This window comes from Balearica regulorum, chromosome 3 (assembly GCF_011004875.1).
Source record: "Balearica regulorum gibbericeps isolate bBalReg1 chromosome 3, bBalReg1.pri, whole genome shotgun sequence".
Lineage (NCBI taxonomy): Eukaryota > Metazoa > Chordata > Aves > Gruiformes > Gruidae > Balearica > Balearica regulorum.
In genome coordinates, this window is record NC_046186.1 from 107,115,436 (window position 1) to 107,259,614 (window position 144,179).

At 43.7% G+C, this 144,179-nt stretch overlaps 3 protein-coding genes across 7 annotated transcripts; 1 reads left to right on the forward strand and 2 right to left on the reverse strand.

Annotated features, from left to right (window-relative positions):
- Positions 1-7,893: 7,893 nt before the first annotated feature.
- Positions 7,894-53,601, reverse strand: LIN9 (lin-9 DREAM MuvB core complex component). 5 transcript variants are annotated; one of them, XM_075749371.1, is made up of 18 exons: positions 53,523-53,601; positions 42,377-42,409; positions 41,232-41,326; positions 37,296-37,400; positions 35,266-35,399; positions 32,114-32,239; positions 27,327-27,484; positions 26,092-26,225; positions 25,005-25,124; positions 24,726-24,827; positions 19,779-19,859; positions 15,616-15,741; positions 15,065-15,247; positions 14,861-14,958; positions 12,076-13,573; positions 10,702-10,803; positions 10,148-10,263; positions 7,894-8,307 (listed from the first exon to the last, which is right to left on the reverse strand). In XM_075749371.1, exons 1-15 carry the CDS (start codon positions 53,599-53,601, stop codon positions 13,468-13,470), a joined length of 1,680 nt encoding a protein of 559 aa, XP_075605486.1. In that variant the 3' UTR covers positions 7,894-8,307; positions 10,148-10,263; positions 10,702-10,803; positions 12,076-13,467. The 5 variants fall into 5 exon arrangements, with proteins under 5 accessions (XP_075605486.1, XP_075605488.1, XP_075605485.1 ...); XM_075749373.1 differs by adding an exon at positions 45,780-45,836 and having other exon boundaries at positions 10,702-13,573; positions 53,523-53,573; XM_075749370.1 differs by having other exon boundaries at positions 10,702-13,573.
- Positions 8,703-13,520, forward strand: MIXL1 (Mix paired-like homeobox). The gene is made up of 3 exons (XM_075749380.1): positions 8,703-9,272; positions 9,354-9,858; positions 13,391-13,520. Exons 1-2 carry the CDS (start codon positions 8,940-8,942, stop codon positions 9,789-9,791), a joined length of 771 nt encoding a protein of 256 aa, XP_075605495.1. The 5' UTR covers positions 8,703-8,939; the 3' UTR covers positions 9,792-9,858; positions 13,391-13,520.
- A 5,417-nt stretch (positions 53,602-59,018) lies between the features above and the next one.
- On the reverse strand, positions 59,019-94,044 carry PARP1 (poly(ADP-ribose) polymerase 1). The gene is made up of 23 exons (XM_075749392.1): positions 93,861-94,044; positions 89,911-90,073; positions 88,900-89,018; positions 87,617-87,831; positions 81,628-81,724; positions 79,834-79,950; positions 78,693-78,869; positions 78,114-78,255; positions 75,672-75,812; positions 74,708-74,950; positions 73,739-73,807; positions 72,859-72,991; positions 71,223-71,418; positions 69,811-69,939; positions 66,489-66,572; positions 65,550-65,672; positions 65,000-65,128; positions 64,144-64,242; positions 63,436-63,588; positions 63,015-63,142; positions 62,561-62,622; positions 61,354-61,468; positions 59,019-59,848 (listed from the first exon to the last, which is right to left on the reverse strand). Exons 1-23 carry the CDS (start codon positions 93,978-93,980, stop codon positions 59,767-59,769), a joined length of 3,036 nt encoding a protein of 1,011 aa, XP_075605507.1. The 5' UTR covers positions 93,981-94,044; the 3' UTR covers positions 59,019-59,766.
- Positions 94,045-144,179: the final 50,135 nt, after the last annotated feature.

The following is a 144,179-nucleotide window of genomic DNA, read 5'->3' on the forward strand; positions in this document are numbered from 1 at the left end:
AGAAACCTACACTACTGCACTTACAGCAAACTGTCATCACTCCTTTATACCTTCTCTTACCTCAAAGACCTTAAGACATCCTCCCAGATGTGAAGATACGACAGCAAAAAAGGAAAAACATGGTCTTGTAAAGATACGGAGGATGACTAAGATGGCAGTAGAGAGCTGCTGCAATCACTGCCACCTGGAGTCACTCTTGATCTGGGATTGCAGTTGTCTCATTTGGAGTAATAAATGTATTTGCTCGTTGGCATGTGTCCAGCGGCACGGAGAAACTTCCAGGGGGCAAGAAGAAAAGCTGTCAAGGAGAAAAGTCTTAAATCCCCCAAGTAATACGTGTGAAACAAGCTTGGTCAAATGCAAAAGAGAGGGGAGAGAATCATGGGGACTAAAAGATAATGGAGAAAGAGATAAAAATACCAATACAAGGAAAGAGAGGAAGACCTTTAGACAACAAAGGAGGGGATTAGACTAAGGAGGTGACAAGGGCGCGCCCTTGACAAACGGGGCCAAAGTCAAATAGAAAAATAACCCTGACAGACATAAAAGCAAAGGAGCTGAGCTTGAATACTAGGGGAAGAAAAACAGTTGTCATATAAAATGGGGACGAGAGAAGAAGAGGCATTTTGAAGGTCTAGGGCAAGACCTGCCTGAGCAGGGCAGCTGGGTGTGTGTGTGGGGGGGCATCGGTCCCAGATGCAGGACGGGGACGTGCCCTAGAGAGTGTGTTTGCCGAGAGGAGTGAGGCAACACGTGGGATAGTATCGGACGGCTTATCTGGGATGGTCCAGGCAGGAGGACGGGATAGCAGAGGAGGAAGATGGAGATAGTTTTCTATGCAAATGCGTGGAGCTTCTGTGTGAGTCAGACACCAGAAAATTGTGCTGTGGGCTTACAATAATCAGGGTAACCCACAGAAATAATGTCTACTGGGTTTGTTGCATGGTATTTGCTTTCTTTTCTTTTCTTCGGTGTGATTTTCAATAGCAAAGAAATATGAGTCAGTTCATGCATGGAAAAGAATTACTTCATCAAATGGCATAGAAACTGCTGCACTCCCCAGTTATGATCACCCGAAACTGCTGATTTAATGATCAACTGCAAATCCCCAGCTCAGGTGGAACTTCCCACCTTCCATCTCAATGTTAAAGCTGAAAATCTTCCAAACTGTACAGAGGTCTGAATATCTTTGAAATGAAACACCGCAGAAAAAAGCGCTAGAGCAAACCAAAATGGTTTTGTTGCAAACGCCATGCTACACGAGAGACCAACAGTCCCTTGACTCAAAAACTAACCAGAAAAGAAGATGGGAAACATTTGCAATGAATGACAAGACTGAAGCCAGAGCACCAGCCTTGGCACATGCCTGATCAGCAGCGGGGAAGTGCAGGGAAGCCAGCTGAAGAAATCTCCAGTCAATACCACTCAGAGAGGGAAGACTTGTAGGGTTTAACAGCACCAGAGCAGCCAGGGGCAGAGAAAGATAGTGAATCCGTGTTTGTATTCTAACAGGCATCCGACCTTACCGGGAAAGTTCTGGTTCTATGTATTGCCTTCTGGTTTTGAACCACAGGAGCAAAATTTGCTTCACGTTTGGATCCTTTTCTCAAGAACCATGAGACATAAGCTTTAACGCCCCAAAAATAAGGAGGAAAAAGGTGAAATTCTCATAAAAATCTGTTAATATCAGCAGCTCACGCACTCAGATACCAAACGCTGCCAGACAAACAGAGAATCTTATGACTGTCATTTGCTAAGTCAGGATAGAAGACAGACCTCACCACATGCAGGGGGTGATGATAAGGGTTTAGGAGCCCACCAAGAAGAGGTACAAAACAATGGCTTAACACTGCTTGCTAAGGCCAAGGAGCCTGAAGAAGGAAGAGGGGGGACTGTGTGGAGCTTTTCTTTCTGTTACTCAGTGCTGTGAAAGAGGATGTGGCCTCTCTGCTCTACATCACTCTGCATTCCCCTGCCAGCCCTGTTGCGTGTGCGTATTCTGGCTGCACCCTGGAAAGCTGCCTCTCCTAAGTAGGTGCTGTACGAAAAGGTGGTAAACAGGGTCGTGTATTTTTCCTTAGCTCTTCCGTTCTTATCTTCTTCTTTGCTTTTTTTTTTGTCTTTGTGTGTTCATCTGCAGAGATAGCTTTTTCCTTTGCTTGTACAGTGAATTAATTAAACATTACTGGGAGTTCAGATAACCCAGTAATTTTATATATACAACCACCTGAATCAACAGTCGTTATAAAATTCTTCATTAAGGTAAATATCTCTAAGAATGGGGTATGACCTTGTCCAGAGCACGTGAGTAAGCAAAGCAAGATGATGAGCTCTAGTAAACAGACGCTTTAGGTTCTCTCACAGTACCGCATGCTATAAAATCAGAGAGGGCACGGAGATAAATCACAACAAGGAATTGTTCAAGCCTAGGGCTTGCTGCCCTGCAATTGTTGTGGGACTGCCCACTCACTGCAGCAGCAACAGCGAGAGTCAGGTACATGTATCCTGCCATTCTTGGGGTATCTCAAAACTCAAAGGCAAGCTGAGGTTTAACAGTGTCTAAATTCAACCCTAAATATCCCCTGTCCTTTTGACCAGCCTCTCCTATCTCCAGCTGGCTTCCTCCCTATTGCCCTTCCCTTTCCCTCTTCCCACCCCCACCATTTGCTCTTATCTCCCTCCCACTCCCAAATCCTTGATCTCCCTCTCCCTCCCAAGGTAGGGAGCCAGCTGCCAGCCATCAGACATACCCTGCTCTTGCCCCTTTGCTACGTCTCGGTCCCCTCTGAACCTGGGCATCTCGCCCCAAATCTGTTCCTGTTGGGATTTAGCAAATGCAGCCCCTTGATCTTTTCATATGCATTTGCTAGGTTCTTACGCCTCCCCCGGGCTGCTTTCTTCAAGGCTTTCAGCGTGTCTGAAGCTCTTATCAAGTCCTCAGAACAGAATACACAAATAGCACCACCAGGTCTTGAAGTCACGTCTCACACCTCTCAGGAAATGGCTTACCCCACCAAGTCACATCCCCCTCCTAAGCACAGGGCTAAAGTCACAAGATACTATTAGTTCCTTGTTGCCAAAACCAAAGAGAGACAGCAGTTTAATTTTCAAAGGAAAATAGATTGTGCATATATAGCTGTAATCAGATCCTAGCCCAGCAAGACAGTCATCTTTCAGAGAGGACACAACCACTTGTCACATCACGTTCATTTTAGCCCCATGGAAGATGTGTGCGTACAGCTGTTGGGTAAGACCGGCCCTTTACTTTGCAATTTGGAATAACTGGTGGCTCTGCAGCTGGGCTGGGCTGCATGAGCAGCGCCCTGTGCTGGGGATTGATACCACCAGGCACTGACATTGTTCTGGTTCTCCAACGTGATGGGCTCCACCACGTATTTCTTACCGTAGGTCCAAAAGCCCTGAAAGGGGTTCAGCCCTAAGCATGAGCGTGCTGCCGTCCACCCTTCTGAGAGGCAGAAGGAGCCCTCTACAACAAATACACTTCTTGGGCTGACCAGGGAAACCCCTCTTCCCTGTAGGGTGCTGGTCCCTGTCTTCAGGAAGCCTGGGATCTGTTCCGGGACTCCTCTAGGAGCAGAGGGTCCTGTGAGGAGCCATAGTGAGGCAGCAAGTCCTCCTTGGCACCCCCCTGGGGCCCTGGCAAAGGGGAGCTCTTGGAGACACCACTGAACATCCAAGGTAGACAGGCAACTCAGCTCTCTGGAGAATACCTTCAACACATCTCCATGCCATGCCAAAGCGAGGACTATACACAGCCCACCTTCTCAGGCTCTTCCTTGTAGTAGCCATGAGGGCTAGAAACACAAACACTACAGAATGACAACTTTAAATTATAAACATGACATCACTGTGAGATCTCAGAACTCTACCTAAAAGCTTGCATGTGCCTCAATATATAGATCTCAGAGTATGTACATTGGGAAGACCCGATAAACCTCTAAAAGCATTCAGAGGTTGCAAAGAGCTTTGTCACAGCAACTAGAAGCAATCGGAAGGAAATTAAGCATTCATCTAAAGATTTCCTCTTAGGCAGAAAGAAAAAAACCTAAGCTTAGCATGCATTAATGATTTTTGCTATCAGGGCCCTGCTAGAGAAGCTAGAAATTATGTGGCATTTTCATACCAGCAGAAGCTCCAGAGCAAATGTAGTTATGTATGCAACCATAAAAATATCTCTGGTCTACAATTAATTTTATTTGTGAGATAGTTATGCAGGCATTGCTTCTTCAGGATAGCTTAAACTTAAGCTCAGTTTTAACAGCAAAAATGTGGGTTGGTTTGTTCTTAAACTTTCTCTAAGGAAATGAAATCAGGTTTGTGTGACCACTGGTCATTTTTTGGTCAGTCCCCTAATAGAAGCTTTTGAAACCGTTGGCCAGTTTCAGTGAAAAATGATGTAGAAGTTGAGATCTTTGAGATACCAAGTCTTTGCAAGTTCAGTCAAGGTAGGCAAGAGACCCCCACATTTGCACTACTAAATGGTTCCATCCTGGGTTTAGACATCAGAGAATTCATGTTAAAGAGAGCCACCAAAAATAAAAAAATAAGCTTTGCTGGAATGAAAAACTACGGTACAAGAGCTGTGTCCCTGCAGAGCCCTTGAAGGAAGGAAGGGACGTGATGACCGGAGGAGTTTGAACGCAGCAAAGGCTACACTAGTGGTTACAAACCACTGCATGGCAAAGTCCATCGTGTCTCAGCCCCTCCAGGACTGAGCAGCAGAACCGCCCATGTGCGCTAGTTATCTAAAGGGGCACGTTTGTTTTGGCAGCAAAGACACGACTGAACATCACACTGCCGCCTACTCTTGCCACACATTCTGGGATGCTTCCCAAGCCCCAGCTCCTCAAGTCACGTTAAAGCAGGATCTTAATCTGCACGTTTAAAAGACGACTTTGTGGCCTTCAACAGCCTGAGAGAACTTCCCCAGCCTGGCGTGCAAAAGGCTGAAAAGCCAGCAGGCCAGCAAACCCTGCGCAGGGCCCATCTCCCCCTTCTCCAAAATCTCAGTGTTTCAGAGCCTGTCTTATCCTCACTGGATGCTCGGGGCTGGCAGCGGTGACGTGATAGCATGTTCTCCATCTGAAGCTTAAAATTGTGTTTTCATTGCAGGCACAGGTGCATTTCATATCGTGAGAGTCCCCTTGGCACAGGCATCTCAGCACAGAGGTATGCCCAGCGTGGACAACGGCATAAGGAGTTTCTTGCAGATATAGTGAGGGTGAACGTAAGGCTGCTGAAGCAGGCTGTAAGCTCTGTTGTCTAGACAAGGTAGCAAAAATCCACATCTGCTCTTCCCCTAGAGATAGCTATCTCAACTTTAGCCATCTTAATTTCAAAAAGCAAGCCACTTCTGGACTCATGTCATAGCTTCTGCGCCTCGAGGGAAGAAGTAAAATCCCCCTTTGTGCCTAGACAGGACACAAATAAAAACAAGTATGCAGAACAGGAGGGGACAAAAGTCTGAATGCCTCCCTAAATACTTCCAACTTCCCTGAAAAAGCTGCTCTGTCTGGCGTACTAAATCCACCTTAACCGAATCTTAGAAACTAAAGTCAATGTCCTTCTAAGGGCATAACTCAAAGCAGGATTAAATCCTTCAGGAACCTAAAGGTTGTCACATCTCTCTTCTGCATTATACAGAAAAGAAATCTGAATGTCTCCCTAAATACTTACAATCCTTACCTAGGCACAGCTCCATGCAGATGCTGGCACCTGCAAGGCATTGGAAACCTCCTCAGACTACACCGGGATGCAAAACTTCTTGTTGGGGAAAGGAAACCCCACTGGACCCAGACAGGGTGCTTTGTCTTGCTGCAGGAGGCACGCTGCAGTACCTTACAGGCAGCGCTTTTAGCACATCGGTGGGATGACGCTTTGTGGGAGCTGCACAGAGATGCACCAATGTTGGGAGGGCAGAGAACTGGCAGAAGAAAGCAGAGCTGTCTTTCATGCTGTCCTGCTTGCCTAGGAGTCAGCAAAAGCCTCCTACTCTGATCTCCACTTAACAGCACGCTCCTTCATGATTCGAGCACTGTCCCCCTTGCTTTTCTTCACTCTCAGATGCTTTCAAAGCAGGCCAATACAGAACAGTGGACACCAGGATCCCACAGAGAAAATTAATGTGCGATGCTTTGAGCAACAGGATGGGGAGATAGGATTCCTGGGCTCTCTGCTCTGCTTTTCCATCCAGCACGTACCACTGGTATGCAGAAGAGGACCTACCACCAACGTGTATTGACGTGCTGGTATTAGCCATCCAGCCCAGAAAAGGAAACTGAGGCAGGGAGAGAGGTTGGCACCAAAGGTGTGCAGCTGGGCAGCACAGCCAGGCCTGCCTACGGCTGCCTCAGCCGCTCACCGGGAAACTGCGGGAATGCCTGCTAGAAAATGTAATCATCTCCACACAGGTAACTCAGTGACTGTGTGCCAGCTGCACACCCTGAAGCCTGGGTGTGTAATCCTGGGCTGCAGTAAGGACACTGACTGTTCTTCCTGTACGATTTAGCCACGGTAACACAGACGTACCTACCCTGTTGTATACAGCTGCAAAACACAGCCTTCCTGTTCTGTATCGCAGAACCAGCGTGCAAACAGCACTCGTTATATGAGATCTTCTGCAAACAAAATTTAGTATGTAGAAGTTATCTTTCTTCCACCATAACACAGTGGACTTTTATAAATGTTATATCTAAGTCTCCTAATGAAAGCTTTCAGGCCTGGGAAACATCCCCAGTCATTTACCCATCAGGGGATGCAGGTTTGCTGTTACGAGACAGTTACTGGAACACCTCCGATACCGCAAAGCGCAAGGGAACCAAGAAGGCTTTTGGCCCAAAGGATGTCACAGCAGTCAGAGATCAAAGAGCCAGCCCATTTCCAAATTTATGAGTTGGGAATAGGTCTATTAGCTCCCAGTACTCATTCTTCCCCGAGCACGTATTCAATATACATCGCCAAAGCAGTTATCTTAAGGGGAAGTCTGACACTGAAAACCACCACGCTCCTAGGCAGTCTGTCTCCGCTTTGTCCTCTTCTAGCTCAGCACCAGATGCAGGTGTCAGCAGTCCCAGAAGCACCCCCAGATGGGATCCCCTCATTTCCCTCCTGCTCCACCTGACAGTGCCCTCTCACTTGTACGGCCATCCCAGGGGCTGCTGGTGGATGGGGAATCCTGGAGCTGGATAAAAAGCCCCGAACAACTGCTGTTACTGCACACTTAATTTAACTTGGATTAGTTCCCTGATCACACTGTGTAGACTCGCACATGGCTTAGCAACACACTCACCTAAAGGGAAAGCAGCAGGATGGGGGTGAACTGTGGTGGCCAGTGGTTGCCAGCAGCTACTTGAGCCTGGGCTGCTGCTGCTGAGAGAAAAACATATGTACGTGCGTGAAAAAACACATTTCCCTGAAAAATCCGCTCTGTCTGGCATACTAAATCCACCTTAACCAAATCCTAGAAACTAAAGTCAATGCCCCGCTAAGGGCGTAACTCAAAGCAGGATTAAACCTTCAGAAACCTAAAGGATGTCACATCTCTGTCCTGCATTATACAGGCAAGAAATCTCTGTTTATGTTTTTCGGCAAATGTTATTTGGTGTCAAATAGAGGAAAATACTCATCATGTAAATGTAGTATCGAGTAATTCCATTTTGGTGCCACCTGTGGCATCTTCTAAATCTGCACAGTACCTGCAGAGAGTACCAAACATTTTATTAAAAAAACTCCTAATACACAGCTGTTGATGTTTTCTGGATCACCACTCACATGTGACCTCTCTCACCACTGTGCCCTCTCATTACACTGCTAATTAAGAATGCTGTACAAGTCTGGTGTTTCTGACCACTGTTTGCAGACTAAACCCCATGATTTCAGGAACAAATGACCTAGAAATTTTATTAATGAAAGCACGGAGATCACTGCATGTGCAGAAGCACAAAAGGTACAAACACTTTACAAACAAAAAACTTCCAAAAGCGGCTGTCGACAATCAAAATGCCATTCTTTCACACAAAGTCACTTTTCATCGGAGATGGTCCTGTAAAGCAAAACGAGGGCAAACCCTTTTTAAAAGCACCTTGGTGATGGTCTGGCATCGCCTGTTGGAGCGTGCAGGCAACGTTTCAGGGTGAGACTTCTCCAGTCAGGAAACAGTTCTCACAGAAGTGCCTGGGCTGTGCGAGCAGGAGCACGGAGGCAAGTGGGTGCAAAAGGTGATGACACCAGCGCCTGTCTCTGCCCCGTCTGAGCTGCTGGGGCTCTCCAGGTACATTTAACTTGCATCTTAAAAAGAAAGAGATGTTTTTGCAGCAGGCACAGCAGGAGGCCATACGCTGGCCGCACAGCTCGCAGCAAAGCACTGCAAAGACAGCAGCTGTGGCAGGGGGAAGAGATAACTTTTGTTTACTTTGAGTCTCGCACCATGCGAGATCCCTCACTCGCCAAAGCGGACAGCTGCTGGAAAACACCAGCCTCCACGCAAGCAGCAACCATAACCATATCAGCCCAGATGTTGTGTCAGACATAACCCAGCTGCGGGACTGGGCCCCATTTGGAGTGCCAACCTCCCATCCCAGCATCAACTTGTTTTGCCCACAGAAGGCGGATGCAAACCCCGCTCCGCTCTCCCCTTTGCTGCCCATATCTTGTGCAGGGGGTCGCGGGCCACCAGCCATCATGCACCCCGGCTGGCGCCGAGGCCTCTGGGCCGAGCAAGGCGGGGGACAGCCCAAGCGGGCACCCCACCAGCAAGCCTAGGGTGCGGGGCCAGGCGGCTCGGCGGGGTGCCCGGACCTCCGCGCCCACCTTCCCCACGGGGGCCGTGCCGCCTCCCTTCGAACCCCCGCCCCTGCCGAGCCCCCTCCCCGGCTATAAAGGGCGGCGGGACGGCCTGGGCCCCCTCCTCGCCCGCTGCCATGGCCGCGCTGCGCTTCGGGGAGCCCCTGGCGGAGCCGCCCGCCTTTCCCGCGGGCAGGTGGGCGGGGGGCGGCGGGCCCGGCCCGGCCTCGACCGCCCTCAGGACGCTTCCCCCAGCAGAGCGGGACCGGCTGCCGGCGGGCCGGGTCGGGGGGGCGACGGCGGAGCCGTCGGAGGGGGCGCCGGCGGCCTCGCAGCGTCGGAAGCGGACCAGCTTCACGGCGGCGCAGCTGGAGACGCTAGAGCTGGTCTTCCAGGACACCATGTACCCCGACATCTACCTGCGGGAGAAGCTGGCCGACGCCACGCAGATCCCCGAATCCCGCATCCAGGTGAGGGGCGCCGGGCCGCGCCGCACCGCTCCGGGGCTGGCCCCGGCCCCGGCCGCCCTGACCGCCGCCCTCTCTCCCCAGGTCTGGTTCCAGAACCGGCGCGCCAAGTCCCGCCGCCAGCGGGGACCGCCCCGCCCCGGCCCCGCCGAGCCGCCCCCGCCGCCGGGCTACCCGCCGCCACCCCGCTTCGCCACCCTGCGCGCCCCGGAGCGGCCCCGCTACGCCCTCTCCGGCGTGGCCCAGATCGTGCAGATCAAGGAGGAGAGCTCGGCTCCCTACGAGTGGCCGCAGGCCGCCGCCTTCCCCCCCGGCCCCGGCTTTGAGGGCTTCCCGCCCAGCCAGCCCGGCGGGGCCGAGGCCGCCTCCTTCGCGGGGCCGCCTCCGGCCGTGCCCTACCCGCCGGCCCGGGCCTTCTGTGGGCAGTACTCGCCCGTGTCGGACGCCGAGGACACCAGCGGCTACTCGGAATCGGGCTCGGAGTGGGAGGAAAACGCCCTGGGCGCCTTCCGAGCCCTCTGAGGACTGCGGGGAGCAGTCACCTACCGCGCTACCTCACCCCTGCTCTGCGACTGTTGCACTTTATCCGGTAGTAACTGATTTTACCTATTTATTTAAGAAAGATACGGGTCAGCGCCATCAGCTGATGGCGTCTTTTTACATTGTATTTAATAATTGCCATTAGCACATTTTGTATCCCTATTTAACCTTCTTCAGCCAAAAAGCTAACCAAATCCACTGTGTTTTGGGGATGGGCGCTGGTCTTAGAAAAGTAGAAGAGTGGGATGGTCTGTCAGGATTTTTTGACAGAGAAAAAAAATAATAAAAGTTTACATTTTTGCTGTACTTGTGTGTGTACCAGGGACAGGGTTTCTTACCTTAGCTGACATGGCGTAGAGAAGAGAGGTGGCAGAAATCCCAGCTGCAGGTTCCTCTTCCCAGGGCCTGGAGAGCCACGACGGTGGTTCAGGTGTGAGTAAGAGACCTCAGGGACCTGAAGGACAGGTTACAAAAACTGCCTTAAACCGTCTCTGTATTTCTTCTAGTCTGCTTTAAACAACCACCCCGATCCCTGAGGGAAAACGCAAATTTATGGCCCAAGCGATACAAAACCCAAACCCTCAAATCATTGTCTTGCTCAGACAAACCTCTCAGTGCTGCTGCTTAAGCCACAGTTAACGCTAAACTACAGAAAGGCAGGAGTATTTTGTGAACGTTAAACTACAGAAAGGCAGGAGTATTTTGTGAACACCGTAAAGGCGCTTTAGCTTTGAATTTGAATACTGGTGACTAGCAGAAGCTCTTCCCAGGATCGGTAGTGGGCTGAATGGCTCTGCACTGAGAACACCAAAATTATTAGTAGCAGAAGCCTCTCCTGTAATTCAATTGATTAAGGAAGGCTAAAATGCCTCTGTGTCACCCTGTAACATACCTGTGCTTGCAAGATCTGAACCGTGGTTGAACTGCAGGCTTGTAAGGGTAAGGGGCAGAGCAGGATTGCTGATTAATATTCTCCCTCCTGAAAACAGCTGTCCTTGAAGAAAAAAACCCCAACAAAATCATGAAGCAAAAAACAGCGAACCGAACAAAATCAGATGCCATCTGCCCCAAGTGGACTTTGGTGCCTATGGAGCTCTTGCATTAGAGGCTGGGAAGACCCCAGAAGATAAGAAATACTTATATGAGGAGACAGAAAATGAAACAATCGTTTCTTGGGGGTGCAGGGTGAATTCAAGTTTACTGACTGTAAGAAACCAAACTAACTTGTTGCACTCCTGCAGACTTCAGTTACAGTAGCTGCGGTGAGTTCCTGAGATTCCTACTGTGTTCAGGCCACATTCGGCAGAAACTCAAGAACATTAGCTCTGACTCAACACATCAGTAATCAAGGGGAAATGCAGCCTCTTGAAGAGAAGCAATGCAGATATTCACATTGCCTGTATGTGTTGGCCAAACGACATGTGAAAGTACACGGTTACTTTTATCACAAGTTATGTATCTTCCTAGTATTTTACATTACCCTGAAATGATTAAAAAAACCCACGTCAACACAAAAGATGTTGGAAAGAGCACGTTTAAGAATCCACATGTAAAAACCATACTTACAGAATAAGAGTTAAGACTGGAGCGTGGTGGTTATTACAATGTGTTCTGTATCCAGTAAGGAAGGAGTCTCTCATGAAAAGCAGGTTCCCAAATCCTCTTTGCTGCATACCAGTCTTGGTAGCGGCACCTACCGGTGCCTCTCCCTCACTTTGGGGTGCTTGCTTATCCACAGGGCAAAGCTAGCCTCCACGACTGCCCGGTGTTTCCTATTGGGAAGTCCTGTCCTGCAAAAGCTTAATGTGTGAATACGCAAGCCGTCCCGACAGAGCCGTAAGGGATTACAGAGGCTGGTGCAGTAAGCCAGCGAGGAAAAGGCAGTCCTTGCCGTTTCGTGGTGCTAGCACCAGCACCCAGCTCACCTGGCAGTGAGCAAGTCCAGTGTGCTACACGAGGGGGGGAAAACTCAGAAGAAAGGTCTGACTAAACCTACGTGCCTTCAGTTAGGATTTGGCACCGTTCTCTGTTGAAATGAAAAGTGTGGTGGGAGAGACCCTTTCTGTTGTCTTTGCCAAACAGATGGTAACACCACAAAATAACAGGTTACAAAAATTACAAAAGCAATTGCAGGGACCACTACAACGTTCTATCATGTTAGGAGAGGTAAATTTCCATGGGTAACTTGGCAAAAATTAGTGTTTAGCATTATTTTTTTAAATATCCCTTGTAAAGTTTTTAAATACCTTTTAAAACAGGTACTCACCTTGGCCTCATAACATTTCATTTTCAGCAATTAAATTAGCTTCTCTTAAAAAAATGACCTGAGACCATCTGCAAAAAAGTTTGCATTTTTGTGAAATATATCAACTCTCATAGGTCAATTTATTCAGAGTTACAAATTTCATTGAGAATAAAAGATTTATGCATTTCTCTTAATTAACAGAACAAGTTTAGCTAAATATAAACTCTGCACTAAACTTTTGCAGTGGCACAATACCAACACAGAATACAGAAGCATCTTTAAACTATACAAAATTTTAAAATTGAAAATAATCCTGTTTACATATTCTTTATACATTAACATATAAAAGACCTCATTTAATGAGGCATCTAAAAGAATCAAAACCATCTCTACAGCTATCTCTGAAAATTCATATCTGGAAACAATTCATTACACAGAAGCTTTACAAGACTATTTAAACAAACCAATACACACTTTTTACAAGATTAACATTCCAAAAGGTACTCATAGGCAGGTTGTCACTTTTTTATTTTTGCAGTTTACCTCACTGGTTATCTTTAGTTATAAAAATCTTCATATTTATATATGTTGGGTATCATCGGATAACCAGTCATCTAATTTAAAAGTTGTGCAAAACAAACAAAAATTTGGAAAAACAATATGTTTAACCAGTCATTTATATAAAATACCAACTAAAGCACTTCTTTTGCCCCGTGTGAAGGGAAAAAGCCATAACCAATCTCTTTCCGGAAAGTTACCGGTTACATTTTTATATTCCTTCATTAGACTCCTTCTATAAGTTACGATAAATTAAAAGTTCCAACAAGACACTGACTGATCGATAGACCTGCCCGACATCCTCAAATTTACAGCTTCTGTTTGCTGTCTGTATCCTGCTGCTGCTGCTTCGCAGGGTCAGGAACACTCAGCCTGCCCTGTCACCAGGCTACCCGAGGGCTGAAATGGCAACTCTCAATACCTACACAGAAGCGTAGCTTTACATAACAAAGACCCACTGTGTGGCTACTAATTCTAGCCATTTCCTCTTCCCTCACTTCTAACATACCAGGAGAGCCCAACAGCAAGAGGCTTGCAGAATTCATCTGAACTTTTAAAAAAAACTTAAGTTCAAATTACATGTAAGTAGGTCTTCAAGTTTATTATAATAAATGCAATTACTAAGAGATTACCAGTTAGCAAAACTACTGTATGTGAATAACAAATGGAGAAATCTAACGTAACGCTGGCCAGTAATGCTGGTATTCTGAAGAAGCAGATAGAATATATTTAAAAGGGTCTTTTCTGAGAGGTTTTGTTTTCCCTTATCTTCTGGCAGGTAGGATATTTGGTGAAGCCTATATAAAGGAAGAGGATTTTTCCAGAACTACTTGCTGTACACTTGAAAGGAAATTTTCAGTCTCTGTTGGTGTTATTAGCTGCAAAAGCATGTAAGTTCCCCATCTGGCTCAGACCACTCTGAATATGTGCAACATGGATCTCAACGTTATTCTGAAAACAACTACAGGAAGAAAAGAAGAAGGAAAAAAAAGCGTTAAACCTCATATTTAAGAGTTGTGTCTGAATATTTCTATAGCGAAAGTCAAGCTACGAACATAGCCAGTACAAAAATTCAGATGAGTCAGAGATTGGTACATACTAATGCAACTATACTTGATAGACATTGTGCAAATGCTATTTCATGGAGCTATTAAGTGAAAATCAAGAGTTACTGACTTGGGTGCTTTAAAGACGACTTTAACATGACCAGAGTTACTGAAATAAAAATACTATGAAGAGATGCTAAAATACCCCAGATAAAGTACAGTGAAATGGAAACATCATCACCTTCTTTGCAGTGTACATCAACCTTTAGTTGAACCCATTCCAATGTGCAATTTGCAGTGTTGATTATAGAGAAGTTTCACTAATGTTTGGGATTTATTTTTGTTTTTACTAATGAAAAAATGCTATAAACCAGCATTTCTCAACAACTATTTTTAAATCAAAAGGCCATCCTACTATCTTGACGGGGGGAATAAAAAAAAAATTCATGTGTGCAGCCTCCCATTATTATGTAGCAATACCAGTATGGAGGGTATAAGGAAATACTCAGCTTTTAGGTATATTTTCTAAATTACATAATTTAGCATCATTATAATTATAAAAAAAAAAAATCCTGGTGACAAATTTCTGGAGGCTGCAGGTACTCCAGACAAGTATCACCACATTCTTGCTATTTTTATAATGCTTCCTCAGGTACCTGCTTGTGACAGCTGTTGAAAAATGGCCCATCTAGACAAGATGGGCCTTTGATCTGGCACAATATGGCTCTTCTTCTGGTTCTTGGTTTAAAATACTGCTAAGGGAAGCTGGTCAGAAGCTATAATTGTCTCATATGCTAGCTTTTGATATTCACAGATAAGAGGTTGAGTGGCTATGCAAAAAGAATACTGAAGTTGCACTGTTCTGTGGTTTAAAGAACTTACAATGCATTTACTAGTGGGATTTCATATTAGTTGCCATAAATGACTGAAGAGCAAGAAAGTCTAGTTGTTGCTGCATCAATTTAGCACTTTTTTTTTTCTTTTCTTTTTAAATCAGGTCACTTCACTGATAGGTTCAAACAGAAAACTGCTAATTTCACACTCCCTTTAAGAAGCTCCCTTTTAAACAGGACCATTCCTGTAAGTAAAAGTTACCAGATTAAACCCCTTAATTATAACCAATGTTCACCTCTAAAATACAGTAAGAATTGCTTGCTGGCACAAAATGCGTAATTAAGAATTAAATATTCAAAAAGTAATACCTGATATTTGAAGAGTCTATTGAATTCTTAATGTCATTTAATGAATCTGTTAGTGATTTAAATTCAAAGGAATTCAGATCACCTCCTTCTGCTAGACACTGTAGGAGAAGAAAACAGAAAATGTTCTCACAGTTCAGCACAAAGAAACAGAGTGCTTTAATACTATGTATTTCATGGGAGAAACTATTTTTTCAAACATTTTACCTTAATTTGCAGTAATATCGCCGTAAGTCTAGAGATAAGATCGGTTAAATTTTCACTCTCAACACAAAGCTGTCCTGTTGTGGAGGAATTTGCTTGCCTAACGATCTCCTGAGCCTCCTCTTCACACCTACGCCTCAGATCTGTCGGTTGGTCAGCAGGCTGGAGGCCTTGGTCAGGAGCAAGCTGCATGGATATAACAAAGAGAAATTAAGAATAAAAATCTCTTTTGCATTTGGTGTATGTGTGAAATGACAAATGATTTCAAAGAGAGTTCATGGGTATATATAGTACACGGGGTTTTTTCTTCATTTATATACATGTATGTCTATTTCAAAACTGGCCACTGGCATCAGCCAAAGTGTCTGAGTTCTGGTAAAAGAAACAGAGACAAAGGCAGAGACAGAGAAGGAATCCAATACAGCTACTACTAGTTTCATCTCAAGGTGACCCCCACCTATACCCTATTCCCAGGAAATTCTGATTTTATTTTTTTTTTTGTACTTCAGTTAAGCAAAACCAGTAAGTACATACAGATTCCAGCAACATCTTACCTCATAGCAATACTGTTGAACTTTATGCAAAACTTTATTTAAGTCTTTGTTTAGTTGTTCTAGATCTAGAACAATAGTTGCGTATCTCCTCTGAAACTCAATGCCTATTGGCATAGAATAGGATTTCTGTGGAAAAGACAAAGCATATTAAAGTTAATGCAATACTGTACATTTATATCTTTTGAACTCATTAAAAGGGATTTTTACTTGAAGATAATACTGAGATATTTGAAATCCCAGTGTTTAATAGAAAAATGTTAAAATACAAAACATTAAAATGTAGTATCACTACTTAAAACTCCAAGTGACAACTGTGTAGTAACTACCATGTAGTAACTACCATGTCATAAAGTGCTATGATGATCTGTGGTGGTAAACGCTACAGAAGACGACTGCAGTCTAACCTGCTTATTTCTCGCGTAATTGAGTATGGCTTCTCTCTACTCCATGAACAGAAAGCTATCATGTCAGTAGGAGAACAGTACAGGACAATATGGCCACAATCACCTCTGCTCTAGGATGGAATGGACAGTTATCTGGCAAATTAGTGGTCACTTGAGGAATGACTCAGTGCTACGTACCTTCTGTTACAGCTAACAGTTATGCCAAAGAAGAAAGTTACTAGAGCTTGTATTTGGTAACAGAAGTATTTTGGGTAAGCACAATTTTCCACAAAAAATAAACACCAGAATACAGTACTTTTTTCTTATATGTGTCTCAACACTGTTTGGGTGATATTTACAAAACTGAAACAAAACATACAGTATATTATAAAATTTCCTCCACAAATAGCCTCTTGCAAGATAAGCTGGATGTATTTCCACTGCTCCTCAGCCACAAGTATGAGATACAGGTACCTCATACAGTAAAACCTGTAGCTATATGCCCTGGTTTTGGCTAGGATAGAGTTCATTTTCTTCCTAGCAGGTGGCATAGTGCTGTGGTTTGGATTTAGGATGAGAATAATGTTGATAACACACTGATGTTTTTAGTTGTTGCCAAGCAATCAGGGACTTTTCAGCTTCTCGTACTGCCCTGCCAATGAGAAGCTGAGGGGTTCCCAAGAAGCTGGGAGAGGACACAGCCAGGCCAGCTGCCCCAAACTGGCCAAAGGGATATTCCATACCATATGACACCATGCTCAGGATAGAACTGGGGGGTTGGCTAGGAGGCAGCACAGCTCAGGAACTAGCTGAACATCAGCTTTGGGTGGTGTGAAATTGTGCTGTGTATCACCTGTTTTGTGTGTTATTATTCTCTTCTTTTTCTGTCCTATTAAGCTGTCTTTATCTCAACCCACGAGTTTTAATTTTCTTTTTTTTTCTCCCTTTTCAATTCTCTCCCCCATCCCACTGGGAGTGGGGGGGGAGGGGGAAGCGAGCAAACAGCTCGTGGTTGTTCTAGCTGCCAGCCGGGTTAAACCACAGCACTATAGATTTCACACCGCGAGATAAAGCAAATTGCAAAGTCAAGAGCCTCCTGGATCAGGAGGATCCGGATCAAAAACTCAAAATCAAGGTTTCAGTTATCAAAGTTCCCCATTAATAATGCTTCCTCAGGTACCTGCTTGTGACAACTGTTGAAACGCTGTCCACAGATTTACAAGTCTGAATACCAAATTAATAGGGCTTTAAACTAACACAATAACTTCAGAATTCACCTACGAGCAAACTGGAAACCAGCATAAATTTGACATACTTCCTGCAGCTCTGGAACCTAGGGGAAAAAATGGTAACTTTCAGACCTTCTTCAGTGACCAGCCCCACTAGAGCAGCCCAGACTACTCCAGGTTAGCTGTGAAAGCTGCAGACAATTGTGAATTCCCCATCAGAGAGGAAAGGGTAAGGGCACTCTATGCTAGTGACGACAAAAGAAATATTTCTCAGCACCAGCGCTATTTCTGATGCGGGAGCAATCCAAGATCTGGAAATGCTGACAAACAGCTGAACTGGCAGACTGAAAGCCATCCATTTTTTTGTAGATGGAAGCAGATAACATCTCTTTCACTGAGCATCTACATGCTTCTCTGGAACGACCAGCATCGCCTTTACCTTGTCTTTATTGCAGGTCAAGTGAAAAAAATGAACTAACCATCCTTTTTAGTTAGATTTGTTTATGCAAATGACTATCAGAAAAGTGTTTACTGGTTTACATACATGGTAACTTGTTTATAGTCTGCAACCAAGACTAGTATAGTGATGTCAAGATGCTTAGCTATTAATAAGCCGTCCTTTCAGAAAAATGAAATAGAAAATGTACAGTTGTATGTATTAATAGCTCCTCTGAAGATATGCCCTGCCTCATGTAAATTTATTATTGCCAGATAATAATGGACTACATACAGTACCAGTTCTGATTTTGGTCAGTTCCGTTTATTTCTATATTGGATCAGTCATTAAAAAAAAAAATCTCCATAAAGGGATTGCTTTAAACCAAACAATGGTATTACTCTAACAATTATTAAATCACAATTGTATGAATTATTATCAAAGTCTGACAATTAAACTATACCTGAATGAACTCAAAGGATTCTATTTTATTCATGTTCAGGTATGATATTGATGGTTGAGTGGATTGGTGCCGGAAAAAGATTGTTGTTCAAAGAAAATACCTTTTAAAGGAGAAACAGCATATAGTCAGCAGCACCAATGCAGTTGGGATTGCCAAGGAACAAAGCGGATTAGAAGACAGGCTAAGAATACGACCCAATAGAAAGGTATCACGTGCTCTATTTTTATCAGGACAGCCTCGAATAGTAACAGAGGTTGCTTTATGATTGCTGGTTTACAAAAGAAACAGTGCAAGAGAAGAATTTCAAAAGTATCTCAAAGTCTTTATCTACGCTACAACTGAGCTAAAATACATAAACCGTAATGTTTCTTTCTAGATCCCCTTCTTCCCTGTTGCTTTTTTGCTCTTTCAATTTTGTGGCATAAGAATGTCAAGAAAATAACAATACAGTTTTTATGACTTAGTAGCTGAATGACATGTTAATATCTGGATTCTTGTCAGAGGAAGGCATTCCTAGGTCATAGTCACTCCTATGGATTTCCTTATCTATGCAAAAAAAAGTACTATTATCTCAGTAAAACCAAAGGTTTTTAGTTTGTTCTAAGAAGAGTTGGTAATTTTTCAGTAGCAGAGTTACAGGTTGCAATGGTATGTTTTAATCTTGCTTCTTTTTGCATCTATTTTAATTATTAGTATGCAAAAATTAGAAGACAAAACATTTGATGCACAGGAAAAAATAATGTAATAACTGAAATGATAACAAGGTTTTGAAGAGCAGCATCACAGCACAAAAGAACAAAATTACAGACACACAGGGATGGGGCAGTAGGAAGCAGAATAACAGAACACACATGTGCACGTGATCACTGAAGGGACAAAGAGGGAAATCTTACCACAATAAATCAAATCCTTCAACATTCAAATATCTTACATGAAGAAAAAAAACCCCAACAGCTTTTTGGTTTCAAGAAATAAAAAGGACCTCTCTTCCTCTCCACAAACCTTTACCCTTCTGTCTGTACGCTGTAGAGACAACTGTCTGAATGGACGCTAGCAGAAGGTTGAGACTGATAGCTTTCCGCTTTCAAGTTGATTGATAGCCATGGGTGGTAGAAGAGGCATTCTTATCATTTTGATTTACTGACTGATGATTAGATAAAACCTAGCAAGAAAAACTATTCTGCTGCTGCTAATTATGCTGTAGCTGCTCTGGTATTGTAATTTTAAATGCCAGTCAAGGGCACTCAGAGCTTTATATAGAAAATCTCTGAACTGAGTTATTGTTTTAGCCAGAAAGCTAAATAATTAAGTACCTACCATCTGCAAAATAAAATTACGATGAATGTCTTACCATATAAACTTGTACCCAAGATTCTCAAAGTACTTAGTATTTCCTTACTTTACGTGTCAAATGACATATGCTATCCCAATGCTAGTATTAATTGATTTCCAAAGCATAATGCTTTCAAAGGAGAATCATATTTGAAACAACTGACCTCTCTGACTCATCCTTAAAAAAAATAATAAAAAAATTCACATTATGGAAAGCGATAAAATACAGCTTTTATCTAGACTCTAGTTTTAATTGTATCTATTTGCATTAGCTGTTAAAGCATATCCTGTATTAAGAATTGAAAAGAGAACATTCTCACCAGCTTTTCTGCTTCTGTATTCATCTCTCTCAATTGTTTGATGTGTTCCTTCTTGATCATAAGGATTTTCGATAACCTGGTCTAAAACAAAGGAACTATTTTTAGAATGAATAGGTCCTTAAAGCAGTTTTGAAATGCTGTAGAAATTCAAGATAATAAAATGTGTGTTTCTTTCATCATTTTAAAACACATTTCTCAGTTGTTCATCAAGTTAAGATGGAGAAATAAAAACTAACTAAAATTAAATGATGGATTTTCCAGAGATTTTGAAAGCATTTTCAAGTGCCCTAGATTGGAGAATGCTAAAATCCATCAGCTGGAATTCCCTATAGGAAGGCTAATATAATCTATGGCCACCTAGAGGCTGAAAAATCAAGAATCTTCTTTTTTTTTTGCAGCCTGAAGGAAAGCAAAGGGTGTTATCATCACCTACTACAATTAATATCACTCACCTTACCATACCTTTTTTCCACACAGTTCTCAGCCGTGCTCTTGACTGAGCACCAGCCTTTTGTGTACACTCCTGCAGCATAGAGATTGGATCTATTCTATACAAAACAACTCTGGGCTTTCCATTTCCCTCTTTCGTAACGGGAATACCCTGTTTCTGCTGCCCTTGGGACGCAGCAGGCTGAAGTGGAAATCACTGGGAGTCCTCTCAACGCACACATCACTCCTAAAACTATTCATACTCTCTAGGGCTCCAAGAGAAATCCCAGCTCCACTACAACCAGCAACAGTTTTATTACTGATGTAAACAGAGCCGAGATTTCGGGTATTATAAATTTCAAAGGGGTTAACTGCATCCTAGTAGCAGAACACGGAACTGGGAGAAATAGGAACTCCTAGTTCAACATACATCTGTGCTTATATATAATCCCCTTTGTTGATTTTCAAGTTCAGTGTTAACGCAGCCAGGTTTCTTGCCCTTACAAATCCTAATGGAAAATTTTTCCAGGATCTCCTTCAGTTAATTACGAATCTTCTCGGAATTTCCATGTTAAATGCATTCTTGTTCACTTCATAGTAATTTGTTCTGCCAAAGCTGTTTTTCAGCTAAATATAGGTTCTCCCTCCTTGTGTTTATCACTGTTTATTCAGAGACAGTAGGAGTGTCTCTTCTCCACTGTTCTGTCACTAGACTAATCACAACCCAAGCCTTTCTACTCTCCTCTCCCATCAAAGGCTCTTGATCTCCTCAACTTTTGTGGCCCTTTCTGTAGCTTTTTTCCATTCCCTGCCATCTTTCCTGAGTGTGACAACAGGAAGCCTGTACCAGTATTCCAAGTGACAGACCTGTAAACCGGCATCAATACTTCTCTCTTTCTACCACAAATACTTTGCCAGATGCATCTTACGAACAGATGGCAAGCCATGGTCAGACACAGAGAGACAATACTGCAGAGGTTATCACTCTTCTAATTCTAACTGCTCTTTTCTGTCCTTGTGCTGTTCCCCAATGCCCGTGCTGAGCCAGTACTTGCACTTTTGCAGCTAACCCAGTCAGGGAACTGATAATGACAAAACAATAAATTCAGAAAATGAAAGAAAGAAAATTTTTAAAATGTTACTTGTGAGCTGGATTATCTCTTTGATCTAGTTTCTAACACACCACACAAATGCTCATGTTGGCAAAAAAACACCTGGGAGGAAGGAAAGCACTGTACACCACCTGCCACTCCTGCCAAAAACTTACTCATCAAGCTCTGCTGTCATCACTATCCGGCAACTGCCTAACATGTCTAAGTCCGTCTCCTTCACAAACCTGGTGAGTCTGCAACTTAATGCAGAATATATTATCTGTCCCCAAAACTTGCAAGGTATTTGACGCTTAACTTCTACTTTGATGTCCAGACATATTTGAGGATGCAGGGTCCTAGTTCTCCAGATCACGAGCTTAGGTTTTATGTTATATTCATCCTATTCCCAGATATACTCCAGTGATCAAGATAATCTGATTCTTTCTACAAGAAACTATGACCTTTCACTGTATCTATGATGCCTACCAACTTTCTCTCATTGGTATATTTTAATAAATAGACTTCCATTTTCATTTGCCAGTATTGTCAGTGAATGCTTTAGCTCATTTCAGCTCTATTCTCCTTGAGAAAGTCTTGCCTAACAGCTCTATTTTCAGTGCAACTCATCCTGTTTACTGTTATAATTTATCATTCTCAATAAACTGGAAACAAGTTTTTAGTACAATGCTTTTCCACATTAAAAGAGATGAACAATCCAACCAGTGTGTTTAGATTTGTACTTCAGATTTCATATTTTAGTCAAAAGAATATTTATAACACAAGCATTTCAAAGCAATAACTTACTACAGAATATTTTCAAAATTTTCAGAAGTAGAAAATAGTAAAAAATCTAATACGCATTTTCAGTTTTTTCTCCCTGCATTTAAGTTCAGAAGATCTCTCCTTTTTCTGTAGCAATTATGAAGATACCAATTCACTTTTCTGGACGTGCTGTATTAACATACTCCCTCTACTGGACACGCAGCAACCCTGCAAACAATCTTGGTTGTCCTAGAATTGTTTGCTTCCTAATTTCATTTTTTTTCCCCCAAAACAACGAAGGGGGGGAAAGCAGCACACTGTAGCTGAGTGCTGGGAAAAACATCCTCCAAATTTTAATACTGTTTAGAATGTAATCTATTGATTTTGAACTGCAGTATAGCCTATGAAATATTTAATGATACATTACATATTGCATGTAAGCACTAAAGACTTTTTAAATTTTTTTTTTTACTTGTTTACTGTTGACTTTATTCTTAGTATAATAACGTTAATTTTTGAGCCATTCTTCTCCTAATACACATGTTTGTCCACAATATAAACCAGAAAGAATAGCAGTCTCCGATGCCAAAATGTAAACACGTAGAAATTAATATAGAGATTTAGAAAAACTAAGACTCACCAGCACAGAACTATGATTAAAATAGTTGTCACAAGGCCAATGTTTGCTTAGAATCCAAGTTATACATAAACAGAATATCCCTAATGTTTATTTGTCAGTGTCTGCATGTGATTTTGGCTACACTTCCTTTTGTTCCAAATTAATTTCAGAACCTGTAAAAGGGGCTGGGTTGAAACCTTATTCAAGGTGTGCAGCATGTTTTGTCCAAAATAAAGTTTTCCTTTGAAAATGAATTTCCTATGAAATTCTTTATTCATGGTATCATTAATAATTGCCTGGCAATAGTTCTCCAGAAAGTTTTGAGTCAAACATTTTCTAATAATTTACTTCCTGAATCACCATTAAATCAGACCGAGGGCTTTGACCTTTTTGCTGTAGCAGTGTATAAGAAAAGCCAGAACATCTTTAACGGTCACCGTTAACATAAAAATGCACCTGGACTGGTGAATGCAGTGCAATCAACAGTCAGTATTCACCAGTCTCACGTATTTCACAACACCAAGTTTCAGTTCCAGCCTTAAACTTCTAATAAAAAAGTTGATGCTTAAAATGGTTAAGATGCTAGGCTTAAAAATAAGGTCCCAGTCCTTCAATATTTCTTTTTTTAGACTTGCAATTCTCTATTAAAACCATGGATAAAGTATTAAGTTGATCACATAACAAATGCTAAAAATCTGTGGCTTGATTTTGTTCAAAATCTTTTGACAATCTTCAAGCAAAACTACATATTAATGCAGGATCTTTGTAAAACACCACCATCTGTAATACAAGCAAGAAGCCTGTAGTTTTAGAACTCAGATTTCCTTATAATGAGTAATAATACACCACCAAGTATGACTGAGAAACCCCACATTTTCAGATTTATAATACAGAAACGATATCATAAACAGATCAACTTGACACACTAAATAGTTGTAAAGCTCAATACACCTTAGTTACCCAGTTTCATTGATCACAGTCAGCGACTCAAGCAGGATAGCTGCAGATAGCTTAGCAACATAAACAAAGATCTTTTGTGTATTTCGATTTTTAACATAATTAATCTTCTAGCAACTACATCTATTTTAAATTTTCTTCGCTAAGCTAGATGCCAAGTCACCGTTTTCAAAATTAGCTTCATACAGTAAGTTTCCCCTAAAAAACTGAATAGATCATTCTGTCAAATAAAATTCATTAAGTTGAACGGCCAAAATATTAGTGGCCCATATGAACTACAGACACAACTTGATTCTTTTGACCAGTTCCATACACTTTAAAATCTGAGAAGTGTTTAGCGACGTTATTTCTCAGTTCTTAGCATTTTAAACACAAATCATTCCAATCTCCTTTAGCATGTTCAAAACAGCTTTCATTGTTAAAGAATTCACAGATCTTAAGCTAAACCAACATGAGCAATTACATTCTTCCATCATCGTGAAGAGTAACTTGCTTCGATGAGTTTTGATATTCAGTGTAGCTCAGTTTCCTAACACTACTCTCTGCTCTTCTGAACTGGTGTACAAAAATCACTGAGGAATTATTTCATAAAGATGAAGACAAAACATAGTTTTCTTATCTATAACATTTATGTTTGCTTTCAAGGAAAAGAGTGCTGCTTTTCTTCTCCAAGAGGGTAGGACATTACATAACATAAAATACAGTATTATACAATATATGATAATGCACATGGGCAAGTGTTCTTTGTGCAATGCAAGAATATTTTAAATAATAAAAAAAAGTCTTAACATAATACAAAGTTTGCAGATAGAAATGATATCTTTTTTTCAGGCCAAGTGGTAGACACACTTTTGGAGATACAAGCCCCTCCTGCGGTCTGAAGGGCTACATATTTCAAAGCTTATGAACAAGTAAGAAAATTAAGAAGGGGCAGGATAAAAACAATTATTAACATCTTTTCAAAAGTGAATTTGGATATCACCATATCTGTCATAAATCAACAGAAGGTCACTTAACTGCACAAGAATTGGCAGAACAAACACAAAAGGACAATACACAACAAAATTAAGAGTTGCAGTTAACACTTACCACTTGAATGAGGAATTCGACTGGAAAGCCTCCTAGTGTTTCACTATCTGTGCCTGAAATTTTGCTTTTCCACGAAGATTGTCCTAATAAAGGATCACTGTCCTATAAAAAGAAAGAACATTTAATTTAATAGCTTATTTTTAGAGGGATTTGCTAAGATTTTTATCTCACTGAATAACCTCAGAAAACTAATCTCAAAAACGGTTTACAGTAACAGCTTCAATATGTATCAGAAAATATTTCCATGATTAATATTACATGAACAAAAAAGTAACTTACTGTAATTGGAGACTGGAGTGAAGGTGTATAATGCAATCGGGGAGGGGTCATAAAGAACCTTGAAGGCCGTTGTTTCTGTCCAAAGGCAGCAATTGGCATGGTTTCATGAGGCTCATTACTCTGCAACACAGGAAAAGGAAGGATATACTTCAGCTGTCAGATGAATTAATTTTACACACCTTTTGGAATACTTAATTTATTTCTGGAATCTGGACTAGCCATGTCCATCCACATCCCAACCCAACAATGTTAAAAGATTAACGTTTTGCTTTTGAGCTAGCAGGAGCTTCAAAATCATATTCCATTGCTGGAGTTTGTGTGTTACGGCATCACATCAAATAAAACCTGCAAGAATATTTCCAAAAATTTTATTGGCAAGTTGGATAAATCATGACTGAACAGGAGTTCATCTGAGTTTGGAGCCTCTGATCACAACAGAAACTAGACAAATGATGGGCCTTTCGTAAATTCAGTGCTACAAAAGATACAAAAGAACATGAGGTCCTCTGAAAAGCTGCAGTCTAGGTCAGACTGTTTGGCAGGAACAATTCCTGGAGCTCATAAAAGCCTATGAGCTAGGAAATAAGCCCGAACTGTTTGGCCAAAGCAACATCCCCACAGGTAGCTTCATTATCATAAGAAGTTTCAAAATGAGGTTCAATCAACTCATAATCCTTGCCTGCAACTACCACAGGCCCTTCCAGGCTTTGGCAAATTATGAAGAGACAGGTTTTCTTGAACACTTCCTGCAAATCCTGCCAGGATCCCATAGCAGATCTTACACTACTCATTATATTTCTTCATCTTAAACTCAGGCTATTATAATAACCTAGAATAGTAGGTCTAGTAAATTATTCCAGCCTGAGCCATTATGTTTTTATCATAGAGGGTTGTCCTGTTCTGTAAAACCATAGACAGTAGAAGCTCACTCCCCTGGAACTTCCCATGCATCTGTTATGCTTGTTTCTACTTTATGACAATACCACCTGGATGTAAAATTTTTACTTTTTGTCTTTTAAATTAAAGCATACAATTGTAGATTTTTACTTTATTATAGCTATTTTAAGAATGTGTCATTAATACTTACAAGAACTTCATAATCTGGGACTGTGTGTGTTCCAAGACCTGCCCTGTCAAAAGTCACTCTGTATGTAGCGTTAAGAGTGTCTACAGCGTCTATTTGTCCAGTGAATAGTCCATCATGGACACCTCGCAAGCGTGCTTAAAAAAAACCAAACAACAAACCAAACATTATAATGTTCTGATACCACTGACAAAAACAGACCTAATACATCTTTTGCAAGTACCCCTTCATTTGTATATTTAAAACCCACAGAATAAATGGAAAAAAAACCCAACCCACCCAGAAAAAGAATTGCATGTGATAAAAATATTGCCCAAATTTTTGTCGAATTTATCTTTGCAAGGCAGGTATTTCCCAAATCTAATCCTTAGCACTATGCTTATGTCTAAATAAAACACTTTTTCATACCCAATACCTTCTGACAGACAGATTTTACAGGCAACAGTCAATTTTTGGATGATTTTGCATATCATTTCTCTTTGATCACTTTCACTGATGACTACATATTTAGCAAAAGACAATGAGGAATGCAGCTCAAGGATACAGCTCTAGGAGAGCGAGGAGAGGAGGTATTGTGCAGCATCCTTGCTCTTCAGCAAGAATTAAGGGCAGTATTACTGAAGAATGCAAAAAGCAATGAACAGTAGTGCCTTGAGTGGGATATACCATGCTTAAGTGAAAAGCATCTGGATCACAGACAGACAGGATGGAGGAATTCAAGTTTTTATAAAATCAGACAAAACTTGTGGAATGTTTTTAAACAATATTCCTTCCTCAGTTATGTGTAAGTTTTTTCAGTAAGGCAATGCCTTGTTTACTATACATGTCTAACTACACTGCAATATCAATTGTATATCTGTAACAAAACAGATATTTTTATATTTATGGAAAAATAAAGCTCAAGTTTTATATTAGGTTAGATTTTAAGCTGTCAGATAGCATTCAGATCTTGCATTTAAGCATCTCTCTCTCCAAGATTTGTTAGATATACTAGACAAAAAAAAAAAATCTACAATTTGAACAGCAGAAATAATAAACCATAGTAAGTTTGTACCTCTAAACTGTAATACTAGCTAATCCTCACAAGCTCCTTCTCAATGAGCTAACAATAAAGACATATACTTTTTGATCTTTTAAATTTATTTTAACTATGTGCAGAAAGTATAGCATGGTTTACTAAAATCTTTGCAAAACACTTGGCTGGGTTTTTTTTTGTTTGTTTATTTTTAAGAAGTTACCTGTAACTTTTGTTCCTATTACAAGCGGTAATGGAATTTCTTCTGGAAGATCTTTGAACTGTGAAATATCTGCAACTTTCCGCTGCTGCAAAAGTCTTATTTTCTGCCGTTTCTGTTTTAACGCTGATCTCTCTTCCTCAAAGAATGCAGAGGAACACCTATAATACGATTAGGTAAAACTATACTTAAATTCAGCACTGAAAACATACATATGTGAAGACACATCAAATAAATAGGCACAGTTTACAAATCAGTGAGGGAAAATGAAAAAGCTTGGAGTGAAGTGTTCAAGAGAAAAGGATTTAAGACATTAAGGACAGTCTTACTCCCCAGAATTATCACTCCTAAAATAACAGTTTATTTAAAATTAACACTCAGGAATGCTAGCTGTTGCAGCAGTGTATCAGAAGAGTACAACTTTTTAGGACTTTTTCTGCTTATATGGATCCACCTGGTGTCACAACAAAACTAAAGCAGGTCCCACATCCAGTCTACTCCGAATACCAGTTCAATGCATGTAATTATGGACTTACTGTGAGGCCACTGGCTGTCATCATTTACTGATACATAGTAGATCCCTTTCACATGTGCTCATTAGCTCAATTAAACTAACTTAGTATGAAAGGGCACCAGACTCAGAACATAAAAGGGCACTTCTCTGTCTCATCTCCTTGCATCTGTGCAGAGTACAACTCAGCCACAAAATCTCTGTTATGCGGATGAATTGTTCTGAAATTGATCATAGTAAAAGTACAAATTTGTTTGAACTTGGGCTATTGTGTAAAAATCAGATAATCTCTAGCAGTCTCCTTCCCCATTTTTGTGGGGGTCTTAAAATGTAATCTAAAAGATGGAAGACTTACTCCCAAGGCTACTACTTGGTTTTATTAATCTTCATTTTTAACCTTACTGAATAGGCATGATGCACGAGGGAGATACTGAAAGCATAAAGACATTAAGGACTTGATCCTAGCTTGATCCTCTCATTCCTTATTTAAAAAAAAAGTTCTATCATTCTTGTGTCAATGCAAGAAATCATTTTAAAAAAGGAGTACAGATGCTATTGTAGGTCTGCTTAATTGCAGAAGCAGTTAGTCATCAGATAATTTGCTACCTTTGTTAATTGCTTTACTGCAGTCAAATGCAATTTAAACATTTTCTGTGGAAGTCATACAGTTATATATTGATTACTGATGATAAAAAAGTCCTATTTTATAAGGTTATTTTACAAGACACTGACAACTCCTCCACTGGTTCTTCCTTCTGCACTGCAAATTATTTTCTGTTTGAAATCTCTTCAAGATCTTCCTCAGTTATTTATCTCTCACTCAGTACTAAGCAGTCAGCTCCTATTTCCAAGTCTGCTTCTACTACTCTCTTATTATATGCTGAAATAAATATTCTTATGCTTTCTTCCATATACCCCTCACTCAGAGAGTTCCACAAAGCCATTTCACTATTCTCCAAAATTTCTCTTCCTTGCAATGTGCATGAGAAGATCATAAGAACTAAGTTGCCAGGATGCTGACACCACTTTCTTTCATACTGACCAGCAGTTTCACACTTGTTTGTCTATAGGCATATATCATTTGCCTTTTTATCTTATACATTGTTTCTAAGTTATACAGGGCATAGACCACCTGTTTTGTCCAGTGTGTACAGTATTAACATAATGACATCTTGGTCCTAAGCAAGACCTTAAAAAAAAAAAAAAAAAAAAGAATAAACAGGAACAAACTGAAACTGTGATGTACTTCCTCATTAGGAATTCAAAATATCTGGAAAGGGATATGGCAGAGAGTGATGGTGGTTGGGAGACTCGTGCAAAGCTTATTTGAATATTCTCATTTAAAGATGCTATTTGCTTCGTATTTACTACTGAGGAGGAACAAGTGTGAAATAATGCTTGCCATGGGCTGTGCATATGAAGTAGCAAAATGCAGGTCAGAGCTTTTTCAATTCTAGTGAGGAGAACAGAGTGACTAATCACAGCAACACAAAAAAAAAAAAAAAAAAGGCAGCAATATAGACTATGACATTAGCTCTTCTAATCATGTCCAGGGTCTGATGTCAGGAACATCAGATATCATCTGACATTCTTTAACCCATGCTCTTAGAAATACAAATTCAAATGCTGATATACTAATCACTGACCTTGGAGGTCCCTACAACAGCAACTACTGTTTTATGGCTAGCTCAGATGTTCTTAAAAAGCCTCTGTTCCGAATGCTGTAGGTCATGAATACAGAAAGCATTTGCAACATATTTCTGGCTTCTGTTAAAGGAAATCTCTTAACTCCATGTCCCCCAAATGTATTTAATAAAGGTTATCCCATCTTCGTGCCATTCCTATGAAAAAACGAAGATTAAAACTATGGTACAGATCACGTTGCAACCTCATCTTTTTAAGAGGTTGAACATTCTTCTTGGTTTCTACCTTGGTCACAAGAATTTGAACTAACAGAGGAATCATCACCATCATAGTGCCAGGACAAGCATACCTGAACTTACTTCATATCCATTGCTATTTCACAATGCCAATTAAGTTTATATAGAGTACACAAGACTAACTATTACCTCTTCCTTTTCTTGGAGCATATCTTTCCTCACAGTCTACTGGAATCTTACAAGCTTTGCAGGCTCCCATGAAGAATACTGTTGTACCAATCAACCACACTGTTGATGGTGTGATAGGACACTTAAAGTAGCAGCAGACTTAAGAAAATATTACAATATATTTAAAACAAAATTTTTAAAAAGACGACAAGCACGTGCACAGCTATCACACAGAGATACTATTATCCTCTGCCATCAACACTGTGGATGCAAAATGTCTTTTTTTTTTTTCTTCCCTCATGGGGAGATATCAGTATTGACATGGTATTTAGCTTACTTGCATATGATGAGGACAGACAGAAAAAATTTTTAACAGAATAGTAATGTAAAAAAGCTTTGCTCTAGAGGTAGATAAAAATTATCTTGAAAAAGCATTCAAATGATCTATAATAATTCAAAATCTTTTAGAACTAAGGCCAAAGACCACTCTGGTCATCTTGAAAAAGACTACCAACAAATGTTGGGTTTTTTTTTAATTATTAAAGAGATGAAAAGCAAACAGGAATGCTTATTTTATGTTGATAAAAGGCAAGAACTCATAAAGTTTTGGTTAACAAACAAAACAAGACTCTATATCCAGTCAACTACTTGTACTTCAGAATTCAGATTAAACAACTTCCTGCTCATTTAGACCTGTGGTTCCTTAGGCATGATTTTCTCTTTAAAAAACTACCTGTATGATAGCTTCACAAAAAACCCAAAACCAACAACACTCCCCCCCTGCCCCTCCAAACAGAAATAAAGAAGGAAGTTTTATCAACGGTCCAACAGACTGCTGAATGAGGCAAGCTCATCTTTCATAGTGTTACCCACTTTTAGCAAAAGTCAAATGAGTAAGTGATGATTTAACCTGCAAATACACCATTTCCCTCTCAGCGGGAAGTACAATGATAGAGGAACAAAAAACTCTCTCGGTTAAGCTCAAATGATATGAGCACCTTTCCAAAAGGAACTATTTTTAAGCTGGCTCTGCTGCCTTCCCTTGACTGGCAATTTTTAGTTCTGTAAAATTGTTTGTAGGTACAGGAGATGAAATAGCCTCCATCAGGCAAAATATAATCTGACTCAGTACAGTGATCTATGAAATTGATTCAGTGCTTTAGTGTTTGTATTTTGATAAATAAACCAATCTTATTTCTGCAACACTACTTACGCATTTTTCACCTGATCTTACACAATGACAGGATGGTTGAGTTTGGGAGGGACCTCTAGAGGTCATCTGCTCCAATCCCCCTCCAGCAGAGTCACCTACAGGAGGCTGTGCAGGACCATGTCTAGATGGCCTTTGAATATCTCTATTCAATGGATGGAAATTCTACCACCTCTCTGGGCAACCTATGCCAGTGCCCAGTCACCCTCACAGTAAGAAGAAGTGTTTCCTTATGTTAAAACTGAACCTCCTGTGTTTCAGTTTGTGCCCATTGCTTCTTGTCCTACCTCCAGACAACACTGAAAAAAGCCTGGCCTCGTCTTCTCTGTGCCTTCCCTTAAGCTATTTATACACAGAGATAAGAGCATCCCTGAGCCTTCTCTTCTCTAGGCTAAATTGTATAGGTTCTGTGAAAAGGCTGAACTGAATCAGTGGGTTTAAGAATTAAGAATTCTAAACTAGAGAAAAAAATATGCCCTTCATTAAATTCTGGCTTCTTGTCTACAATGTATAATATTTTATGGGTGACTTTCTCCTCTCTCTGTTTTGGCAGCCAAGCCAGGAAGAGTTGAGGATCTATAAAACGGTTTAAACAATAATAAAATAAATGAGATGAAAATGTGCCCTTGTTTTCCCCATGAAGAGCTGGTTATAGCCAGAAACCCCCCCCCCCCAAAACTTAGTGAAAAATTAGCCTGTCTTCCATGCCAGGAAGCACTGCAGCATAGAAGATACAATAATAATTTCAACATGTCAACATGACCTAGAGCTTGGGCACTCAGTTATCTAGAGTGGGAAGAGAACATTTCAAGTATAGGCTCATGAGAACTACATGGACTGGACACACGCATGTAAGGAACAGATTGTGTGGGGGAGCGGGGTATGTGCTCAAAGAGCATCTATTTAATAAAATGGTTTTCTGCTCTCAGCTATTATTTTACTACCTGCATGCAAAATTATTTTAGAAGAAACAATTCGGAGAAGGAAAAGAGGAGAAGGAAAAGAGGAGAAGGAAAATTACCTCCGTGGTTTTCCCATTAATCGTCTGATTTTCCCCCATTCTACTCTTGTCAATTTTCTGGTTTTCAAATTTGGAAAAGATTCTTTCAGGCATACACAGAAGTCATTATCTCCTTCAAATAGCGGTCTGTTGAAACATAATTGGTCCTCTGTTAACCACACTTAGTAAACTTTTGTCATGAGATTCCAAAAAACATCCATGATAAGAAATAACACTGAAAACTAAAAGTATATAAACAAGACATTCCTATTCAAAGGACAAATTAAACTGAAAAAAAAGACAGAAAGTTTCCAGGACTATTGTTCTATTTGAGCCTTACTATCAGTGATGTTTACAAATATTCCCCTTTCATTACTATAGGAAAACATATCTATTCATCCTGCTTTCTAATGTATATAAAAGCATCAAATGAAACTTCAGCAAAGCCAATGCAGTGTCATGAGAATACTGCAACACACTGAAGGAAACTGTCAAGATATGTGAGGTATTGAGAGTAAAGGAAGGGGCAATATGATACTGAGAAATAGAAAGACAGTACCTTTTTCATAAATTCATTCAATTATAACCCAAATATACAGGCAATTGAGCTTCCAAAATACAGGCAATTGAGCCAACTTGTCATTCTCTACAGCTATATAGTTAAGACTTTTATTGGATCATACCGTGACTCCATGATGAAGCAGAGGATCCATCTTATAGAAGCGACAGTTCAGAGAAACTACCTACACAACTTAGAAATTTCTCTTTGATGCTATGACCTGTCTGTATCTCTATGTTTTATGACTGCCTTTCACTTTGTAGTACCACATCCTTCTTGGGCTGAAGAGACAAAAGAGCAGCAATGGAAATGCCCGTCTAATAGCAGGTTAATCATTAAAGACTATGTGCCACTGAAATAGATCTCACCTGGTGAGAACAAAAGAATAACTCCATCCTAGATAAATCTACTTTTCTCCACTCTCTGCAGGGCGCTGGGGTTTAGAGGGGAATATCCCCAAGCACAGAACAAAGACGATCTTGGAAGCAACACCACTTTCAACTGAGTGTGAGGGGTTGTGGTAAAGAAGAAAGGTGCATGCAGATAAGGAGACTCAGGCAAGAATGGAACAGAGTATTTTTGCAGTAGAAGGATCGGCAGCTGTAGCACAAAGTGAAAAGGAACCCAGAACGAATGATCAATGAGGGTCAGGAAACAGACAAGGAAGTATATAAAAGTTTTATTTTATCCAGACTTACTGTTGCTAGCGTAATATATCTGTGTAAAGAACAACTGAATTTTTTTATTTGTTGGGGTTGGTTTTTTTTGTTGTTTTTTTTAAGAAAGATAACCTGTATGTGATTGTTTTTACTATCACTTGTCCCTACTCAGGCAAACTGTAAACCCACAGCGCATCCACGATATTGGAAGCTCTGGGAAACGGTGTAAGCAAGCTACAGCTGCACCTAGTTCTGAGGGCCTACGATCACTGTAGTAGTAGGTAGCTCTTTAGAAGTCTCTGCATGTCAGAAGCCAATGGAATTTTACAGAAAACAGTCCTTTGCAACAACGTAAAGAAAATCCAGCTGAAACAACTTCAATAATCTCATAACCACAGATAGTTGTAGAGATTAAAATATTTCAAAAACTTATACTAGACGTGGCATTTAAATTGATGATTTCAATTTCAGTGAGACAATTCGATTAAAATATTTTGAGACTTGTATAGTGAGCCATATTTTGTCAGTTGGCAGTTAGCTCTATACTTCAAACTTTTTTAAGCCTCTCATTAAGTCTAGATCACATTGCTCAAAGCAACATACATCAAAGTTTTTCTTCCAAAGATATGTAGTTTCTTAGTAAACTGTTATATCATCTTAACATGATCATATCTTACTAGCATTACAAGCGTACATTGAAAACTATCAAAGAGGTTTTCAGAATTACCTGCTAAACTTAAATTATAGTCTACTGATAGACCTAAAGTTCCACAGACAATTATTTGAGAAGAAACTAAAAGTTCTTGGACTTTCGTAAAAATTGTAATTGCGTCACATATTAAAATTACTTCTACTAGGGTTTGGGTTCTTTGTTTTGGCTTGTTTTTTCAAAAAAGGGGGTGGGGGAAGGCACGTAAAGACCACTTTTTTCAAAGGAATGAAATCCTACAGATGATGAATTTAAAACTAACTAAAATGGACATGTCATTTTTCTACTTGTGATGAACATACACTAAAATGTTTTTCTGTTGCTATGACTGCCTTCTCAGCTAAGGAAAAACAGCCACAGCAATCGTGATTAAAATAGGAAGGAAAAACAGTAATTATTTTGTTATGAATACATTCTGGAAAAGAATGCTTGTTAAATACTAGTGACAATTAGTCACTAGTCTACAATTAGCGTAGATTTTAAGAATTCATTCATCAATAACAATTTTTACATTTTAGAATTTTTAGTTTTTCATGATTAGGGACTAAATTAAACCGGTTCTTTTAAACAACTCACACCACCTTGCTAGTGGCATTACAAGAACAAGCGTCAAAGACTCTGAGGCACAAATTCCAGAAACAGTCTAGGAGCTAAGATTAGGAGATCCAAGAAGGATGCTGATATCTAGACAATAGCTGAATAGTCACAACCTGGAGCTCTGTTAGTGACCACAACAAAAAAAGAACGATGGGGAAGAAACATCCAAAATCAACATTCACACCTTTTGGGTAAGTAGCGCCTTATGAAGGAGGAGTCTCCTTCCCATCCCCTGTGTGTAACACTGATCCAAGGGTTCAAAAAAGTGTAAGTGTTCTGATAACTTCATGCTTAAGATGCTAAAAACATTCTGAATAAAGTCTTGTATCTAGTAGAGGCAGAGGTGATAAAAAGAAAATTATTTCCATGAAGGAAGGCTTTCCACAGAAGACTACCCAAGGAACTACCCAATTAGATTGTTCATTATAAAAATGAAAACAAAAAACAAAACAAAAACCAACAACCACAAAACAAACACCAAAAACCCACCAACAAAAAACCCCAAATCCCCAGTGAAATAGTTTCCAATAACTAATAATTTAAGAATAAACTTTGGAGTATCTAACCAATATACGGAAATTCGCAGCTCAATTTCAGAAAATGACTTGTTTCTATACTAGTAAGAGATAATTATATAAAACAGACATACTTATCTATATTTGAATAGAACCATTCGTATATGCACCACTTGTGAGCTTTGGGAAGTTTGAGCAGGTTACGAAGCCGTAAACCAATCTTCTGTGATGCTTTCTTGTCTGGTGTTGGCATCGTTGTATTAAACTTCTACGTAGTAAAATAAAGGAAACTGTTAAACACAGTCTAACATTCTTCAATATTCAAATAATTAAACTAGATTTTCTTTATATAAGTTTGCACATTAATAATTGTTACATTTTAATCCCACGTACTGTTTCATGACAATTTTTTCATTGCAGATCTATAATAATCCTTACTGCGTTATATCAGCAATGCAATCAAACATAACAGATGGCAAACTTTAGCAGGATCAATACAACAAATTGTCTCTATACAAAGCTCTTTTAACAGAAACATTTTCCAACACTGAAGCTGCATCGTTGGTAATAATAGCATGGCCCTAAAGTACACGCACACTTCAAAAGTTTGAGGCATCATTGAACATTGTCTCAAGTGTACATGATGTTGCAGCTCAGATGCCAGCAACACCAACTGCCTCATTTGCACTAGTGCTTTTTCTCTTGCTAACTCTTCTTAAACTGAGGATGAAGGTAGCACGGGAACGTAATACCGCCAAAGCTTTGAGCAGAGGGTCTGTTTTTTAGAAAACTGCAAGAGTAACTAGCATGGACATAAGCAATCAGGTTTTAACTCCATTTGAAAGCTATTTTATAAAATGCAGAAAAGACACTCTCTTAAATTGCATATATAATACATAGACCCGTGTTTAAACAAGACCATAGAAAGATAATTCCATAATTTTGTTCCGGGGATGGCTGTCTTAACTGACAGAAAGAAGAACTTGCAAAAAAAAGAATAGCTTTTTAAGAATATTAGTTTAATGCCATAATCCTTCCCCAAATGCTCAAAAGTATTTTGACCTTTAGTAGCAGCAATAATAGGATAAAGCATAAGGTATGCACCTTGCTGGCTCCTGCTGCACTTAACCACTACGTTCTAGATACAGATCCCCTTTCTCCCTCTGGAACTGCAGGAAATGAAGCCTAGCAGGCCAGCAAGATCTGTGAGCTACGGCAGCTGCAGTCCCTCACAAATGTTTATCTAGCAATCACTGGACCTCCTGAACCAGACATTTAAGTACAAACCAGCCAGGCTTAGAACATTATCCAGGCTGTTCTACTGTTAAGAAATCACAGTAATGAATAGAGAGAAATGTCATGGTCCTCATCTCTGACAAAACGGACACAGCAAAATGGCAACTGCTAAGTATTCCCCATTCGACACTGCACAGTACGGTTCAGAAGGCAAATAAGACCAGTATTCAAATAGTACTTTTTCAGTGTGGCAAATTCAGACTCATAAGGTGATGGTACAGAGAAGTGATTTGGATGACAAAGGTACTAGAGAGCCAATTCTTTGAGACTAAGAGATGTTGCCCTGTCTAACACAGCAAATAAAGGCTGAGAGAAATTACAGCTGCTCTTTCATGCTGTATCAAGGAGTACAGACAGTCAAGTGGAGGAGTAGAAAAACAAGCTGTTTGAACTGGAGGACATTATCATTACAGGATCAAGAAGGTATAGATGGCCATGAATACATTTAGGCTACAAACCCAGAGCAAGTTCCTAATTGTTGGAATACATTAAGTTCTATAGCAGCCTTCTAAAGGATGTAGTCAGTGCAAGAAACCTAGTCAGTTTTTAACTGAAGCTGAATAAATTTATGCAGAATACGGGATACAATTGTTTGTGGGAGCAAGATGGTCAATTAGTCTGGAATTCTTTCTAGCTCTATATAATTATGTCAAGGATCAAAAAGAACAGGTACTCCCATAAACAAACTGAGGAACCCAGTCGCAAGGGTTCCGTTTTGAATTGTGGTTTACTCCTAGCAACAGCTTTCCTCACAAGAATATTCATAAACTGATAATGCAACTTGAAAAACAAATGTATTCTAATTTTCAGCTAACACAGATAGGCTCGTTCCCCTTTTTGGTAAAAATATCTGCATACATGTAGGTACCTGTGGAACCATCGCAACCTTCTGATTTCTTTTGGGTGACCTTGTGTTTATTTGTCTTTCATCTTCTTCACAGAAGAGTCGACTCCGTTTTGAATTTCTGAAGGGCTGCATGTATCAAAATTAAGAATGAATTACAAGAAAAAAAAAATCCAATTTCTCTGTTCATGCACAGAATTCACAGTGAGAGAAATGGAATGCCTTTTCTCTTGCCATCTTTTGGTTTTAAGGCACATGCTGCACAATAAACAGTGCCTCCTAGCAGTTGGAGATCTAAGGGCTGAGAGAAGAGAAGAAGGAATTTAAGATTCCAGGCTTTCCAATGCTAACTATAACCCATTACTATACTGCTGGCCCAGTTCCACGGAAGTATTTAGAACCCAACTCCCACTTGTTTCCAGAGGAGTTAGGTGTCTAAACACTTGTGCACCTAAGCTTAAAATAGTCCTTGCTTTGGTTATAAGCACATCTGTTCAACAGTTTGTTCTGAATTTTGGGTCAAAAAAAAGTTTATTCAAACAGCGTATTTGTTTTGGTATGTTCTCAGTAAAAACATTAGCCGGATATACTTTTTTGCAAGGATTTCTTATGAGTCTAATGAAGTGTTGTGGGTTTGTTGGGTTTTTTTTTTAACTCATTGAAAGTGCCTACACTGCAAAATGCTAAGCAGCTGAAGTCTGAAGAAACTAAAGCTCAAATAAGTCATGTAAAAATATCAGAAAAGAGAAGAATTTAGAATTTATGCTAACTGAAATTTACTTGTGTGCTAAGATGCTATAGCTCAAAGAGAATTAGAAGGCTGATTGAAAACAAGAAACCATATTGCAAATATATGTCATGAAAAAATACTTCCATTTAGTTATTCCTCAACATTTTATCCTATGACAAAAAACCTGTGCTTTCAATGAGGACAAAAGAGTAACCTATGACTGGCTGTCAGCACTGAGAGCAAGCAGCTTTTCCTTCCATGAAGACTTTGTGGCCCAGCACAGGAGCCAGCTACCATCAAAATGTATCTCCTTTGCAGAACCCCAAGACTGCACCCTGCAGTACAGTTCCTTGTACTTCAAGCTATTTACAAAGGTGATGTGTAAAAGCAGAACAAACGCAGATTTCACTTCTTTCAGTACAGATGGTGAAAGTACTACAAAGTGATATGGATATGAAATCTATAACATCCACAATGTAAAGAATACTGATGACAAAGATAAGCCCTTAATAGGAGTCAGAAGCAAAACAAATGAACGAAGTGAAATAAAACTTCATTAATAAGCATTTACACTTAAAAAAGACATCTAATAAGTTTGTGACTGATTAAAGTATCAGCTTGAAAAGAGATATTCTCTATTAAATTAATTAGCGGTAGCAAAAAACCCTGTCTGTCCCATGCCATGAGAAAAAGCTGGAGCTTTCCCAGGGAAATGTGCCTTTCTTACTCCAAATTATATGTATTTGTGTGTTTAATTAAACAGTAGTGCTCTGAACGTGCTAGACACTAAGCACATTCAGCACACAGAAGAAAACATTCATCCCTCGTAGATGTTACAAACCAGGAAAATACACACACTGAACAGAGGAACTAGATATTGGCAAGGTAACCAAATGGTGCCCACATCATATTTACATAGCAATTAATATGATAAACTAATTACTATGAATGTTGTTTTTCTCTCTTCACCTTACCTAGATACATTGACTTGTTTTCTTCACATCTTCCAATTCACTAAGCCTTAACAACAATCTTAAATTTCAATTACAATGTCTTTATGTTCTTTTATAACATCTCTGTTAATAACATCTCTGTCCTTGACAAACCATCACCCTAAAAAAGAAAGGTCAGAACTATTCTAACTTTTGAGCAAGAAAACAAATCAACAATCCTGTTCCAACAATAAAAACCTCTTACATTACAGAACTCCAGGACTTTATAATCACAGCAGTCTGCCCACTGGACGAAAAGTCAGGTTCCTATTAAATATTTGCAATTATATTTTAGTTTTGACATTTGAGATGCTGGTTCTAGAACAATATTGTTCTCCAAGTGTTTATACAGTTCTTCTTGATTTTATGACACTATACCAGATGAAAAGCATGTGCCAACACAGGAACACAAATGCTAAAACAATCTAGACAAAACTTAAGAGTTCCTTCAACCTTATGCTAATAAGGCTGTGATCCAGATCCAGAGAACTGTTTACAACCCTCAACAGAAGCTGCCAAATTCTATTCCAAGGAACCATCCAAAATTATAAGAGTGTTTCATCAGTCTGGATTGCCGGTGCCTCACACGAGAATAACATAACAAGTGTCACAAAGAAGTATCATCCACATTAGCTAAATAGGTCAGGCATTTTTTGAGAGATTTTTCAACCAACAGTACAACACATCTGCAAAACTTCCAGCTTGGAGTGAACTCAAACTAGTACAGAAGACTACATCACATCTCAGCAACATGGGCCACTGCTAACACATCAGACTCTCCTCTGATCTTTCTCCCAGCTTTCTACACGATACTGAGCTACATTCAAAGTTTGACTCCTTATTTTAAATACCTACAGCCAGCATACCTAAAGATTGACAAAGTTTTTGTACAAATGTTATAGCTAGTGAGTTTGGTTCTTTAGTACATACGATCTTCTAAGTTATCGGTAAGGCCTGTTTCTGTGAGAAGATGAGCATTCCTGGGCACAGCTCAAACTTGAACTCCTGCAGGTAACTAAGGGCCATCACAAAGTTATAGTCACTGTCTGGAACTGCATTTTGTAGGCCTTATATTCTCTAGCATAAACACATAGCAACATGTGTGTATATATATCTCTGTGAATCCTACCAACATAAATACCTTCTCTGTGTAAGTTTCTCCCCTCAAGGAGAAGACCACAGAACAAGCTACATATGACAGATATTAGTCACATTGCTTAATGCACTACTGGAAGGTGCTCAGATATTTTGATTATGTGCAGAGTACACAAGTGCAATAGTTTTCAAACATAATGTTTTCCTTCCAATAAACAAACAGTGCACAAAAAATAATGATTTGAATAAAAAAAACCAGGTGATAGTTGGCAAGTCGGTCGCAATTACCGTAGAAGAAGGCAGCACCAGAAGAGTATGGGAGAAAGATCTGCCTAGCGATTGACACAGTATTTCATATGCTCTCCAGGATGTAGTAAAAAGAGCACACAGTATTACAGATGTAGACAAACAAGGTGCAATATAGCTGGTGGCAAAACCAAACTAAAATCACATAATTTGGTAAGGTAGAAGAGGTTGCAAATAGTCAAGAAAGCTTGAATGTGATATAACGGGGAAAGAAACAACAATGGAATATTTCAAAAAGAGAGGGAAATGGTTGACCCAAACATCAGACACATGCTCTCTTGGAGGCTGCAGGCTCATTACCTTTCATTCCCCCACCCCAAGGTTGTTCTTTAACGTAAGGTCACCTATGAGACCTCTCAGAATACTACACAACATTCCACTGACATTATTTTTATTAAAATCTGCCCCCCAGAAAGCACAAAGATGGAAGCACGTGGTGACATTTTCCCTTCCTTTTCTTTATGCATCAGTTCTCAGCCATAGTTAGAAGTGAGATATTTCATGAGATAAAACAAACGGTTGATCAGAAGTGGCGATTCCTAAGTTCGAGGTGGTAGATACAGTACAAACATTTCACACAGCACTTGCTTTTACAAAAAAAGAGAGAAAATTATTATGAGCTATCTTGAACAAGGTCAGCAATTTAATTTGTTTGATTATTCATTTATAAAACATGTTTTCATCTCATATTCAAGCTGTGTAGACTGCTTGTGAAGGATATCGTTTAACAATCGGAAATTACAAAACTATAAATCTCAAATAAATTTTTTGATCCTTAAATTTGATTCAGTTTATGGTATTTTACCAATCCTGAAGTTGATTTTTACTGCTTCTTACCATTTCCACTGCAGAACCAGCATTCTTGCTTTTCCAAATGGGTGTTTTCTGCAGAGAATTATACTTTTCATTCCACGAACTGGATAAACTTCCCTCTGTTTTGAGGAAATCATGTCATTAACATACATATATGTGTGCTTTAACATAACTACTATCCAAAAGCTAGTATAACATCATCAACTACTAATATATTTTTTGTTACTTGCAACATCTTCTTTGGATTCAACTACAAATGGATTTTAGATTGCGATATTTTTATGAAGTTGTTCTGAACACTAATTAAAAGAAAATTTGAAAGATATTTTCAGTACAAAGAGAAACATGAATGAAACATTTTTTACTCCTGACAACATTTAGATTTCTTGAAACCTCCTTTGCTGGAATCAGTTACTTCCACTGCCAGATTGACACACATCTAGACAGCTGTACTGTGGCTGTAACTGAAACCCGGAGAAGGTAAAGATCTACAAGACCTGGCCTCCTCCTGGTTAAAAAAAAAAAAAAAAAAAAATTAAGTGGGTGCACATGGACAAATAAATCAAATTTTATTGAAACAAACCTATATTAGTTGCAACATATTCAACAGACCATGTCTTCTTCCTTGTGTAATAGAAGCTTTGTAGTATATAAAGAAACTTCTATTGTTGGGCAGATTTTAAGTATTCAAAATTTGTATGAGTGTTCATGAAGACAATTTCAAAGAAAAAGATAGAAGAAACATATTTTTGACGTAGCCCACAATTTACTGACAGAAAACACAATGAGATTGTGAAACTCCTTCCTAATGTAAATTTTGTCATATGTACAGGTCTTGCTAAGAGTCCTTCTCCTATCTCACCCTCAAGGGAGGAAAGATTACCTCAATCTTCTCATCAAACCTGATGCCTAGACAGTTACTTTGGAAGAAAAAGCACATTTCAGGAATTTCACCCAGAAGAGCAGTGTCTAAATACACCACAACATATGTAGTTTCAACCACCAAGGATTATTAGTCTATACAACTAACAAATACCCACAATAAAACCAATCACATTTCAACAAAAAAAACCTTCTTCAATGTTATTTTCTTGAACTTTTTGAAGCTAGAAACTAAGTACATCTGAAAGTCAGATTGGGTACAAGTAAATAACACATTAATTTCTTACCTTTCAAGCTCACAAGTGCTTTTGCTGAAGAACCTGCAATATATCAAAAAGTCCACATAAATCATAAGTTATTTCAAACTACACGCAGAGTCTACTCATTCTTAATTCATTCTTAGAAAGTGGAATTTAATATTAAATCTTTCAAAGCTGAATAAGTGAATCCAGTGTGCCCTCCATGGCTCTAAGTATAGCATTATATGTTTATTGCCCAATAAATCTTGAAAGCATATTCATGTTTCCTTTTTTCCTTTAGTTTCACATCTACAAAACAGCTTCAGATGCCAAGCACTTTTGTTTAAGACAGCAAATTCTGAAAAAGTTTTATGTCCAATCGACGTACCACCACATGGCTGCTTGTTTGATGCAGTTGCAAATATACTATACAACCAACAAGGAAACTGTAAAGCAGTAGCTTATGCTCTCTAAGCTTAGTTCACAAGTTGGGCAATGGATAGTTAGTTGCCCCCTGGTGGAATCTCCTTATTCAGAAAGGCAGCAGATTTGCATATTATAAATGCAGACAGAATCCTTTGCTTGAACTGTTCAAACTGCGTAATGTATCCATCAAAATTTCACTGATCCCCTTCCACTGCATCTGTAGGACCTCTACAGTGCTTCTGGGCCTGACTATGGCCTTCATGCTCTAGTATTTTCAAATGTGTCTCTAAGAATGAGCTGTTTGAAACAACTACGTTAGCAGAGGAGAAAGAATATTTCTGCATGACAATGCTTCCACAGATTCATGCTTTTCTCTCACATCAACTTTATCTTTCCAGTTATGTTTCAGTGTTGCAACCACTCCTTGCATTGCATCCTCTTCTCCCCATCCCTTTCCCCACTCCCTCCTTCAGCTTCTCTTTGGAACTGCTATTCCAAGAACATTTCTGACTCCAAAGGTCTGGAAATTCCTTTTCTTGTGACTGCCCTGTATCTAAGTCCTAACACCACCAACTTCACAGTGCCAGAGATCCTCATCTCTAAGAGGATGCATTCCAGGGAATATCACAGAGCCAAAACATAAATTACTGTCCCTTTCAAGGGGAACAGAGCATTTTGGTTTGGGGTAGACTGTTGAAGAGAATACAGGTGCAGCAATGGCAAACACCCCCCATCCCGCATTCCTTATTTTTTCATCATATTATTTTATTTGTTGCCATCTTATTATGCCATGTGTTAAAAAATGTTCCATAAAAAAAGGAAAGAAGGTTTCTATTCTTAAAACAAACAAACAAAACATGTTTAAGATATGAAATGGAACTAGTTTTGACTCACTGGTGGTTTAGAGGACCTCCACCCATATCTCCCAAGCTGTTCAAATCTACAACAGCTAACACATATAGGATTACATGTCAAAAACAAGGTGACAAACCTAGGCTATACTGTTGCCCTTCTTGCACATTTCTTTTCTGACATATCACCTTTGTTGGGTTGGAGACCTAACAGTGACTGGTACAGGAATATGCTTCTATCATGATCTGATTCATAGTGAATTCAGCTCTTGTAACTAAGCTGTATGTTAAAGGTATCACAGGATTGAAGTAATTTTTATTTCATTCTAATAATCAGATACCATACACCGTGTTTGCATAAATATGAGTACCCTGCTATCAACCAAGAATGCAGTCCTGAACAGTAACAACACTGAAGAACTAGCATCCCCCCCTGCCAAATTAACATAAGGGATGGTGCGCAGGGATTAATAAGTACACTCAGTTTAAGAACACGGAGAAAGTACATGTCATTGGTGATGGAGAGGCAGAAGCAGGGTCATCAGGATTGTCAAATGAAGGCTTTTCAGAATGGATCGCTATTCTGAAAGATCTCAGGCACTTCGTCTGTAAGACCAAACACACAATTATTTTCCTCTTTTTCTGACCATCTTGCTCGTATGAATCAAGTTCAATCACTTCAGTCAAGGGTATGTCAACAATGGAAACGAAACAACTCGGCAAGAAGCAGCAAAGCTTTATACGGGGGTTGGTGTCAATCTCATAGCTGAAGTGCCTGAGATCCTTTGCTAACCATCAAACTCAGATGCTTCACCTGTGAGATTGATAATGGGTGAGTGGAGCAGGGCATTAGATGACTGGCATCAGAAAGAACAGGTAGAGAAGTGATGGACGGCAGAATGTTACTGGGCTACCTTCTAGCTTTCTAAGATTGCCACTCCAAAACAGCATTAGTTGCCAAGGACTTTTCCACATGGGCTAGTTAATCTTCAACAGATGCATGCTAGAATAAGGCTGCTCATTTGTTTTCACTTAACCTGCAATTAATGTAACCAGAAAAGGGCATCTTTATTTAGGAATACAAGTGTCCAAATAAGAAATTCCTGATCTAGGCAAGTTTAACTTTTAACTAAACTATTTTAGTGTAACAAGTTGCAGAAAATTATTAACACCAACACTGCTGTAGCTTAAAGCATTAGAATACATGTAGGATATCAAAATGACAACGGAGATGTTCATAAGCTTAATTTTACCTTAAAGGCAACAACATGATACATGGTGTTTCTTGTCAAGTTCTTCTATATATTGATTTTTTAGCAGCTACATGCAACACCACCAAATGTCAAGGAATATGGCACGTCTCCCTACTTTATCCATTTAGTTTGGCAGTACTGTGGCCCTGGTAGTATATATAAAACCAGAAACTAGGATGATCTTCTAAGCAATAATGTGTTACAATAAAAAACAACCACCATTTAATACAGATAAAAGCACTTCAGAAACTATATTGCAAAGTGATTCAGGATGCATAGTTTATTAAAACTATCCAAAATTTTAGTTAAAATAATTATTAGATTGATAATATCCTAGCCTTACATTAAATGCCAGTAATTTTGTACACTCCTGTTCTGAATAACAAATATATAATCATAGGCAGTCTTTCTAACCAGCATTTTAATTATAAACACAGAGATTAGAATCTACACACATGCTTGAATGTAAATACCTATTATGACAATGACACAGATTTCTCTTCTACAAACATCAAACACTTAAACAAATGGGTGGAAAGGAAGAAATAAGGCCTATGCATCATTTAGGGTATTACAACCAAAATCTGCTTCCAGTTCCTCCTGGTTCAGAGGATTGCAGAGGTGACTTTATTAATACCGAGAGTAAAAAACCTCAACCTAGGGAGGAAGTACAGCCAGCTCACCACAGCAGTGGCTCAGGAATTAGAAGGCCTGCTTTCAGTAGCCTACACTGGCATGCTATTCCAGTGAAAATTGTAAGATTGGCTTAGTCTTGCCTTAGTATCCTATAGAGTATTGCTTTGTGTATGTTGTTAGTAAATTAATTACTTGAACACAGTGTTCACACTTGACTAAGTTTGAAAAATTAGGAAAGGATGCAGAACAGAGCTAGGAGAAAGATTTGAAGATCTAAAAACATGCCTTATTGCGAGAAAGTCAAGACACTCCAATCTTGTTCTTCCCAAAGAAGGTCAAGATCTGCACAAAGGAAGATAATTCAGACAGTAAATAGCTCTGCAGCCTTTTTTACAAGGAAAGGCATAACTAGATCTATTTGTTGGAAAATGGCATTGGCTAAGTTCAGGTTAGCAATGAATGCAAAGTTTAACAGATTTTATGTGACTACACTAAGAAAGGGCATGTCGAGTGCTGTATCATTCAAAATCTTTAAACCAAATTTACATCTATTTCTGAAGAGAAAACTATAGCTACAAAGGAAGCATAGAATTGATGCACAGAAATTCCAAACACAAGTATCCTAGCATGCTTAATGAAGAATGTAAGACAATTATAATGGTCTTTTCTCGCCCTAAAAAAAAACCCCTTAAAAAAATCTGTAAAATATGTGCACCACAGATGTGCAGTAAAAATAACTGTGTGCTAGATTATGAGGCATTTAATAGTATGATAACAGGAAGCTCATTAGCAACTAAGAGTCAGGAGCGAGTGTATTTATGTGTTTTATAACACTTGCAAGAAGTCATTTTCAGAAAGTCCAGGTAAACCCAAATTTAAAAAAAAACCCAAAATCAACATTAAAATAACCTCGAGTCCGCCAAGTCTAGCATGGTAAGGACCCTGATATTTTCCCGCTAGGCTAGCTGGAAACCCGATTGGCTTCAGCAGCTGCCAGCGTGGGGTCTGGCAATGGACAGCTCCCCGAGTCCTGAACCGCCACTCTGGGCACTGGTGCAGCCTCTACCTCCAAACTCTTTCCAGCACAAGGGAGCACATACAGAGGATTACCACAAAGAGAACCTAAAAACCCCTCCTCTAACTGCTCTGCAAGTTGTATGAACAAACTTAAAAAGGAACTCTGATAGTTTGCCTTCCAAAAAGTATTTCTGATGTGGAGATAGGCTTCGAGGCATGGGAAAAAAGCGCAAAAGCTTTTCTCCTTTTCAAAAACTAAAGTCAGGTTTGAGTTAAATAACAAGCATCCCTTGCCTCCCCTCATTTGAAAAGACCCTAACTGAACAAAAGAGGTGGAATATGACTGCAATTCAATATGGGCAGTTGTGGATGTTCTGACGTATGTTTTTCAGTACTAACATGAAGCAAAGCAGTTTAAATACAGCTTCTCAACAGCTGATCTTAAATTTTAAAGAGGAACACATACAAGCACATTACATTTATGAAAGTGTTTTCAGGTATTTTTATAATGAATTTGTATCAGCTGATTACAATTTTGAAAATAAAGGTTACATGTAACCACAGGGATGTTCCATAGCTATTTATTTTGCAAATGTGTGGGCACAAAGGGACACATCTAAACCAATATAGAAAATTCTAGGATCCAGATAAGCAACTACATAATGTAAAACCTTTCCTCTCCAGATCATTACACTGTTTTGTCTAAATCCTGCACAGGTTAGTAGTTATTTTAACATTGGTTGCATGACTACATCAAAAACCTATGTAATTAAACTACATTGCTGGCACTAAAAATGGTGTGACAGAGGAAACTCACGGGGAAGAAGGGAAAAACACAAGCCTTTTTTTATAGATTGAGTTATTAACGCTCCGAGAGATCATTCATCTACACCAGCACCGCACAAGTTGTTTCAGCAGAGGAAGCATCTCAAACAACTGGCCACTTATTCAGGAAAGCTTAGAAAGCAGCTTTGAGTAGCTTTTAAGCTCCCCCGAAACTTTGGGCGTGTTGAAGAGGTAAATAAATAAATGAACAATAACTCATCACTTCAAGCATGAATCAGTATTCACTCATGTTATGAGCCCACTAATAAACTGACATTTGTATATTTCCAAATCCTATTTTAACTACTGGATAGAAGTGAATTTTTAGCCATGTGACCCCTTTTACAGGACTTGTGCAAACGATAACCACAATACCAAAGCCCTTTTTTTTGAAACACTGCATTCTCATGATGGACAATATGCTGATACCATGGTAACATACAATTTTAAAGGTATGCAGCACAAGCTATCCCAAAATTATTAGTTGTGGGTACCATTTAGCAGCCATGAAGCTAATCTTGAGTCTTCTCCCAAATGCTTTAATCTCATATAGCTCTGCTGATTTTTTGCCTCAAATGTCCAGAGCACAGTGGTGCTAGGCCCATGGCCCCTTGGAACTGGAAAACAAAAGTAGCAAGAGGTGTGCCATATCCCTCCAGCTATCCAGGAAAGTGTCAGAGCAGAGCAACTGGCTATGCAGGGGCAGAGTGCCTGTGAACCACAGCACAAGGTTGTGCTGAGGGTGAAGACGACAATTTCTGCATGTAGTGCTGCCCTTATGCTGCAGCCTCCATCCATGGTACACAAGGTCATGCAGAAAGATCCTTGTCCCCCTTCTCTTCTTCTGCCTGTCCTAAAACACAAGTCCCTAGAAACAGTACCCAGCAACATCTACCAATATATGATATTTGGCAATATACTACTGTTTGCAGTATTTGTACTGTAAAAGGTTAATACTTTGACACCCATCACTACTACCGCCTGGCTCCTTTCTCTGATTCACCTGCCACTTGTTGGTGTTTGCCTACATGCAACACAGAAACGCTGCACTCCGCGGTAGTCCAGTGGTTTACTCCTGGCAGCGGCCCCGTGCTGATGATCATTTAGTTAGCTAAGCATGCTTTCACTTCTATCAAAAATGGCATCTCACTTTTACAGAGATGATTCCAGGCGTCCTCCTCATTCAGACTCACTTGTGCAAAAGAACGTACCAAGATGCAGCTTTGCCTGTGCTGCTGTCTGCAGAGCTCTGCCTCTACCAGGACTAGGACAGTCTTCTAGTGACATCTGTATGTGGTCTGTTTTATCAAAGTCTCACCTCAGCTTTACTGCATGTACTTTATAACTGAGTAATCCACCAATAAAATTGCTATTACTAGTAGCAAGACACAGGGCACCATTATGTACACTCCAATACGATCAACTGTTTTTCATCTTCCGATACAGACAGAAATAGCCATCTGGTTTGCAGCAGTAAAACTGCCCACCATTTACCTCCACTGCAAAATTACCAGGAGAGAAGCGGGGGGCGGGGGGGGGGGGGGGAGAATGCATTGCCTAAAATTAGTCACCCATCGGGCACAAACCCAACAGTCTGCAGAAACCAGTTTTGTCTCCAAAATATAAATCTAATGATTAGCATTTAAAGTACTTCTGCAATTGGGATCTTAAATATTTCTAGAATTTTTCAGCTAGAGACTTTGCCACAGAATTGTTCTTTCTTCACAGGACTTTGCTCCATCCAAAGATACTACATGCCTCTCACCTGGCAGCACTAGTAAGAAAAGGCCTCAACTACAAGAAATGCATGTAAACTTACGCACTTCCATCTTCTTAATTTTTTAGGTTGTCAGTGTGAACGCTCTTATCTGTTTTAAAAGGACAGAATGTCAGCTGTAGAGAAGAATGGAACAATAGTAACTTCAGCAGATAAAATAAGCGCATATTATGAGAGACAACCATGTGCATTATATTTATCTCCCTCCTGGGTTCAGGAATATTCACTGCCCAACTACACTAGAGAACTTGCCAGAGGGCAAGTTGGTGCTATCACAATACTCTGGGACAAATTCCACTTAATCAGATTTCCAATTTGAAAGTGAAACTGTATAGTTATTACCACACTGCAAAATTTCAGTTTTCTTGTCACGGAGTATGCTGTGTTTACTTATAATTCTTTTTATGTGAAAACTCAGTTATGGTCTACTACTTTATAGTAAAGTAAGCTAAAGAAAATTCACAGGGTTTGTACATAAATCTGAAAGTCTGTTAGTCATGAACTATTCTAACTTTTTAGGAACTTATTTTTAGACCAATATGGAAGATTCCAAAAAGAATTTTGCAATGCTTACTGTTATTATCCCTTATACATTAAGTTGCAGACTGAAAGCCACATGAAGTCAGTGTTAAATCAGTCAGGATTGAGTTTGTATCTTCATTTTAAGTATAGGACTGGCAATGAAAGAGCTATGTGTAGTGATAATTACAGTGTAATTTGAAAACTCCCAGTTCACCAAAATTGGAAAGAATAGGAATGGAAGCACAAGGCAGACCCTCTTTGAAACTTTCATATTTCTAGCAGTTCACCAACACTAGAGAAAACGTGAAGCTCCCTCTCTATTTGATGGAAAAAAACCCCAAAACATCCCCTACTTGCACCAAACCTGGGTAAATACAAACCTTAGGGGCAAGGTCAGCACAGCAGAAGCCTATTACCTCCACAAATACACACCCTGTGTGCTTCACCTGCTGAGCAGATACCTTAACAATGACAGTGCTGGCAAGCGTCTGCAGTATAGCACAATCCTGAGTGAAACTGAGTCACACACTCTGCTCTAGTATCTGTCACAGGTGAAGCAACAGACCTGTCAAATCTCCCCGATACCACCGTAGGCAATATAAATGTGGCAGAGATGAAACATTTATTTTTCATAATTTACATTACCTTCTTGAAACACATGGTGCCTTCTCCTGAAGACAGGCAAGGCAAAAGGAAGGACAGTGACTTAAACACTGTCCATTCTAGTGAAGAGGGAAAGTAGATTCAATAAGCAATAAAACACTGCTCATTATTAATTACAGTTGTCTCAGTTCGTCCATGACTTGTATTAATCAGATTCTAATGCAGTACAGCGTACATGACTGAGCTGTACCAAATTGAGAGTGTCAGTTCTATCCTTAATTTACGATGATCCTTCATAAATCTGTTCAGTTAAAACAATGACACTGGTGATGTAGGGATATTAACCATTTTTTCTCCTGACTTGTTGGAATTGTAACAAAGACTCGCATAATCAGAAGCAAGATTTCAATTCTGAATCATCTCTCTGAATATCTTCTGCTACAGAAACAGTTGGTATGTTCATGAACTTGCATGGTGATGCACAAAACAGTGTCACCAAAAATATAAGTCTACCCCGTTGTATACACATTTATTGAAACTACTAAATGCCCTAGTTTTAGCTTGGTATATATTTACAGTTTCATCTATAGTTTTACAATGCTTTATGTAAGCCCAGTTCTGCTAGACTTGTATGCAGATCAACATCAGATAGTAAGTGGCAGACTCTGAAAGAAATTTAACATTTCTTGGATGTCCCAGTTTTTTTTAAAGCAACAGTCAAAATAATTCTTACAAAGAAATGGTTATTGGTCTATATATTTTCCTAAATTGCTGAATAATTTAGTGATTACTCAGAGTAATTTTTATAAGGACTTAAAACCACTAAACTGAAACCCATTATCAAAACTCAACTATTTGATGACTATCGTCAATATAATCTACAAGGCTACAGGGTGAAGCCACTGAACAGAAATCCCCTTCCCCAGTAAATCCCCTCTGCATTCTGATGACTTGACATTGAATGACAACAGATTCCACACACAGATCTATACAACAGAATCCTCATGGAAAAACAATCGAATTATTTTTCCCCTCAGAAGAGTATAGCCCATAAAAAACAGATGCAGAGGGGCATTTCTCTACCAGATCTTACCCTACTCCACAAGTCACTTCCAACAAGAGGTATTTCTTTCCAGAGAACTCTTGTGAATATACAGATGCATATTCACACATTGCCTTTTCCTTTCTGAAATAACTCTCTAAATAACCACAGTGAATTCGTAGAACCAATAGCGCTCAAGATGACTACCATTTGGTATTAACAGCAGCTACGTGACATACAATTATTATGCCACATTAAATGATTTATTTACAGTATATACTAGTTTAGTTTTAATGAAACGCATATAGGGCTATGTTCCATGTGAATAAGTGAGTGCAGATGTACAGTATATCGTAAAATGCACCCACCATATAGTGACTAATTTATATGTGAATCCTCCTGTATAAGCTGTTATGAATATCACACATAGGTCTACAAAGACACTACACAAGCATCTCAGGAGTGAGCATGCAAGTCAATACTATACAAATTTTCAGAGCTGATAATGGTGTTCCACAAAAATCTGTAACAGTAAGCCCATGTATCTTGTAAAAATACTGTAGTACACATTTGTGTAAATAGTTATATATAAGCACCATCTGGAAGTATCCATATACATGACTTATGTCTGTATGCAGTTGTGCACGTATGTTTTGTCTAAGCAGTGCCTCTGTACTTGCTCAATTCTTTCTCTCTCATTCATTATTTCCACCTCCTGCACCATGTCTGTGAGATAAACTGCCTCAGCCTTCCAAATTGCCTCACACAACACCCATCCTTTCCTCTGTCACCCTCTGGATCTCCTTTACTTAGGCGCTGCCTTCAGTGGTAAGTGCCAGAACTTAACACTGATAATGAGATCATACAAGAGATATCGGTTGTTGATTTCATGCTATTTTCTGTCCTGTGGTTTCTCAGATTGAGGATCACTACTCCTGCTTAGCATATCACTGGGAGCAAAAGGGTAATAGGGTAAAGGAAAGACAGCAGTACAGAAAAGGGCTAAAACCATTCTTGTTAATTTTTTTTTTTAAAGTATACCCTCGATTTCAGCTTAGATGTCTTGTGGCACACGCTCACAATTAATCCACAGCACACAGAAGCTGTCCCACTGATTACTTCCAATGCTGCTGAAGAGCACAAAGCACAGAAAGCACATAAGAACATGACCAATTTCTCCTTGCCCTTCACATTTTGTCTTTCTGGTATACCCGTACCTTCAATTATTCACTAGTAAAACTTGGTCTTCCTAAGTTCTATTGCATTTTTTGTAGGAAGAGACATCAAGGTAGCATGTAGATGCATTTTACGTTAAATAACATCCTCTTCTGTAACATTCAAGTACCTTGTGCATGAATTCATATATACAGCAACATGTGTATCTTTCTCATCTACATCTGATCCTTGTGTGCACTAAAAACAACATTCACACAAACTTTATCCAGACAGATAGGTCTGTATGTACACGAGGGTATGTTTTCATACTCTCTTCCTATATACAACTAGCTTTTATCTCCTGACACACAATGCGGGGTCTTTGAGCTCTTCCATCTGCATTTATCAGTGCCCCCTAGATGCAATATGCATGCCCTAGCCCCCCCAGTCCTTCAGAGGTGCTCCCACTGTACACAGCACACGCTACGAATACAAAAGCCCTCCTTCCCCCTTAGGACGACAGAATGGACAGGAGCACTGGGCTACTAGCGCCTTCCCCGGGACAGGACCCTCCTTCCCTCCGCACTGCCCTCACCCCCACAGACCGGGCAGGCTGTCAGGTGTGCCCCGCACACTCACGCCGTCGCCTCCCCGCCCGGCTCCCGGTTCCCGCGCCCCCGCCCCGCACCCCGCCCGCCCGGCAGGTGACGCCCGGCCAACCCCGCCGCCTCACCCAGGCGGGGCGGGGGGCCCAGCCCCAGCACCCCCGAAGGCAATGGGGGTCGCACCCTCGGGAGGAAGTTCCTCGCCCACCGCCCTCCCCGCGCCACCGGCTGGGCCGGGCCCTCGCCCGGGAGGGGCGGCGGCGACGGGGCGACGGCGGGGGGGTGGGGGGGGGCGGCCGGGCCGGCCCGGTTGCCAGGGAGGAGGCTCGGGCTCCGGCCCCGCACAGCGCCCACGACAAGAGGGAGGGGGGCGGGCCGGCGGCAGGGCGCGGCGCGGGTGTCCCGCCGGGGGAGGGAGACGGGGGCGAGGTGGCGGCGGTGCCGGGCGGGCTGCAGCGGCGGGGGCACGGGTCGCTACTCACTCTCGTCAGGCAGCTGATCAAGCTCCGCCATCTTGAACGCGCCGCGCCGCTTTTTCAAAGGCTGCCTGGCGCGGTGCATTCTGGGGGAGGAGACGGGGCGTTGCGCGAGGCGGCGCTGCCGCGCGGGGACGGAGCTCGCGAGCCAGGCGCGCGGCGGGCGCGTGCGCGGGGGGTAAGGGGCGTTCGTCGCCCTGAAGAGCCGCCGGGTGAAGGGAAGGGGCGGCGGGTCCTCACCCCGCGTTCCCGGGGCGGACTGTGGAGAGGAGAGGGGCTTTGTCCGCCAGCCCCTTCGGTGCGAGGGAGAGGGAGACAGCGCCTGTGACAGAAGCCGCACGCTTCCCACCCCCCGCCCCCGCGGGCCTGCTGAAGCCTGGCAGGATGAGGGGGAAAGGGTGACTGGCGGTTCGGGAGTGGTAGACTGTCACTTGGTCGATATGGTCAGCCTAAAGTAGCCGTGCTAGCTTAGTTGCTTTGAACATACCATTCGCATTATAGCCATCTTCATTAAATGACAGGATTATTTTAAGAATGACATCCTGCTAAACTGCACTTATTTTCCCTGTACTCATGGTCCATAGCATTCCTGAAGAGCTGAATGAAATGCTCAGAGTCCAAGGCCTGAAGGTCAAGGGCTCACTTGTTCTCTCACCCAGTGCTAGAGAGTGTGCCAACAAGCCACTGACCATGGATGCTTGTTGCCTAACTCCTTGCCCTGGTCTGCCCTCTAATGCAGTCCTCAACCATCGTGGCTGAAAGTTTTGTTCAGAGCAGCAGAGATGGTTTCCTTGTGTAGTTCCTTACATCTCTGCAGCACAGTGATTTTTAAAGCTTCCGCATCAAGCAGAAGATATGCTAAACATAGAGAAACTACCACAAACCACAAGCACCTTAAATGCTTATGGACCAGACCCTATGCGCGTTGGGCTTTGACAACAGTAGCTACTGCTACTTATACCAGCAAAAATTCCTTTTTCTTTTTAAACATATGAAAATTGAAATTAAAAATAAATGAACAGTCTTAGTCAAGGCTAAGTCAGTGCTATATTTTAAATATATTGCCGTCAGCATCATGGTGTAATAAAAAATGGACGCTATGCCTATTTGCGTATCTAAAAGAATCTAGGTAAAACAAAGGATTCTGCAAAACACAGAAGTGTATATCTCGGGACATGGAATATAGTTTTTAATTTGTGTTCTTAATTTGCTAATGAACTCAGATATTTAAGCACTCTAGCAGGTTATAGAGGGGCAGGATATAGGTCATGTTATTAAACAATTTAAAAAAAATATCAACACTGCCCTTGTACTTAAGCAAGTTTCTAAGAGAAGAAACAAATTGAGTAAAATCCTGTAGAAAGTCCCCCAGGGTTTTATATGTACATCATAGCAGTTGTTTTAAAAAAAAAAAAAAAAAAAAGTAAAAAGACAAGACAAAGCCTAGCGTGCATTTCCACCCCATTTTTGAGGTCATTTTGCAAGGCTGTTAAAACAGCCTGCATTCCCCTCAGCCCCCGAGACACTTCAGCGAGAGCTCTCCATACTGCACAGCACAAAACAAAGCAACTACAACAGAGAGATGCAAAGCAGCACAGGCATAGCACTAAATAATAACAAAAAGCAACAAAACTGTAATCCCTGCTATTTCAAAGGCAAGAACTACACAATGTTAAACCCTGTACAATTTTCCCCTTTAATAAGACACCTCCACCACACAAAAGGCCTGAGGTGGACCAGATCTTCCAGGCTCAGGTAAATGATAACGTGTTAAGGACACTAATACTTTTTCTGTATTTCAGCTAGGCTTCCCTTCTTCAACGGGTTGTGCTTTAAGAGTGGTGACACCGAGACTTCCACAGCTGTTAGAAGAGACTGATCCCCAGTGAGATGTGTACTGCTGTGCTTTGTAAACCTTGCCGTCAGGCCTCGCTGTGCAGAAAGCAGCAGTTGCCCAGCGCCACCCTGATGCTAGAGCTTTCACCGAGGCAAGAGATTTTCAGAGGAGGGGAGGAAAAGTTTTCTACAACACAGTCTCATTTTGCAACAGTCCTCAGAGCCTGAATTTCTAGAAGGGAAAGAGGAAAAAAGAAACCGAAAAAAACCCCAATGTCTTTCAGGGTTTCTTCGTACATTGTGATAAAACTAGAAAACAGATGGAAAAGCAAAGAGAGATTTCCCCCCCGCCGCCAACACCTCCTGCCAATCATCTCAAAAATTACAGGTCAGAAGGTAGAATTCAGCTCCCAACAGCACAACGCTTGGTATTCCTTCATTTCATCCCAACACCTGCACATTTGGAAAAGCTTTAGCAGAAGCTATTACCATTCACTGTGCTGAAAGGGTAACAATCAACGCTGTATTAGAGACCTTTTAGATCTTGGCCTTTTCTGAATGCTGCTGTATCTCGATATTCTGGGTTTTCATTTTTCCTGTGCATGCTGTTTCCAAGTCACACAAGCGGTTTGACAAAGCCATAGCAGTACCATTTGACAGTACGCAAACACACAATGTTTTCAGCGTGTCCTTTTACCATTCTGGCAAATTTGCAGTTTGCACTTGGGTGACGTGGAAATGACACCAACTATTCTGATAGACAGGCACGGTGACCGAGAAGATCTGCGCTCATCACTAGCAACCTGCCATTAGGTACTGCTGACTCGTCTGCCTCGCGCGGGTGGAGGGAGATCTTTAAACTGGGTTTGCTCGTGCCATTCACTTTCCCAGAGGGTCAAGTTAGGCAACCGCTCTTAATGGTGTGCACCGAAATGCTGCAGAAAGCACTTCCCCACTCACGTTCCTCCTGAATTACTGCACATGATATCGAGACATGGGTTCCAGCACCTACTCATCAATGCATAGAGTCTTGTCAGCACAGTGCAGGTAGCGCTATGTCCCGGGGATGAGAGACAGCGAGGGTGTCATTTTCTCCCCTCTCCTGGGCAGGCACTGGGAGTAGGGAGAAAAGCACAGAAGAGCGTGCCCTTCTGTCACTGAAGCATGTCCTTGTGGAGGCTGAGTCCTGCTGCATTACTCATGTTATGAAATAAGAATTTGTAACGAGGGAGCGGAGGAAGCAGTAGTTTCCCCTTTCAGTTGTTGGGAAGCCATTCCTTCTTCTCGCCTTCAGACTGTACTTGCGTATCTCACTTCCTATGAAACCGACCCACGATGCCCACTGACCCGCATGCTGTTTTCACGCTGGAACAAATGAAAACCAGCAAGTCATCTTGGCTGGGGTCTACATCTGCATTTCTTCCCATAGGTGCCGTTGCATCTCCAAAATGGTCATTTCTGGAGAAGTAGCCTGGCATTTATTTGAAAGTAAAAGGACACACAAGCTCTTGGTGAGATGCATGTACTCCACAACAGTGGAAACTATTTTTTTGATGGGCATAACATCAGGAGTGAGAGTATAATAGACTAAGTTAGGGGCCTCACCACATATATAAAAGCAATTCAAGCAAAATACTAAGTGGGATATAAATTGGCCACAAGAACACTTCAGCAGAAAATTACGTCCTCAGAACTCAGAGAGGGAAGTCTGGAACAGACTTCCAGAAAGAAATCAGAAGCAAAGACCTCAGTAGTTACAAACACTGCATGACTCATTTAATAACAACTCTTTATGGTATTGAGAAAGTTTGATGTGCCCAGAGGTCTTTTTCATATATAAATTATTTGGGGTTTTTTCCCCCCTTTCCTCTGATTAGAAACAGAACAAGGGGGGTGTGTGTGTGTGTATGTGTGTGTCATTAAAGTCTGTAGCAACTGATTTAAGACTGTTTTATGGCTAAAGTACCAGCTTGGGTGACCTGTACTGTAATTTTTTTCCCTCAGTCGCCTCTTTCCTGCATGAACTCAGGCAAGTCACAAACAATTTACACTGACTGCCAATCAGTAAGCCTAGGCTGGCTTCCTTCAGTTTACCCAATTCATATAAACTGCATGGACTATCTTAACATTTGCGAGCCACTGTACAACAGAGCCTCCAGCCATGCTAAATAAAGATAAAATGGTTAAATATTTATAAATGGCTGCTTTTTGTAGTTTAACATTTAGATCAGAAGTCATTCCTCAACATCCCTCCTCTGAAGAAAGCACAAGATGTCATGGGACCTGATGTCTTGACAATTCGTTCCTTTCAAGTAGTTTTGACAGAAATGGGACTACGTATTCATCCGGCTCTGCTTTGTGCGCGTACTCCAGAAGTAACGCCTTCAGTGTTTGTCACCATGCTGCTCTTCTCAGCCCGGCCCGAGGGAGAGGCTGGCTGTACGCCGGGTCATAGGAGAAGCGGGTCTGCTTTGCAGTCGGACAAGCTGGCAGCAGAAGCAGCACGTGAATTCACATTAAGATTTCACTGCGGGACAGTCACACCAGGGCTCTCCTACTGTCCCCGAAGGACCCCTGCTGCCTCTTCCTGTCCCACTGTATCTGTTACTGCTGTATTATTTGGGAGGTTAGAGACAGCTTGGGATATACTTCCTTGTGCTGCAATTCTAACTGAGCACTACATACACATCCTAAAGCACTCCTTGTGCTGCTTGGGTTGGAGCAAAAGGGAACTTTGAGCCACCTCTGGTACAGGTGACAGAGGGAACATCAAAAGCATCTACCTTTAATTCCTGGTCCCAAAATGAACCGTAAGCTGTTTTTTTGGGGGGAAGGAAATTACCTCACAACAAAACTGAGCCACTTCTCGTGTTCTCTTTCAGAGACTGACAAGATTATACTTAAGTGACTGACTGAAAGTTTCTGTTGGAAGCAAAACAACGATTAGCCACTGGTTAAGCTACTGAAGGACCAGAAGACAAGGGCCACTCTTTTCACTTCCTCTCAAAATCTATTAGCACCAACCTCAATCAATTCTCTTCTGTTAAACATACGACTCAAGCCATACGACTTACCCAGTCCTTCCATGCTTCCCTCTCTCCCAGACAGCGGCTTAGTTTTCTATCTACCACTCCTCACCCTCGTCTTCTTCAGGGGTCCTGGAAACAGCTGCACTGTAAGCAACACCTTTGGCTTCAAACTACTTTTTCAAGAGGTACTGGGACACAACAAGGTTTTAGGAAACGAATCTGCTGTTTCCATGTGGGTACCCAAAGACTGAAGCTGCAACCGTCAGAATGAGCTTGAACTGTCCCTTGGGAAGGGAACTGTCAATAGTGGAGGAGATACTGAAAGCACTGCCAATGCAGAGCTGTCCCTGAGGATTAACCAACTTGCCCTAATAGCTCAGGGAAATCAGTAATTTTTTATGAGAAAGAACTGATGTTGCTCTATAGTCAACTACTCCCATATTGCTCATTGACTTACTGAAAGTGAGAAGTAACAACCATCACTAAACATTGAAATGATTAGTTTATATTGATGTTTCAAGATTACCCACAGAATGGCAACAGACCTCTCTCCGGGTCACAATGAGTGAAGCTTGAGCCCAAACTCAATATACAGCTTTGTTAGGACTTCAGTCTACAACAACCAACTTACATCACGTTGAAGGTAGATATTTAAAGGAGGTTTATTGGGGCTAATACTAAATTCAAACAGCCACAAGTTCATTTTCCATGTTTACCACACCAACTGTTGACAGATGAAGTCTCAGTGGAAAGTCCAAATTTTCATTTCACCGTGACTTCCTGAAATGTGACTACAGATTTCAATATTTGGCATCTGATCTTCAAAGAGAGATATCATGTTTAAGAACATTCTACCAAATACATTTAAATCATGACTCAAAACCAAAACAATTTGGAAGTTTTGAAACATAAAGCTGTTAGTATGAAATTAGCTTTTATTTTTTACCTCAAAATAAATGCACATTTATCATTTATTCAAATGAAAACGGGTATCTTAGACAAGAGGGAACTTTAACAGAGCAAATATCGGAAACATCATCAAGTTCCTTCTCCTACTATTGCCCAGCTCTGGCTAAAAACACAAGCTTGATTTTACTTTTTTTTTTTTCATCAGTTTGGTCAATTAAAAGAAACACTTGAAAGCCCCAAAATTAGAAGTGGTATAAAACAAAAACCAGGTACTCGTTCTCATCAGAATTCAGGTCCATGTGTTGCCACACATTTATATAAAACTTTCACTACGTGTTGTACTAAATAGGATTTAGTAACCTCTTCTGCAGTTTAGCTCTCGATATCTTGGTAAGAGAAGTCAATGCGTAAGCATGTCAGAAGTCAACGCTATAGTGTAACTACAGTATAAGTCTAACAGGGCTTCTAAATACTGTTCACCAGAGTGATGTCTTATAGTTGAATTTCAGTTTCAGCAGGTACTTCAGATTTACCTGAGCAACATCATACACAATATATCTGGGAAGAATGTTAAGGAATAATTACAGTTGTTGATACTAATAACACAGAAAAACAAAACGCAGTCAAACTTCACCTTTGAACTTAAGTTACCATGCAGATGCCTGTGTGATTAAGCAGTTCTAACAGCTCAAGCCATGAATCTTTAAATTTTACTTTTCTTTGAAGCTGAAAATATTTTATACAGTAGTTAGAAACAATCAACTAACAGTCATATGGAGAATTAATGATGGTGCAGCAGGAATCCTGAGTGACAGGCTGGTGAACTGACTTAGATACGGGCTGTAGCTCTTGAAGATTATTTTTTGTCAGCCAGAGTCATAACACACATCTCTCTCGCTATCTAAACAGCGGAGTGACGTAGCCTGGATGCGATCTGCAGTTACAGACCTGGCATCTACAATTACAATTATAGCTCTGTTGCTGCCTTCCAGCACAAAGTCATTCGTGTCCTCTTAACTTCCCACTAAAAAATCCAAACTGGAATCACAGAGAAGAGTTCTACAATGGTTGGCAGTGCCTGCACATTCTATGACCGCACCATTTTATTTTTTCAGAAGACCATCCCAGCTCACCTATTTGTTTCTCAATGCTTTAGGCCTCAAACTTACCTCCGATCCCAATTTTAGGTGAAAAGCATCCCCATTAAACAAAATGAATGCACATCATGTTACCTCAATTAGCTATTATTAACTGTATTATATTTTATCATCTGACCGAGACAGATGCTATATTTAAGAAAACTCAAGATAAAAACAGTACTGCCATGAGTTCTGTTGCCAAGACTACCTGTAAGAGGAAAATGGCTTACCAAGAGAGAAGACAGTTTGTACACAACCCAGAGGTCGTATGAATGGGTTACTTGCTTCACTGGCAGTGAAGAGATTGATCTGGGACCTTAGACGTCACTTATGACTTCTTGTGAATGTTGAGCACACATTCATTTGGGGGCACTTCTGCCTAGAAAGAGGTTTAATGGCTACGTCTCTGATGGGCGTCTGAGGTTTACCTCATTACTTGCAAGGGTCTGGGGAACAACAAGAGCAGCTGTGCAATGAGAGACTCTATCAAGCCACAGAGCTGGCTCCCCCACCTCCTCCTGGCCAAGCTGCCCAGCCACAGCACCATGAGGAAGAAACCAGACCGGAGTGATGTGAAACTACAGGCTGCATTCCCCTCCCCATGTCCTGGCATGTCTCTGGGCAAAGCACTACCAGGCAGTGTCACCTGGCCACTCCAATGCCTTCAGGTATTGAGTTCTGTTGGGGCAACAGCTATTTGCTATGTGTATTGGTTCCTTTTTTTGCAGGATGACAATTTAAATGTGACAACTGATAAATCGTCTCCCTTGGAGAAGAGACTCTAAATTGTCCGTGAGTACTCCAAAGCAGACCTAAAAGGAACAAAACACAGCGTGCCAAAACTCCTGACCAACATTAGCAAGGTCCTGCTAAACTCAGCAACAGTCAAACACAGTGTGCAGCCAACATAATAGCAAAGGATACTCATTATACAGAAGACAGGTATCATTAATTCCTGTTGAGATCCCATTCCCTAAGGGAACCTCTACACCACCAAGGGTAGTAGTGGCTGTGGGATCAGGTGCAGTTTTGCCCAAGCCTAGAAAGGGAAAAAAACCCATTAGTTGCAAATCTAGAAGGCAAGCACAGACTTTGCACATGAAGAAAATTCCTCAGCCAGCCAAGTACTACTTCACATACGTTTTCAAATGCTGACCAAGTGCAAAAGTATCTTAAAAAGAACACAAAGGATATAGTCTGTTTATTCAATTCAGCATCTCCATACTTTATGGTACTTGTACTCTGCTACATTAAAAGTGAGAATTTTAGACTTGGCTGTTAATTGTCTAATCTGTATGATCAAAGCTAAAACAGACGAGACTTATGGCTCTCATATCCTAGGGCCGTCAATGAAAATACACACATTGCAGCATTTTCAGAGAAGTATAACAAGCCAATTCTTATTCTCTTTAAACTCTTCAACACAAATCTGATTTGACGTCCATAATAGTGTAAGTAGTATGTATTGAAAAAGATGCTAAATCACATTTGATTCTATTTTAGGCAACTGATTTTTTTTTAAGCCTCTCAAAATAAACAGCTTAAGAAAAGCCACTCATTGCTGAACGTTACTGTTCTCCACTCTCCCATCTCAGTACAGAAGATAATCATGATTACCATTTCTTTTGCTTGAATTAGAGAAGTCCTTTCTCTCATCTTCTTTTTCAGTGCAATATACTGATACTTTTTGCAGATAGAAATGTAACAGCTGAGAATAGCTGTTCCATCTGAACTTTTATTCTTAGATTTTCCCTTCTCTCCAAGCTTCTAAGGCACTTTGAAAGCTAAACAATTATTCTTCTGATCAAGCCTCTCATCTTTCTTCTAAAATACTTAGTATTGTTATGATGAAAGCGAGTAAGAAGTTGGAGAACGCACCTTACATTTTCTCTTGCGTAATATCAAATGGAAGTTTCCTCCTGAACTTCAGGCAATGCACTCACTTCAGTCTTAACGTTCCAAGTGTACTAACTCCCGTCTCAAAACACCATATACACACATACAGATGCAACTAAAAGGCAATATTATGCAAACTCTAAAGGAAGTACAACTATGAAAGGACTATAGTTCTCTTGGCTAAGCAGAGCGCCGCAAGGTGAGTTTGCCATCAATAACAACTGCTAATGTTTACCTTTCACACTGTGTTTTCCCTTGGGCAATTTTGTTATGTGAGACGCATTCTTTAGCTCATACCTGGACAGCACAAAGAACACACAAAAGCATTTTACATTCATCTTTAAACTGTCTTGGTGAAACATACATTTTTTTTTTTTCAGGCTTCACTTTACAGTAAGTTAATATAAAGTTAATTTAGATTCTACTCTTCTGGAACTCAACCACCTTCCTTCTTTGTCTCAGTTACTAATTTTAATTATATTGACATTTAATATAAAATTCTAGACCTGCAACACTGATTTTTTTTTGCCCCAACAAATAGCTCTCATTTTAAGAAAAAAGAAATCTTGTTTCTAAAGAAATACAAAGTGGTCTTTCTCCACACTGAAGAAAAGGCTTGCAAGTTTAGCATCACTTTCTACCACGATATATTAAGCACGTTCAGCAAATACTCTTCATAAGTTACTTACATATTTCCAAGGGCAACTTCTCCCAGTAGTACTAAGCCTATGGGATCAGTTTGAGATGTGTGACAGTAGTTGGCACTCTTGGATACCATATCTGCAAAATAGATGCCCTTCCCAAACATGTAGCCAGTCTGCAAGCAGGAAGGAAGGAAAAAAAAAAAAAAAAAAAAGATTGAGACAGCAACACAAAGGCCATATTGAATCCACCTTGCTGGGCTCCCAGGGGAGCAAAGCTGCAACTCAAGCTCTTGTGGGCGCCAGTCAGCAACCCACTCTGGATGGACGCAGATGGTTGCCTGCATGCTGAGAGAGAACATCAAGCCCTCCCCACACAGAAATTCTCCGATTTAGGTTTTCTCCTACTGTGGCCATCTCTGGACACAGGGACAGAGGCAGCCAGAGAAGCTCTATCTGTTTAACGTACCACAGGAGCTTCAGGGGGAGCTATCCGGAGACCCTGCGAGAGGATACCGGCGAAGTTGGTGGTGCGGGAACCATGCCACAGCAGCTGGCGATTATGAAGCTGCTTAAATGGCTTGTAACGCTGACTCTCTCCTTCACGCTCAATCCTGAAGATCTTCAGTTCAAAAAGAGATAGGAGAAAAAGAACAACCAAGTAAATAAACTGTTACCTTCATGCAACTAATCAGATTAAAAAAAATAAAATAATCCAGTCTGGAATATAGACTAATCTGCTAGGAAAATTGATCTGAATGGTTTTTAGTATTTGCAGTTTGCTATGCCATGCTAGCAAAAAAGAGGTAGCATTGATCACACAGTACTTGTTATTGATTCCTTCTCCTCCTTCCCTTCTGCATTTTCATGAGACCATAGTTTTCCGAAAAAACGTTCAATGAAGTAAGGCTCAGTTTTAGAAGATGATTACTCCTCCACCTCTTTTCCAGGCCAATTAAATTAAAATGAAAACACACCCCCAAAGACACTCCAGTAAGCTTAGGCTCATCTCTGCCTAGACTTTAGCTCTTCTATTAAATAGCAATCGGTCTATTAAACCATCTCTTCAACAAAGGAAACTAGGTAAGCTACTGAAAAATAAAAGGAAACTGTGAACAAGTAAGTCAACTTAGAAGAGTCCACCTTCACACTCAAACCCCAGTACTGCCCAGCTTACATCCACGACTTTGAGATCATATGCGTTGTGAGTAGCAGCATGAGTATTTTTCACATATTGTTTAATAATCTTGGCTTCTTCTGAATCTTTGTCAACAACCTGCAAAGAGGCAAACAAGAGAAGTTCCTTTAGGATACAAACTAGCAGGCTTCTTCTAATGTGACATCCACCATACGCTTGCGACTCCCCAGTTTAAGCCTCCTTTATCATTTAGGTGGAAATTTATTTCCAGCTAGAGAAAATGTACAGGTATATAGACAGCAGACAGTCAGAGAATGTCCGACATGGGAAGGCACCGCTGGAAATAGAGATGATTTCCAACTCCCCTGCTCAAAGCTGTCAGGCTGTCAGGACAGGAGTCCTGTCAGGCTTTCAACACGTCCAAGAATGGAGCCTATGCAGCCACTCTGGGAGGTGGCGGAAACCTCTTCCAGCATTTGACTGCCCTCACAGTAGACAAACAAACAAAAAACCGCAAACCAAACACCATCAACAACAAAAGCTTTTTCTTTTGTTTACATACAATTTCCTGTATTTCAATTTGTGCCCAGTACCTCTTGTCACTGGAAACCACCGAGAAGAGTCTGTCTCTTGTCGTCTTTACTCCCTTTCCCCATCACATATTTACAAACATTGATAAGAGATCCCCTGAGCCCTCTTTTCCCCATGTTAAAAAGCCCCAGCTCTCTCAGAATCTCCTTGTACAACACATGCTCCAGTCCCTTAACCATCTCAGCGGCCCTTCATCGAACTCATGCCAATACATCCCTCTACTTACAGTTTAGATGATTTGTTATACTCCAAACTAGACATCAGCTTGTATTGACAGTCACTCATTTCCGTTTATTTCCTTTACCTTGATATCAGTTCGAAGTTTTTCATAGTTGATGTCAATCGGGTCTTTATCTCCATCTTCATTTCCACCTCTGAGAAGGCTGTAAGCAACCTCGATATCAAGCAAGTTGTCCAACATCTGCACTTTAGCCTGAAGAATTTAAAGAGGTTAATTTACTTGTGCCACTGACATGCTCAAAATAACTCTGCAATACCCTAAATTCTAAAAGTGTATGTGAATCACTGGCCACACACTGCCATTTAATAACACAACACCACTGCCTTTTAAAAAAATATATACTTAAATATATTAAAATACACACACACACATATACATGCTATATATTACAGTCTATTGATGTATCTTATAATACTTTATTTATATAATTACTTGTATATGTATACACACATATATGCATATAAACAAACAAAAAGATATTCTGATGAAAACCAAGCTTAACCTCACGGAAGCACGAGGTTAATGTACGTCTTAAAATCTCACAAATTCTCTGTGTTAGATGCCTGATATCAGACCTGTTGCCTGCAAACAACGCACTGTTTCCCATCAATACCTGAATATATTCCAAGTTATTTAGGAGAGGTGGTTTCTTCATTCCAAAGTCATGAGGAATCAGAGTATAGAAGCGGTTGGAGAGGTCCAAGATCTGGGATTCTGAACCACTGTCAGAAACTGCCTAGACAAGACAAGAAATACCAAAGAAAATTACTGAGTAAGATTAAGTTTCCATAGCAATAGACACACACAAGATACTTGAGGACTAATACGCAGAAGCAGCAATACAAATACTGTTAATGCTGTAACTCTCACTAAAAGGGCAATTCTATTTACTTGTTTTGCTTGTAGTAAGTTGCAGTACTTGCACAGAAACACACAGAATTTCTGGTACAAGAAAAATCTAATGGAGATTATGTTTCTGGAAGGCAGAATAAAGGCTTCTGGATATGGAAGGGGCGCATGTCCTTGGAAAGGTTCTGGTCTGCTCTAACAACTGAAGTAAAACTTCCCGTATCTATGCTTTGCCAGGGAGCCCATGACAAAAATTGGGGTATGCTGGTACACTTTCGCAAGCTGTTCAGGCAATACCATCTAGTGATTCTTGGAATGGTCCAGATCATGATGTGTAAATACAGCATGTCATCAAGACAGACACCTTCCTGTGTCAACTTAACCTTTATTCTCATCCTCAAACAGACTCCTCTGGGGTGGAAACACCAGCTGGTACTAGATCAAGACACCGGCTTCATTTGCTTAACTGCCATTTATGTCTGGCTCAGTCTGAAGTTTGTGCTACAGGAGTGCAAAAGACAAAATTACTGCCCAAACTGGTACAACAGTGAAGGGAACTAACCAGTTACTGGTGGAAGGCACATCCTCTTCTCCAGCGAGAGAGAGCACAGATCTTTATACACACAGCTCAGCATTAACCCCACTCCAAGCCCAAAACAACTTCTGAATTCCCCTCTTGCTCTAACATCTCTTTCATGCCCACCTGCTGAACCTCGTTAAGGATGGAGTATGCGCTCTGGATCTGCCGCTTGCTCAGTTTTCCCAATGGCATCTTCTGCAGGTCAATCTGATGAAGATTTAAAGGATTAAAACAGGATTTCACTACACTGAAGCCATCGCAGCATTCCCTCCCTGGTTTCTAGGGAACAAATCTCTCCATTCTGGTAGGACTGACCACACAAAGAATGGAAACATTTCAGACTTGATATTAATCTCTGTGGATTAATCTCTGAGGAATGATGTCAGAAGGACAGTGCATGCTACTGAGATGATGTCCTATAAACAAAGGAATACTGCAATAGGAAACTAAGCATGCATGCTAGGGCAACACAAAAATAGGGTACTAAGCGTCTGGTGTCATATGCATTCCTCAATCACTTCAGTAACCATACATTTCAGGCTGGCAAAGCAGCAAACTGAATGAATTAATTCTACTTTATAAGGTCATCTGCATCTCTGGGTACAACCTAGACCCCCTTCCAATTTTCCCCTACAATTATCAAGGGTCAAACGCAAAAACGTAAGATGCTTCATATTCATTAATGAAAAACGAACTAAAAAAAAAGGCAACTAAGTCAAAAGCGATGTCTTGGTTGCCTGCACTTATCCACTCATGTAATTTATATGTCGCTTTCGCTTGTGTATTGATGGGCCTTGGGAGAGTTTTGGATTTGCATTAAATCTTTGCATAGTTAAGGACCATCTGAATGCAAAAATGTTCCGACAAAAGTCAAGTCCAACAGAGTCTTTTACAAAGGTCATACATATACACTCTGGACTCTTGATAGTACTCATCGTACACCCTACAGGTCAAACCAGCTTTCACTTGATGGGTTTAAGATTCAATTCAAGGACAGAAGATGCTAGGAAACCATGTACATCACATACTGTCTGGATAAGTTCCACATTATTTATTCACTATGGAGCTAGGAAACCAGCTGTATGCAAATCTCTGCAAGCTGAACTTGGAAGGCTCTTCCAAGCTACAGAGACTGGTGTGAAAGCCCTGAAGTGATTTTGCACGGAGATTTCCACCCCGTACTGGGCTTAGGAGAACTTTCACCTTTAGCTGCAGCTAAGCATACATAAAGCCAGATACTAAAAAAAGCCAAGATGGACCACAGGAGAGAAGACAGGCTTCAAATCTGATCGTGTCTTGGGGACACGAGAGGCACAAAGCCAAGATTAATAACCGAATGAAATAACTTGCAATAGATTTGTAGCTCCCAAACTTCTGGGGCCAATACTTTCTCATTGAGTACCACCCATCCATATTATCTAATTACTAGCTCAAAAAGTCATGAAGGATACATAAAAGTAAACCGGGCCATTAACTTGGATGTGCAGAATAGCTGCAGACACCTATGCTAACTACTAGTTATATAAACCTATAAACTAACACATATAAGCACTAACACATAAACAATAACACCTGTAACCTAAAACATGCCCCAGTAATGTGATTTAGGAGTACATCTACAGAGCCCACAAACATTCAAAGGGCCAGAGTTTGTGTCTTGTATGACTTAAGGGAGGGGAACAGAGCCCTGCGGAACCAACCTCTGATCTAAAGAGAAACTACATCCAAAGCTTTATCATTAGACACATCAAAAGAGCACAGCAGCCAAGGGGCTGGGTCTAAAACAGCACTGCAATTAATTACTGCCAGATGCACCGAGGATAAGGTGAAGAATTAGCTCCACATCACAGATGTGTGCACCAAGGTTGTCATGAGAGGCAAGGGAGATGTTTGTCTTCCACCCAGGCAAGAGAGGACATAGCACTAAGTAAGCTCAGCCCTCTAACTAGCCTTTTCATGTAAGACAATGACATAGATAATTGTAATAAACCCCTGTATGCTTGGTGAGGTAAAACTCTTGAAAGCTAAATTAGAAGCAGGAAGAGAAATACATCAGATAAATCTACTGTTATGTAATGGAAAAACGAAGAATTTGCTGCAATTTTGGCAGAGTGAGAGTGCCTGGATGGAATGAAATGCTTGAGATCAGGCCGACTAAAAGGAACTAAGCAGCCGTTTTCAGAGGATACACGGAAATCTCTAACTAGGAAAAACATTATTTCCTCTAACAGAAAACAGCTGTTTGCAGCAACAGTACAGGAAGATAAATCTAATAGGAAGACAGGCCCATCTGGTCTCCCAGGTCTCCTATAGATCTGCAGCTGGTGTGAATTAACATAGTTTCAACAAAGTTCTACAAAACCAGAAGACATCAGATGATTACCAGTTCCAGTTACAAAGAATTAATAATATTTTAAAAGACTTTGATGTAAAGAACCATTGAAGATACAGGAGCACACAATTAACCCAAGGTACTACAAAATGTTGGGCAACCCATCTGAAAGCTTTCAGATAAGCTGTGTGAAATGGTGCAAAGCCTGTTCTGAAAAGTAGATACACGAAATACTGATACAGAGAGCAAACAACAGTTACCCTTCATCTTTAAGCAGCTAAGCTGGCTGAAGAAAACTGAAATTTGTTCTTTAGAATTAACCCAGTCTGAATGGCTACATTAAAAACAAACTGCAGGAACACCAGTAAAACTGTTTCTAGGAAAGGAGAGAGATGATACTGCCAGACTACTCTCTGAAAGCTTGTTAGAAGCACGGATCAAGAAGCACAGAGGAAAGAAAAATGGATGAAAATAGGGTATCATTAGAACACATGAGAAATACAACACAAAAAAATCTCAAGTTTGGCCCTGTTCAGAAGAAGATCTGGACTCTGTCAAGGCATTTCATTAACGCATGTACTAACTAGCAGCATTTCTCAAGTCTGAGCTGCATGCTCATTTGCTACCTAAATTAGTGGTAGTGCTGCCCCCCCCCAAAATGTGGTCCATCCCTCAAAAAAGTGCCTCCTGCCTGACATCACCAGCAAACTGGCTGTCTGTGTTAATATTTTAAGAGCACTGAGTGAACAGTGGTCACGATGCACATGTCAGTGGAAAAAAATTGGAGAATGATTACTGATCCCAGGACCCGCAAATGAGTTTCTCATTGGCTTGTGAAGTTGAAGATGCTGATACAGACATTCCCCACTGAAGAACAGAGAACGCACCCATGATTTAGAAACTGCAGGCATCATTAACTAAGGTACTACTTTCAGTGCTTGGCAAATTCTGGCCAGACTCTTGCCCTTATTTTAAGGCTGATCTAAAACTCAGAATGACTTCTGGAAAGTAGGATGCACCCCGGATTGCAAAGAACTTGCTTCTGGCCATATAAGTATGATGTAAAGAGAGAAAGGAGGATTAGAAATGAGAAACATGAATGTGTGTGGTCACCTCAAATTCCACCATCGCTTTCTTCATGCTCTCCACATCAAAGATCATCTTAATAAGATCTTGGATTGGCTTCGCAAGTTTTGACTTAGTCCCGGCACCCACTGTCAGTTTCCTGACAGCTTCTTCATCCTGGGAGGTAAAAATAGTATCAGAATTAGCAAAATCACAAAGGATAAAAGTAACAGGCTGGCTGCCATGGTAACAACTCAAAACCAATTTAGTGTATGCATACTATGACTAGCCTGAAGTTCATGGGGAGCGTGGGACATTGCTCTGACATTTTGGAACAAAGAGGGTTGAAAAATCCACCTATTCAGTAATTTGGCAGACATCATTTCAAGAGGTGGCACTGTAAAATATAAGTAGAATTAAGGGAACATAAACTCTGTGCACATCTCTGCTTCACCTCAAGAAACAGTATTAATTACTTTTTGTGCAAGCTTTCTGCTGCATAGAGACCTCAATATGAAAAAATGACTGTTTACTTTGTTGCTTTTATGACAAAATAGAGATGTAATAACTAGTTTCACTAAGTTTTTGTAATAAAACCTGTCATAGATGAGTACAGGAATCATCAATTAGCCATAATACCATCTAGATGCTTTCACAGATGCATAGTGTTGCACCATCTAGATGCTTTCACAGATGCATAGTGTTGCACCAATAAAGCATCTGCCAGATGCTTCAGCATATCACTGTGCATTGCAGCGTAACAGACACTTTGCCACTGCAATATTCAAATTTCCAGAAATAGAGTTAAGCATTGAGTACTTCTCACTGAAGGACGACATCCAGTAATTTGGCCACGGAAAAATGCAACCGCTTGAAAATAAGTTCTCCAGTATCTTTACAGCTATTAACAGCATTTGACTATTTCGTCTGAAAAGTTTAAGTTATGGGTATGCCTTTAAATAAACACACAACCCCCCCACTGGGCTGAATCTTCCTGGCAATGAGTAACTTCTCTTTCTCAGCCTGCTCAGTATGTGCACTAAGCAAGAATACTGCATAGGAGTTGCTTCACCATTTGGGAGGATTTTAGACGCGGAGGACAGATGAGAAGTATCTATTTTAAATCAAATGGTATTTTCAGACAGGAAGCATGTGAAATGCCTGCTGAATTAAGGTCAAATTAACATCCTTAGAATTACAGAGCAGACAGGAACGAGCACTAAAGGGACTTCAGACGTGACAATGAGGAAACTACTTAGTTTCCTCAACACATCTATTTTAATGCATGACACCCATTGATCTACAGGTCTCTTTCTGTAGCACAGAGAAGATGCAATAGTTGCATCTGCACTTCATTCCTTAAGTTTATGTAAGTCATCCAACAGCTAGCGCTGAACAGAACAGCTAGAGGAAAGCAGCTGAGCGACGCTCCACCTGGTGCGGGAACATTTCAGAGTTACCTGTCCATAATCTATTTCCAGCGGGTAGAATTTTTTGGGATATTTAGTGAAGTTCTTTGAATGCCAAGAATTGCCAGTTTTCTCTTCATACAAATTCAGGAAGTGTTCAACAGCATCTTCTTTTGATGGCATCTGCTCCAGCTTGTTACTCCCGATCACAGTGCCCACACGACCCCAAGATCTGAACACCCAGTATCTAGAGAAGTGAAACGTGAGAAAAAGAACAGACATAAGATACTCTGGCTCTAGATCTCAAGTCCAAATGAAACTGTCCCTGCAACAACCACACGACTGCATGTGATCAGCCATTTGCATACCATTAATTTTACGGAAGACATTCTCTATCAGTGACTGCAGGAGAGCAACAGAAGAGCCACCACAGAGAGTGTGTCCAAGAACTGGTGTGAAAAAATGCCCAGTCTTAACACACCAGACCTACAGCCCTGAGGATAAACGTGTGCACAGCAGGAAAAGAGAGGCTAGTATCTCTTCAGTCCTATTGTTTCATAAATACACGTTTTCAGGCTATTTGGGTCATATATTTGAAAAACAAAACACAATGCATCTAAGCCTCAAGTCCTAGAGTTCAGATTTTTAGGGAAACCAGAAGTAACTCAAGTATTTGTTTGTATTACTGACACCACCCTGGGTGAGCTTCTGTAGTATTTACAGGGATGCAATCAATCAACCTTTCCAACATCTCAGTGCCTGCGTTTCATGCCTGACATGGCTCTGTGTACTGAATCACAGATCCAGATACAAACCCCACATACACCACCCAGCAACAAAAGCTTATTATGAGCATGGTGAAGTGCAATAAATCCAGAGCTGAACCAGGGTCCTTGCTGACAGCCATTAGCTCCCCTGGATTTCTGTGCATCCCTTACATGCTTGAGGGGGGAGCAGTTTCATTTTAAAGAATCCTCTCAATTTCTTTTTCTATTCAGTAATACAACCACTGGACAGCTGTGCAAGCTTCTGATGAGACTGGAAAGCTAAACACATGATCACACCCTGACCTTTTCAGTGCATTTTGCTAAGCCTCAGGGCACACAATCCAGAACTACATTGTGGTAGAACAGACAGAATCTGATTTTGTTTCCCAAGGTTACAGCTCTGCAATTAGAAGACAAGAGTAAGTTGGAGAACATGGGAAAGATTCCCAACATCACTGGCTGTACATGTGGGGTCTTGATGTTAGAACAGAGGAACCTCCACCAAATTCTGCTTCTGTATTTTTGAGGGCAGCCATCAGTCACAGAGCACTGTGGCCCTCCTGTTGGCCAATTAACCCGCTCCTAAAGACATCAAACGTACGTGCCTCGCTCAGCCCAGGATGCAGGAATGAAAGCTACCAGGTGCAGTTCCGCAAACTTACGTCCCAACTTAGGTTTTGTCAACACCACAATGAAATGTCTCCACGCAGAGTGGCGATCTCTCCATGGGTGGTTTGTTGTTTGGTTGTTTTGTAGTTTTTTGGTGGTTTGGGGGAGTTTTTTAGGGTGGTGACGGTTTTTTGTTTCCCTGTCTCCTCACAAAGACATTTTACTCATACTTTGCTTTTGTAGATGCCAAAAATCCAGTATTTATTGGAAAAAAAATAAACAAAAGAATTTCCAGGGAAAACTAAACTCACCTGTTCTCTCTGTCATCCTCTAGCAGCTGCAGTTTATAATAGGAATTTGTTCCTTTCACAATATCTACGAGGCCCAGAGTTGCACTGAAAATCTTTCCACCTTTTTCAAAGACATGAGCAGAATCCTCCAAACCTACAGAGAAGAAACAAGTTAGAACACAGACAAGGTTACTGGTTTAGGTGTCCTTCCTGCATTTGTGCTCAAGTAGTGTGTCTCTTAACAAAGATACCACAAAAACAGTGACCATGTGCTCATTCAGAACTACTTGAAGCATGTTTTCTTTTCAATGAAGTGTGAGCATGCACTTCTAGATACACTGGAGTGAACATCAATCCTAACTGGAGGAAAAAAATTACAACTTTTGACAAAGGACCATCTAAAACCTAATATTTAACACTGCATGACTAGCTGAAGGAATTCTCAAGAGGGATACAGCTCTGCAGTTGTCACGTTAGCAAACGGACTGAAAAAACCAAAGGCTGGCCTTGGATGCGGTATGAATTCTCAGAACGTTCGTGCACCATAGGTTTGGGGAGCAGCATCAGCTGCCCCCTGAAGAGCCTGGGGGCGAGATGCTCATGCCAGACCTATAGACTCTGCTGCCTGGGCCTTTATTCACCCCACTGACAGATGCTCCTGAAGGTGAACAAGGTGCACACCTTAGTTCAAGTGGTCTTTCTGAAAGTTGCACTAGAAAAATCCTGGAATATCCAGCTTCAGGTGTCAATCAACATCCTTCCTTTGATAGCAAGAAAAAATGGTTTAAAAATTCACGTTCCTTTTATGGAACCCGTATCCTTTCACAGAAAAACATTTTGCAAGTGATCATGCATCATAAAGAACACATGTGGTACAGACACAGCCATTGTTATCACTCACCAGAATCAGGATCTACTGCCGCTCCACCCTTAACTGTTAGCTTCATTTTCTTTTCAGACTTGCTAGGTCCTGCAGCAAAAGAGAGTTAGGGTTTTTTCCTAAGCAGGCAACACAGTCTGACTTGAATCAACATTTAAATTCTCAATTTGCGTAATTACTACCCTAAGACTTCAAATCAAGATTCCCTGTCTATGAGCACGATGACTTCAATGACTTTTTTTTTTACCTGGCTTTAGCAGCCAATTCACAGCCCCCATTCTGCCAATTAAATGAAAAATAAGATCTCCCCAGATTCTATCTATCTCCTTCTTTCTGGCCCCAGGGGGTGGGCCATATAAATTTTTTTTCACCTGCACAGCAGTTAAAAGTCACATTTGTGGTTGTGTTTAAGTGGGATTTAAAAACCTCACAGGGCATGGGGGTGTTCAGGTCCCCTGGAAATGCTACTGCTGTGAGATAGTTTGGCAATAACATACGATATGACAGAAACCTAGGCTTGGAGGACATGGAGAAGAACAGGTTCTGAAGACAGGTTTTGTTTACTGTCCAGCATTAACAATGCAAGCTCTCTATGGCATTGGTGAGGAATGCCAGTGGTGTTGGATATTTTTTCCTCCTCCATTAAAAAAAATGTTATGTTCCAAACCAAGTAGAACAAAGACCCATTGCTTTGACCCCAGTATTTTCTCAATTGCTAACACCCTTTGGGGGGTCACAGTAGCGTCTGTCACATCTTGGTCCCCCAGCTCCTCCTTGGAGTTACAACACTGACCCAAACTGGCAGAGAAGCTGATGTGTTATGAGGAACAGACTGGACTGATATCGGGGAGCCTGGGAACATACAGCATAGAAGATGTCTGAAGCAAGACTAAACTAGGGGAAACAAGAGCCAGCTCAGGAGACAGCTTCATCGTGTTTACTCAAAGCTAGTCTTGCCCTGAGGTCTCAAAAAAACATTGTGTTCTTCACCTTGCTCTTCTTTGACCTTCCCAGCACTCTTCATACTTGAGGGTTTGCTGCACTTCCCATCCACGGCCATTTCCTCGTGCTCCATTTTCACCTCTGCACCCCAAGGTGAAACCGCATGGAGAGACACAAGCTCCTGAAAGTCCTTGCTGGAGGATTTCACATCCTGAAGAAACTCCTCTGAGACCACACGGACTTTGGCCTCCTTCACTTCTTCCATCTTCTTGCTCATTTTCTCCACATCCTCTGCAGAGGCAGGGTGGGAAACAGAGGGAAAAAAAGCATCAGTGAGGTTTCAGATGTTAGCCCCTCCCTCTGGCCATGATTCAGGGCTCTGTAACACTGTGGAAACACAATTCCACCATGTTCTTTGGAGAGCAAGATCCCCATCAGCTCAAAACTGCAGCTTGGGCTAGAGCAGGAACACTCCTGTTTTACCTAGCTGGTCCAGCTCTCTCCTTCTCAGAGCTGGGCTGGGGCTGTACAGTCCCTCTTGGACCTCCTGGCAGGTGGGAGCAGATCCACCTCAGCAGCCAGTTTGCACCTTGACCCCAACAGGGAGCAAGAGCAGACCCTAAGTTGCCAGCAGAGAAAACAAGTGCCCTCAGGCACCCACAGTCAGCTCTGCTGCTTCTCTGAGGCAAATGTGGACACAGTTGCCAGCACCCAACATCCCAACGAGGCTGGCTTGACCACCATCATGGTCTGCACACAGACTTGAGCTCCAGCTGCTGCAAACCCAACAGAGGCTCACGGCACAACCTGCAGGGTTAACATGCTAGGTAAGTAAAACTCAAACAGCACACATCTGTCTTTACTTTTCCAAGCACACTAAGGCCATGTGCGCACACAAAACACTCCCCCTAATCCAAACACTGATCCCCAGATAGCTCCAAGGACACGTGTTCTCTGTAATCCACTCAGCTCTGTTACCAGTGCTACCAGTAACCAAGGCATGGCTACCCACTCTGTGTGCTGATGCACAGGGTGGCCTTGTTAGCTGTTGTCGTCATCTTTCCTCCCAGGTCCTCCACAATGCTCTTCACCTCCTCCTTGGTCTTCGACAGCTTTCCAAGAACCAGGATCTTCATGTTTGTCAGCGGTTTGTCTAGGGGTTTAGAAATAACACAGCATGTTAGCAACAGGCACAGAGCCCCCCAGATAAATAACAAGTACAAAGGGACAGCATCCCCCACACTTGGTGCAGTCAGCCCAGCTGGCAGGGAGATAAGGGTCCAAGCAGGTCAGACCTGCGCTAAGCAAGTGGGAGGAAACTCCCCTTCACCTAGGAAAGGCAACAAAGCTCAGCACCTACCACCACACAGAAGGGACGGAAGGCAGGGAAGATAGATATGTAGGCACATTATTTGCCTGCCTTTTTTTTGTTTAATGAAAAAAAATTTTAAAATCAGTCTGCTACTAGAGACTGTGCTCTGCTTCCGTCTTCTTTTGATGCCTGGACAGATGGGAGAAATTCGCTGTAACAGGAAAGCTCCTGCCTCTTCAAAAGAGGATCCATTTTTGAGGGGCTGGAGAAAGAAAATTGTCTCCCAAGCAACAGTGTTCCTACAGTACAGTACATTTCGGTCTTGATATTATAGACAGTACAAGGTTGTATCATGCAAACCCCTAAGTCAGGGGCAAACCGGTAACCACCTGTGGCTCCATCAAATCATCATGTTAACAATGCAGGTGGGTCCAGGACACAACAAGTGTTTAAGAGCATATCTGCATGGCTAAAGATAAATGCTATTAACTTTGGTTGACCAGCTGAGGGTTCTTCCTCTTCTCCCCCCAACTCAGACTAGTTAGGTTGCTAGCAAAGTAACCTGGCTTTAATTCTGGTCAATGTTTTGAGTTTACTTTCGGGCACACTAGGGCTGGAATCAACTTGCCAATCAGAACCAAGACCTGGGTTACTTTGTCTTCATTGCTAAAATAACACGATCTGGCTAAAATCAGCTGTGCAGAATTACTCCCACCCTTTTCACCAAGTAACAATAATCCTCTGCTCCCAAAACTATGCCAGGGCTAAAAAGGCTGAGTAAGAAAGAAGTCAGCATAGCTCTTAGTGGACAGGCTCTATCACCAAAGCATGCAATTCATTCCAACAGCCTACAGGGAATTTCTGGAGTCCAACCTTTTGCCAGTTTGTGGGCTGGAGACAGCATATCTATTTTGCATAATAGGGGTCAGCAACTGGTAAAGCCAAATCCCAATGGAGGATTTAAAAAACAAACAAAAAAACCTCTTGCCCTTACAACCTAACTCGATGTGGAATATCTGGCATTATGGGGGTCCCTGGCTGTTCCCCAAGAAACCAAGCAAGAAGGCATGGGTCGGGGCAATCCCAAACACAACTACAGGCTTGGCAGAGAATGGATTGAGAGCAGCCTTGAGAAGGACTTGGGGGTGTTGGTTGATGAGAAGCTCAACATGAGCTGGCAGTGTGTGCTTTGCAGCCCCGAAAGCCAACCGTGTCCTGGGCTGCATCAAAAGAAGCATGGCCAGCAGGTCCAGGGAGGTGATTCTGCCCCTCTACTCTGCTCTCGTGAGACCCCACCTTAGTATTGTGTCCAGCTCTGGGGGCCCCAGTACAAGAGAGACATGGAGATGTTGGAGCGAGTCCAGAGGAGGGCCACAAAGATGATCAGAGGGCTGGAGGACCTCTCCTATGAGGACAGGTTGAGAGAGTTGGGGTTGTTCAGCCTGGAGAAGAAAAGGCTCCCGGCAGTCCTTATAGCAGCCTTCCTGTACCTAAAAGGGCCTACAGGAAAGCTGGAGAGGGACTGTTTACAAGGGCAAGTAGTGACAGGACAAGCCTTAAGCTGAAGGAGGGTAGATTCAGATTAGATATTAGGAAGAAATTCTTCACTATGAGGGTGATGAGGCACTGGAACAGGTTGCCCAGAGAGGTTGTGGATGCCCCATCCCTGGAAGTGTTCAAGGCCAGGTTGGATGGGGCTTTGGGCAACCTGGTCTAGTGGAGGGTGTCCCTGCCCATGGCAGGGGGGTTGGAACTGGATGGTCTTTAAGGTCTTGTCCAATCCAAACCATTCTGTGATTTCACAGCAGGTCTCCCTTGGGACACGTTTTGCAACATCGGCCTTTAAGTTTCTGATTCATTGCAAACACATCATTTCCTCACCATCAACAAACACCCCAAACAGACAGAAAACATCTGGAATCCCAAGCCCATGTCCCCAGGCAACCCACTACATCAGGGTCAACCTGTGCTAGGAAGATAAGCACATGAGACTCTGCTATGCCCTTTTTTTTACCAGGAGAGCCCTGCCTGCTTGGAGGCAGGAGAACAGCATGCCTGTTCAGGGTGGCACGTTCGTCTGGCTGGAAATGGCATCACGCACCATCCTGAACCCCACCAACCCATGCCCAGCCCACTGCTTACCTCTGGGCGCAGACACAGTCTCTGTCAAAGGAGCAGATGCAGAGGGAGGAGGCACAGAGTTCACAGCCGCAGCATCTGGAGGGAATACCCTGTCCTGCTTCTTACACTTGAATTTCTTCAGGTAGGGAATTTCCCGAAACTCCTGTAGGATGGAAGCATAAGCAGAGCTCAAAACCAACAAATATTATTCTAAGATTTAAAGACTGGCCAGATGTTGGCATTTACTGCTGGTCTTGGAAAGGATTTCTGAGACATTCATACTAAGGTAAGGCAAATACCCACTTTACTGACTGGGAAAACAAAGCTAGAAGAGGGTAAATGATGGGTATCAAATCAAATCAGCAACATCTCTCTCAATTTAGTGTTACTGGAAAAAATATGATTTAGTTATGTATTAGCTGCCTATCCCTGGAGGGACGTAGCTGTGACAGGCTTCCCCACTGTCACAGCTGCTCAGCACTGCAGCACGCTCTGCTCTCTGGCATCCAACACAAACTGCTGCTTATTCAATCTCCTTACAAGAGGTAACATCAGTTAAGAAATGTGCTTGAGATCATCAAATTTGCAGTAAACACCCACCTTGGGGATTACCCAGTCTTTCCTGTTGGGAGTCTGCGTTTTAGCAACGCACTTAGTCCAGGCAGTAATATCCCCTGAACAGTAATACGCGTCGCTCTTGAACACAAACTGCCCCTTACACTCCTCGCAGGGAAGCAGAGCTCCAAATGCCATCCCATCTGCTACTCGGTCCAAAATCTAAAGCAACAAAGAATACAAAACAGGTCACGGCAGAAAGAGGCTGGAAGTCCACGCACTTACATTACGCTGGGACGCACGAGAAAATAGCTGCCAGGCTGCTGGCATGCAGACGTAGACGTTTCCAGAGCTTGCCATGCATACACTGCACATAAACCAAGACTCTTACCAGCACCGATTGATTTAAGATGCCTTAAAGACATGGCATGATGTTTCCCCGGTCACATCATACCTGCTCACACCCACGGTTCACAGTCTCTCCTATTCGGATTTGGCATCCAGGAGAGCATACCTACCACACAGCACCTGACTGGCAGCAGTGCTGGCACAGCCAAGGAGGAGACGAGCTACTGCATCTGAGCAGGTGAGTAGGTAGGTGGGAATGCAGGCTCAGAGAAGTCCCAGTTTTCCTGCCTAGAGAGTACTTGGCCATTTGGAGTCTAGACACTTCCCACATCCCAGCCCGCACTCCTTACAAAGAGTCTTAACAAATACAAATACTTAAAGCGATGTGCAGCTCCGAAAGAGAGAAGACTTTCAGAAGTTACACAGACTGAAAAATGACTGGGTTTAGAAAAGATACTAGGAAAGGGTTTTGCTTCTTTTGGCACAATGTGACAGTCGAGGGAGGCAATGTGAAGCGCCGTAACTAACCTGCTCTTGAAGAGCTGGCAACAGAACAAACAGGGACCAGTCTGAACATAGCAGAATAAAGGCACATCACTGAGACTAAGGCGCTGACCTCAGCATCACACACCACCACACAGCCCTTCGCAATCAAGCCTAACAGCAATGTCATCAGAGTCCCGGGACAAAAGGCCTGGGCTTTGCATGGAATTTCTTTCTGAAGCATTATGTTAGGAACATGCTTCAGACTTGTGGACCTTGCAGCAATATTGGTTCAGGTTGGCTTCACCGATTCAAAGACCTAGCGTGCATGCAAAGCAACTACAGACCAACTCACGGCATTCTCCCCTGAAGGAACTTCCTGCTTGTTGGCAATCAGCAGCTCTTTCAGGTCGTTAGTGGAGCAGACCTTCCTCAGCTCATCCTTGATGCCCCAGATCAGCTCTGTCTGCTCCTGTTGACAAAACCCAGCATCTTAGCTACTTGCAATCAATTGCTTTCCAAGAACACCCCTGAAACTGCAGTATGTGGACAAAGTTTTATTTATCAAGCCCACGGCATCTTAAATGCAGACTGTGATATGAAGAGCACCAAGAATGAGTAGTTTACCAAAACGGAGAGTCACACATTCTAACTGAAAACCTAGAACAGGTCTCTAAAACCATGTGCTTCAGATTCCAGTACACATACATGAGCACACTGCAGCTTCAGCAAATACTCTCTCTCCTCATGATTACATGTGGAAGGACATCACTATGGGATTCTGTATAAACCAAGGCTTCTCCATCACGTACATGTGAAGAAAGGCCATGGAGTAACCTTTACAGCACTATCCCACACAAGAAGGTACAAGAGATACTAACAAGACAGATAACTTTTAGGCAGAGTGGAACCCATGTTTCTATAACACTTCTGCCCTTAGCAAGCTCTCAACAGCCTTTCCAAGTATCACCTAACTAGTTGACACTGACAACAGTGGGGACGTGGCTGCATTTGAGCCTTGCATTAAAACAAAAATCAGAAATGCTGATTGGCACTGTTCTTCTTTTAAGCCACCTAAGCATAAGAGGAATTTCTACCAGATCAGTCACCCGCAGCAGTGCGGGGGAGCCTGTGCATTCTTTTTGGGCCTTTCTACAAAAGGTGAAAGGGTTGGACAGCAAAGAAGCTTCCTAAAGTATCTCAGATTGTTTCTGAACATCATTCATTGGTTACAGTTAAAAATGCAGTCTACCCTGGAAGAACTGGTTGACTGTGTTAAATGGTTTAATTTTCAGCGTTAATGATCATGCTTGATGAAATACTGTTAAAAAAAGATTAACGAACCCAAAGTTAACCTTGATCCACAAATTGCCTTGATCTGTCCTAAACATCTGCATTGCAGCAGCAAAACCTTGATAATGTCTCAGCTAAGTTTTGTTGAAAATTAAGGTATTGCCACACAACAAAAAAGAAAACTTTTATTCAAAGGCAGACACGCCATTTTTCTATAGCTCCATTAAGACTTCAATTGCAGCAAAAGCAGGGGTTTTTTTTTTGGAAAGTACCTATGCCGAACTTTCAATAAATACAAAACTCCTGATGCTCTGTTGGGAATTCTTCCCACAATATTCTAGAAAGTGAAAGGTAGAGCTGTGATCTATCACACTTTGTACTCAAGAACCAAACACAGCTCCCCAGAGGGCGAAAAAGATATGATTTCTCATTAATCTAGTTCCGCACTTTATCTCTGTTTAATTTTTACAATGAGCTATTTAGTGGTTTCAAAGCTCTTCTGCAACAGCACTTGGACTCAAGAGCTTCAGCCGCCACAACCAGGCGATACAGGAAGGACCGCAGAACCAGCTTCCCTGAGAAACGTGGCATTTATTCTTGTCTATTTAAATCCAATAAGCACAAGTCCTAGAGAACTTCTTTCCCATCTTTCAGGGGAAAGCAGCAGGGTGGATTGCCTTCAGCGAAGCCTTAGTGATGGGGCACCTCCTGCGCCAGGACGCGAGGACCGGCTGTCCACAACTCTGCTTTGGCTGGGCAGGAGGTGCAGCCCCTTTCCAGGTGCTCTTCGGGTAAAGCCTGGCACTGCACTCTTCTAACAAAGCAGTTTTTAGGGTGTGATCAGCTAAAAACTCACCTTCAGCTGCTTTTCCTGCTTTGATTCTTTCTCTTTTTCTTTTTTCTGTTTCTTTTTCGCAGTCACATTTCCATCTACCTCTTCTCCTTTTCTCTTTCTAATAGAGAACACCAAAACAAAACACGCACACATGAAAATAAGTTACTTAAACGCCTGTCCAGCAGTTACCAGAGCTCAGTTTACTGACTGCCGATATCTGCAGAGGCTTGAATATCCTCAGCTTTGGCAGGCAAACCCATTTTTCAAATTCCTCAGCGCTAGAATGCAAGACGCGTATTTGGCTCTGCAACGCGAGCCACCTCAATCAGGTCAGGTACACCGAGAGCTTTTCCACAGGGTAACTGTATGGTCTGGCAGAACAGCACATGGAATACTGCAGCATTTTCAGGCTTATTCACCTACACCTGTATTAATTACACCAAAGGCATACCTAAGGATCACTGAATACAAGCACACCTCTCCAAATCTGAGGAGACGTAGCAATACAGGTTAAAAGACTGTAGTGTTTTTCAGCTCAATCAAGAGCTTGATTTTTCAGCTTAGTCCATATTGAAATAAAAGGACAGCAAACACGGTAACTTTAATATGCTAACACACTGGGAAACTAAGTATTTCCCAGCTAGTTTCTTTCCCTTCACATCGGAATTAAGTCAGTTCTCTGAAAATAAGTTTTCTACTTGCAAAGTGCTCCCAGGCCGACAGCGGTTTTGCGATGTGCTCCCGTGCAGTTGTGTGTGAGAAATTTATTGTTATTAGCTGGGGCCTTAGAGCTGTGTGGGGAGAAGTTACAGAAAACGCTGCTCGAGGAAAACTGGAAAGAAGAGGAAGCCAAATGAAAACCGGAGGATTTTGGCAGACTTCAGAATGACAAAAGACCTCAGAGGAAGATCACTTACGTTCCCAGAGTCATGTCATCCCCTTGCTCTGTCTGGCTTCAGAATACATCAATAAATCAAATCAGCGTGTGCTCTCCTTGTGAGGAAATAAAGGGAAATTTTGCCCCATTTGAGGCAGGATGGGCCTGCAACTTGAGGCAGAGCACGAGCACAGCTTAGATCTCGCACTTCATTTTGACAGAGCTGCTATTGTTTTGAAACATCAGCCAGGTTTCTTTTTAGAAAGCATCTGTCTTAACTTTATAAGCTGTGGCTGATGGCTACTCCATAAAGTTGATGTTCTCGATTGCTCTCCTACTTAGAATTTTAAACACCTCACTTTCCAGTACTTTGCTACCGTTAAGACTAACCCTGTATGACAGCTCATTAGCTATAAAGCTGCAGGAAGATGTCAGAAGGTACTCCTCTCTCAAAGACTCACGCATGAGACACATGTAAGTTCTAGTAACTGTCCTGGTCCTAAAAATCAGGCCAAGTTCTCATTTTATTTGCAGTGACCATCATTAGCACCTTTGAACAAACCATGATTCAGCCTGGAGAAGAGAAAGCTGAAGACAGGCTTCTCCTACAAAGACAGGCTGAGAGAGTGGGGGTTGTTCAGCCTGGAGAAGAGAAGGCTCTGGAAAACCTTATAGCAGCCTTCCCGTACCTGAAGGGGCCTACAGGAAAGCTAGAGGGGGGCTGTTTGCACGGGCACGTAGTGACAGGACAAGGGGTAATGGGTTTAAGCTGAAGGAGGGTCGATTTAGATTAGGTATTAGGAAGAAATTCTTTACTGTGAGGGTGGTGAGGCACTGGAACAGGTTGCCCAGAGGAGTTGTGTATGCCCCATCCCTGGAAGTGTTCAAGGCCAGGTTGGATGGGGCTTTGGGCAACGTGGTCTAGTGGAGGGTGTCCCTGCCCATGGCAGGGGGGTGGGAACTAGATGGTCTTTAAGGTCCCTTCCAACCCAAACCATTCCATGATTCTATGACCCAGAGCACTTTGCAAGCCTTTAAGGGGCTGGTTTTGCAGCAGAGCTCATCTTTCAGGTGTCCCCCTGCAAGGTCCCATCAGTGAGTCGAGCTGGGGCTGTGCTGTAAGGCAGCACTGCCTCAGGGGGGACAACAGCCCCACTGTGCTACCAGTAATTACATGCATTTCTTGAGGAAAAACTCCATAGTTTTTTGAAATCAGGCAAGCAGGAACCCGCACGGCAGGACTGGATACAGCACACACACAAAGCTGTGTCTTCAAAAGTCCTCAGGCCAAGCAAGTCCCCCCCCGCAGCTGCAGCCCCTGCAAGGGGCGAGGCCAGAGCATCCACTGAGCCCCGCCACAAAGATAATGACTTCTCTACATTTTAACACAGTCACGGATACACAACATAATCTGGGAAAAACATACCAGCTTGAGTGCAAAGCGCTCTGCTGTACCTTCCCAAGCCAGAGGGCTGAATAACCTAAGTATTTAGGATGGGTGCCCAAACGCCATGCATCTGCAGTGCCTCTCCCTCGGCAGGCTGACAGACAGGCTGCCTCCAGCAAGCCAGCTCTCACTCCTATGCTGTAACTTGTCTCCCAGTCTCCAGAAGGAGGAAAGCCAGCACACCAACCACTGGAAGGCGATCACCCTGCTGAGAGGCCCTGTGACCCAGGGAAAGCATCCAAATTCCAGCAGGAACTCGCACTTTTGGCAGCTTCTCCTCAGAGTCAAGGGGACAGCGGGTTGCTCTCCCGGACACAGTGATTACTGTACCTGTTCCAGCCACTGGAACAAACTGCAGAGCAGGAAGGATCATCCTGACTGCAGAGAGCCATAAAGCTGTCAGTCACCACCTTCTCTTTTGTTCCTGGCTACGCCCAAAGCTTAAAGCAAACACTGATCATCATTTTATACAGCCTGGAGAGGGGAATGGCAAAGACAAGTTCATCTTGCATCTTCCCAAACCAACAAATTTTAGAACAATCGACAAAATACACACTCACTGACACATACAGTAATTTCATCTTCCATGCTTGGGACCAAACACTATGTGTTGCTAAGAGCAGCTGGATGCTACTCTATACACCCTTGCTCCCCCTGGGAAAGGGACAGTCTTCCCACATTCAACAGGTATGGCCCAAAAGCTTGCTTAGGAGGACTGGTACTTACCAGCCAATGCAAAACACTTCTCACCTTCATGGAGGATACACAACCACAAGATTTATTCCAGCTTTCGTGAAGATGAAGAGGGAGGTGAACTGTCCCACTCTACCCTGGCTCTTCCTTACCATCTACTCTCTATTTTTCCATGTTCCCCTCCCTACAATGAAAATGAAGGGTGGAAAAGGACAGTCACGACAACCTTGGATAAAGCAAGCAGCGGATGCAGGGAGGAACAGGAACTCCCCTTTCCTCCTCCTCCTCCTCCTCCTCCCTGTAAAGCACCGCCAGATTGTTGCTGACACCAGATTGTTGCTGACCGAGTACTTATCCTCTGCCTCAGGCAACCTCTGCAGTTAATCCGGTGCTGCATGACATCTCCAGAACAACACACTGCTCCTGTCCTGGGCAGCAATTCTACCCAAACAAGCGAGGCAACAAATTCAGGCAAGTATTACAGCTCGGAGCAGGAGGGCGAAAAACATGCTATCAAAGAAGCCCAGTCAAAGGGAGCTCGCAAGCTGCTACCGCATTTCCTACATCAGTACGTGAGCGCTCTTTCCACAGAGAAGCTGCTGGCAAGGACACAAGATCCTCCTTCCACAGGCCTGCAAAGTGATGGCACTCGGGCACAACAGCCCGTAGCCCGGGGGGGGCGGTGTGGGGGGTCTCAGCCAGATCTGACTGAGGAAAGGAGCCAGGATCCTTGCAGGAAACCTTTTCCAACCTATTCTCGGTAGCCCTGCTGGGCACCTCACTTCTCTCATCCACAACAGTCACGTCACACTGCTGCTGCCCTTACAGAGAGGGCTGACAGGGCAGTCCCAAGGGCTGAGCCTCTCCTCAGAGCATGGGCTAGACATGCGGAAGCAGCACCTGAGTTTGCATGTGTCACATCTGAATTGCGGAGACATCCGAGTAATTTGGATTCGGCACAATTAAAAATATCTTTAGAGATTGTTTTAACAATCTCACCTACAGCAGATGCTGTAACATTTCTGCGAAATGCTGTAATCTCTGTCGTTAATTTCTGTTATCTGATTGAACGCACAAGATGAATTATCAGAGGTAACTGCATCTCATTCAAGCTTCTGCGGTGTTTTTCTTTTGGCTTCTCCAGAACTTCTGTGCTTTCTTGGCAGAAAATCACCAGGTAGGAAGCACACCACACCTCTCCACTCCTCCTGTATATTTACGCTCTCAGTCATTCAGTTTGTTTGACAGACATCTATTTTTCCAATTGACCCTTTATACCCTTGGCTCAAGCCCAGAGCCCAAACAGCAGAGGAAAGGTAGCAGAGCATAAGAGCCAGCCAGCACCTTCACGGTTGAGGGGCTTGTTCATGCAGTGCTTAGAAAGCAGGAAAGATGAGACGTCCTGCTGCTTTTCTGGCGTGAGATCCTGGTTCACATTACCCTACATCGCCAGTCTAAGCTTTTTTCCGCTGCAATTCTAGGCTTTTATTTACACAGTGACTTGGCAAACTGCTCTGTGGCCTATCTTTACAAAGCCTTCATATTCTGCATAGCGTCCCAGAAGTGGCCCAGAAAAGCAGAGTCAGGACAGACAAGAGAAACACTTACACAGTCAAATCCCTAGAGCTTTGCTGAAGACATGGAAGAAAACTACAAATAACCTTATTAAACTCACACGCTGTTCTAGGACAAAGCGGAACACGCACCTTGGCACAAAAAGCAAAGGACTACTTGAAAAGCTGCAAGCGCATTAAACCACTGTGCTTCTACTTACACCCTGCAGCACACACAGAGGTAAAATGCCTGTCTGAAAAGATGCCGACAGCTCGGCTCAGCTGAGTGAGGTGAACAGCGCAGAACCCGATGGGGCTCCGGCAGGAGCACCCGCTCCTGCGGCACTGCAGGTGCTCCCCATGGCACCCACACCACTGCTGAAGGCTTCTGGAGCAACTGCTGGCCAAGCAACAATAAAGCGTGGAAGCTGAATGGCCTCTTAACACCTAGGTCAGTTTATGCATGCTCCGCACTGTTACTTATGGCTGAGGAAGACATTCACGCACGTGCACAACTCTGAACATGCACATGCACCATGCCCACCAGCCACGCATCTGGAGGACCAATATTGACAAAGACTGCATGGATTTGACATGGCTACAGTTTCTCGGAACCCAACATCAGTCTCACTGGACAGTTTCATGGCGAATCCTTGCAAAGCAAAGCTGAACTCGGCCTACAAAGTACGTGGAGAAGTCCGATGTTTTACAACGACAAGATCTTTCCTCTTTGTAGGACCCAGAAACACCTTATGTTCCCTCCTCCATGCAACACTGGCTTGTGTTATGAAGCATGACGCTAGGTGAAGTCACTTCAAAACCAAATAACAAAATCCTTCATCAATAGAGAAAGACTGAACAAAGCTAGCAAGTCACCTGAAAGCACTTCTCTGGCAGTACAAGTTCCATCAAGAGCCTCCACTAAAAATTTCAACGCAAGGCAATGAAATTTCAGACATACCATAAAATATTTAGCAAACAAAAGCATCCAAGTGGAAGTACTACGTGGCCAATAGACACAGTTATCCGACTCAGTGCCTGTCACAGATCAGCAGCTCATAGATAAGAGACGTCAAATCAATTCTCTAACAAGCGATTAGAGCAGAGAAACCCTCACTGATAACAGCATCACACAAGGAGGTGCAGAGCCCAGTATCCATTTGTATTAAGCATGCATTATTTTATTGTTGAGTGCCCTACGTCAGTCCTCCAAGTCACAGCTGCTGGTCTCTGCATTTTCTCAAGGCAGTCACAGGGGCAAGCAGACTGCATGCTCCCAGGGTCGGGGATTTGTCTGTTGTTGGTCACAGAAAGGACCAAATCCTCCTACGACCGATATTCTTTTGAGACAGATGTTGTCACAAAACATTTGTCACGGATGTATTTGAAGGCAAGCAACAACTCCTCTAGACAACGCAATTTGTTGCATTTCCTACATACCCTTCACTCTTGGTAGCCGGGAGCTGCTTCTTCAGAGTTTCTTTATCTTCAGCTTTCAAGATGCTGAAGCCCAGGAGCTGGGCAGCCCCGTACTGCGGGAGAAAGCCCAGCTCTGCTCGGCGGCTCACAAAGCAGTCCGGGTGGTACCAGTTATCTATCATTCCCAGCTGCGGCTTTTCAGGATGCACCATCTTCTTGGAAATCCGGATCTGGCCCTGAGGCAGATTAAAGCAACACAGGAGCAATTGTTAGGCTGTTCTGGAAAGCTTGTTACCAACATGATGCTTCCTAAACACCTGTAAAAGACCAACAGTTGCTCTATCAAAGCCTGCAACTTTTGTTCAAGCCCTTTCACTACAGTTCCTCTGCTTTCTTCAATGCTCTTTCCAGGTTGGAAAAAGCCACCTTTTTTAAGGTAGTTTTCTGTTCAAAAAACCACTCAAAACAGGTAATCCTGTAGTCTTTACCCCAACTCCCAGTAAGCCTGAGCAAGCAAAACTCACATGACCAAACCCCACGCAAGCAACTCTAAAAAGTAACGTTATGACCTTACCACTCAAGCATCAATGCTAATATGATCTCACCTTGTCTTACTGCAAATTACTTTCCAGATGCCCAACATGTAGTTGTTTTAGGTGCTTTCAGACTGCAATACTTCATGCTCCAACAAAGAAACGTCTACACAACAGTCACCAATGTTTCTGCTGATACACGCATACCAGAACTTGTGTTGGCCCTTGCCAACTTTACCCAACTGGCACGTCTATCCACACCTATATCAGAAGCTCACAGCATCTTTTTGCCAACTGTCTTTAAAAGCGGAGCAGCAAGACGTGTTCAACTACAGGGCTGTATCAGTAATTAGCTGCATCGCTGTTTGCGTCTGCTTTCATAGAGTTAATATGGATACAGAGCACACAAACAGAGCTGGTCTTGCTGAGGAGGAGGAAGAGGCCAACACCTTTGCAGTGCTGCAACAAGCAGGAAAAGCTGCAGTTAGCGGTGGCTCTCTTGCCACAGAAATGCTGGCGAGCGGCGTTCCAGCCTGCTCTAAGACCCAAGCGAAATGAAGCATCAGCAGGTTTGGAGCCCAGGCTACAACGCCCGAGGGATGCCTTTACTGTCAGCTTTCCAGGACACAGCTGCTCCTCAGACACAGAAACGCGGCTCTGCAAGTGCCTTCCATATGCAGGACAGACAGGAAGCAATTATAAAAGTCACTGTTTGAATTGGAACTGCTGAGAGAAAAGACAAGAGATGGAGAACTAAGAAAAACTTTTTACCTTTTCTATTTTCTGCTCACAGCCTTTGCAAGTACTTCTATTAGACTTGGCATATTCTGCAGCAAAGTCATTTAGGCTCTTCTCAGCCTTGCCACCTCCTTCCTGTTCCCCTCCTTTTCCTGGAGAACAAAGCAAATGCAAAGTTCAGTTTTAAAAGGCATTCCCTTGATTTTCTTATTCTCTGTCCCAGATTGTTAGCAGTTTGGATTAATAAACCTCTGTGTTCCAGCAACCCATCTGTCAAGAATCCTAATACAGACAAAGTTAAGCAGTCCATGCTCGAAAGCGCTTTTAAAATAGGAAGAATTCTTTAAGCAACCAAGTAGCAATTGTACAGGTTTGCTTATTTAGTGATTTTAAAAGACTTTCAAAGGTGCACAGAACTGGCCCTTTTTACTTGTTTCCTGAAAGTAGCGTAAAATGAGATCTTACTGAAGAACTGACTGCAAAAGGAGTCACAAACAGCTCTGCTTCAAAGCAGAACTCCTCTTCCCAAGTGCCAGTTTCCTTTTATTTTTTGTATGACTAAGTTTCAACAGGCAAACATCAATCTAAAACTGCCCAGCATCCTTGGTTTACGCAGAGACGCGGTGCCTTTAGTCTGGTCTGTACTTAGAGCCTTCTCACTTGCTCCCCTGAATCACTAGTTCACAGTTCAAAAATTTCAAAGACCCACCATAATCATATGCTGCACTGAAGGTACCGTTAAAACAACACACTGCAACAGCATTTGTTAATATTAAGGAGCTGAAAACAAAATACACCAGTCATGGTAACAAGGAATAATTGGCAATACATCTGCCAACTGACTTGGCTTCTTCCCTCATTGATTTAACATACTGGATCATACTGCCAACGTCCTGTCCCAGGAGCGTGGGGACACCACAGCAATTCTTCTCACATCACGTGCTGAAGGGACATGGCAATCATTTGAACCACAATAATAACAGCTTGAGAAAGAGAGAGCACAGTTCCAGCTGAACCTCCAAACACCAGGAGACCTCTGCTTACCTCCTCCGGGGCCTCCAGTTTCAATGGCTTTCTTGATTTTCTCCTGATCTTCCCACCGAAGCTCAGGGAAGCCATCGATGTCCATGTGGGACACGATTCGAGCCCGCTTCCAGAAGCAGCTGTAGTGGTGCCAGTGAGGGACTTTGCCATCAAACATGGGTGACTACGAAGAAAGCACATTAGGCCAAGATGAAGCAACTCAGACAGAATCAAAGACAAAAAAAGGAGATAAAAAGGAAAATCTGAGTAAACACAAGTGATCTATTTTTTTTTTTTAAATTTGAGAGATGGACACTATTTCCAACAAAGTCTAAGAAGAAAATTTAATATGACAAAGCTGCCGGAGAGATGTCCTGAAGGGGACAGGCATGGAAGGAGCATTTACCCAGCTTAACCAGTTCATGACCCTGCTGCTTAGCCCATTACTCAAAACGAAAAGGTCATAGCTTCAACGCAGCTATCCCAACCCTGAGCAGACAAGCAAAGGTTTTGTCTCAGAGAATCAGACCATCTGCAGGCATGAGCAAAGCAAAAGAGGTTGTGGAAAAAGTAACACGAGTAACAGCACTTGACTGATCTGCTACAACCTCCCTCGAGACTCCTGCAGCACAAGAGGCCACTGGCCTTGTTCCGCAGGACCTCTGAGTGCAACGTGTCAAGCAAACCATCCACACTCTGGAGAGCCCATCGCCAGGCACAAGACACAGGAACAGCTCCAAGATCCCGTGGCCTTAAGAAATTTCTGAGGGGGCTGCAGGAGGCAGAGGCAAAATTTAAGGGAAACACCAGAGTCCAACAAAGTCCTGCATCGGGACAGAAGCATCACCCAAGTCCTCCCCGAAGTGCAGCTCCAGAGCGTCCTGCCTCGCACCAGCCTCCCCGTGGAAGCACTCCTCTTGCTTATGACTCAGGCACATTAAGTACCAACCTGGCATCGTTCCGGTTACCCATCAGACAAAATAACCATATAGTGGTTTGGCTCCAAGTAATGCACACAAACAACTGCTGTACTAATAATACTCAGCATTGTATAATTATTATTACTGACGATACAGAATTAACAATCTAGGAGAGCATTCTACGTATCACTCACCAATGGGAGGGAGATCTCCAAGCTGGAAACAACAGCAGAGAGCTTCGTGCATGAGCAGGAAGGAGAAGGAAAGGGCTCTGAAGACCACAGTGTTGGACTAGGAGAGCTGGGAGCCCCAATTACAACTAACCATCAACGAGAAGTGTAAGAGGACATTTATATTTCCAGCTGGTCTCTTCCCACAAGCCAGGATTCTGATTTCCTGGTTCCCCTCACAGCACCGCAGCCACACAGCAGCCACCTTGGGGTTGTGTCTGCGAGTCACACGCACCTCTAGCACCGAAAGGTGGTCACCTCTGGGCTCGTATTTGGAATTTTCCTGGAGGACTCCTCAAGGCTCTGTCCCTAAGACAAAGGCTTGGGGGCACAAGGCACTGGGGCACGTGGAAGGGTGCAGAGCTGGCTCAAGCTTTAGGACAACCATGCAAGCAGTGAGTAGATCTCCTCCATCACATGGAGTTGAGCACAACTTCTCTCTGTGTGGGAAATGAAACCTCCAGGCGAGACAGACCTTGTTTACACAACTTCTCCCAGCTCACCTATCTCTAGACCATAGTTTCCTAAACAAACTATGGAAAAAGGAGAGACCGATTCGCCTTCCGGTTGCACAGCCAGATAACAGAAACTGCTCAGTTCCAGTTGGAAGCAAAAGTCGAGGCCGTGCTGGTGGTGCAGGGCCTGGGTGCCCGCCCTGTGCCACAAACTGAGCATCGTCCTGTCATTCAGAGCTCTTCACTCGAAAAAACAAAACAAAAGGGTGGTTATAGTGGAAACTGCACCCAGCTAACAACTTGGTCTGGGCCTCCCTTGAGTTTCTTCTGCACAATTTGCAAAAGACCTCAGTGCACCGATGGCTGCTGCAGAGGCAGCTCTGCAGGGGATTTCCCCGAGAGGAAACAAGGGGCCCAGGTGCTCGGGTGAAATTCCGGTCCTTGTGGGGGGACGCGCAGCAGCGGGGTGTGCAAAGTGCTCTGCTGGCACAAAAACTGGTGGTGGGGAGAGGGAGCCCTTTGCAGAAGAGATCAAGCAAATTCAAGAGATTGTAGGGCAAAACAACGACGACAACAAAAACTACAAGCGGTTGGTGTAAGACCAGCAGTTTTGGGGAGATGGTTGGCTAAAAGGCAGCGGCTCTGCGAGGGATGCCACGGTCCCAGCTGTGCCCCTCCACTTGCCCCCAGTAGATCTCTCAAAAAGAAACCCAACACGCTCCCTGAACTCAGCCCCGCTGCGGTCCCACGGACCCCCGCGCTGAGGAAAACCAACCCGCCTGGCATCACTTAAACCGCCGGGGAAGAGAGGCGCGGGTAACCGACGGGAGGGACCGGCGGAAGGGGCAGCCGGAGCGGGGGGAGGCAGAGCGGAGCGGGGCAGACACCTCCCGCAAGCGACGGAGGGGCAGCAGGAGAAACAAAAGGCAGCAGGAACACGTGGAGCAAACGCCGCGGCTCGGCACCGCACGGTTCGAGGTCTTTCCCAAGGCACGGAGCCTCCGGGGAACAGAAGCAGAAGCCGGGAAACCAGCTCCTGCCTCCAACCCGGCAGCCAGGTATCCCCGGAGGGGGAGCCGAGCCCCCCGGGCCCTTCCTCGCCCGTCTCCAAGCGCAGCCTCTCCCAGGGGCACAAGCGACTTTCGGCCGCGGAGCGTGGTACGTTCTCCAGAAACGGGGAACCACGGCACCCATCTGCGGGGCTTTGCTCCAGCGTTCGCACCACACGTCCTCGCTTGCCTTCCAGAAACGCACATCCGCGCGTTCGCTCATCCTTCACCAGACAGGCACCAGGTTCAGCCCGCCGTCCAGCCGCACCGCCTGAAGGCTGGAGGAGCCAGAGGCAGGCCGAGGCCCGCAGCCCGGGAAGGCAGCTCTTCGCCCTTCCCAGCAAACCCCCCCCCCGCTCCCGGGACGGCGGCGTTCGCCTCCCCCGCGGACAGGCCGGTTCCTTCCCCGTCCTCCCACAACAGGGTGGGATTTCAGGCCGGCCAGAAGGGCGGTGCAGGTGTGCGTACAGTCCCCAGCCCCCCAACACCGGACGGGGCCCTTCCCTTCATTTTGAAAGGAAGCCAAGCAAGTCTCTTCCCCAAAAGGCAAATAATTTGAGTGCAGCTGACGGCAAAACATGGCTTCGTATTCAGCCTGCTGATTGCAGTTCAGCCCTCTGCTTCGTGTCTGCAATGTGCCAGCCAGCTCTGTAAGAACACCTCTGCGCTGCCGGCAGCGCCAGCCCGAGCGCTAACCCTGCGGCTCCGCCTGCTCCAAGGGGAAACGGAGGGGAACGCACCGCACTGGTCACAGCTCCGACACCTTTCGGGTCTCAGCTTCTCGGTTTCATATGCAAAGCACGCACCACACGGAGATTTCCCCGGACCCCACGCAAAACACCCCGAGTGACAGACGCTTCCCCGGGCACGGAAAAGTCGAGCCACCGCGCTCGCCTGCCTCCCACGCCCCCTCCTGCTCCCCCGCTCCCTGCTCGCCAGATGACAACAAAGAGCCTCTGTGAGCGCCGCCGAACCGACCCCTCCGCCTCCGCCACCCTCCGCTAAGGCACTTAACGGTGAACTTTGCACCGCTTCACCTCCGCGCGGTTTCACAGCCCCCGCTACCGACAGCGCCCGCCCGCACGGCGACCGACCCCGCGGGGAGCAGCTCCCACCCGACCGCTGCTGCGGGGGTGCTGCTAAAAATAGGCTGCGCTCGCCCCCGCGGCGGAGAGAGGCTCAGTAAAGCGGCTCCGTGCAGCCGCGGCGGGCTCAGGGTAAGGGACCCCCGGCCCGGCCGCCAGCCGAGACGCCGCCGGAGCGGAGCCGAGCGGTCAGCACGCCCCCCCCGCCGGGCCGGGCCCCGCCACGCGGTACCTGCACCATGAGGGCCAGGCGCAGCGAGTCCTTAGCGATGCTCTCGCCGCACTTCTTGCAAGAAGCGCGGCCGCTCTTGGCGTACTCCGCCCGGTACAGCTTCTCCGCCGGCTCCGCCATCGCTGCCGCTACCGCCGCCGCTGCGGAGCCGCGCCGCGCCGTGCACCCACCGCCCCGCTCCCCCCCCCCCCCCCGCCCGCGGAACACCTAGCCGAACGCCGAACGCGCATCCCCGCCTCAACAGCGGGCCGGATCTGCCGCTCGGGCATCGATTCGGCGCGTCTGGCGGCGCCTGGAACGTTCCGGTTTGCTACATTGTATCAATGGGGGGGTGGGGGAGCGGCGGCGGGTCGTGTGGCGGCGGGGGCGGCCCGGCCCGGGGGTCGTTCAGCCCCGGGGGCTACGCGGGCGCGGCCGGGGAGATACCTGTGCTCGGCCCGGCAGCCCCACCGAGCCCTTTCGCTTCCCGTTCCCACAGCCGGGAGCGGCCTAGGTCGCCCGAGCGGGGAAGGGGGCGGCCGGTTCTCCGGCGCGTACGGAAGAAAGGGTGTCCCCTTCCCCAAAAGAGCTCGGTGACAGAAACCGGGGCGCAGCACGGTAACCGGCCTCTCCCGCTGCTCCATCACCCGCGCCCTCGGCTGAGCTCTCCCGGCCCGGCAGTTTGGCTCGCAGGGCTGCGGGAGCCGAGAAAAGGGCCTGCAATTAAATTAAATTAAATAATTAAAACCCCGAGCAAAACCCGCCCGGTCTCGGCCAGGCTGGCTTGGCCGGGCACTGCGCGGAGGGGCGTAACTCCCCCGGGGCGCGGGGAGGAGCAGGGCCGGGAGCAGGCCGGAGCCGGCGCTCCCGCCGGGGAAGAGCCGGGCTGGGTGTTGGGGGAAGCGGCGTTTCCCGCAGCGAAATACCGGCCGGGTGATCTCACTCCCAGGCGGGAGTTTCCTCCGGTCCCTGGGGATAACAGTACGGGTGCTGAAGAAAGCAAAAAAAAAACCAAAACAAAACAAAAAACTCTTCGATTAGTGAAATCTTGGCTTTTTCTCTCTCTAGGAGGTAGTATCCTCTGGTGTCAGCAGAAGGCATTGGTTCTGTAGCTTCGCTGGAGAAGGGACGAGGCGAGCGCTGAAGTTATTCCAAGCCTTTGCTAGGTATTTTTCATTACTTTTATTCCGATTCTGGAATAAGGGTTCAACTAAGGCAGGATGTTCAGTCCCAGGTGGGCTCCAGACACCTTGCAGGCATCAGTCAGAGTCGCACGCTGGCATCTCAGCAAGCCTGCGTGGCCGAGATGTTAATGCACCTCTCCAATCTTGTGCTTTCCATCTGGAAAGTCACCTTGCTATGAACGTACATGGCATTTGCCTTCGCAGTGAGCCCTCCCGATAGCCTACAGCCTAGCAGCGTGCCGAGGATGAAAGGATGTACCCTGAATACATCACTAGAGTTGGAGGAGAAAAAAAAAATCAAATCTCTGTAAAGCACTAGATGGTGCTGCATACACACAGATACAGATGCTCCGTACCTCAGAGTCTTGGCTATGTCTAATTACTTCTTACAGAAGTTCTTGAACCAGACACCAGTGGTTCATGGACAGATCAGCGCGTTTAGTCTCACACTGGAGAAAAGTGAAAGACCCAGGAGAGCTTGCTTAGATGATCTGGCCAGGCGCCGGAGGTGGTTGCTCCCCACGCTGCCCGGCACGTCTGCCAGGGGCTTTGCCCAGTTTGCAGGTGACTAGCGGTGAAGCGCGGAGCTGGGTTCACCCGTTTCAACAAACCTACTGCCACCCTGCTCCATCCAAGGTTTTCCTAATGAAAAGCAAATTACACACAAATGATGGTCGACTCGCAAGAGGTGTCCTGAGTTGAGTCAATGGCCTCTTTAACTGGGATCCTGCCTCTCCCAGTCATCGTCTGCCAGGAGCTGACATAAGAAAGGCCAAGCAAGCAGTACTCGCTCCCTCAAATATTTCCCAGCCTCTTGAGATTTGTGGCTCAGGGATTTCCTGCATGCCATCATCCTGGGGGGATTTTTTCTTCCAAGAATTTGTCCAGTTCCTCTTTTGTTTATATGGTATTTATTTATAGGGTTTGAACAAAAGAGAAATGGCTTCTTGTTAGTGTTTCCTCTGGCTGGGGCCATTTTCACGGCTAAGGAAAGGCAGCCCTGACTAAATACCAAAGCGCTGCTCCACAACCTGCAGCCTAGAGACCGGCCGGGGATCTGTAAGATATCATGAAGTAAGTCTACAGAAGCATACACAGACATTCACAGGCATGCAAGTATGAAAACAAGCAAAGAAAGTGATGGTAACAAATGCCTGTTCGAAGTTTAGCCTGATTTTTTTCGGTTGTGAACACAAACCACTACATTAATACTATACAAAATGGGGTTTAGTGGATTTTCTCTTTTAATAGGGGTGGGTGGTTCTTCTCTATGATTGAACTCAAAACACACTGCTTGAAAGGATCAAGCTCAAAGCTCTGGGTGCTTTACCTTTTCAACCTTACTTTGAGAATGTCTGCAGGAGCTTGTATGGTTATAACCAGTGTAAGTCTCGCTCTGGAACAGGAATGTCTACACAGAAAGAATTCCATTGTTATGATTCTTTTTATTGCAGTGTAATTTCCTCTGCAGGCAAAACTGTCAACCTGATTTGTGGTGTTAAAGTTGCCAAGTCACGTTAATCCCTTTCATAAATCTATTGATCTCAATGGACCTGCCTCGCTCCTCGCCTTTGTTGCCCGAGTGGGACATGCGGATCACAACACGTCCCTTCCCCTCTCCCACGGCAGTGGGGGACCAGCGAGTTACTGCTCACGCGGGGCCCTCAGTAACACAAACAGCGCCGAGGGTGCTAAGTTTTATTACAAAACAGGGAATGCTCTGGCGGCAGCCCTGAGAAGTGGCGTCTGCAAGGCCAGTTTCCTGGGGGACCACCCCTTTAAGTAAATCTGGTATTTCAAGAGCCCCGGTATTTGGCTCCTGGGTTTTACCAGAGGCTGCAGCAGGGGCAGCTAAAGAGGGAAAGATTTTTATGATCCCACGCAGGCTGCCTACATCCCTTTCTAACAATATTCCCATCTCAGTGGACTGCTGACTTTTGGGATCCCACTGGATGACAAATGCTGCACGGACATCTGAGAGCAATGTTTTGGGGTTTTTTCCCCTCTCTGTTACTAGAGTAGAAATCATAGGTTACAGCACCAAAATCCTTAGAAATAAGTTTTGTTTATCTCCAAGTACTGACGCTGAGATGCCAGACTGGCTGCTGGTGCTTATGATGCGGTGCTTGCCAGGAAAAACCTGTATCACGCACGCGACCATGGGCTCCCGTAGCTCACTGCGCTGTGGACAGGAGTGTAGGTGAGGAAGGGGATCCAGTCAAAGGGTCTGATTTGCAGGCTTCATCATAAATGTCAGGGTATTTGGTGTTTTTCTTAAAGCCTCTGTTTCTGGAGTCATGTGATTATATAGGAATCTCACTTACCTTTAGGATGCCCCCAGCAATTTCTGACCTGTAGAGGCACCCCCCCCCCCCCAAAAAAAAACCCCATCCCACATCAAAGAAGAAAAGAGCAACCCAAGAAACCCCAGCTCTGATAATTTTGAGTATCTCATGATGGGAAACTCAATACCAAGCATTCAGGTGCCTGGCCTGTGACTTCAGGGCACCACAGAGAATTGTATTTTGCTTTCTGAGCCATTTTGCATTAGATTCCTCTGAAAGCCAGAGGGAAGCAAGTCAAACTCCCAGTACCGGGAAGCTGTAAGGTATCTCTTTGGTGTTGCGGGACCAAATGCTTACCCTCACATTGTGCTGACAGTACCTTGAGCGCTAAATCTTCCAGGCTGCGTGGCTTTGGGCTCCGTTTCTGACACATACTTGAGATGCCTTCCTACAAGATTTCCATCCCGCTAAACATCTCATACAGGGTGAGAAAATGTTGGACGTATACAGGGAACATTATTGCTTATAGCCTGTAGGGGAGTCAGAACTGTTCTTGCTCAAATCTGGATTTATTGCTGCAGGAGACTTTATATCATCTGGCCTTTGATATTGGACAGCTTGAGAGTTTTGTAACAGAAACCTGTTCAGTGCCAGGTTATCCTGTCTGTATTGATGATCCACTTCCGTGCCGCTGCACATAATCGGTATGGCTGGTATGACCCCGTTTGCATTTAGGCAATAGGCTACAGGCAGCAACTGCTATGGCTCAGCTGTGCCTTCCTCGCTCATACGAGTGATCATCCCACTGACATCCGTGGGACTACTCCAATGGGAAAGGGATGCAAGGTTGTGCACCCCACATCTAACAGAGCATTATATTGTCATTTCTTTCCACTGGGTAAATTAGAGAGCTTATCGTCCTGTTGAGGGGATCTAAAAACGTTTTGAATAGCTAAATAACCTCCCATGGCTCATCTCTCCTGGATGATACTTAACACGCAATTTCTTAAGCTGAATTTAGAATTCCCGCAGGGCAGAGGTGAAGTTTTGGTGCCCAGAGCTGACTTCCTTCTCAGCCCTCCTCAGCAATTTTGCATTACAGACCAGCACAAAGCTCTCTGGGAAGCAGCTCCAATGGTTCCTCCATTCTTTAGAAAGCTTCCTTAAATAAACCTGTTTATTCAGCTTTCCAGATGCCTGGGAAAATAGATGTGGGAAGAGGCAAGGAAGGAGGGGGCGACAGAGGAGAAACAGCATTTCAGGCTGACTGGGAGCTTCACTGAGCAGCCTTCTCTCAGTAAATTCGGTGGTACCACAACAGTGGTGTGGCTTACACATCCTGAGTCTGGGGAAGATCATAGCCTGAAGTCAGTGGCAGAGAGCTGAGAGCAGCCAGAGTACTTGTCATAGTGAGCGTCTGAGCGCTTGCCAGGCTCTGAGGTTATTCACTCTGACATTATCCCCGTATAGGAAGGACTGTGCCATTATCCCTGTTTTACAGTCCCCATGTGGCAACTGAGACACAAACGACTATTTGATGAAATTAGAGAGTGGGAAATTAAAAAAGGGTAAAAGGAAATTTGTTCTCATGGCAGGTTAATTAAACCGGAGAGTCTACAGCCAAAGGCAGATGCTGTGGCAAAGTAATGCTGAAAGAAATTATTTAGAGTTCTCCTAACTGCAAATGTTGAAAGGGACATAAAACATTGAGCTTTGGAGATTAAGCCCAACCTAATTAACAATGGTCACAAGGAGACATAGGGAAGAAATGATCCTCCATCTCACTGTGAGGCCTTCCTTTGAAACGCTCAGTCCAGTGTGTTGGAGATGGATGAGCGCTCGCCGAATGGGCAGGTGCGGTCCATGCTTCGTTTCTGCTACCTGCCAACAAGAATAAGAAATCACATCCAAGCTAAAAGCAGATCGCAGGTCTCCCAGATCCTGGGCCAATCCCACAGCCATTTGGCCAGCCTTGGGCAGAGTTCATGAAAAATTATGGCAAACTCCCTCCTGGGCTACCGTGCTACTCTTTTGTGTGGATGCTGCCCAGAAGCTTGTTCTCCCCACCCGAGTTCCCAAGCACCATCTTTCCCCCACATGGTGCAGTGTAGCTGTTGAGCATCCTGCCTGCGTGGACGTCACTTGGAAACCTTTGGTGCCGAAGGAACAAAGCACCAGCTGCAACACGAGAAACATTCAAGAGCAGGAACCAAGAGAGAGAGTTGGAAAGTTCACGCTCCGAGATCTGTACGTGCCAGTCCCAAGCTATAGCATTACGGAGAAGGAGTTTCGTTAAGGCTGGCAGTTTTCCCAGCTAAAGCTCTGATCTCAAATACATCTTGTCTCCATGTAGGCTTGAAATCAAGCTGTGACTCCTGACTAGAGCACCACCATGCTACTCTGGACCCATGGCAGATGACCACGCTTTTGGGGTGACGGATACCTGCCTTACCTGTGACACCAGTCTGGGTATCCTCTGGCCCAGCACAGCTGCCAAAATACGTGCGCAGCACGAGAAGACAACTAGAGAGTCTGGATATGGCTCCTAGTTTGGGTTCTTGAAAATGAATAGAGAAAAGTAAAAACAGAAGAGCTAGAGGGCTAAAAGGGACAGAGTAGCCAGTGACACTCGGTAGCATTGTGCCAGTGGGCTACAGAAGAAAATGACGTTTCCGCTGTCATGTGCATGCTTTGTGTTAGAGTCAGGCTGCGCAGATTTGTCCAAAATCTAAATCCCACCTGATTTTGATGGACAAACCAGTTGAGACCTTGCTTTCCCAGCCCAGCTGAAGACAGACTTTGCTTTGCTCGTACTTACACTGGCTCTTTTTGTCAGGCAAAGGCCAGACATGTATTTGTTCAGATGCTCTGCAGTTCTGCCCAGGTGAGCATCAGGATGTTTTTTCAGGTCTTTGAGCACACATTATGTGACTGATTCCAGGAATTCATTAAGTGCAACAACTGAGTGGTGACAGTGGAGGCTACACTACCCCGTAATTCATCTCCCTTGCCTCTTGAAGAAGAGGTTTCCTGTTACACTGGATGGACCTGTCCTCATTGCTCTCCTTACAGGCTCCTCTCCTTCTCAGTTGCCTTCAGACACAAACCTGTCCCCGTCCCAGAAACTTTGTACGCTCTTTTGCCTCGGTTGCCAAAAATCTGCAAGATGCTTCCTGTCTGTAGGACCCCAGGTTTAGCTAAGAGCTCAGCACTGCTTACATTCATTTAGAAGAGCTAAATATTTCTGCCTGGGTCATAACTTGGTAAAAACCCAGTCTAGCTCCTCTGTAGTCTGCTGGCTTCAGAAAACTGTGAACTGCTTGTATAAAATGCCATGACAAGGAGCACTGACCATTTATCTAATCAAGTTTGCTTTCTGAAGTATTTCTCAGCTCTATTACAACCGCACAAGTTCATGGCAATAAATATCTCCAAAACAGGATTTTATCTTGACAGTCTTCCTTTAAATTGTATATTCCTGATAGGGAATCCTAGTCTTCCTTTGTGACTAATAACTGTTAGGAGATTGCTTAAAGGCTAGTTGGTTTCTTTGTCCTAATAAAAATGAACTTTTTTAAGGGTATATTCAAAAATCTGCAAAACATTCAGCCACTAATTTAGGTGCCTTGCTTTTTTTCAGGGTTCTAATTCTAGAGATCCCATTGACACAATTTACTCTGTAGCGCTGCAGAGAGAGGGAAGGCTGGAAGCAGAACCCAGGAGTCCTTATGTCTGCTCTCCTGATGGCCGAGAACAGAACGTCAGCGCTGAGTGCCCATGCTTCAGTGCAATTAGGGCAGACCAGGTACAATCAGATTAACTTTGCACTGTGTTTGTAGACAAACTGCACATAAAACACACCAGAGAGCTAAAGCATGCAGGACAGTGATAATATATGGCATAAATTAAAGCAAGCAATAATGAAAGTGACTGCTTGATAAATACATCAGTCCAGCCAAAGGCTGCACACTTCAGCAGAAGATGTTAGTTTTCAGTAAAGCTGCAGCAAGGTCTCCAGCTACTAAGTGAACTTTACAGAGGATTAGCAGCCCTGGAAACCGAAGTCCTCTCTTCACCCAGAGAAAAACTGCACGAGGGCAGTAAAAGGCCAGTTTTGCCACCAATACATCTTATTCCCGGGCACACTGACCTCTTGGTAGGAGTAGCAGGGGAACCCATCCACCTCTTGGCTGAGGCCGTGGGCAGGCAGAGCTGGCTGTGCCACGGGTGCTGCGAAGTGGACACATCCCTGCTGCGAGCGAGCTGAGACCTGGTGCCCACTTTGTGATGCTTAGCACATGTTCAGCTGCTGGCAGCTAATTTGGGATGTAATCAACTTTCAATTACCTGTGGGGAACTTACACGGCCCTGACTTCCTGCAACACTGCTGGCTATGGTCCAGTGCTGAGGAGGGTGATGCAGAGGACAAGCAGCTCTTGCCTGCCTTGATGCACCGGCAATGGCTCCTGCTGCTGCGGAGAAACCGGCCTTGGCATTTCTCAAAGCAGAAGGCTCCCACTTTGCTCACCAGGTCTCGTTTACAGGTATCCCTTGTAAGCCTTATCCCTGCTTTTGCTCTGTCTGAATAAGGGAGTTATTCCCAGCTACCCCTGTCTCAACCTCCTCGGGTCATGTTCCCTCTGCTCCATCAGCCTCATCCTGTGGTCTACAGTTAAATCTCGCAAACCGCTTTCGGAAAGCGTCGTCCTCCTTCACAGTGTTTCTTTAACAGCTAGTTGCAGGGACCAGTGCTGAGGCGGTAATTGTTCATTGGTAATTGTTGGTTTCGTTAAAGGACCGAGAAATCAATGACCTCTGGGAGAGATCCTGAGTCTTATGGTCTTCCTCTTTCCAGGGTTGCAAGTGTAGCTGCTAAAATTTGTTGTCGTGCACATGCTTATCTCAGTGGCTGCTCATTAAGTGAGACCCATTATCGTTACTGCTGATGGGAAGGAACGCTCAGACCCCCCACTGAACCAAGAGTCTGTAGGAGTGAATGGAATAGGATAAGTTTCATTATCTCCTTCTCTAACATCAAGAATTCAGTGACCAAAACCAGCAGGGAACACGTAGCAAGGAACTTGCATTTCCTAGCCGAGGGAAAGCATATGGAAACCAATTATCTAGGGCATGAAATGCTCATGATTCTCCCAAAGGAAAATACTGTTTAGTTTAATCGTTCTGCAACTAGTCTTAATTAGTTATGCATCATATTTCTATTCACATCCACAGGAATCAAAATAGGCCAGTGTATGCTTCTCAGGACAAAGTAAAAAAACCTCAAAAATGTATAGCAGCACTTTGGTTTGTACCAGCTTTCATATGGCGTAGTTTTCACACTGCTATCTCTATTTTGGCCACCTGGCACCTCAGAGGTTGGAGCATCCCGGGCAGGGAGGATCCTGGTGTGAAGCAGCCCCGCACAGTCACTCCTACCTGCACAGCCCGGATAAGCAAACTGAGCCCGGAGCCGCTGGCGGTTCTCGGTTGTGCTGGTCGCAGCCAGTCCGCAGTGTCCGGCACACGGGGGCAGAGAAGTCACGCGAGGGCGGGTGATGGCGATGCCACGGTGAAGCAGCCAATGCCATTTCTACGTATCAGCAATTCTTCTGGCTGCACCGATGCTGCTGTGGTATCATTACCGAAACTGGGTGATGAACTGTAGCCGGCACTTATTTTTTCTCCAGTGCCTGTCTCGTTAGTGGCATGTACTTGTTTAGCTGCTATAAGGAAAATTAAGACCTTTAGACTGATGTATCCTCTAGTTTTCAAATGCCACTGATTTAAAAAAAGAAGAGCTGGCAAAGCTTTCTGCGCTCCCTAGTCCTGATTCAGCAATATTTCTGAACTCGCTCATGTGCATGGGTCTGATACGCATGCCCAGAGTTAAACATACACTTAACGTTTTGTTGGTTTCTTAAGCCTGACTTTGTATGACACAATTGTCTATCGAGGTGACACTAGCACCCAAAAGTGTCAACTTCAACAGAAGAGACTTACTATAGCTCTTCAAATACTTGAGAGTGCAGTTATCAGGAGACCTCTTTCTTACAGTTCTTTAAGTTTTCCTGTTTCACGATGTTACTCTTATGACCTCACATTGCTGCCGCTGCCACCAGGTGACCGATGTAGTGAGCCAAATTCAGAGCAGACCTTGAAGTCTGAACACATCCACAGAATTGCATGTTACTTGGTCTTTGGCTTTGACTCATTAGACCAACCAGTTTTAAGGGGGATCTGCATTCCTGACAGATCAGCACTTAACATCACATATGAAACCCACCTGGAAGGACAAAGGACCATCCTCCCATGTCACCACCGCAAGGTGCTGGGGCACTCACAGGCTTTTTCAAAAGGAAATTGGACAATTTATTTGGAAACTTGTTTGGAGGAGAGTTTCCCTTTGGCTCTTCTTAGTGACAGATCTGGTCTGAATTCCTTGATCTGTGCAAGGCTCTGAGCAATGTTTGACTCTCAGATCAAACATGATTTTTGTACATCTCAAAGTGCCTCACTTAAAGGGCATCTGAACCAGTAGCTCAGACTAATTCCCCTGGAGTTCTGTAATATCTGAAGTCTCAGCCTGGATACTCGTTTTGCAACTATGCCCATCTTTTTTTCCTTATGTGACCCAAATTCTGCTAATTGGGAGTGTTTAGAGAACACAGAGCCAGACCCTTTGGAGAGGTGTACAGCAGAAGGATGAAAGGCAATAGAGACAATTTGAAACACAAGAAATTATGACTTTGATAGCAGGAAAAAATGATTATTATGAGTGTGATGAAGCACTGGAATAGCTGCCCAGGGAGGCTGTGGGATCTCCATCCTTGGACATATTCAAAGCTCGGCTGGGTGAGGCCCTGAGCAATCTGTTCTTGCTGGACGTGATTTGAGCAGAGGCCAGCAGCAGTCCCTTTCCACTGACCCCAGTCTGTGACTCTGTTGTGAAGCCTGTTTGCAGCACATGGAAAAAAGTAGTAATTTCCACATTTTCTTAAAGGAGCAGTAATTTTTTGTGTTCTTGGTGAAGAACCAATGGGGTAATATGTCACCAAGGAAAAAGTGTCATAAACTACATACAAGCAGAGGGACGAAATCCTGCCAGTAGCTGAGCACATGCATTGAGCTTAATGGAATTTGAGGCTGTTTATCATTTTGTAAGATCAGATTCTAAGAAAGGGAACCAGCATGTGACCCTTTTCACACTAAAGTACCCAGCAAAATGTCTGGCAAGTTCAGTGAATGCAAGCACAGATGCCTCAGTTTTCAGGATCAGAATATGCGTCGTAGTGGAGTCTGATAAAGATTTGTGCAAAGTGCTTCACCCCATCCTTTTTTTCCTAGCTAAAACCAGAAAAAGCACACCCAGAAAGATGACATCACGGCTGCTCTCTGAAGGGAGGCTGAAATCACAACCGTTTCCCTTCAGTTCCCTCCCTGGTGGCCTCAGCTGTTCTGGATGGCTTTCTGACTTCCAGTGACTTTCTCAGCAAAACCTGTTTTCATACTGGGTTTCAAATCCCACTCAAGCTTTTCTTCTTCACAGAGGAAAGATGCAAACACCAGCTTGTCTCTTTTCAATCAAGGAACATGCAGTGCCAGAGGATGAAGCATCAGATTCTTTACTCTTGATTGAGGCTAATTAGTGTTTCCTTTAAAGAAGATTAGAAAAAAACCAAAATCCCCTGAGTATTCAAACCAGAAATTGCCTGAGCTCACAAGCAGAGCAACGTTGCCTGGAGGAACCGGACTGCTTGGGTCCCTCCAGAGGTTTCCAAATGCTTGTCTGGACATCTCATTGATGGGTGAGGAGGAAAGACCATTGAAGACAGCTTCTTTGGCTTGCTTTACAAGTAGCAGAAGTCTCTGCTTTTAAGAGGCTACAAAAAAATCCCCACTTGGAGAAAGTATGCTTCTGCCCTTTTGAGCTCCTCTGACCTTTGTAGTAGGCAAACCATCCATACAAGGCTCAGGAATTCCTGCTGTGGCCTCAGCCAGGAATTAACCCCATCTTTCTGAGCAGGGGAGGCTCCAGGACCGCAGCCTGGCGATGGCTCCAGGAGGCTTTGAGTCAGAAGGCAGTGGGGGCTGAAGCCCTTCCCTTCCTTGGGGGGTGCGTTACCCCAGGCACAACACGTTTTTCCTGAGGGGGACAGGTGCAGACTCACGAGTTGGGGACTGTCCCTTATCAGGCAGCCTCAAAAACCAGGGGGTCCCCCCACTCTGCTCGCAGTTGGCAGCACAGAGAAGTGGTCCTGAGCCATTGCCCAGCTCCTGCCTTTTCTGGGCGCAGGTCTCTGCACCTGCTCAACCAGGGGAAAAACCCACGGTGCTCCTCACAGGGAGCTAGCGCGTCTTGCTGGCCGGATCGAGTTCATGACATAGACTAACACTGAAAATACTTTGTAATACGCAGTCGAACTGCACAGGACACTGAGGCTCTGCGTAACGCGCACTGGGATGAGCAAAGCAGCCAAAGGAATAAACCCCTCGGTGTTTGCTTGTTCAAAGTAGCTGTCGGCACACACGTATCAGCCTCCCCCGCCCCGGCATTCAGAGCACGGGCTGCGGTCTCAGAGGATAAGATACACCGCAAGGCTCGGCAGCCGTCCGTCCCCCAGGCCCTGCAGAAGCGCAGCAGATGCATTGCCAGGGAAGGACTCCGGCAGGGCATTTCTCTCCAGTTCCTCACAGCTGCCAGTCTCGCTTTTCTGCTGGCTGTGGATGAATGGCTCTCTGTTGTTTCTACCTCTGGGGTAGGTATGTTAGATCTTTGTTCTCATCCATTCCCACCAAAAGTTTGGCTTCACCAGTCCCCCCACTTCAAGTGACAGTGGCTGGTGGGTGCACGGTTACAAGACTTCACCCTCTGCGCTTCAGCATACCCTGACTGTAAAGTCTGCTTCCTCTTTACGTATGTAAAATGAAGAAGATCTACACATAAGTTTCATAACAAGTCACAGCCCTGGGAGAAGCTGCTGTTCTGCATGCACTGCTGCACTAAAGCAACCAATTTTTCAAGGCCCGATTTGTCGGGCAGCAGCAGAGGTCTGACTGGAAAAGACAAGTGCCAACACTGTGCCTGTGACTGAAAAAGAAGCGGCCTCCAGGCTTGCAGGGGTTAAGGATGCTGGTGAGTAGCCCTCCACCCCCAGGTCTCTGCTGGCTGCCTGTGAGATGGGGGGGGTGGCTGGAGCCTGAGCTCTTCCCCCCACCAGCCTCACATCACAAACATTTCTCTGCGTCTAAGTGGACTCTGGAACCCACTCAGCTCAGGAAGTGGCTTCGCAAACCTGACCTCCCCCTCCGCCCCATCTGTGACAAACCACCTATGGATGCTGTCCTCTGCGCTTTATCTATTTGCACCTAACAAACGTAATCAAAACGTCACTGCTGGCACTGGAACAAGAGATTCTACTTCTGCATCTAGTCAGTCTTGTCCAGGAAAGCTCAGTTCTAATACAGCATTCCTCATAGGTTAGATGCAATGCTTTTTGGATTAGGAAATTGTTACCTCTGAGTTTTAGTAATAAATGGTTTAGTATTGGCAATATGAAATAGCAAAAGAGTAAGATGCCACAGAAAAAAATATCAGCAGATAAGAAGAGAACTCGGAGGAGGATAAAAAGGAACAGAATAGGAACACAGAGAAAAAGAGAGAGAAGTACAAAGGACAACCTAAGATCTAAAGCTGGGGTGCAGAGCGGCACTTTTCCCACATCTTAGAGACAAATTTGAGTTTGGGGTCTAGTACCTCCTCAAGCTCCAAGATCTCCATTTATGGCTAGTGACTGGTTTTACAGTCAGCCAAAACAAACCTTACATCTGAACGTAGCTTGACTGTGGGGAAACATGCCTGCGAGCCCAGATAGAAAGCTTGTGGCCTGGACACAATTCTTCTCATGTACTCCAAGAGATTTGTTGGGGTTTTTTTGTTTGTTTGTTTTTTGGTTTGGGGTTTTTTGTTGGGTTTTTTGATGTTTTGTTTTGTTTTTTTGTGACATGAAGCTAAATTCCATTGCTTAATGGTAAAGATCACATGGGTTTGTGCTGAACAGAAGGGAGAGGTATTGCATAAGGACTGGTTCCTGTGTTCTTTGATTACTGCCGATTAGCTTTTATCTCAGGCTCTTGGAAACACCAGCTTTCTATCAAAAGGAAATGTCACTGCTTTAGCTAATACACTTTTTTTTTCTTTCCTTTGCAAGTGTCTCTAATTGACTTCTTTTTCAGTTGAGTACAGCTTTAAAAAGGAATATTTAATGTCAGGCATTAAAGTTTCCACATTGGCTTGTAGAGGAAATCTCAACTCAGAGATGCTTGTCACGAGAAAGGAAAGGCAGACCGTGCCACCCTTCCCTGCCGGACAGAGGAAAGGATTTGGCTTGGTGTAGCTCTGCTATTCGATTGCACAGGTGATTTTACATCTGAAGGGAGCTTTTTCCACCTAGTCCTTCCTGAAGGGCTGTGAGCGATGGGAGAGCTGCCTCCAGCACCTGCACGCTCCGTTCAAAGAAACGCTGAATCTGGCAGGCCTGTGGCTCGCTGCTCCCGTCCAGAAGTCAGGGAAACCTGCCAGTTGCATGCAATCAATGTTTTGCATTTGTCCCCAGCTGAATAATGCCTCAGCTTTGCAGATCAAGCAAGAGGCATTAAAATCACTTTGCAATACTGAATGCCAGGCCCTCTGAAGCAAACAGAGGACTTACAATTATAACAAATCTGTTGAACGCTTGTTTAATCTCGTGCCTCTGCTTAAACTGCTTGACTGCAGACCTAAAGCATTAGCATATGCTTTGCGTAATAGCGATTCAAATATTTGCAGAATCAGGGCCATCTGAGCCACTGTTCATATTACATGACGGTCTACGTAACAGCTAGATCACAGCCATCTCCTGCCACCCCACGGCAGCCTGATGGCTGATGCCAGACCTGTTTAAGAAACCAGTGTTAAATTTCAGTGAAGCACCACGTATAATACGCTGCCCTGAGAGATGACCATGTGTTTGGAAAGTGCCTGCCAGCCACCCTGGCCCTGCTCTCTGCCACCACCCTCACAGCAGTAGATGCTCTCCCAGACCCCAAGGCACCCATGGCACAGCCACGGCAGGTTCTGCCGCTGCTGCAGACAGACAGACACTTGCACCTTCTGGGAAGGCCAATGAAATAATAGCCTGAGCTGCAAAACGCCAGATACTTATCACCATCCCCTTCCTTTGTCTTTTGCCTACAGGAACAGGAGAATGGTTTGACTACTGCAAGTGGAAAGCTGGCTCTGGCTGCCACCACAGCCCTCATACTGCGGCACCAAGCCTTATGTCAACGTTTGCCGTGTCAATCTGAGACTAGAGCCAGTACTGCAGTCCTGTGCCTCCCTGGGAACTCCCCTCAAGCGTACTTTTGTGAATCCTGGGAATATTAATTGGTTATTGTTAAGACCACCTTATTGTTTAAGGGAAGGCACAGAGTGTCACGTGCCAGGAAACTCCAATGGATTCCATGGAGGACTACATTCAACATAAGAGTTGGCCAGATGGGAGCAGATCACACTCACCTTCTGAGTATCTTGTCCACCCCTATGATGTTTCAGGGGAAGGTCTGAGATTGCATTACTATAGCTTTTACTTTTAGCCCACAAAGTGCTGCCACGAACTAGGCAAGACAGATGAATAGTCAAGTTCTTCTCAGAATAGGGGCAAACAAATGCTAACAGGATACCCCAGGGTTACATCCCCTCCCGACCCTGCCTCAGGGTCAGTTTGTACTGTGAAGTGTGAAGATTTTCATCTGCGTTAAAAATGGTAAACGCTGCTTTTATCCAGGGGAATATCTGATCCTCTCTGATAATCTACTAAACCATTTGCTGCCTGTGCGAGTCATGAAAGGAACATTTGAATACAGCTAATTGCTAAAAATAGCCCCATTTTCAGCAGCAGAAGAGCTGGCAGTTCTTTCAAGTCATGTTAAAAATACTGCTTTACTATGACTTCAGCAGAGAGCTGCCACCTGCGCGTGCTGCCAGAGCGAGCGGGGACTGCCTTGTCCCTGGGTGGGATTTCCTCCAACACGTGACGTGACTTGTGGGTCCCACAGCTCAGAAGGGGGCAACCTACAAGGTCTCAAAAACGTGACTGCAGTAACAACCGCGTACCTTGTGCCTGTGGTTTCTTCTTTGCAGCTCTGCATATTTTGAGTCCGATTTAAGGACATATCTCTATTAGGTCGAAGTGAACAAAATGTTACTACTTATTCTCCAATTTTCTAACCACAATGTTTCCATTTCTAATCTAAAAATCAAAAGACCACTGTATTTTTGGGTAGAAATGGTTGAAGTGTCATGAGGACGTGATTTTTACTCAACAGTAGCAGGAAGCTCGTGAGAACAGCTGGATTCTGCTACTCAGGATGAGGGAACTCATGCAAAGAGTACGAGTGCTGTGCTTTTAAATCCAAACCCACGGTGTAGCTGTGTTTCAGTACTGAACCCTGTTTCTGAAGTTAGGAGTAACTCAAACATGACATGTTAGCCCAGCTCAACTTTGAATTTATGGATCTGGAAAGTAGAGGAAGAACGCATAGCTCACAGAATATTTAAGACAGTTCAGCTGGAATAGAACTGGAGACATAAGGGGTGCAAATGTGTCCATGCAATACACCCGCTGCACGAGAGTGCAGATACATTGATGGTCCCTAGGGAACATCATCACAGTCGCTTTGTGTGTAATGGTCAAACAGCCTTTTGCTAACCTACAACTTTACCTCAATATTTTTTTGATTTCTCTCTGAATCAGCAAACGCTGGGATGGAAACACAACCTTTTGCGGTGCTCTGAAGAGCACCAAATTGGGCTCAGCACCACAGGCGACCCAGGTGCCAGCACCGTTCCCGGAGAGCAGGTCCTGCAAGCCCGACCCAAGGAGCTGTGAGTGGAAGCACGTCTGTTAGCCGTGGCTGCTCAGATGTGCCAGCCAGAGACACGCTAATCAAAATGCATCAGACCCAGAGGCTATATTCTGTCCTGTTTAATTAAATCTATTTTTGTTTTGCGCAGGATAGCGCCCAGCAAGGCGTAACCAACCCTGGATTCTCCCTGTGAAGCGAAGGCTGGAAGTTGTTTCCTCCAGCTTGTGCTTGTTCCCAAAGGTACATGGAAAGTGCTTAGCGGGACCTAGCAAAAAGCAAAAGTCCCAGGCAGACCAATATAACTCCATGGCCCAAAGGAACAGTGCGGCCTTCACAATGGAACTGTACATCTTTTTCATTATACCTTTTTCCTTTTATCCCCTAATTTGATGTTTTCTTGCCTCGACTGCTTCTGCCAAGTCTATCTGTAAGTTGGATATCATCGCAATCCCACATTTAACTAAAGAAAGAAAAAAATTTACAAAACACGTATGCTACATTAACCAAGAAAGAAATTCCTCATGTTCTATCCAGCGCAAATTCCAGCACTCCTATTTTATGGGACAAAAAACGCAAGTTGAAGAGATGCTGTCTTGTAGGTAAAGACGAGACCCAAGGTTCTGTAGGGAATGGAGGGAAACGAAGAAAAAAAGGCTGCCGTTCATGAACCTAAAGCCAGAAATAAACCAGACTCGCTAAAGCTGATACTGGATGTGATGCTACGACACACTTGCTACAGTCACGTACTGAAATTGCGTGTCGGAGCTTTTGGAGTGAAGGATGCACATGCAGTGCTGGGAGCGTGGCCAGCTGGCACGTAGCTGCTGCTGCCCTCCCAGAGGTCCTGCCACGAGGACCACGTGCAGTGCACGCCTTGCGCGCAGGACTGGGAGGAGGAATGGCTCTGACGAAGCAGGGAGCCTTGCTGGAGAGGAATTTCTGCTAAAAACCAGGCTAAATTTGCAGAGAGATCGTGTCTCTCACAGTGATGGGCTAACCTTAACGGGCAGATGAATAACATATGTCACAGTAAGAAACTCTAACAATTCAAAAACGAAGTTAGAAAGCTAACGAGTGAGTTTGCTGAGCAGCGGCAGAAGGGCTTTGGGAGCCAGGAACCAAGGACTCCCATCCGCACCTGCGCCAAGGCTGAGCTCAAGTGTCCTAGGCACATCCCTCTTCCACACTACGAAGATAAGCCTGGCCTAGCAGCAGCGTTTGTTTGTTTTAAGGGTTCTGAACTACTTCTGTTCCTTGTGTTTTTCCCGGTAAATCCAACACCCTCTTATCTGGTAAACTTTCTCACATTAGTTGAAACAACATATTCATCGCCAGTTACACCTAATGGTACCTGTTGCTGCTAGCTGGATACAACACAGCTACCCAACCTGGGCGCTGCAGGAACACAAACAGTGCCTGCTCCTGCCTCAGGAACCGCTTCTCCAGATTTAATATGCAGAAATACAGAGAGCTAAATATTAAAGCTCAAGAGATTAATTCAGTGGTGTTACATTGAAACTGTACAGCAGGCAAAAATTAATTCTGCCTTCCCAGTCCTGACTTGTTGCGCAGCGACTCTCTCCCTCCTCTGCTGCCCTTTCCACGCTCCGGCAGGATAACAGCCTCTCCTTAGCTGGTCGTATCCCAGCCGTGTGGCACTGGTACCAGTAATTTAACACTCCCATTGCTGCTACATAGATGCAAAACTTTTTATAAATGCGCGTGGGCTGACGAGCTCCCTTAGCCCCCTTGGGCCAAGATTACAGGAACATCTATAGCGTTTTGGGGCTGAATAAAACTCTCCCCAGTTCAGTTTGGGGCTGTGGTCCCCCGTGCTTCACCAGGCTGCTGATGGAGCCCAAGAGCAGCGTCCCAGCATTGTCATGCGTTTTATGGGACTGTCTAGGTTGAGAACAACTTTCTCACCCACCTAAAACAACAGGCATGCATCAGGCACACACACATGTTAAGCATCGCTCAGTGCTTCCCCTCAACTGGGACCTTTTTGTGCATCTTACCCAATTCCTTCTCCCTAAAACCACCCCATGGCACGCGCTGCAGGGTACCAGGCCTCAGCAGGCTCTGGCAATGTGCAGCACCAGAGGAGCTCTGGTCCAGCCACCCTTTAAGACTCCGGCAGTGCCTCTCCCTGCGCACCTAGGAGATCTGCCTGGGGGTCAGGGTTTTTAGTTTCCTTGCTGAACAACGTACTGCACCCTTGCAAGGGAGTTTCATTAGTTGATTGAAAGAAATTTAATGATTAGATGAGATTCCATTAATAAATTAGTATGTTCCATCAAGGGATCTCAAAACGTTTCCATCAACATAAACTTCATTTCACATCAGCTCCGTGGGGAAGGCAAAAATCATTCGGATCTCTTTTGCAGAGAGGAAAAGCGAAGCCAAAAGCCCACTGTGTGCCAGGGGCAGTGGTCAGGACCCCCCGACTCTCTGTCCCTTGCTCCAACTTCTGGCTGAGCTTCCTTCTGGTGACAGATCAATTGCATATGTGCTATAGAGATGACAGCATTATATAAGTACGAAGTAGTAGGATTATGGGTGTGGGGGAGAAAGATCTCCTGGGGAGAGGGGACATTTTGCATCAATCACTCCCTCCCCCACAGCCACCCACCAACTGCAGGGATTTTTCAAAGCACTAAAGATGATATAGTTTGGTACATTTTAATCAGTTTCTTACCCCATAGAATTATGGTAGAAACACTGCTTAAAAAGCAGACACACAGCAATTAGGGGCTGCATAACCTGCAAAGGAGCTACACGTATGTGACAGCACGTGCACTTCAGATACCCTGAAAGAGACCGTAGCTGCCACCTGGTGCCTCATTTCACCCCACTGGACAGTAACTGTGTCAAGTGCTAGGGCTGCAATTAGAAAGTGACTCAAATGAGTGCAAAGTAGAGCAGAGAAGCCTGGGAAAGGGCTGTGGCACTGGGAGATGAGATACTGAGACACGTGCTTTGCCGGGGAAGGGAGGAAAACCCAATTCTGTTCCAGAAGGAAGAAAGTGCATTAGAAGTGGGCTAGAGGAATGACACTGCGATCCTAGTTTGGCACTCTAGAAAAATCCTTGGTGCTAGAAGTCAAAGTTGTGAGCCAGATCTTCCTCAAAAGAACAATGAGGATCTCTGTCCCTGTCCACATCTTCCTCTCAAACCTTCAAATATTTGTTTTCCTGTCCTGGTCCACAGACACGGAGAGAAGGGAAGGTGCTGAGGCAGCTTTCTGGGCCAGAAGCATCAGAGGAGGAAGGGAACAGCACCCCAGGACCGCTGTCATCATGGTGGCTATGGCCAAGTCTAGCACAAAGTGGTAGCCTTTGGGCTACTGCTCATCTCTGCTTATGTTGGGGTTGGAAGGCCTCATCCCTAGAGGGGAGAGCACCAAGAGGGCAAACAAATGTCAAAATGGGAGAGGAAAGTCTGGTCTGCTGCATGCTGTAGTAATCCCTTCTGGGCCATAAATCTATCATCTCTAATTTTAACAAACTGCCTGAATCTGACAGTCATGAAATATAATATCATCTAGATTAGCTGATGAACCACAAAAATGTGCTTTATTTCTCTTGTTCATTGAATAACCATGAGAATAAAAGATATCCCCTAACAGGCATCCAGACCCTCCATCCTGTCTCAGATCACCTGAGCCTGGCCACTTTCTGCAGCCTGCTCCCTGCTTAGTCCCCAAGGATGCACAGCTGTTGGCTGAGGGATACTACAGGCTATAAATCCGCAGAAGCTGACTCCCCACTGTCTAGAGAGGTACGCGTTAGGAAACCCATCCCCTAAAAGCTTCATCAAGTGCACCTTGGCTCCAGTACTTCTAGTTATTTGGTGAGTAATAGCTCTGTGTTCATTTTCCCCCCTACCTCCACACTGGCCTACCAGGAATGCTGATATGGTGCCCATGGAAGGCTTGTAAAACTGGAAGACATGCTCCCTAAATAGCAGCTGGAGTCAATGCTGCAGGGCCAGATAAATGTTATGAACAGGGATGGCCATGGGCAGGGCAAGCCCAGTGCTTGCAGGGTGGTCCAGGACCCACCATGGAAGAGACTGCTGTGGAAAGATGCTTTGGAGGACACGTGCTTGGTGTAAGGTCCTCCATGTGGGTTCATCTCATCTAAGACATTCAACTGAGGTACTTATGGCAAAGACTAGTATCACTAGGCACCTCATCCTGTCAGTAGAAAGGCTCAGCCTACCCTTGAGAGCAATTTTGTCCATGTGAGATCACCTCAGGGTGCCTCACAATTCTGCTCACTCACCTGAGCTGCTATAGCGTGGCTGGTTTACGCATGCATCCTCTTGGGCAGTGGCGTGGGTAAGAAAGTAAGGATCTCACCCAAACAAATTGATTTTTCTGCCAGTTTTTCCTCCAGCCTTCCCCGGTGAAGAAAGAAGTAGCCAGAGAGGGGTTAGGTAGCTACACTGTTAAATCCTATTGATTTACTCCTGCTTTATGCTAGTGTGAGTCAAGCAATGCAGAAAGTTTGTCTCGTGGCAGCTAATCTTGAGAACCTATTTCTGTTACTTTATAAATTTTAAAGGTTTGGGTTTTTTTAAGGGGCAGTGCTATTCTCATGAAAAATCATTATCTGCCATACATGTTCTGTGCTGTGACAGCGCTGCGCAGCTGTAAGGAAGCAAACACAGGAGCAAGGGAAACCCTTTCACAGGCTGCACGTGCAAGAGAAAAGCATGGGATGAATGTGGATTTAGTGCCATTTAGCGACCCTGACTGGGCCACCCTGGCATTCTGTGATACAGCTGCTCCTGCACAGCTTCTCACCCTCCTCCTCCCTCTGGGCGCAGCAGCCTCAGCTCCTGAGGGACACACGAAGCCTTCAGTACTGCTGACCAGGACGCCAAGTGCATGGACGGCACGCGGCGTACCCCGGACCTGCCCACATCCCCAGGAGCCAGAACCAGATTTGTGTAACTCTGCCCGCTCACGGGGCTGAGCCCACCCTGCAAACTCAGCTGGGGATCTGCAGCAAGCACCAACCCCTTGCTGGGGGCCAGCCCCAACAGAAGCCCAGCAAGAGCCCGAGCTGCCAGCATCCCATCCCCTACGCGGGGAGGAAGCAAACTCAGTGACAGGCTTAGTCCATCTGCTGCTAGCACTTCGGTGCTGCAAAATTAGGAAAACATCCTCCCGGGCCCTGCCAACAGCACATAGCAAAGGGGGAACGGCGAGGGATCGAATGCAGGCACGTAGGCTTCAGCCCTGCCAGCCGCAGACGAGAGGCTTCCTGACCCACCGGGGGAGAAAAGGAGTCAGCCAAGGAGGGTCTGGAGTGGCATCCAGGGAGCACATGTGCACTCTGGCATCAAAAAGTCTTCCCAGGTTCCTCTGCCAACACAAACACCAGTGCAAGAGCGAAGCACAGACTTCAGGACTCTGTGGCAGGGCTCCTGGCATGAGAGCGGCAGGTGAGCACAGGGCCGGAGCTGCAGGGCGTGGGTGCTGCAAGGCAGGGGGCTGGGCCCAGCAAGGCCTGTTGTGTGGAGAGACACGGGAGAGGGGCTCTTTATCAGGGAGTGTAGTGACAGGACGGGGTAATGGGTTTAAGCTGAAGGAGGGTCGATTTAGATTAGATGTTAGGAAGAAATTCTTTACTGTGAGGGTGGTGAGGCACTGGAACAGGTTGCCCAGAGAGGTTGTGGAGGCCCCATCCCTGAAAGTGTTCAAGGCCAGGTTGGATGGGGCTTTGGGCAACCTGGTCTAGTGGAGGGTGTCCCTGCCCATGGCAGAGGGGTGGGAACTGGATGGTCTTTGAGGTCCCTTCCAACGCAAACCAGTCTATGATACAGGGGAGGTTCTCTCCCTGCCATTCTCAGACATATCTCTGTGTTGTTAATGGGCCAGGAAACCTCTCCCAAGGACCGCTCAGCAGCTGTCCTGAGCGGCCACATGCTGCTGGCTCCTGGCACAGGTAATCAGTGACCCCCCACCGCAGCCAGGCACATGCTGGAGGCAGCGAGAGAAGCAAAGGTCTAAGTGCCATTTATCTCAGAAGCAGAAAAGCAAACACAAAAATGATGCAGACAAGCCTTTCAGCCCATGCTAAGCTGGAACAAGAAGCCAGGAGGCAGCAATCCTGAGCAAGAGGGTGGCTCCTGGGGCAGCTCCCTGCTGTCATCCCTGGGGTTGGGCACAGGTCACAGCCCCTGATCCCATGGTCAAGGCACCCACAGGCTGCAGAAATGCCTACGATGAAACACTGTCCCTCTCCAGCAGCTGCTCAGTGCTCTGTGTCACATACTGGTGCTGTGGTCTTGCCAGTCTGGAAATTCAACTCCTCTCCCCGAGCCATCACAGCGCAGCAAAGCTCAGCACTCCTTCCAGCAGCTCAGTGCTTCTGCCTGTACACCCCCCCACCCATCTCGTCTGCTCCCCCACACCACAAGTGATTGAGCTGTTATTAATGGACATTGAAAATCTGCCAAGAAAAATCGCATGGCCCAAATTTTGCCTGCCCTTTTGCTGAATAACTCCAAACAGCCTTCTGAGAAACCTGCAGCTGTTGGAATGCACATCTTGCGCAGCAAGAGGAAATCTGGCTTTTTTGTGGGTTTTTTTGAGCAATTGCTTGCTTTTAGCAAATGGAAGAGTAATCTAGAAAATGCTTGACTACTAGGCACATCCTTCCTTAGCATATCGGTTTACACTGCACAGAAAGCTGGGTTGGTAATTCAGGTAATATCAAGTGCATGAGACCTTGCAGCCTCTGTACAGCTGCCAGCAAACGGGCAAAAGCAAGTCTAATTTATCCATTGCAGGCAGAATGAAGGGGAAAGTCGCCTTCAGTATAAGACAAAGAAGGCTATAAGTGAAACATCTAAAATATGAACTTGACACTTTGGTCCAGGTTGCAAGTCCTTTTGTGTTTGGGCTGGCAGAACAATGTAAAGAAATACATAACTTGGAAAAGGACACTTAAAGTTGAACAAAACTTGAGAGATACCAGGAACAGCTTAAAAAAAAACCTTGCACCTTAGATTCTAATTAAAACTGGCTGAAAGTTGACATGAAACCTAATGCATAGGGTGCCTCAGATGCCTGTGGCTCACCACCACTCCTACAGTAATCAATCTCTTCTTGAGTAGAGGCCAAGGATAGGCCATGGGTGTTGTTACTTCTGTTGCAAATTATCTGATGTAGGAAAAATAAGGGTTAAGACTGTGCAAAGTATATGCCACTTCAGGTATCCTTGATAGTATGTTCTGAAGCCATAGTAACCAGGGTAGGACCTCTCAATGGACCAAGGATTTGAGACAATAGGGTTTTATAAAGTATTCTGATCTCTCAACAGACTAGGGGTTTAGAAAAATAGGACCCTTCAAGGTATTCTTTCCATATTATAAGTGTATATAACATATCTAGCCTCTGAATAGTATCAAAAAACCAGTATATCCTCAGCTAACCTGTATTGATTTTAATACCAAAATGTACACCCCTTTGTGAATAATGAGCATGCTCATTAGGGCACCTCCCCAAATGTTCGAAACCTGAAATAAAATGCATATACATGATGAATGCAGGTGAAAAGTGGATAAGGAAGTGTAAGAACACCAAATCAGCTACATTTTATTACTACAAAAAAGGCACGCTTGATGCATTCGGTGTGCCGGCTAGTATTAGTTGCCCAGCACCCTATTCTGCAACAGAACTGAAGTAATCAAATATCTCAACTCCGTGCATCGACTGGCTCTTTGCACACCGGGTGAAGAACCTGGATTTGGGACAACATATCCACTGGATCAGAAGTAAGCCCTGGAGTAAATTCAATTGCATTGCTTGCCATCTGTGCTCAGTTCTATGAGCAGGCCTTGCTTCCCTGCCTTCTCTGTACCTGGCTTTTATTTTCTTTCCCCTCCCAGGCTAGTGGGAGCCCAGGCACGAACAAGCCTCCAGGGCCACAGTTTATAATACAGAGCTGTTCTGCTCCTGGCAAAAACCAACAGCATGGAAAGAAGCTGTAGGATGGTCCAGTTTTAGACTACATTAAACTACAATCTCTGCAGTACGGGGAGAGGTTTGTTCTGTGAATAGACCTGAATGTGCATCCAAAGCCCTCATGGCAGGCTCTAATGGGGGCAGGGTTCAAGTACCAAAGGGAAAATTTGAACGGTGTTGTCCTTGGCCCTCTACAGAAGAGCATCACTTCAGCTTGCTACCCAGATAACAAGCCCTCCCAGCCCGGGAAGCTGAGCCAGATGGTCTAAAATAGGTGGCTGTACTGGGAGAGGCAGTGGGAAAGAAGAATACAAGACAGCAGAGAACCCTCCTAATCCTAGTGCTCCTGCAGTGAAGGTGCTCTGAAAGGACAACACATTTTTGCATTAACCAGTCCTGACTGTTGCTCTGCCGCAGGGATATCTTCCTTTACCACCACCAGAGAAGCAATTTAGTGCATTTTTCCCTCAGCCGGGCCATCACCTAGGGCTGTCTGCACATCCCCATCGCTCAGGCTGAGCGGCACCTCCGTGCCCCCGGGCACCAACGCTTGCTACCTGGCAGCTGTGGCTACCTCCTCAAAGCCATCAGAGCCACTTTGCTATGGTCCAAGTGCCTGCCCACTGCCTCAGATCTGCTCCTGTATCCATCTGAATCACATAAGGAAGAGTCCACGTGACTCTAAGCAGAGATTTTTGTAATTAAAATGACTCCCAAGAGACAGCAGCAATGGCACTCTTGCCTAACCGTTAAAGCAACCGTCGCAATACCGGCTGGCTTTCCCAGGCAAAGTCAGCAACGCAGCTCTGTACCCTACACCCTCTGCAAATGACTGAGCAAGGAAAACAGTTTCACACGGTTGGTCCTCAGAGACTGACAAATCCGCACCTTCGTGCCATCACGCAGCAGGAGGGAGCTGGAAGTTATAAACATGTAGGTGGTTTCTACCCATGAGCAAGAGAGAATGGGAAATGCCAGTCTGCCCCTGGAATGATTAATCTTGCATTTGCTTCAACCTAAACAGCAATGAGTTTTCTTTAATTAGCATTGATTTCCATTAAAGCTGCTGGCCCAGATTAAATCCGAGAGCTCATTCTGACTCCCTGGTCTCTGTGGGAGGGAGCAGGTGCCACTTTTGAGCTACTTGGAAGGACCGAAGAGGCCTCATGCTCTGCAAAGGGCTGACACATCTCTCCTTGGGGAGGCTGGCACACAGACTAAGGGCTGCACACAGTTTCTGTGCTGAATTTTAGGTGCTCAGCCGACCCAAGTCTTTCTTGGAATTTGATAGCAACTACTAAAAAATCTTCCCAGGCAGCTGAGCTTTGAGAATCACAAAACTGCCAGGTCTTTCAGCCTGCACCCAGTTTAGCATCTTTAGTACCCTCTCACACCACCAAGGCAGGTGTGACAAAATACAGCTGCGTCAGGTGAAGTGCTTTCATCGGGGCTTCTTTGGTCCCAAACCCTGTAACTGCTGCTGGGTCACAGGAGCTATACCAGGAATGGCCGTAAAACAGATAAATTCATTAGAAGTGAACAGAGATGCAGAGAAATTGAGAGGCTGGAAGGGTGTGCATGGGAAGAAAAAGGCAGGAGGAAATGCAATAGGTAAAGTAAGACTCACATTCAATTCGTAGGCACACTCCTAGTGAATTAAATGGCAATCGATCTGGGCCATTGCATATCTTGACCTATGATCTCACAAAAGAGGAGGAGAATGAAGTTTGCATTGAAAAAAAAAAGAAATAATAAACCAGCTTTTGGTCCCACTGCGTGCGCAGTGTCTTCTTGCTGAGGAAGCGAGCACTGCTTATAATGATGCATCCTGACTATCTCCCCATTGTAAGGCCATGTGTTCAGTAGCCTCCAAACTTGGAAAAATATCCCATGGAGCAGATTTTAGATTTCCACATCAAATGCCTAACTCTGGGTCAACTTATGATCCAGACAATGAAGTAAGAAGGCATCTGAATAAAGGGGTTGGATTGTGCTATGGGCATAAACTCCCCTAAATGAGATGCATAGTAAAAAACTGGTCACAGAAAGAGGAGCATGAGGAAGAAGAGGCCACTCAGCTCCAGCATTTCTTATGGGGTGAAAGAGCAAAGAGCATCACTTTGAATACAGCCACAACATTAATCACTGCTGCCGCATCTCTCTGATCTGCCTCTCCGTCTTAGCCACCTTGTGCAGTGCCTCAGACAATGGGGCTTGACCTACTTGACTTTGCACCGCTATCACAAAACAAATGTTTAAAAAAATAAGGGTGGCTACAATGCTGAAGGCTTTTTTAGGCAAACCCTTAGGCAGACAGAGGCTTAGTTATGGTCCTACGGTTGTACTGTGCATGCGCGAAGCAGCTGCTTGACTGCACATCTGTAGCTCATCTTTTTGTCAGGGGGCAATCATTCACTTCCTAGTTTTCTTAACATTTGAGTTGGAGTTTTAGATGTCTCTTCCTCCGAAAGACTGGGGAGGCAGAAGTCCCTGCTGCCCAGTGGCAGACTCCATCTTTGCTTTAGCACGTCTATCAGCATCATGGTTCATGAGGATTAATATCTTTAGGGCAGTAAATTAACCTGAGAGCTTTCTGGCCTTCTGTTTAGCTGAAGTATCTCTGAAAACATAATATCTGAGTGGAGGAGCATTGAATTCAACATAGAAGGAAGTCAGCAGGAATAAATATGAAAAAGCCCCTGTATTTCTTACAAAATAATGGAAACCTTAACACAATAAAAAAAAATAAAATCAATCTTTCCTTCAGCAGCCTGTTGCTGTGGTGGCTTCTCTGTCACTTTCTACTGATAAACACCATAGATTATGTTCCAGTGTAATACAGAAAATAAAGGCCTTTCAAATGCTCTGTGTAATTAGGGCAGATGAGAGAAAGGGAAGGTATATTTTGATATGTCTCAGGCAATTGTCTATCACTGATTAACTTAGTCTCTACGCTCTTGTGACCTTTAATTCCCTTATGCTCACAACCTCTCTGTGAGGGCGGACAGACAGTGTCGCTATCCCTGTTCCAAAGCCCCCCAAGGAACAACGGTGCGGGGAGACCGAGGGCTCCGTGCCGCAGCAGCTGAGCTGCGCCCCGTCCCTCCGCAGGGAGATCCTGGTTGCCCAAGTGCTTCTGTGGCTACCGACCCAGGCGGCCCGGCTCAGCGGGACACAGCGAACCAGTGGCAGAGCAGGACTTGAACACTGGTTTCCCAAAGGCGAGGCGAGTCCGCTTGCGAACGCCTGGTTAGCTCTCTGATCCCTGCCAGGTTAAAGTCATGGCAAAGCAGTACTCAGAAAACAACAACGAGTCTGCTCATCGCTGTAAAGAACGAAAACGCCAAGATCTGTTCTCCATTTGTCTGTAATAGCTCAGTGCTCAACTCCGCTCCTCTCCAGGTCCGTGTAAGTGGCTTGCTTAATCAAGACAGGCCTGAGGTCAGGGTCAGATGTTGACTCCAAATATTGGATTTCAGACTCGCTTCAGTTCTTTTGAGCTGACTGATCTATTTCAGTGTTTTAGAAAGAGTTGGTCCTCTTGGTGCCAATAGGAAAGGAAATAGCTTCAAAACATTTCCTGCCTTGATGTAAATAAGCTGCCCCTGCAGCAGCTGATGGAAGCAGCACGATTGCAACTCTATTTTATTTCAGTAAAAGTAATAGGCGTCCCTGTTGGTTATACAGGGTATATATAGTGCTATATGCTCTTGGCAGACTAAGAGGAGACTCTATGATTATTAGTCCCTAGATATATGCTGAGTTTAGTGTTAAGTCATTTGCCCAAACATATTACCTGGGTTATTTGCTTGAATGAAGATGTGAATTAGTTTGGCTTCATTCATTCTCTATTCACTTATCGGTGTTCTAGAAAATGAAATCCTTGGTATATGTTTGCAGAGATACAATACATTTTACATTAACTCATCCAAGAGAATCCAGAGCCAGGACAAATACTTAATTCCACGATCAACCAAAATGAAACAGAATTACCCTCCAATTACCATGTCCCATCAACTCCGCCCCCTCTGAAGTTCAAACAGGGAGCTGACAAACCACCCGGAGCTCTAGAATCATACTAGAAGAACAGTCACACAAAAAAAGAAATTAAAACAAAATATAAAATCATTCTTTAGTCCCTCCATGATTTTCCTCAGGGGGGCTACTTATTCAATTGGTGGAAAAGAAAGCAAAAACTGCCAGTTAAACTAGGCATTTTAAACCGAGCAGTCAGCTTATTAATGACATAATTCATATCAGAACTATTTTCACAGTAGACAAGAAGAAAATGGGCAGGCTTATGTAGAAGGCAAGATTTGCCTTCATAAGAAGCCAACTGTTTAACTACACCAAACTACGTCCTGAAATCTTTCCTGATTTGTACAGTTTTCGCTTATACTTTCTAAAAGTTAATCGCTCTTTCCAGAAACGTATGTTACAATTGGATTCAAGCGCAGATCAATTTTTTTTATTTTAGTTACATATCCAGTTAAAAAAAACCCAACACACCAAATAACAGAAGAAAAGCAAAGGAATGCCTCATTTCACTTACCCACAGAGCACCTGAGGTGGGTGAACATTTCCATACTGATAGGCTGTGAGGGCTCCTTTTTCTTTTCCCAGCTTGTCATGATGCTGATTCAAGGGGCTCAGACTCACTTTGCCAAAGCCACCCCACAGGTCTCAGAAGACAAAGAGCTGCAGGTCACTGCTGCTTCAAGCTGGCGGTTTAGCAGCCAGCTAACTCAAGTCCCATTCCCAGTCACGCATGATAGTTATTTAATTCAGCTCTCCCCTTTCCCCAGCTCATGCAGAAAAGGCCATTTTGCTTGTGGTAACCACACACAAATAATCTCAGTTTCAGCAGCACCGTTTTTCCCCCCACCCCCAGGAAAAGGTCTGGGTAAGAAATATAACAAAGAAAACTATTCCCAGCGTGTTCCAGCTGCTGGGTCACTGAGCTCCATAGCCCATGCTAACTGACTTCTCCTGTGATAAATAATTGTTTGGAGATGTCACTTCAACAATGATCTACACTTAAGGCATAGCTTGCTGCAGAGATGATTTATTCTTTGAGAATCACCTTGTTATTATTGCAATTAAATTGTTCCTACCCTACAAACACAGTGGTAGTCAAAGACTTTCTGCTAGCATTTCTGCAGGCAGTCTCAGCATAACAAAAGGGCATCCATTTAAGAGCTGTAGATTTCCATTGAAGACTTTAATCTCCTGAAAATGGATTTCCAGACCATATTTCCAGCACAGGTCTCTTTAACTAGAGGGTTGCTAGGGGAAGTAAAAGACCTTTACAGGTAAGGCAGTAGTTATTCACAGGACCTGACAATCCCTTCTGCTACAGCAAAGCATTTGCACATTTGAATCAAATAAAGTATTTTTGATTAGAGAAATAAATTAAGAAAAAAATATCAAATGCAAAATAATTAAAAAAAAAAAAAAAAAGAAAAGAAAGAGTCCCAAGAGGACTTAGGACAGCTAGGACCTGAAATCAATCACAGCCCATCTCACAACTGGCCGCAGCTCAGAGCTGGACCTGCTCCATTCCCTTCCCCAGCCCTGCTCTACCACTTACCTGCTGCCGCTGTGGACCAGATCCCAAAGCCGAGCCAGTGAAAATCTGTTCCTCCTCTTCTGTGGAGCTGGGGGTCTCTGCCAGCTTTGCTACCTGAATTTAATTTCTCTATGTTCAGAAAAATGCCAGAGCTAGTATGAGGAAAGCCACAGGACCACATAGAGGTTGGGGGATGAAGAACATCTCTTTCCCTAGCTGGCAGCTATTAAATCAATGTCTGAGGAGAACCTGCACCTTGACACACCATTCACACCCTTCCCTCTCAGCCAGGGCCCTACTCAAATACCTTAGCCAGGAATTGGGCTCAGCTGGCTCCAAGCACCTTCCCAGCTGAAAAAGCCAGCTGCTTGTACAGGTCTCTGATGATGTTCTTTTAAGTCCATCTCCCTAAGTGCCTTATTGGCACAGCCCTAATCATGAAATTATGACCTTGTACCTGATAACCTTTTTTTTTGGTAAGATTAAGAGGCTACTTGTGCGTGGATATTCCCTAATATGAGGACAGCCAGGTTCTAGTGTCTGAAAGAAATAATGAGGTGGCTCCACAGCAAGCTCTTTGGCAGGAGCAGCCAACCTACCCCAGCTACCTGCCAGCCTTCTCATCCAGCCACCAGAGACAGGTCACTTATTCCAGGGACGTGTTCACAGGCAGGGAACAAGCGTAGCCTGGCAGGGGGTTACGCTGCAAGGTGCCGCTGTCACGGGCGCGTAGCTGGCGGCTGCAGCAATGTGCAGACAGGATCCCAGAGCTGCCTGGCTCCTCTTCTCAGGGAAGGGGAATTTCCCAGCAATATCTGTGCATGCACGGTCTCTGCAGTGGTCACGGGATGTGGCTGGGGTGTGTAAGGGCCGTCTTCAACTGCTCGAGTGCAGCCTGAGTCTGGCTGCAGAGCTGCTCTGCTAGGAGATTTTTCTGTTTTCCCCACTTGGGAAAACACGAGTAACAAAGTAGTCCTAACCTTTTCCAGATGCACAAAAGTCACCAAGACTCCAGGGTCACAGCCCCGCCTCTGCTGCTTTCTAAATGTATCATCTCTTCCTTGAAAGTCTGAAGTAGCTCTATAAAACAGATCAATAGATGCTGCACTTCTGTATCACAGGAATGCTGGTTATTGAGGTTAACTAATGTTTATGATGTCATTTGAGACAAGGTGTGATATATGTGTGTAAGTCTGATTATTTTAATAGACTTTCACATAGTACTAACATTGCTATTTACTAACATTATTTTTCCTAGGCTATTTTCAGCATATGTAACTTGGATTTATTCTCTTTTTGCCTATTTAAATTGTACCCAGTGAAAGGGCTGAGGGCTCAATAAGAAATTTGAATATTACCAGTGTATTTTATCTGAGGTGGCAGATTTGACATCCATGAATTAGTGCAGTGCTTTGTATTACAGTCTACTAGCGAGGGCTGTGATCTTGTCAGATCTCATAAACTAAACAAGGTCGATCCTTGAATGGAAACCTTAGAAGAACACCCACATGCTATGTGAAGTAATATTTCACCTTCTGAATCATCCCTCTTACCCGAGTCATTTCTATAGCAGGAGTTCAGCTAGGTGTTTGGGGTTCTTTGCTGATAGTTATTATAGTTACTACATTTACTACGACTCAAAATATGTTCAGAGGGAGCCCTTACCATCTGTGGTCATTAAAGACCCCAGAATTATTACCCCACAAGAACAAAACTATGTATATAGGTGTTTTGCACAGGCAGCAGGCTGTACTTTATCTTAGGAAATCCTGCCAGCAATTTCATTTGGATTCAGTATTTTTGTCCTTTCGTCTGCCCAGAACAATGACAAACTGCTACAGGTTTTATTTCTCCCAGACGCTTATAAAAAATCGCTGTTACGAGAGAACGAAATGCCGCCCGTCCAGCAGACTCCCGCAGTTTCTAGTGAACGTGGAGGGCAGCTATGGGTGCTTGACATACCTCCAAATTTGACCCCAAAGGATTTTGAGTTTTGGACGCAGCCGAGCACTACTGACATAACACTCTGAGCACCCTCTCCTCCCCCTGAGCGCATTAAGATCAGGAGAACGTGCTCTCAGAAATACACACTTGCGTGCACGCCTAAAGGGGTGCTGATGCACGCAGTGCTTGGGCGCTCTGCACGTGCTCCTGGCTTTGCGTTCTGAGAGCAGGCTGGGTCCTCGGCCCCCTGCTATTATCACAGAGGTGGGCTTGAGCTGCCAAATTTCACCATGTGCAATTTCACATCTGCATCTCAAAACCTTCCACACAACACCCATTTGTACCTGGAGTCTGGATTTAAGGATCATCTTTATTTTTCCACGTTACTAGTTTAAAGAGTTCTAGTTGACTTTCTTGCTTTGCAAAGGGTAATGCATAATTTGGCCACAAATATTACTTGTTACTGCTTCAGAAACACAAATGGCAGCCTTCTCTTCTTAAGGGTCTCTATAAGCCATAAGAGACATGTCCTCCTAAGTCCATTCAATACTTTGATGGGAAGAATTACATTTTTCCTGTACAGAGCCATTTATAATTTAACTTCAATTTGTATGTATGGCACTGTTTTGTCTGGGGAGCCTGCTACTGCAGCTCTTGTAATTTAATATTTCAGGAAGATTAGGATAAAAAATGGTTTGGAGAAACTCTATGACAGCTTCATTACTTAGTTCTCTTCCTAACCATGAAAGTTAACCCAGGCTTCTTGCTTCCCCCCATAGACACAATGGCTTTTTTTGGGTTTGTTTCTGATTCTGTCAGGGATTTTCCCTCAGTGACTTGCTACTTCCCTCAGTGACAGCTACCTGACCTATTTCAGGTGTGAGAGCGTATCAGCATAGATGTAAAATGTAAGAGATTTCTGCAGGAAAAATTGGTGATCAAAACCATGCTTGCAATAGTGAGTACTTATTTATCATACTTTCCCTGAAGAGCCTCAAAGTGTTACCAGTGGAAAGCCTGAGAAAGCTGTGTTTTCAAAAACTTGTGAGACAGAGAAAACATAATTGCTTCGTTATATAAGAAAGGCTTGTTGCAGCTTCCGTTACCTTGCTGTCTAACAGAGACAATGCCTGTGGTTACAGCTTCTCAGTTCAGCTTTGGCACTATAAATTGTTCACCAAGATTTTTTTTATTGCCTTTTGTATTCATCTGACATGAGTGGTGTCATCAGATGAATGCTTGATATCACACTAAAGTGGTGTAAAAAGTTACCGTGCCTGAACCAGAGATCCCCATTGCACTGCAACAAACGCAGTTATCAGCTGCGTGCACACACGTACTCTGTTCCAACGTGACGTAAAATGAGCACAGGTAAGTCACTTTCAGCTGCTCGCTACAGAAATTAGGAGCGTATGATGAACAGTTATTGCTAGAAGGCGGCGGGAGCAGGAACAGTAACTTTCCATCCACCTGACAATTTGGATGACATCCAAATTGATGGCCCTTTCAGCAAAACGGGGCATCGGGACGGGCACAAAGGAAGTCAGGATTGTTCAGGTATATAGCTCATCGGTTCATGCCAAAATTAGGTCCATACTTATTTAAACTGTTTGGGACAAGGAATTCTTGCTAGCTTCTCTCCTGTGTACGTACTTACTACGAAGCGCCCCAATCTTAGTGGGTCCCTAGAGATTAATAGAATAATAATAATGTTGTGACTTTTAAAGATCTGTTGGTCCCAAGCTGAGAAAAAGAAACTGCCAGCTCACGGCCCCTCTCCGTGAGCCTGGAACATGAAATAACAACGATGATGGCTCACCATCTGTTCAGCAACTGATACAAAAAGGGGCTGGAGGATCTCAGTCCAGTTCTTAGCAGATGTCTATCCACCGCATCCGTATCCATCACGGGTGTACTCACTTGTGTGCAGTCAGCTGTGTGGAGAAGGCGAGATTCAACACAGGGCCCACCTACACAGTGACATCTGTATGTCCCTCCTTGGAGCGGCAACCTCATTTTCAAACTGCCTGGATGCCCATGTCCTGCTGACACAATGAAGAGCATTGTACTAATTTGGATCAAACACGAGCCACGCAGCAGATTGTTCTAGGGCTCCCAGTGATATGTATTACACCCCTGTAATTATGCCCATGACAAGGGCACTAACGGGGACATCTCTGTAATGAATTATCCCCGTTCTAATGACCTATTAGCACCACAGCTGAGAATTTTTCTGCTGGACGCATTCTCCCACTCCAGTTACATGTTCCTTCACTCTATATGTAAGCTGTACCAACTTTTCAATTTCACTTTAAAAAGGCAAAAAACAGCGCACCTGCAAGTCTTGGTTCGTTCAGGGGTCTGCATTCAGAGCTTCACCAGGCTGTTGACTGTACAGCAAATTGTTAAGTCGCCTCAGTGTTTCTATGGAAACAGAAAAATGGCTGTTAATTTTAAAATACACAACAGGATATGCCTTCCAGATGAGTTACTTCATATTTGATTGGGTGTTTGCTTTTCTCACCTGCACTACAAGGTTTGGATTGCCTCTAATCTTGCTGGACGTAGTGACCTGGATCAAGCTGGCTCTGACCTCCTGCATAGACCTTATGCAGCCCAGGGCTTTACAGGAAAGCTCCGTACTGGGAGGTCCACTCGTAAACACGCTGATACTTTCCCCTGGACTAATTTCACAGGCAGTTGAGATTCCCAGCTTCAGTCTTCCAGCCTTGGGGAGATCAGCAGTCCTGTGCAGGAGCTCCTGGGGAACCTGCTCCTCCTCTTGCTGGAAATGCTGTGAGGGCAGCTGGCCTCGGGCTCCCTGGTCCATGTTACAGCCGGCCTGGAGGCGTGTGCAGCAAAGGAGAAATGGTCCGTCTTCGCCTGATAAGAGAATGAGACACAGAGGAGAGCCAAGAGGTGGTGAGGGAAGAATGGGAGAAAATTGGCAATGTATCCTGTACTGAACAGAGGGGCAGCTCGTAGTTGACCAAGAAGAGATACTCGTAAACTGTGGGAAGTGACCCTGTGGAGAACGGACAGGAACCGCCGCTGTCCTTGAGTTACACAGACTAACTGAGGAACACAAACAGCTTTTCACCTTTGAGCGCTCCGTGGGCAGCACTAACAACAAACACATCTCAGGATCTACAATGCCACCCATATCAAATGCACTTTTCTTCCCCTCGAATACCAAAAAGGACTCTGTTAGTCTCAGAAAACGCGCTGAGACAGTAAGGCTGGAAGGTCCTGAGTCACTGGTAACTGAAGGCTGGAGATGTGTTCTGAGGAAGAATCGCTATTGATTTTCCTTGTTCTTCTACTCACCCTTAGGCATCCTTTCTTGGCCACTGCCCAGGGACAGGATGCTGAGCCAGATGGACCTTTACTCTGAGCAAGTATGGCCTTTCTGATGTTCCTGTGTAAAGTATGATAAACTGGCAGTTGCAAAAAGCAGCAGAACATTTTAATTTACTGCTGAGAAAAATGTCAGTTTAATATCCATTATATCAATCCTTAAAATTCCTGATACATGCTTCTGTTTTTGTAATGAAAAAAACAATACTCATCAAAAGCAAAAATACTCAGAAGCATACTATTTACTAGCTCCTCGATCAGCTATTGCTTCTACATTTTCTATTTTTCTTCTAGTTTTTCAGATTAAAACCCCAAGAAAAGGTATAACTGGTATTGCAGTGAGGAGTCACTAGAAGAGCAAATTCCTACCAACCTCTCTGTGAAGAGTTTGGAGAGCAGCCTGGAACCGCCTGGATTATGCAGCCTTATTGGGATCACAGCTTGTCTTCCTCTGAGCGCTCCGTGAGGGTATCAAACCACAGACACGTGTGTTTACCATTGCGGCTGCACACAGTACCTGATAGGGAAATAGCCTCACTAGCTGCTAATCTATCTGTCAAGACTGGCGTTCCTTTAACAAATGCGATGTTTGCAATGCAGTTCCCACGCGGCTTCAAGTGAGCCCACCATTTTTTTTACTATCTATCCTAAAGCATTACATAGTATTGCTATAATCAATTAAACAGATGTCCAGAGTAAAATGATCTCTATGCGCTACTCACTGACTTAATCTGGGCGCTTTCGGATTTAATTAATTAATATTCCTAGAGCACATTTTAATCTTTGAGTGAAAAGCCTTGTAGCACCCAAATGGAGACGTGTTTGCTATGTTAACCTGTCTGACAGCAGTGTGAAATGGGAATACTGATTTGAAAGGACAAGTAAGAGTAAATTGTCTCAAGGAACAGGCCAAGCAGAGAAATGATGTGACAGGGCACAAAAAGCCAATAGTGTGATTCTGACTGAGTGACGAATTTGGCCTACTCTATGTCAACACGATTTTGTTGTCATTAGTAAGGAAATGAAGGCTGATTTTCATGGTCTAGGATTGCCGAAGCCCTCAGTATACAATTTGTTGAACATTGATGGTACGGACTTTTTTCTTAGAACAGTCCTGTATAGTTAAAAGCTGCCAGTTGAAGATGGTTAGTTTTAATCTTCATGGCACCTTTTGAAAGAGTTTTGTGGATTTTTAAGTCACTTTTTTGGGCCAAAACACCCAAAATTACATCCTTGTTATTCCTTTGAAAGATAATAACTAATGGCAGGTACCCGACAAGGATAACTACTCAAGTCCAGGAAAGACTAAAAATTGCCTGCTTGGAAGGGTGACGGTTCATGGCACAGAGCAATGCAGGGTAAACAGCAGACTGTCCACTTTAAGGAATAGTTAAAATACACCCTCTCTCCCATCTCTGAGTTCATTCATTTCATAAGCAGGTGGGATAATGTTGTTATAAACAAAGTACTAAGACTTAAGTAGAAGCACGCTTGATACAAGCAAACAGAAAGGCTGAGAGTCACCGAACCCACCGTGTGTCAGGGAGAACAAACAGATCATCCTGTGTTTACCCTGAGGACGTGGAGGGAAGGAAGCTTGATTTGAAAGTCACAGCAGCGATTGAGTGTCAAAAACTTGGGGTTGGAGCTCAGGTCCATCCAAGGCACTCATTTCTCCATTCTTTCAGCTGAAAGTGCGCACTGAATCACATTTCTTGCAGTGAATGATTCAATAGCTGCTGGTCCCTTGGCCTCAGATCAACTGGCTGAGAAATCCACACTTGAGCTTACTGAGTAAGCTGTTGGAGCTGGGTGCTGGGATTGCTCAGAGAGTACCTTCTCTGAGGGATGAGTGCCAAGCTGGATGTGTTTGTGTATAGTGATGCTTTAGGTAGAACCGGTTGCATGGCTTGCAACTCAGTCGTCTCCTTACTTTTGATGTCTTATAACTTGGACACGTTTCAGTGACATGGGGTGATCTTTCCCATGTTGGCTGAGTTTGAACTAGATTTGAAGGTTCATCCAAAATGGAAAGATATTAAAGAAATATATATTATTTAGTCCAAATTAACAGACCTTTCTTTCGCTTCTGAAAAGTTGCTGCACATCCCTGTCACAGGGCTGTCACCTCTAATAAAGAATACAGATGAAATACTGGATTTGCTGCAGTAAAATCAAAATCATCATTAGCTCCAAAGGGAATAGCAGTTTGTCGTACAAGTAAAATGTACTGTTTTCTGGTAGTGCAGGTTTTTTTTCCCTTAACAAAGGGGTACTAAATTACTTGAATTCAGCTCTACTCTTTTCACTTAAACACAGATACTCCTCAAGCATTTTCCTCAGGACTGTTCAGTAGCATTTATTGATTTTTGGATGAAAAACAAAACGTAAAGCTTTAAACAGGGTTGGGGTTTTGGGCTGCTTTTGTAAAGATACTTTTGATGAAAATTTTTGGTTTTCTACTTCAAGATTAAAGACAACAGTGACCATTTTAAAAATGAAAACCCAGCTAATAATCTTAAAAGTGGACCATTGTTACAGAAATATTTTCAAAACAATTTTGGATAACATGAATTTATTTAATTTATTTTGAAGCTGTTGTTCTTTGCTTTAAAACACTGATCATTTTTTAAGTTTTATTCAGCTTGTGTGTAAGGTGTCATCCATCAGTGTGTGTATGTCCCCGTCCCGTTCCCCCCCGAGCTACATTGTTTCCCCAGTCTACCCAGATGAAATTTTGAGTAGAGCTTTCCCTGCCATTAGGGGGGCAAACCTGATTCTGCAGAAGCCAACATAATCCTCTCCACATTACTACTAACCATACTTGAAAGTACTTATAAAAACATATTCTCCTAGTGAGGCACTCACATTAGGAACAGTCTTGGGTCATGCCAAGTACTGCTGGAGAGATAAATTAACATTATCTTGTAAAATCTCTTAACAGACAATCACAAACCACTATGTTTTTAAAAAAATTTATTATTGCTCTTGGTTTTGGGGACTGAGCCAAATAATGTTTAAAAAGCAGATGGGTCTCAGCTTGGTCCTTTTAATGTAAGTTGGATGTACCGTGTTGAGCAAATGCCTAATAGCTCTGTGGGTGTTTGCTTAGCAATGGCATTTAGATTAAACACTGCTTCAGTGTCTGTACTTTAAAGGGTCAAGTGGTGGTGCTGAATTTGAAAGAGAACGAAATTCAAATGCTTCTGTTGGCCATTTAGAAGAGACAAAACTTTAAAAATCCCCTTTTAGAGGACAGTAAGATTACAGCAGCAAATAAAACTCTGGAGTGTGGCAGTGACAGCATAGCTTGTGCACCGATGCATACGAAGAGATGACACCTGATGCGCGAAGAACTGCTCACATTTCTGAGTCACGTTCGATGAGATCTGTTGGCTCCCGAGATATTTCTAAGCTGGACATAAGGCCAAAGTGAAGAGCGTTTGCTGGTGCTGTTGAAGAAATACACTCTTGAACTGTTACACCGTTAAGTTCACTTTGTGACATTAGATTAATTAAACTGTCCTAGAAGTTGGTCCCTGGATGGAAAGTTCATATTTGGATTCAGCTTTTAGGCACGCATAGTCATGATCCAGAGTTCTGATTCCATCTCTGTCCTAATTTAGCACAGCACTGGGCAAAAGTCTTAAATCATTTCAGGGCATTCAAATGAGAAAACCAAACCCCTGGTCGTGATGCAGCTTTGCTCAGTCAGGAGTGGGTCAATACACAGAAGTCTGCAACAAGGAGACCTTGGTGTGCCTTACAGCGCATCTCCTTTTCACTGTCCAGGTATTTCTGGCTGAGTATGGTTTCCGAACTGGACCTTATACATACTGAATATAAATGAAAGGCTATTTTCCATCTTGATACAAATATCAGCTGTAAGTCAGTATCTTAGATCAGCCTCACCAAGAAACTCAGTTATGATGCTGTAATTCCTCTTTGCTCATGACAATGCTGTGCAAAATACTGGCCTTACCTTCTCAACACCGCCTAAGCAATACAATAAACATGGGATGTTTTGACAGCATCTCCTCTGAACTCTTTGGAAACAGAGTTTGCTGGGAACACCTTAAAAAGCAAGTCAGAAATCTGAGTTTATAGAAGGGATTCTTACTCAGTTTATCTGTTCTATGTGTCTTTGTAAATCTTATCTTTACTAACGAAACAGCAAGCACGGAAGAATGAGCTGGATTCTGTCCTGTCTCTGGCACCACCGGCAGAACTGTCAGCTCAGCACTATTTGTAGAATTTGTCTTGCTTGGGTGATGCGAGAGACAGAACATGTTTCTTGGGAAGGGATGAGTCTGTGGGTCAGATTCTCTGCTGTAATACAGACTCAGTGATTTCAAAGTGAGTGTTACAGCACAGTCATGCTCCAAAAGCCACGGTGAGCTTCCATGCTCCTTCTACTCAATGTTTTCCAGATTAAGCCCTCAATTTTTCAAGCTTAAAAGACAAATGTCAGGACTATGGAGCCAAAATTTTCACTAATGTAGTCTGAAGCAGCATTAATTTATATAAAATTACAGGACATGAATCTCTTTTTAAGAGACGTCCCAATTTTTTTCTGTCTTATTTTCTTTTAGGCTTCTTACAGAGTTATTTTTAGTCAGCATTTAAACCAATTTTCCAGCTTTCAGGAGGAAAGGCCAGCCTGGTGTAGGGCCCTCAGGATCACACCTAGCACCTTTCAGTACAGGGATCAAACTGGCTGCTTTTTAAAAGTAATTACTGATTTTAATAAAGGAGTGCATATAGTCCTAGTAGGTCTGCCAATTAACTACATGCTTTCAAGAATTTTTTTGACAAATACCATTTGATTTTTACTTCCTTCACCTTTAACAGCTTTCCCAGTACCTCCTTTGACACCTCAGCTTCTTACCCCAAGGTCACTTGCTAACTGAGATTAAGAGATATCCCCCCAAGCCTTTCTTCTGAAGATTCATGCAAATATATCCTTTCTCTCCTTTTCTGTACATTCATTTTCCTTAATTTCTCCTTTTACTGCCTGATGGGCCAGTGGCACCTGCTCTGTGTTCGCTGGCTCTCACTGTCTGATTCACAGCACAGTCAGACACGGCAAGAACTGAACACAAGACAATCCAAATCCAATATTGGAATAGATATTGCAGTGGCTTACACTGTAAGAACTATAGAAGACTTATCACCTGTAGCTATTATGCAGGCCAATATAAGTAGGAACACACCATGAAGTCAACAGTTCATTTGCTAGGGACAGTCTAAGTTAGAGGCAGCAATAATCAGGCATCTTCACATCTCAGAGTACCCTCAGTTACATCTAGAATCAGTAGCAGCTGCAGATATGCTTATCCTATATAGTACTCTCCCCCAAAAGAAATCAGATACGAGAGACAGTCTATCAGATCATCTGCTGTCACCCTCGCTGCAAGCAGTGAAGAATTTTCCCTAACAATATAATACTGATCGTCTTAAAAGTATCTATTTCAGGCATATTTTGGAAGAGGAGTGGAGACAGATACACTTTCTGCAGTTCTAAGTAAATGTCAACATGTTGAATGGGAAATTTGTTGGGTGAGTGTCACGGTTTAGCCACAGCTGGCAGCTAAGCACCACGTGGCTGCTCGCTTGCTCATTCCCATCCCACCGTGGGATGGAGAGGAGAATCAGAAGAAAAAGGTAAAACCTGTGGGTTGGGATAAGGGCAGTTCACTAGGACAGCAAAGTGAGAGGAAAGTAACAGCAGCAATACTAATAAAAGAATATATGAAGTGAGTGATACACAATGCAATTTGCTCACCACCCTCAACCCAATGACCAACCTGTCCCCAAGCAGTGGCCCCTCCTCCCCAGCCACCTCCCCCTTATATACTGAGCATGATGTCATATGGTATCAAATATCCCTTTGGCCAGTTTGGATCAGCCGTCCTGGCTGTGTCCCCTCCCAGCTTCTTGTGAAAATTAACTCTGTCCCAGCCAAAAACCAGGACATCATTCCCCCCTTATTCTATACCATCTATGCCATGTCCAGATCCTACACTTTCCCATTAATCACCACCACCTTGCTTGTCTTTTTTATATATATATATATGTATATATATACACACACGCAGATATCATTCCCTTAGCCTATGGGCCATCCCTCTAAAATGTCCATCAAATTAATTTAGTCCATGACTTTGGGCTCCATTTGTCATAAGTCTCTCATGGCAGGAGCAATGGTGTGTGCTGTTGGGTTGTTGCGTGCTGCATCTGGAGCTCACAGCTGGTGTATCTGGCGTGGCCCGTGCCCACAGTCTGCGGATTGAAGATGTTGAATTCAAGGAATTCGCTGGGCACCAATCGCTGAAGCCAGTTCTAGTTCTGTCATTGCTGCACTTTGCTTGGTTTCATCAAAGTTCATCCTTCATTAATTTGGGTGATTTGTACTGTAATACTATTGATACAACATATAGCAATTGTAGTAGTGATGACATGCAATGGCAAGGTTATTTAGCAGTTAACATCATACAATTTAATTTACTGGCTATTCTCACCCAAAATCAAATCCCTTTGAGGTACACATCAGACTTCCCCATTCTTCCGCATCACCCACCAAATGCACCCAGGTCCTTGAGCAAAAGCAATCCCACAGATGGCTTTGCCTTTGCTTGAAGCAGGGATAACCCAGACTGTCTTCCCCAGCATATTCTTCATGTGCACTACAGGGACTCTATCTCCTTCTACTGTACGTGGAAGTTTTGATTGGGCAGGGCCAGCTCAACTGGTAGACCCCCTAGAGTTAACTAACCAGGTGGTCTTTGCTAAATGTGTATCCCGATGTCTGAAGGTCCCACCAGCCATCGCTCTCAGGGTAGTGTTTAGCAGTCCATTGTATTGTTCCATTTTCCCAGAGGCTGGTGCATGGTAGGGGACGTGATACACCCACTCAATGCCATGCTCTTTGGCCCAGGTCTATGAGGTTGTTTCAGAAATGAGTACCCTTGTCTGACTCAATTCCTTCTGGAGTGCCATGTCACCACAGGACTTGCTTTTCAAGACCCAGGATAGTGTTCCAGGTGATGGCATGGGGCACGGGATATGTTTCCAGCCATCCGGTGGTTGTTTCCACCATTGTAAGCACATAGCATTTGCCTTGGGGGGGTATGTGGGAGTGTGATGTAACCAACCTGCCAGGCCTCATTTATATTTCAGTCATCGTCCTCCATACCACAGAGGCTTCAACTGCTTGGTTTGCTTGATTGCAGCACATGTTTCACATTCATGGATAACCTGTGAAATAGTGCCCAGGGTCAAGTCCACCCCTTGATCACAAGCCCATCTATAAGTTGCATCTCTTCCTTGATGGCCTGAGGTGTCATGGGTCCACTGAGCTATAAATAATTCAGCCTTATGTTGCCAGTCCAAATCCACCTGAGCCACTTCAATCTTAGCAGCCTGATCCACCTGCTGGTTGTTCTGATGTTCCTCAGTAGCCCGACTCTTGGGTACGTGGGCATCTACACGACGCACTCAACGGGGCAGCCCAGATGGGTTTGCCTCTGCACTGCCAGTTGCTCTGATTCCATCACTGTAACCACCCCCACAGGGCATTAGCCACCATCTACGAGCCAGTAGAGAGACAGAGCAGCAGCCACTTTTCTCGTTCAGCAATGTCTAAAGCCAGCTAGATGGCTCCCACTGCTGCAGACTGGCTCAATTCACCTTTGTCTTCAGAAGCTTCTGTGACTTATCGTGTAGGACTCCATACAGCAGCCTTCCACCTCCGATGCTTTCCCACAATGCGACAGGACCCATCAGTGAACAGGGCGTATTGCTTCTCATTTTCTGGTAGTTTTGGAAGTGCTCAGAGCTAGATCTGGATCAGTTTTGGAAGATAATTCAGGGACTGTGTTTGCAGAGAAGCTGAGTTCCAACAATTCCAGCCAGTGCCGAGACAGCCAGTCTAGAACTACAGCTATGACTTCAAGATCTAGTTTTGCCTTACAGAATACTTTGCATGTCATCATTTCCAATGGCATTACCAGCTGCCAAGATAAAGTTTAAAATAAAAATGAGAATCCTTTTTTCTTTTCTCCGCTTTATGTGCTAATGTGGTATTAGAAGAAAAGGAAAGTTATGAAGGTAAGGAAGAAATAATACTTCCATTCTAAAGGCACTTCAATTCAGCATCGACCTGGCAGCTACGAAAAAGATGCTCTTTGGAAGCTACAGTTATGCTGCTTCCATGCCATCACCACCTGTAGTGTTTCATAATGGCTTTAACACAAAGCCTCTCCAGGTATAAAGAAGCAAATGGCACAGCTCCAGAGAAAAGAACGCACTGATATTTTTTCAGTAGGAAGAAGAAGGTTAAGCAGAACATTTTAACTCATGTCCCATCCTCCTTTCTCCTCTCCTTTCCCATTGTGATTAAGACTTGTGTATTTTATATACAAAAAAGCTATTTACATGAAGGAAAAAAACCACAGCCTACCCGCTAGATAGGAAACATAAACCGTATTTCAGAAAAGCAATAATGTGGGAAATGACTTAACATGCATGATTCAGTCTGCATGTCTAACGTACATACCGGCATTACCAAGGTCACCACTACCAGCGGGTGTAGTTAGCGCAGAGGATCACACACTTGGGTGCAACACACAGCTTCTAGATACCTTGTTGCCTACTAAACTCTCCGGGCTCAAGAAATATATGGGGAGAGACCCTTAGAAACCAACTGAGCAAGAGTGTGTAATGCAGAGAAAAAACTTAGGGCTTAGGTGTCTGAGTGGCTGATGCACTGAAGCTCAGCATCTGCCTCTGGACTTACAGGAAGGGTCTTCTACTGCACTGGGACACAGCAACGGGATAGTGTGAAGAGGAGGTCTTAGTCAGAGCTTACACTACTATTCTGCAGACAAGGCACAGGTGAGCCAGACAATGTTTCTGGGGTCAGGTAAGAAGAGCAGGTGAGTCTGCCTGGCTCAGATATTAATTAATGATATCTACCCATGTCAAAAGCCCGGGTGGGGATCATTAACAGGAAGGGATACAAATGATTCCCAAGGTTGCACATATGCATTTCTCTCTGAAAGCCCGAGACATCTTTTTCTCACTGGCATCCCATTGCTACTAAAAGAATAACATATTTGTTGATGGTTGTGTGTCAAGTAAGTCATCTTTCATCATTTCTCTCCCAGTTCATGCTCTTACTGATTCTTTGTCCTCTCATTTTCCCATCTCTGCGCTAAATCTTTCCTGCTCTTCTTCATCTGACAAAGGGGACTGCACACACCCAGCGAGCAGTGCCATACCCGTTGGGCCTGCTGTTGCTAAGAGACTAAGTGAAGAGAGGGAGAGAGACCCTGCCCACACGATTTCCCCTACGGATCCCAATAGTCCTCCTATTGCTACTCTCCATTCCTACTCAGATACCGTTGATGCAACCCTTGGTATCAACAGATCTATAGGGCTGTTATGGGATGTTTTCGCCTCCTGACCAGCACTACCGAGAAAGTTCTGAAATACAAAAAGCACTACAGTAGACAACATGTCATTAGGGATTTGGCATTGATAGCAGATGCAAACTACTCTTTTGTGAGACACCACTAAGGCTAGAACAGGTAGAACATCTCGCTGCAGACTAGAAGGCACACGTAGACCAAAAGTGAGGTTCACAAAAATATTCTCAGAAAGCCAAGCTAGAAGCGGGCCATTAGAGGTCCCAGCAACTGGCAGAGTGCTGGACTGGATGGATTCCTGCTCTACTGCAGGAAGTCCCTCCAATTCTTAATAATTATGGTTTTATTTCAGTGTTCAGATTGCTTACCTTTTCTGTTCAGAAAACAGGGGAGTTCATTCTGACAATTTTTATAGCAGAAGTCTTTCTCATGCCAATAGAAATGATAGCAAGCTCCAAATGATAACAAATCTATTGACATGGGAAAATATGAGGGAAGTTTTAAAAAACTCTCCTGAAGTATTGTCATGTTGCTAGGCTGACAGTTATCAAATCACTTCTGTCCCTGACAGTAGTGACAGACTTTTGCAGAATCATAATAGCTCACAATTGTGAGGCCTGCTTACTGCCTATGTCTTTCAGGCACACAGCCTGCAACTTGCTAGATTTTTAGTTCTCCATTAAATTGGGGTCAGCGACAACTATGCTTGGAGAGAGTTCAACCATCATGCCAGAACCATGCAATACACAAGCAGGTAACGTCGTGATACCTTTGTACGTGCACAGAAATGGCTAGGTTGGAAGACTTTGCTGCTGAACAGAAGGCATACGGACAATAGATTATAGAGACAGAAAAGACTATCTCAATACCTCAAAACAGATTAAAGGTGAGGAACTGGCCAGCAAAGAGCTCCAGGACTGTGAATTAATTTTATGGAATGAGTGGAGCCTGGGGTACAGCAGCAAACAACTTCAGAAGTACCCTTGAGAATTTTGTTAATTAACAAAAGGGAGCAAAGAGATTTGGGACCTGCCAGTCGGAACCTGGAATTTCTGTTCTCTCTTGGCAAGTTTAACTTTCTGTTCACGAGCAAGACAGACATACATCAAATAGGTCACCCTAAGAAAGGCACAACTAGATTGCACACTAACCATCTAGTTGTGCCTTTGTCAATAAGACTGAAAAGCCTTACCCACACTCATATCACATCTCTTTGCATAAATATAGATATAAAGTGATCAAATCTTCTGTTGACCTTCCCATGAAGGCCTGTTTTATACTATTAGATAATTTGAAAAAGATTTTAAGGATTTTAGGATTATATCCATCTGTCTTGGAAAGATAAAGGATTACTCCATTGTTTTTCAGCTAAAATATTACATGGCATCTGCAGCCTACTGCAAAGTTTACAATTGCAAGTATTCCCTTCCCATGGGCTAGAAGGCAATTTGGGATTAAAATCCCGGGCAGACTACCTGAGGTGAGTAGAAACCTATAAGGAGGGACAAAGAAATCAGACGTGCATGGGAAGCTGATGAGCAAAGCAGCAAGTGGAGACTGACAGAACTATTGCACAAATGCTTCCTCTGATGAAGAAGAATTATAGATAGCTGGAGAAGATGGCATGTTTGAGGGCACAGCTCCTCAGAAGGGTAATTATGTACAGAAGAAGCAGACACTGATAAAACAAATTTTCTGCACAATGTTTATAAGGAATGTGGAATGTGGAGAAGATGCCAAGAACAGCCATACATTTTCTAGGGAAGAAAGCAGAAATACTGTCAGAAGTTGAGATCATGCCAAAAATAGTTATAAAATTTTTTAGAATGTCACAAGGCTGACAAAACATCAGGGCCAGATGGGATCTGTCTCAGAAAAATCAAGCAATTAACTAAAAAAATAAAATAAAATACAGCAGCGTATAAATTAAAGGAGCGAGGGCCATCATGCTTCACCCTGCCAATTTCACATGGGCAACCGAGGGAAATAAGCCCTGCCTGGCCTCAGTAAAAGGCCAAGCTGAGTGCGCCGCAAGAAGGTAAAACTCAGAAGGACCCAGCTTTTCATGGGAAAAAACTTCACGCAGTTGCAGCCATCATAATCCTTTACATGCAAGGTGGCCATCTGAAAAGGCAGCACGTACCTTTGGGGAACACTGCTGTTCATGGCACTTTCTGTTGGTAGTGAAGTAAAAGGGATGTGGATATCGTCTCTGGGACAAGAACATTAAAAAATGGCCAGAGAGACCACAGGAGAAAAGGACCTAGTGGGCTGGAAAGGTGCTAGTGCATATTGAGGTTTATGAGGGAACCAAGAACCAGGAGGAAGAAACCCACAGCTTGACTTCCACAGTGAGGGGGTGGATACAGAACGGAGACGCTAATTAAGGACACACAAGAACCACTCAGGAAGTTATGACTTCATTAATGATAATGACTAGATGGAGAATCATACTTAACAAATCTGTTGAGCATGGATTTTCCAGTTTAATTGGACATTAGAAATGCTCTTTTAAATGCAGTAAAATCTAATATAGAAGTCTGCTCAACAGGTAAGTACACAGGGGCAAAGGTTCTCAAGTAACTAGAGTACGAGTTTCATAAGAGAGAATAGAAACTTTGGATGTGTACTGGTCTTGCAGATAAAGTACTAGGATGCTTGGGATCAGATCATGGGATTGAATCTCCCAGTCTCTGGTGACATGACTGGGCAGTTCCCTACAACCACGTCATTAATAAATATTCCAGCTGGCTCAACCAGCATTCCTATAGAGCCCTGGAGAATCGTTATGCTGGAGTGAAATTTTTGCCAGCTATTTGTGACACAGAGTCCAGTTCATGTGTCCTCAGTGTAGACCCCTGGGCCTCCTTTAGCACAGAAAAATTGCTTTGGGATAGAGGGAGCCACTGAGAACTACAATCTCTCTGAAAAAGAAGTTCAGATGAAATGAGGCAGTTTTATTCAAGGGTGGAAAACTGCAGGCTGCCCTCTCTCCCTCAGCCTTCGAAAAATGAAAGGAGTTATGCTGTTTTCTTTTCCTGAGGTCATCATAGTTCACTATCTATCTACATGCTACACCTCTTTGCCTGGGAAATTCAGAAATGTAATAATCTCCACTGTAAACATCTCTTTCAGGGCTTAGAGAATACTTCCTGCCTAGTCCCCAGTGCACTTGACTCATCTCTCTAAATTAATATACCAAGTATACCCTTCCTGTGGGTGAGAATAACTCACAAGGAGATCAGAAAATGCATATTATTCCCATTCTAGATTAAAAGGAATTTAAGCAGGTGTTTTTCTAAGCCAAGAAATAAAACAATCTTCCAGCTCCAGCAGGAGAGATAAAAAAGTGGACAGATCTCAGGAAGAAAACAAAAATATCTTAGCAAGCAACGGTTTAGACTGATAGTGCATTGATAGTACAAGAACTTTTTTTTACAGTTAGATGAATTGCTAAAAGAAATGAGGAACCAGCCTCCCTCCCCACACATCTTTCTTTGAGTCCACTTACAACAGGACGTTCAGTCTCTCTACAGGCTGCTAATACCAGTTCCCATTGCCTGAGAAGCAGCTGCTGTCATTATTGCCTTCTTGCTGATGATAATCTTCTCTTTTACATTCCCAACTCTTACCAGCATTATGCTTCAAGTGAAGCTTTGCAATGTCTTCTTTTCCTGAACAAAGTTAAAAATACTGTTTTCCTCCTATTTTAATTCCTAATAGCCTTGGAACTTCGCTGCAATTTGTAGCACTCTGTTGCACATCAACGTAGTATTTACAAAATGAGCAAGTACAGTCTCAGAAAATTAAGTATCCTACTTGCTCATAAGAGAGAGAAAGATTTGGCAACATCAGAGAAAGTTCATGTTGCAACAAGAACTCGACAGTGTATAGATAAAACTTCTCCCTCTTGAACATAAAAGACCTGAAGCATTTGTGAACAGGCCAGTCTCTAGATGCAGCAGAAGACACAGGTTTTTATACACACCAAAAAGATTCCCCTGTAGCTCACAGGATGACTGCTCACTGAGTCCCATCCCCAATGGCTTGAAATCCACTGGGTTATATGATAAAACCCCTGAGATCTTTACATTTCACAGCCCATCAGTGATGTCGAGAAAGCGTTCCTCAGGCAAAAGCCTTCATCTGTTCTCAGCAAGTCTGGGTGAAATTGTTAAACAGACCTATCTCTGTCTCACAAAGTGCTTGGACAAAAGCTTTCAACATGGACCAGAGCCCAGGCAGCTATGTTTAAGAGAATAAAAAACTTCTTAAACTCCATGCATAAGACTCCCCATCCCACTGGAAATCCCTGAGCTAACCAGCAGTGCTTATGCTTACACCTCTTCAGATGTGACCTATGTCACAGCAGCCCCCAATTTCCATCCAACTGAAATGACAAAGCTATGGGCAACTGCAGCAGAGAAACAAGGACTGAATAGCTCATACTTTTGGACTTCTAACTCATTTTTAGAATTGGTCTCTCCAGATAAGAGGTAGAACAATATGAGAAATGCATGCATTTCTTCTGTTGGTAAATAGCAGATTTCATTCCTCACAGCTGTCAAATAGACGGGTACCTTTCTTCAGGATCAAAATTTATGTATGCTGGCAAATCAGCCTCTGTCGGCATCACGATTCACGCAAATCTCAAGAAAGGGAAGCAGCATATGTTTTTCTATTTCACAGCTTTCTGAAAAGGCTGTCTTACAATACATAACATTTAATCCTGTCTGAACCAGCTTTTATTGAGAAATGAGAAGTATTACATAAGTGGCAAGAAATTTGATCTGAGGAGTAATTTCATTTAAGGCAGAGCATGTTGGCTTTACAGTAGTTTACCTGATAGACTGATGTTGTTCTCAAGTCACAGATCATAATTTGACTCCCTCAGACATAATCTGAGAGAAACAGTCTATACATGAAAGGCTCCTGTCTCATCTCACACTTCTACTAGAAAACATGTCCAAGAATAATGACCTTGAGGGGCATCAATCCAAGTGCACAAAGAAGGGAACCTGGTCTGTCCAAACATTGCTTTAACTCGGATCCCCTAAACCCACTGAGATCTGCACAGTAATCCATTCCCGCTGACCTTTCAGGAGTGCTTAATCTTTCAGGCACGTACATTCAGAGGTGCTTCACTACTGACAGGATATTTCCTTATTACATATTTTAGTTGCCTGTTGCTGATCATTAGTGCTCCTCTATGGAAACTGGTCTATCTCCCCGGCCTGCAGTTCTGCTCTGGTTTTATTTTAGACTGAACTCTGCCCAGGTGCCTCAGAGAAGCAGTGATCAGAGCATGACAAATTTCATCTTATGTGGTGGTAACAGTATTCAGCTTTTAAATAGTAGTCTCTGGTAGAATATACTCATCCAGAAAATCAAACACACAGGTACTTGGTTCTACTTTGTGTGAAATATACTAAACCATTAGATGTGGATCCTCCAAAAAGGGAGGAGCAGAAAGGATGCCAAATGGATGAAGATACCTAATATTTCCCATTGGTTCCTCCCAGTCTTACCAGAGAAATAGATGCCCAACTTAAGCAGACTTGATCATTCCTGGAAGATCTGAGGATCTGACTCTCCACTGACTGCAATAGGGAACTTACATGGCTACGTTAGGTAAACTGGTTTGGGTGAAGCATCTTAAATGCAATGGACCAGACTTGTGGCAGTTCTG

Coding starts and splice junctions, on each gene's coding strand:
- MIXL1 (XM_075749380.1), top strand. CDS start 8,940: ATGGCCGCGCTGCGCTTCGGGGAGCCCCTGGCGGAGCCGCCCGCCTTT. Junction 9,273..9,353: donor TCCCCGAATCCCGCATCCAG/GTGAGGGGCGCC, acceptor CTCTCTCCCCAG/GTCTGGTTCCAGAACCGGCG.
- PARP1 (XM_075749392.1), bottom strand. CDS start 93,980: ATGGCGGAGCCGGCGGAGAAGCTGTACCGGGCGGAGTACGCCAAGAGC. Junction 65,673..66,488: donor TCCTTAACGAGGTTCAGCAG/GTGGGCATGAAA, acceptor TGTCTTGTCTAG/GCAGTTTCTGACAGTGGTTC. Junction 59,849..61,353: donor ACCTGTCTTCTGTATAATGA/GTATCCTTTGCT, acceptor CATTCTTCCCAG/ATATATTGTGTATGATGTTG.
- LIN9 (XM_075749371.1), bottom strand. CDS start 53,601: ATGCACCGCGCCAGGCAGCCTTTGAAAAAGCGGCGCGGCGCGTTCAAG. Junction 41,327..42,376: donor AGCACTTGTGAGCTTGAAAG/GTAAGAAATTAA, acceptor TCCTCAAAACAG/AGGGAAGTTTATCCAGTTCG. Junction 14,959..15,064: donor CGATATTACTGCAAATTAAG/GTAAAATGTTTG, acceptor CTTCTCCTACAG/TGTCTAGCAGAAGGAGGTGA.